This window comes from Vidua chalybeata, chromosome 14, assembly GCF_026979565.1.
Source record: "Vidua chalybeata isolate OUT-0048 chromosome 14, bVidCha1 merged haplotype, whole genome shotgun sequence".
In the NCBI taxonomy this organism is placed as follows: domain Eukaryota; kingdom Metazoa; phylum Chordata; class Aves; order Passeriformes; family Viduidae; genus Vidua; species Vidua chalybeata.
In genome coordinates, this window is record NC_071543.1 from 3094473 (window position 1) to 3195756 (window position 101284).

The window sequence follows — 101284 nt, forward strand, 5'->3', positions numbered from 1 at the left end:
AAATTATAACAGAATGGACCAAAAAGGACTGGACTGGTGTTGGCCAGTTACTCGAATTGCTGAAGGATCAGACTTGCAACCAATCTTGTAAAATATTTTTCTGCAGGACCCTGGCAGGGACTGTCAGAACACGTGAGTGAAACTTGCTGATGCTGTACAGCTGGGAGGTACCATTAATATACAGTGCCCTACAGGAAGAATGGCATTCCTCTGGAGAACTGGATCATGGTAATGGGAAGTAAGAACAAATGCCTTGGGACTGAGAACAAGAATTTCTCCTCTAATCAGTCAGGAGCAACACAGGAAGAGAAAGGCCAGAGTATATTACACACATGTATGGATGTCATTGTGCTACAGCTCTGAAACAGGAAATGGAATCTGAGGGTAAAATCATTAGAGCAGAGCTGGGGGTGGGAGTGGCACTTACAGGGCTGCCAGAGACCTTCCCTGGTCCTGCCCCAGCACTGGCCACCCATACTCAGTGCAGGACCGGAGTAACTGGGGGCAGGAGACCTGTCCCACCACAGGAGGCTGAAGCTGTGATTGTATTTTTTATCTGTGACATCCAAAGAGCCTGGAGTGGGTACAAATGTGGGTTTATTGTCCATGTAAGACAGCACATGGAAATAGGAGCTCAGGTGGGTTTGGATGTTTGGGGGTAGGGCCCCACTGCAACCTCCACCTGCTTGTTCTGCCTCACAGGTGGAGGCACTCCTCCTGCTGACACAAACATCCTGCAGCCTGCAGGCAAGGGAGGCAGAAAACTGATCCACACAAAGAACAGCACAGAAGCAATATAAAGGTTGTTTTTCTAGACGCAGTCTCCAGACAGTCAAGCAGCCTGGACTCTTTGAAATCTGAGATGGCTCAGTCGATGGTGATTTGGGAATCTTGGCCAAGTCATATTTCCATTGTAGACAGAGGGTCCCAAAGGTGCCCTCTTTGTGGAATGTATGCCCAGAGGAAACAAAGCTGCTTGCTCCACACCCCTTGGAGTTCTGGGGACAAATTTGTTAGCTAAGGAACAACACTGAGCAGGAATTACTGAGGAAAGTGGCCATGGATTCCCAGTGGTGAGGGAATTAGAAGCTGGCTCCATCCATGGCAGCAGGTGCAGCTCCAAGAAGCGGGGACATGGTTTGGGTGCTTGTCACAAGTGCTGGGGCCCCAGTGACTGCAAACCTGCAATGACACCTACTGGTAACCAAAGATGTTCCTGCGTGCAAACTGAGCCTGCTTCCTGCCAAACCGGAGGGATTAATTTCATACCTCGGCTTGCCAGCACCGAGGTTCCCCGCAGTGCTGTTGTACATCCTGGCACAGGAAGCTGCACTCTGCTTAGCCACATTTTCAAACCACTCATTTTCAGTTTCTGTCTCCTGGTCTGAGCTGAAAAATCCATGTTGGAGTCATCAGTGTGTGCCCAGTGTGGGCACTGGGAGCCCAGTGCTCCTCTCCATCAGCCCAGCCAGGTGTGGATGGCATGGACATCTCCTGGACCACTCTTGTGTCTCCACACTAATGGTTCTGTTATCCTACAGAACAGGAGCTACTCATAAACTTCCTCCTTAGCACACCTGCTCCCTGAGAGCCTTGGAAGGTGACCCTCTTTATCTGCAGCTGTCACAGATAACTCCCAGCTCACCCCTGAACTGGTGACATGAAGCAAGCAGCACTTCCAATAAAACAGCCCTAATGCAGACAGCAATGGAAAACAAGGGTGCTTGATCTTACAGTGGAAAGTCTCAGAGCCAGTGATAATATTTCCCTCAAAATTCTCTTTTTTTCCCACCTTGAGATGAAGACTTTGACCAAACCTATGGAGGACTGGTGGTGCACTGAGCAATCACCAGGCAGGAGAAGGCAGGAGATGTGGCCAGATTTGCACGGGGCTTGCTCATTTTGAAGACATAATTGGAAAGAAAGGAAGTGGGGAGGGAGGAACCATCTCTTTGGAAGCTGGATGGGTTTTAACCTGTGTCCTGTCAGTCTGCTGGAACACTGCCAGAATGATTTCTGCTTAGAGAGGCTGCCATAAATTACAGGAGAAATCCAAGTAAAGTAATTAGACTCAGGAATCCCAGTAGAGTGTTCCTTACAGAATTCCTTAGATTTGTCCCAAATTTTAAATTATCTCCTTGTCTTTTTCTAACATATTTCTGGGTGACGCTACAACCATGCACAAATAATGAAAGTTCCCTAAATTATTTCTAAGACTGTAACACTTGAAATTATTCATTTGCATTAAAGAAAATCCAGGGTGAGAATGTTCTGTATTTGTTAATAGGTAAAGAGTTGGACAGAGGGATTATCTGCTGGCACCTCTGGAGAGCATGCAGCCCAGATTAATGGCAGTACCTCTGGCAGAACACACATAAATATATCTGAGGGCCAAATTTCCAACTTCTCTCTACAACTGGGAGAAGTAAGCACTTGAAGGGCACACTTTGTCTTATTCTGGACATCTGGAAATATCTCTGCCAGGGTGAGATGAATTGTGCCTTAGAGAGGAACCTATTTTCCCCTTATTTGGACACTCCATATGTATCAACCTTACACAATAGATATAAAACCTTGTCTAAAAGATCCTGTAAGGAGAGTCTGGACAACTCTGTGGTGTGGCAAATATTTAGTGTGGAGGGATGAGCTCTGCCCTTATGTTACAAGAGAGATTTTCTTGCCTCAGCCTTTCCCGTACATTGCATGAACTTCTGCAAAGACCTAAAGGGAGGCCCTGCTAGTTCCTTTTATGAAGAGATTACAATTTTTAAAATTAAATTTTCAGCAGAAATAGGTTTGATATTATGTCCTTAGCCCACATATTTTAATGCTTACCATTACCTCTTTGAAAAATTCAAGTAGGACAAATGACACCCACAAGAACTGGACACCCAAAGCTCCAGTGGCAATTCCTGTGGCACAAAACCTCTGAGCCAGGGCTGTACCAAGGAGCTGTCACAAATGAGGGGTGCAACTGCATCATATTTCTCTTGCTTTTCTATCAAATCTCTCCATGGTTCTGAGTCTCTCTTGTTTGAGACACCAGAAGCAAAATGAACTGGGGGTGAAATTTCCTACAGCAGTTCCCAGGACTTTTCCCTTGCATTAAATGTTTCTGGGAGCTGTGTAACTACAGTAACTGCGGGACAATTCCTGCCCAGCACAAAAAACCATCACAGCCTGCAGAGCAGTATTTGGGCTCTTAATTTGGGCATGAGGAGTGTTTTACTCATCCCAGACTTTCTGTGCTAAAATAACATGTAGAACACACTCTCTTCTTATGTGCCTCCAGGAAACAATTCAGCTTCCAAATGGGCTAGTTTGCCATGGCTGTAACAGACAGAGCTAATACAGTATTTACTTAATCTGGCAATTTTTGAAATCTTCCTTTAATTAGAGCTAGATACAGTCTGTTCCTGAAATTCATTTATTTATACTATTCAGCGTCCCCACTGATAGAATCAAATGAAAACTCTGCCTGCAAATATGTTTTTCCTCCTGCATTTAGAGCTCATGGCATTCCACAACACTTTGAGGCCAAAGTCTGCAACTTAAGAGAACCAATTCTTTGGCAGAAGTCACTTCTTGTGAAACTATTTTTGGCCCAGAACAACAAGGCTTGTGTAGCTCCCCACAATTCCCTATCACTAAAATACCACCGGCTGTTGTGGAATGAAAAGGAGTCGTGGGGTTAAGCCAGTGTCCTTTGGATCACTGGAAATCCGAGAGGCTGATCCAACTTAAGATTCTGTTGTATGAAAAGATGGATTTCCTTTTTCCCCCAAATCACATCATCGTTAAAACTTGTCCAGCCAGGTGTTTCTCTGTGGGTCAGCTCCTGAAGCACCTGGATGGAGGTGCCCAGCTCCCATTTCTGTGGATGTCTGGGATAACCAGGAGAGGGAATCTCCTGAATTTATCTCATGAGTCTCACACAAAGCCTGCAGGGGAAATGAGGGTCGTTTTCATTGCATAATTCCCTGGAATGTGGCAGACACCTCCAAAGGAACTCTCTGAAGTCTGCTCAGAGGCAACACTCAGAGCATCCTGAGCCACACTGTGACAGCAAACCAGGAAAAGTGGGAATTGATTCTGGAGAACCTGAGACTGCTTGGCAAAGGCCAGTGCCTCACATAGTGCAGCACATGCCCCCAACCCTTCCCAGGGATCTTTTCCCCCTCAAGCCCCAGTCCTGAGCATTATCCTCATGCTGTGGGCAGAGGGGTGGTGTCCCTGCATGCTGCCATATACAGGGATATAGCTCCTGGACTTTCTCAGGGTACAAGGCTTGACACAGAAAAGCTAACATGCAAAAGTCTCTTTTCCTCCCCCTTTGGAATTATTTCTACCTTTGCAAAGAAAGGGGAAACAAATGAAATTTCACCTGCAGAGCATCGTAACATTTTACAGCCTTTTAGCAATGAAAGTAGCAACAGAAAATTTGGGAAAACAGAACCAAAGCTGCTGGATGCCAGTATGCAATTAATCCCTTTTCATTTGCTACTTCAGATTTTATTAATATAACAGAAAGGAAAAGAATGGATGGGGGCTGAATCAAACATTTCACACCAAGAAGAGTCAGGATTTCTTTTCTAAAATCTTGTTATTTTCTAGCATACAATAGAAACCAAATGTCTCCATCAGGATTAGGCCATAAGCCACCCACAAAAACCAAGCATTGCCAAATATAAACTGTCCCAATTCTTTTTTTTTTTTTTCCTGTCAGCAAACAGAATACCATCAGCTTGTTTACACAGAGCTTTGCAATTAAGTTAGACAAAAATTTAACACTGATTTTCATGGTTTTCTATGCAAATGGAGCACTTATCAAGAAAGGTGGGAATGGCCAGCTCTCTCACCAGGTTAAATTGCATGGCTTGAGATCTGTAAAGAGGAACCACAATAAAAGACCAAGGCAGGGTGAAAGGCCAAGCATTCCCATTTTCCATGAATTAGGAACCCTTAGTCACTGCAGAGTGTGGGTGCAGCACACAGTCAATGATCAACATTGCTTTCAGGGAGAGCTTTTCTAAACCCATAAATATATTCTTTAAAAAGTTGGCTCCTTCCCCAACATGGAACTCCATGGAATTGATCCTGCTGCACTCCTGGGCAAGGCCCACTGGCTTCTTCTCTTTTTAAGTTGCTGAAGGATTGGCTTGATCCTGCCTCAGAATGCATCAAACACAGGGGTGTTGTTCATGTAACAGGGAATGGTGGTTAAAATCCTGGAATACTGCTATAAAAACCCATTTGACACCCAGCCAACTGGATACCCCATCAAAGGTAGATGAGCCAACAAGGGAAATCACAGCTCAGGGTTGGAGTCTCTGGTTTTGAACATTTCCAAACATGAGGCTTTAGGATTTAGTTTATCATGGGTTTAAACTGCAGGCTGAGATCTGAGCACATTTTTCAATTACATTTGCGCTTTCACAGAGTTTTACATTCAGATCAAATGCTGGATTGGAAGCATTTCAATTGTTTCCAGCCATCTTGTCAGAAAGCCTCAGTTCTGGGTATTTGTTCTGTGTATTTTTATTTAAGACCATGACACAGAGCAAGGCTTTGTGGATCAGCATATTAAGGGCTTATTAGTATTGTTTGGAGAGATGCTTGTTCACCCAATTAAAAAAAATCTGGCATCCAGTAAGTCAACATGATTTGAAGAACATTTCAGTTTCAAAAGATGAGATCACATAACCTTAACTTTTCTGTCTGTTATTTACAGTGGGTAGGCAGAACTCTCACAGTTGTGCTTTTCAACAACCTTCATATATTTAGTCAGAAATCTCTGTTTCTGGAAGCTTTCTGTGTTGTCATGGAAATTATCACCACATCCCTAAGACTAGGATAGCAATTTTATGACAAATTACAGGAGATAGAGAAGGAGAATATTTTAGCATAAGACAATACTTAGAAGGAAAAGAAATCACACAAAGTTTTTTGACCCTAAAAAGGCATCCAATTAAAGATGACTCTTTAATCTCTGCTCATGCTTTACAACCAGTCAAGTACAAAGTCCGCCAATCTGCAGGAGGTATTTTTTGCAGGATTCAATGCAATCCCTCTATATCATCCAGGGAAGATTGGCCAGGATATCTCAGGCTACTTCCAACCTTTTTTCCTAAGCATCACACCCCAAAATCTAAGAACAAGCCACACCAGAACATAAAGTTCTCAGGAAGATTTCTGATCCTTTTAATCTGAATCTTGCAGACTTTTTCTGGTATAGACACCCTGTGCAATCAGCAGGTCTCCAAACCTTTGAAAATTGCTCCTGCCTAAAAATCATCCAACAGTGATTTTTAACAACAGAGGGAATTCTTCTCAGGTAAGGAAAGGGATGTGAAAAACAATTTTAGCTGAAGAGAAAAGATACTTTCCCCCTGTTGCTGCACTCTAAGCTCTGCAAAGGTGTCCCAGGAATCTGGGAAGCAAAGAAGGAGGATCCTGTAGAACCCAACTTTGCCTTCACTAGGCCTAGAGAGGTGAGAAAAAAAAAGCTGATCACAGAAGGATTAAACCCCAGTTAATAAAGAATCCAGCTTGTGCAAAAACTTCAATCCTGCTCCCTTTCCTGGTTACCTGGACTCACTGGCTAGAACACTAAAGAATGAAAAATTCCTGCTGCTTTCTGTTTAGGGCATAACTAATTGATCTACAAACAGAAATAGCAGTTAAGCAGCTGCCTAAAACCCAAAATACCTAAAATTATTCATACAAACAGAACTGATACTTTTCATATTTTTAAAGTGAAAACAAAGTGAAAAATTAAACTTGAAAAAAGTCAAGAAATGTTTTCATATTGTTGGGTTTTTTTTCAGAGACATCGTTGATCTTTCTGGTTTTCAAACAATTTCTAAAATTAATTTAAACTACTTTTTTATGCAAGTAGCAAAACACAGGAGTACATGGACACAAAGTAAGGATATTTTAACCTGTTGCTGGCTGTATATATGGCCAGAGCACAGATTTGTGCCAGAAGGGGGGAACAGGCTGGAGGGATTAAAAGATGTGTAAATGTGGCACTTGGGACTCACTTATTTTAAGGGTCTTTTCCAACCTCAATTATTCTGAGATTCTGTGTCTGAGCTGCTTTTAGTCCAGTTCCTGGAAAATCTATAAAAAGACTCGATGAATCAGAGTCTGCATTTAAAAAGCTCTTAGAAACGAATTGAAAATATTTTTATAGTTTTTTTTTTCCTAGTATTGATATTCAAAACAGTAACTCACTTCAAGAATTTGGAGTTTCAAAATTTTATCTGCCTCGCTACTTTCTAATTGATAAAAGCACCTTTTTTCATCTATAAAAGATTTCTCTCATGAAAGGAGATTTCGCAAAGTGGGGCGGTCCTGAAATAAGCCCCAACAAATCGCAGATGCTTTGAATTTCACCTTTCAAGGCGATCTTGAGCACTCAAGCAGCAATTCCAGGCACCGACCAGGAGAGAGCAGGCACAGACAAGGGTTTGAGGATGCAGCCCAAAGTCGCAGCGAGCTCCTGGTTTAAGTTCTAAAGCTGAGAAGAGTAGGATGATTTTAAGGCCATTATTTAATGGTGTGTGTGTATGAGTGAAGGTCTCCAAATGGCAAACATTGCAGCTGACATTAAAGGAGGAAGTTCTCTGCCAAGGGACAAATCCTCCTCCTTAAAAAACAAATCTAATCCCTGATCTTCTTCCTGGCAGACAATAATTTATTTCAGTCCAATCATTTATTTCAAAAGAATAAAGAAACTTCCATGCCTGAAAACCACACAAGTGTTTCAACACATTCCACCCCAGTCCTGTAATGGATCCAGGGCTGCTCCACTGGGATTGGGATGGCTTTGGAAGTTTGAGTGGTTAAAGCTCCTTTGGGATTGGGGTGGTTTGGAGACTGGAATGGATAAAGGCCTGCATGCAAGGAGCAGGGAAAGACAAACAAGCCTCAAAGGCGCAACACACCCCCTGGACCTGATAGCATCCTCCAGCCACTTCAAAAGAGCCCAGGTCTGTTTGATATTCCCTCTTCCTCCTTGAATTTGGAAACATGTAAACAGGGAGAGCTGGGCCAGCAGCTTTGAGCTGAAGGCCGGAGCTGCAGAGGGAAGTGGGAGGGGAACAGGGCCCAGCTGGCCTGGCCTGGCTGTTGTCAGACAAGAAGGGCTCTCTGCTGCTGGCTCCTGGAGATCAAACAGCAGATACAGCCCTGGGAGAATATATGGCTTTATACATCTGGGAACTTCCTGGCCTGGCACATGGTTACCCTGTAGGATTTTGTGCCAGGTCTCCTTTGCTCGCTGTCAGGGTTTTGCTGTGATTCCTGAGAGCTGTCCAGCTTCTCTGGATGACCTCACTCCTGGAACCTGCTGTGCACATGTAGTCCTCAGCCTTTGGAATAAAGAGGACGCAGGAGAAAACAAAAAAACTGTAACCCTAAAGGATGCAAATCCAGGAAGAAAGCAAAAATAACCCAGTGTTTATTATTTTTAGGTTAGTGAGAATTTTATGAACTATCTCATAGCTGGATGTCTGACTCATGATACTTAAAAGCTTGAGGATGTCAAACCTATAATTATTTACTACTGGAAAATCAAAGAGAAACAGCGATTTTCATAAACCTCAAGCTTCAGAACAGAAGCCAATCTCTGCTTGCACCAAGAGCCTCTTTTTGAAGCAGGTTATTTTAGAAAGGCTCCTTATGGAAATGCCTCTAAAATATCCTCTCCTGACATCTGCTGGAGAGGGCAAATGAATAAATGAGCCACTGGTCAGATGGGTCAGCACTTCCCCAAGCAGTGAGGTGCCTGCTGACCAAAATCTGTGCTCAGCAAAACATGTGAATAATTCCTCAAGGCTCACTGAACCACCCTGAGATGTCATCACTTTTGTTACAACTCTGTTAGAAAATAAGAGGGGAAAAGCCTTGCTAGAGCTTCTGTGAGTTCTGTGAGTTGGTATTTCCCCTCAGAGCCCTTCACCAAGAGGAATTTCTCATCATTTCTCTCGACAGCCCTCACTGGGATTCCCAGCCTGCCTTCAAAGTACCATTTTACAGTGCCACAGAACTTTTCCAACTTGTTTTGTGCAAAACAAATTCTTTAAAATTGCTTAAAACTGGGGTCACTTTGTACATTTCCTGATACTGACATTGCAGAATTGGGCTTTTAATTCTCACCACTGCTATCAAAACTACTCCAGGGACCAAAAAAGCTACAGAAGAAGCATCTTTGGATAGTGAAGTTGATCCCTTCCCCGATTTTTTGAAAGTCAGGTGGGATGAGCTTCCAGCAGCACTTTGTGCAAACAGGCCTGTGCTGCAAAGCAGGATAGAAACAAGAGATCTAAAGGCTGCTGTCTGTGTGCTCTTTGAAAGGTCGTGTGAGGCTGCAGCTGGCTCTGAAAGGCTCCCCAGGAAAACCCTTCCCAGCGAGTGAGTGCCTGGGTGGGGACGGCCCGTGCCCAGCGGCTTTTGTTCCGCGTTTGTCTGAATGCCTTTGGAAGCCTCTTCATGGAAGAGCTGCGCTTTCCTCCTCCTCTGCTCCTTCCTTCTCCCACTTTCATGTTTTGTACTTCAGAGCTGGGCTGTTCTGCTGGCCAGGGTCAGCACAAGGTCATGACTTGTGACATGAGGTTAATGTAGTTGTTAAATAACAACGTGAGTCTTTTCAATGGCATGAATATTCCACCCCACCCTCTCGCAGACGCACACACGCTCGCTGTCTCTCGGCTGAATACTCGGGAATGGCAGGGCGGTCGTGGCAGGCTCTTGGACACCGTGCCATGCACTTACACCTATTTCAATTACCACTTACCCAGCTACATGAGGTATTTCATACATAGACTTAATTCGTTAAAGGATTTCTGGTCATTTCAAGAAGTTTGACAAATATTGTGACTGCTTTTTGATAGCTGAAAATGATAAATATTGAGTGTGCTGTTGACACGACATTGTGGGCAAGGACAGGACCCAAATCTCTAAATTTGCTGGAAGTTTGCCATATTAATTTACTTTAAGGGGGTCTGCAGATGTCACAGAAACTGTGAACAAACCCATGACTAAAGTTACTTAAAAAAATTTTAAAAGTTGTATCATTTTCAACGCATATACTCAGGAAATAGCTTAGGTGATCTGGGTGAGACTTGGGGATAGAGATGTGAAAATCATGGAACTGTATTTCAAGATTGAAGTTTTGAAGCCAAAGCACTTTGATGTGAGCATTGTTTTTGAGAGGATGAGGAGGAAGAGAGAGAATAAAGAAGGATTTAGAAAGTGTCAAGCCAAGAAACACTAAACCTTTTTCCACCCTCATCTGACAAGCCCCTAATGAACGTATTTTTGGACAATACCTTAACAGGTATTTCCCATTTCTGTTTTCTGTCCTTCAGATGAACACGCTCCCTGTAGTTTGCAGTTATCCAACATAACTCTGAGTGGATGAGATGTTAATATCCTAATATGGAACAAGGTTTGATAACCACATAGGAGCATGAGAGGGCCAATAGTTATGGTTGGAGAAGAGAAATCCCACTGTCTGCTTTGCTAATGACAGCTCTGTCCGTGTCTCTGAATTCTGAAAGGGGGCTCATTTACTTCCCTCCCTTAATCTGGTGGGAACCTTTTGATCTCAGCTGGATCTGGCCCCTCAGTTTACAAAGCGCCGTTAAAGACAGATAAGCCTCCTGAAAAGAAATCATTCAAATCAGAAGACCCTAGAAAAGAAGCCAAGTGATCGCAAGTCAAAAATCTCCAACCTCGCTAAGATTTTGAATCCAAGAAAGAAAGGGCTGAGGTGAGTTCTTCTTATGTCTGACTTTAAGTATGAGTCAGAGCAGCAAAGCAAAGCCAGCTGCACAACTTCCCTCCTGGAAAGAGAAAATCCAAATGTATTCATTTAAAAGTCTTCTCAATCTGTGGTAATCACACAGCTTCAGACTTACAAACTCTTACAGCTGTGTTGGATTTGTAAATCACCAGGCATTTCCCAGCTACCTTTCACAGTGTGACAGAGCTATCAGGGAAAGAAAGCAGATCCCATTTCTCCTGAAAAGTAGACGTCAAAGCATTTTGAAATGGTTATTTTTGACAGAATTGGGAATACAATGTAATTTTTGTGCTATAGTGTAAACTGCAAAGCTGTGATTAATAATTTGTAGCCAATACCAACCAGCAGAAACAGGGACATTCCAAAGTGAATTCCTCCTTGATGCAACACCTCTGGAAGGTGCTGCCCCAAGAAGTGCTGTCTCACAAGGTGACACATCCAAGCAGGGCCGTGCCAGTCACCAGAGATCCCCAGGTGTCAAGGGCAGGAAAGGAAATGCAGCTGTGTTGTTTTCCTCCCCAGCTCAGCTATTACCCAATTGATGGGTGCGGTGCTGGAGCTGTGGAATCAGTCTCAAAGGACTGAGACCTACTGAGCACTGCCTTGATTTTGTTTCAGACCTCCAAAGGATTATTTGAGGTAAACATAGAAAATAAATACAACCATTTGCTATTTTATGTGCAGCCTACTGTGTGATTTTGTCATGTCTTCTGTGTTGCTTGCTCAGTGACAGCTTTGATGTTCTGGATGGGTCTGATGCTGTTACAGAACCAGAGGCACCAGGTTTTGCTTCAGACACTTGTCCCTGAAGAAGCTGAAAGAGCAACTGCCGTGGTTTTCTGTTGGTTTCCATCAATGTATGGCAGCTGCCCCGCTATAAAGCAGCCTAGAAACATCTGTGAGGGGCCCCAGAGCAGGCAAGTGGTTCCTCTGTGCCAGGGATGGGCAGACAGCAGGGCTCAACACGGCAGGACAATGAGGGGCCCGAGGGAGCTTTTCTTTCCAAAAAATCTGCTGAAGCCTTTGGGAGAGGGAATGCTCAGAACCAGCCCTGGGACAAACCACAGGCAGCACAATCTGTTCCTTCTTCCTTGTCTGGAGGGGCTTTCTAATCTTGATTTGCAGCTATTCCTCTCTCCCAGCTATGCTCGATATCCATTGTATTCAAGACTCACCAAAGGGCTCAGATCCCAGGATTTCCTCTCTGAATTCCAGCTAAGAGTGGCTAAACAGGGCCTGGATTCACCTCTAGCCTAAGACAATTTTTATTTCCCAGTCCCAGAAGAGCGATTCTTCTCTCCTATTTACTTTTGTGTTGAAAAGAAACCAAAACTCATCTCCCTCTCTGTTGCAGAAACTTCCTCAAGACTCTTATTGTTTATCTGTGATCCCTGGAATGTGATCTGAAATCCCATCAGCATTCCATGTTTAACGCATGGTATCAAGTGTATCAGCACTTAAAAACAAATTATAATATGTTTTGTCCAGATACTGATTGTTGGAAAAAATATTTAACTCAAAGACCTGAAAGCCAAGCAGGGAAAGAAATTATTTACAACGACAACACTATGATGAAAAACCAGAAAATTGAGGTAGAATACTAGAAATTACTAAAGTATAAAAATGCCTTTGAAAGGAAATCTGTCAATGAATAAGTGGAGGTAAAGATAACTGGGAAATGTGCTATGGACTAACAGAAGCAGGCTGGAGAGCTGTGGGACAGAGCCCAGCACAAAACGTGCCAGCAGAGGGTACTCCTACTTTACCTCTGCAGTGCTCCCAAGGGAGGGACCGCCCCGGGGATCAGCAGGGACCTCCAGGGACAAGCAAAGCCACTGAAGGGATGCTCACAGCTCTCTGTCACTAAGGAGCTTCGTTAGTAATGGAGCAGGGGAAAGAACATAAATCAAACTTTGAAATTGTTGCCAAACACAATGATCTATAGGTAGTTTCCAAAAAGTTGCACTTTAACCCTCAGGTTTCCAGGACAAGCAGAAGGTCACAATTGTTACAAAATAGCTGGATTGATGGAATTATCCTCATGGATTTTTTATGCTTTGTAGCTAAAGTGTTACAGGTAAGGGAATAAAAGTCCAAATGTAAGTAATATTATCAGTGTATGTGCTCATAGCAACGCAGATTGGAAAAAAACTGAACATAAGCACTTTATCTCCTATGCTTATAGGCATTAATTGATATGAAATAAATATGAAAATATTAAGGTAGGCATTAGTTGATTTGAAAATAAACCCACAAATCTCTTTGCTGAAGCAGTGAAACCACTACCAAACTTGGGGTTTGAGCAGGGCTCATTGAGCAGGGCTGAGCTCTGAGTAGCCAGGATATCCAGCAGAAAGCCCAAACCCCAACCATTCCTCAGGGAAAAGGGAAAGTAGGCAGTGAGATCTTTTTATTTTAAAGGCAGCCTGAGAGCAGAGTAGCAAGAAAGTTCATTCCTCAGTGCTACATGATCTATCCCTTTAAGAGCAGCTTAAAGTTTAGCTGCAGCACTCAGATTTGCTGTCCTGTGACCACACACGACAAGGGTTCGAGGACTCTTTTTCCACCTGAGTTTGGTGTCATCCAGGGACGTGGATGACATGTTTTTGACCTGCTCCTTTACTCACACCCACACCTGCAGTGTTGTTGCAGTCAGGCAGAGAACACTCCTGTTTGCAGAGGTTCTGCTGAACTGAAAAGTCTGTGTTGGTGTCAGCATTTTTGTTTGTGCATAGACAACTAACCCTAATTAACACAGATTATTCCCCTCATTTCATTTTATTATTATCTTATTTGAACCAAACTTTGCTTTGGATTGCAACAATGTGATAGATTCACACTGCTCTGTGCCAAAACCCATGGAAGCCACATCTCCATGCCAAGAAAAAGGAATTTTCCTGTCATGTACTTACAAAATAGCCCTTTCACAAGTAACATTTCATAACCAATGTTTAATAACGCAAAATTACGGAGTATCAAGTTGCCTTTTACCTTGCTGTGAACCCTAAATTAACTGCTACTGTAACATCACTAATGCAACTCAGTCATATCAGGGATAAAAATAGCATGCCTGGCTTGGACTTGGGGCCTTATCTGGCAAATTCTTTCCAAAATTCCACATGCCAGTTTTCCTCTCCCCAGCAGCAAATTAAGCCACTCAGGAAGCTTCCTTCTTGTAGAAAGCAGGAGGAGTGCTGAGCTAATTTCCAGAATTAGCAAAAGAATAAAGACAAATAGAAGCGGATGTAAAAAAGAATAAAAGCAGCTCCTTGAGTTCTATTAAACACGTTCTTTATTGTCCTGTAGTGACTAAACTGTAGTTTCTAAATCAGTAACCTGAACTGGAAACTGGGAGTCGGCCAGCAGGCAAATCTGCACATTAATATCTGCAAAGTACTTTTGATGATTGGGGGAAAAGAGATTAAGAAAGACCAAGGGTTATGAGTAAAGAATACAAACTTGCCAGTGGACTCATCAGCAGAGGGGAGCTGCCACAGCTGGTGAGGAATGCAGCTGGGTCAGAAATCAAAAGGTGTCCTGTGAGCTGGACAACCAAAAAAAAAGCACCTTCAGCCACAGGAGGAAATTGCTGGATCTATAAGACGGAGTAGGCAGTTGATAATATTGTTTGGGTGATTCATTTTTGGGGATATATTTCAGTCCCACAGCTGAAGAAATTCTTAACCAGCTAAATCCTGGTATGCAGATTAAGAGTTTCGATATCCCCCACTTAATCAGAGATGTAGAATTTGTGTGCTTGGCCTTTTTTCTTGGTTGTTTGGTTTTTTTATTTGGGTTTCTTTTTCAGTTTTTAATATATAATGATCATTACTTTGACCACTGAGTCTTCTGAAAAATGTAGAAAGGATAACACTAGAAGTGAGCAGTGATTTCTGATCTTGAATAGATTTAATGTCAAGTCACTTCCTGTCAGAAAACACACTGGGATATAGCAGATGATATTCTCAGAGCAGCTGGTTCCTAAACACCCCTTCTCTGAGGAGGACAAACAGTGTAGCTGTTGCATTTCTTCTGAATTCAGAGCTGGGCTCTGTATTTCAACCAAAAGCAGAAGCTGAAGGGCGTTATGACCAAAAGAGCAGATTTAATTTATTACTTCAGTGACTATTATATGACAGATCTGTGTTCCATTTCACCTGACATCCCTTGAGTTTTTATTAAAATTATTATTAATTTCTTGAGTACATTTCTTGTTTTACTGTGCAACAATGAGGAGAGAATTGGTGTGGAGCAGGCTCTGTCCAGGACCCTCATAGGAAGACCTTGGTCAAAACACAAATGAAGGCTCTTTTGGTGAAGATCTATTTAAATATCTGCAGTCACAGGCATATTCCATTTCTGAAAGTAACTCTTTCATACCAGATCCCTTCATTTTCTCTGTAAAACTATTTTTACTTCTTTCAGTATTTTGAAGATCTTACAAGCGTGGATGACTGGGCTGGAGGCAGATGTGCCTCATGCCAACCTCTTTTATTATGTTCAGACAACAGAATCTTAACTTGAGCCAAGCAAATTATTCACAGGCAAACCTCACCTGACTTAGCAGCACATTTGCTAGCACTGCACGGAAGAGGTGTGTTTTTTTCTTATGCTAAGTCACCTCTGGAATGTATTTAACGAGCTCATTCTTCCTAAGTCATGCATAGCTTAAATTCAGGGCAGGCCGCTAAAACTGGTCAGAACAGTCTCTGAGGGCTGCTCTCAGCGTTTGACAAGATGGGCCTATAAAATACCCTCAAACAGTCTTGTGGACAAAAGCACAAAACCTTTGGTTCCGCAGATGGTGACTTGAGCATTCAGGGGCAGAAGTGGCAGGAAGAGAATCACTGTTGGAATATCCTGTGTCACATGCAGCACCTTTGTTTGTAAATGGACTTAGCACCATCCCTTGCATCTGAATTCAGCTTAATGGGGAAGCACAGAAGAGTTTCATTATGGCAATGATCCGTGATTATAGCCAGCAAACTCGTGTAATACGTCCATGAAAATGCTCAGAAAATCTGTGGCATCTGGTCCAGAACTTCAGGTGGCAGGTCTGCAGAATTACATTTCTCCAGAAAAGAGCCTAAAGTACAGGTTACAGAAGCATATAGGGTTTAACGACTGGGTCTGCCAAAACCCAGCTCCAGGTTGTGACAGAACTGTGATGAAGTATTCCTGTGAAAGGTTTATTCTATTTTTACAGCTGTATTATTGTTCTGACACTTCAGATTTCTATTTTAGAGGTCACCTAGAAAAGCAGAAGTGATGTACAAGTGCAAAGATTATGTAAAGCCCTACAGCTGGGGTTGCAGTGTCTTTTCCAAGGAATCTGGGACAGCAGCACTGAAGTTGTGGCTCCTTCTCACATCATCTTCAGTGGCACTGCAGCAAGCAGAGGAAAACCAGAGCTGAAGGTCATCTGGGATGGTGTAGAGTTCCTGACCGACAGCTAACCAAATGTAACCTCTGGATTTGGAAATGAAGCAGCTTGGTCCAGGAATGTGAGAAATAACTCCTAGCAGAGGCCACAGTGGCATTTTCAGAGAAGTCCTATTAATTATATAACTGTACTCGAAGCAGCTGTATTGCTTCTTTCTCTGATCTCCTGTCAGTGCAGAATGAATTCTTGTGGATTAGCTTGTTAATAGACAATCCTATTTAGTGGGTATCTGTGCTGCAAGGCAGCCTTGGCTTCCCACCCATCCAGTCTGGAATGTTTATATTTAGCTATTTTCTGGAAACAGAGCTCCAGCTGCACCACATAGCAATTATGTGAATGGATCTTGTTTTTCCTCGGGATATGTCTATTTTTTTGGTGTAGACTGAACGGTCTTGCTGGAAATATGTCACTTTGCCTGAACATAGTTTTGAAGAAAAGTGTGTTTAACTAGTATGGCTCCAGATCTGTGTTAGAGCCTGATGAGACTTGCAGCAATCCCACATTCCTTTGGGATGTATATTACTGTTATTAAAAATTGATTTGTAAATACCTAAGGTGTTCCAGGGCAACGTTAGTAACTGGAAACTCCAGGGAGAAAAGAAATGTCAAATTATTTCAGTACATTTTGCCTCTCTAACAAACATCTCAACATTTCCTGATGTTGAGATGCTTCTTCACTCTGCTGGAGGATGGTGCTAAACACAGTTAAATGAATGGACACTGAGCCTCTCTTCTGTTCCAGAAGTAAGTGAAAATCAGGTAGCAAAGGAGTAATCCCCATGGAGATATTTACTATATGCACATTTAAATTCCTCTGGCACCTGCTGTGCTGAAGGGCTTGCAGCAAGCTGTGGATGAAGTGATGGGAGGAACCTGTCAGTTTTAGGATCATTATCTTTATCCTTTACCATTCTTTGCACAGCTGTCACAGTTCCTGGTCCCACTGCTAATGGCTGGTTTGACATTCAGAACTTGCTGCAGTCATTTCTTGAGCCCAGGTGTGGGCTGTAAATGTATGGCTGGGTGAAATACCACAGAAAAGAGACACCTTGAGAGATTCTGCTTCTGAAAATGGCTTGAAAGATGTTGTGGCAGCATGAACCAAGGGGATCTCTGGTTTAGTTTTCCAAATGGAGGTGTCTTCAACACATTGTATGGCCAAGCAGCGCTTGCTGAAGCAGAAAACTGGAAGAAGCCTGCGCCAAGCATTAGCCTCTGGCACACAAGTCCAAATGAAAGGTGATCAAATCCCCAAACTCACACCTACTGAGCATTTGGCATTTATGCTGGAGAAATAAACGTGCTCTATTACCTTGCAGTAGTGACAGAGCAAGCCCTGAACATGCTGCAGGAATGCCCCTGCTGTGCTCTGTGTCCCAGAGTCACTGCTGCTGCTCCCAAACACTGGTGGCAGGGAGTTTGGCCCCCCAGGAGGAGTGCTGCAGACTTCCCGTGGCTCCTGCCTCTCCAGGAAGATCAGAGCTGCACAGCCCCACTTGGGACCCCAAGGGGAAGTGTTTCCTGTCAGGGACAGGATAACACCCCTGGACACACACAGCCCTTTCCTCTGGCCCAGCTGCCCAAGAAGCTCATAAACACAGAAAATCAAGTTTGTTTTTAACCAGTTAGCAGAACAAAAGTGGCTGGAGGTCAAATTCTAAACCCCACAGGAACACACTATTTACTACAGACTCTGTATCAGAGAGCAGCAGTACCTCCCAGGCACAAAACTCTATAGATAATATTCCTGAATTGGATCAAGTCTCCTCAGTATCTGTTATCAGTTTTAACTAAGAGAATAGTGTTGTAATTACAGGCTATAAAGTAAATTGAGCACCATACTTGCTATATAGAAATAATTGCTGGAAATTCAGTACCTTATCTATTTTCTTCAAGAAATTAATAAGGAAGGGGAGTCAGGCTTTTGGGCTAAGCACCACAAAGATCAAGTCCACTCCTGTAAAATAATAAAGGAGAAGTCAGAGGGACCTGAAATTGGCCTAATGATTTTTTTTTTTTTTTTATTGCTACAGTATCATTTTTGGTAGGTGAAGGATTTCTGAACTCTGAAAATACTGTAACAGAAGCATTATGACAAAAAGAAATCTGAGTTGGTTACAAAGAAGCTGCAGCATTTCAACAGTATCATTTAAAAATGAAGGGACAGGTATCAATATTATTCACAACAGCAAACCCAGAAAGTTATTTTCTTCATGTATTTTTTTTAATCCTTATATTATCATATCTGCTCTGCTGGGTTTTTCCCCTCCTAAGAAAAGCCAGATGCCCTCTTTATATCTGCCAACAGGCACTTTTCTGGAAGCAGAGAATCAGTCTGTTTACATCTAATGAAAACATCCTACAGATCAATCAAATAAAGTACTCCAACATTGTTAATAACTACCCACTGTTAATAAAACACCACGAGGATAGATAATGTAAAATAGTCCTAAATCATTACTAACACATACAAGATTCTTGTGTTTTATTCCTTAATAGTCTGTTTGCTCCCATTTATAAATCCCAAACACTGGGACTTCAGCTACTCCCTATAAAACACAGTGTGCAATGCACAGGTAGCACTAATTTGCAGCAAACATAAAACAAAACTGTGAAAGCAACAAAAAAAGTGACAGAATCTGGCAGAATGAATCCAAACAAAGAGTTTGGGACCTTTGGTTCACCAGAATGCCCTCGGTCCTCATGCACACGTGCTTCCATCACTCTGCTTTCCACAGAAGGGAGATTCCAGGGCATTTGATCATAAATTCCTGGGATGACTCTCTCTCCTTGTTTGTGGGATTTGTTTTTTAATTGTGTTTACATTCTTGTGTGTGGGTTGGGAATTTTGCTTTTGTTTGACTCAACATCAAAGTTGAGTCCCAAATTAATGCTGTGCTGTCATATATTCCTTGCACCTTCCCACAAGGGGACAGCCACACACAGAGCTACCAAGTTTTATGCAAATTTAATGGGATTAAACTAATCTATAAATCTTTGTGTGATGTGTTTTTGCTTTCTCATCCAATTTTCATGCTGTTATTTTTCCAATTATTTTGCTTATTGAATACCTATTTTCAGATTAAAAAAAAAAAAAAAAAAGCTGTCTGAATCTTCTGAAAGAAAAGAATTCATAATTTGTAAACACACAAATTTGTTCAGTTGATATTTAAATTCTGTTCGCCAGAAAGCTGCATTTTAATACTAACACATGCCCTGCACAGGAGTGTGGACATTAATCTTTCCCACACAGTGGTTACTGTACAAATCACACATAGGAAATTATCAGCAGTGAAAGCAGATAAAACTCAACCTGAGATTTGTGGATCAACCTGGATTTGTGACAGAGTCTTTGCAGCTCTCAAAAGCTACACAAGTAATTCAGCAGAAGTGGTAGTAAATAAAAACTCCTTGAGTTGTCCAGAACTTTGGTATTTCAAAATCAATAGTGAAGACCAGAGTGTGGGGTTTGTGAGAGGGGCCAGAGAAGGCACAGTTGAGAGATTCTCACCAACAACAATTTAACCAAAGTCAACATTTGAATGTTACTCCAGAAACTATTTCTCTCCCAAATATTGAGATGTTTTCCATGCAAAACACTTGCATCTGAGCCTCCTCTTCAGGTTTACACAACACATTAACTGCCAGCGCAACAATCCAGTGGAGCAATTAATTTACACTTTGCAAACCGAATATTCAGGTGTGGTTTGGGATCCTTCTTCACCAGGATCAGTTTCATATTTAGCCACTTTGCTCTTCTGACTGCTTCCTTAGCATTTCTAGGGAAGAATCTCATCCATCCATTCCACCTCTGAACTAGAAACTATATTGGGGAACTCCATCTGCTTTAAAAATATATCCATCTATTTTAAATGTGTTTATATATTTAACATAAAATATATTTGTAGAGCTTTTCACCTGGTTTGTTTTTCAGTTGGATCAGTGTCCTGCTCTGGTTCACAGTGCAGAGCTAAGGGTTGTTGTGCCTTGCTGCCAGGGCAGGAACAGGAGCAGGTAGGAACCAGTAACACAGCAAAATCTTTGTGTCATCAAGCCAAGCCTTATTTAAGATGTGGCTGCTTTTGCCTGGGCTAAAAATTAATTTCAGTTCCTTACATTTGTGTTAGCTCTGCAGAAGAGCCCTGTGTCCTCTATGAGTCCATTTAGTAGCCATGACTCAGTGGGATTCCTTTATTACAAAACCAAACCAGAATTCCAGCACGCTTATACAATAAACTTTCACCAGATCTTAATTATGTATGGTCACACTGTCCACTCAGAAACAGCTGATAAAAATCTCCAGTGAGTGCTAACTTGATGGAATTCCTCATTTTTAAGATTTCCCTCCATTTGAGATTTCCCTGGGGTTTGTCTCCCCAGTATGTCAAGTTCACCCACACATTTCCTGTCCTCACCCTGGAGCTGCACAGAAGAGAGAATAGTTCTGTGCTAAGGTTTAAACCTCTCCCCTCGGGAGCTCTCCAGCTCTACAGAGCTCAGCTTAAGCTTTGCCTGTTTACAGGCCAGGCTGTTCAGTAGAAATGAGCTCTGGGTTAATGAGTTCAGGCTCAGGTGTGAGGTTGGGGTGCAGACCCAGCCTGATGTCTCTGCACCAGCTTCTGGTGCTCATGCCTGAGCTGGCAATGCACTTCCAGATTTATTCCTAAAATGTTTTTTGTTCACAATGATCTGATGGATGCTACCTGGCCTCCTAAGCCTTGGTGCTTCAGAGGAAATCCTATCTGACATTTAATTTATCCTAACCAAAATCGATGGGTTTGCAAATCTGGATCATAGTTCTCAGCTGAGCCCTACAAAATCACCTTACACTTCATGTCCTGTGGAAACATGGATCTCATGTGGGCAAAGATGGATTGTTGGTGTGCCTCAGTTCCATTAGATTTCCAAGAATAATCTAAATAAAATAATGAAAGCACCTTGCTGCTTTTTTCAGTACATGGTGTACCTCCTACAGCCTCACCTGTGCAACACAAAGATCCCTCACTCGCTCCCAAGCACAGCTCACAGTTCCTCATTGTAAGACCTCAACAGACAAAAACAGGGAACAGAACAAATTAATGAGGTAGCAATGAACCAGAAAGACTTAATAGAAAATTTGACACAAAAGGGACAAACTGAATTTAAAAACTGATATGAAATCATAGAATGGCTTGGATTGGAAAGGACCTTAAATTATATTTAAGTGCCAGTCCCCAAATAAAAGATGGTCTCTTCTCTCATTTATTGAATATTAATGAATAACACAGATCCCCAGCTCTGTTAAAGCAGACAAGGCGTTTTCAGGACATGGAAAGGAACTTCTCCTCCCTCCATTTAGGTCTGTATCAGCAACTCTTTAGAACATCCTAAATTATCAAATGCAGACAGGGGTGTGTTAGTTCCATCTACCCTACATTACCTCTCAGTGTACAAAAGTTCCCTTCCTAATAAATCCTCCTCTACACCGCTGGTTCAAAGTTCTATTTTCTTTTCTTTATTGTCACAAACATAATGTTCTTTATTACTTCATGACCCTCTTGTCTGCAGAAAGAGCAATTCCAAGGCTGTGTGATGAACAAGAGAAAGAAATGATAACCCAGAGACTATAATGGGTTGGTCTCTTCCTTTGGGAGGAATTCCAAACTTGGACATAGTGCTAACACAGCTTGGAAACTTAAACCCTGTGTGTGTGGTTTGTAATTTTGCTGTTTGAAGCAGGAGAGTTCCTGGGAGTTGCCTCGATAGGAACACTGGAACCACTTGGAGTTTATAGAAAGGACAGGTAAATCAGCACTCCTTGGTATCCAGTGCCATCTTTTCCCCTGAGGGGAGCAGGAATTGTCCCTGAGGGGAGCAGGAATGCTTTGAGGGGAGCAGGAATTGTCCCGTGGGAATTGCCGTGAAGGAAAGGGAAATTGACCTGAGGGAAGCAGGGATGCCCCCAGGGGATGGGGATTGCCTTGAGGGCTGCAGGGATGCCCCGAAGGGAGCCGGGATGTCCTGAGGGGAGCAGAAATACCTCAAGGGGGGAATGCGCTGAGGGCAGTGGGGAATGCCCTGAGGGAGCGGGAAGTCGAGGCCCGGACGCGCCCCGAGGGCAGCGGGGATGCCCTGAGGGCGGCGGGCGGTCGAGGCCCGGGACGCGCCCCAGCCGCCGCGGCTCCTCTGGCGGGGCGGGCCGGGCCGGGCCGAGGCCGCCGGGACTGCGTGGCCCGGGGAGGCGGCGGAGGAGGAGGCGGAGGCGGTGAGGGGAGGGCAGGGCTGGGCTGAGCCGTGCCGGGCGGGCGAGTGACACCTGGGCGGCTGCGCTGCCTCCTCCTCCTCTCACGTAGGTTTCGACTTTCTTCCCCGCCCGGAAACTTGGTGGAGACGCCGCGCGCGCCGCCGTCGCAGGCCGGTTTGGCGCTGGGCTTGCAGCGCCTCTTCCCTCCCCATCCCGGCGGTGAGCGAGCCCTTTCCTGCCCCGGCGGCCGCAGGTGAGCGGGGACGGTGTGAGGGGCGTGAGGGGGTCCCGCCGGGCTGAGGCTCCCTGAGGGACTCGGGGGGTCCCGACCGGCTGAGCGTGGGAGTCCCTTGAGGGGCTTGGAGGGTCCCGCCGGGGCTGAAGGGATGCAGAGTCCCTTAAGGGGTTCGGGGGGTCCCTGAGGGGATGCGGGGTTCCCTGAAGGTCCCGCCGGGCTGAGGTCGGGGGTCCCCGAAGCTCCCGTTCTCCCAGCGGGGGGCTCGGCCGTGACCGCGCGGGGCCGCAGCCAGTGTCCCTTATCAGTGACACGGGCAGCGCAGGTGAAGGCTGCCGGCCCCAGCGTTTAACTCTTCACAGCTGGTGCCTGGGCACGACCCACCAAACACGGCGATTTTCTGCTTGTGGGGCTCGCAGGGAGGCAGCGGGGCAAAAATGTCTTTGCTAGGAGACGGAGAGCGGCAAAGTCGGCGAGTTTGCTGGTAATTAATGCAGGGGGAAAAAAGCCTATAAATAGAAGTTGAGCTAAACAAGCAAAGCACAGCAAGGTGAGGATGTGGACCTTTTGGAAGTACCTTAAAGGTGAGAAGTACAGGTGATGATAAGGCTTAGTTTAACCCAGAGACTAACCATTTATCTGTAAAGATTTTTATTTAAGAAGTTTTTTGGGTTTTTTTTTTTTTTTTTTTTTTTTTTTTTTTTTTTTTTTTGTTTTTTTTTTTATGAGCGGTGTAAAACGGGGTGGGACTGTGTGCTGCTGATTCTGCTCTGCTTGGCTGGGTGCACTTGTTATCTCGAGGATAACGACAGAAGGAGAGATCTGATGGAGAAGGAGCAGATCAGGTAGCAGCCAGCTGATGCCAGGGCAGGAGGTGGCAGGGACAGCGGGACTGCCCCTTTCGGTGGCACTGCAGGCTTAGTTTGCTTTAAGTCCCGCTTGGAACGGCACTTTCAACTCCTTGAGCGCTTTTTGGGACCTACTTTACCTCCAGAAAGTAAGAAATGCAAAATGAGTGTTTCCCTGCTGCTTACCAAGCCGAAAAAGTGTCATGTTTAAACTTCTGCTCCAGTTTTTTAGCCAAGGCGAAAGAATCAGAAAATAAAGTTTCCGTAGGAAAAACTATTCCAGCTCGAGTGCAGATGTAAGTAGTAGGGGAGGTGCAGAGAGTGTGTCGCAGCAGGGGCACAGTGGAGATAATTGGCAGCCCAGAGAAATTTCTGTCCCTGTCACAGAACCCAGTGTTGTCCCGTGTAATCCTTAAGCCCCTGGAGGCTCAAGCAGCCCAGGGTTTGGGTGGTGTAGAGAGCTGGAGCTCTCCTGCAGCAGCGCCAGTGGTGTGCTGTGCCTTTGAGGGACGGCGCTGACGTTTGTCCTTGATGCCGGAGCTCTTTTGGCAGCTCTCCAGCCAAGGGGGAGCAAATTGCACACATGGCTCCTTCAAAACAAAACTTCTTTCTCTGAAGTTGCACACTCCAAGTCATCTTTCACGATTTCCCTGAGCAGATGTAGTGTGTCTGCTGCTGAAAGGGCCTAAGGCAGTGAGAATATTTATTCCCTCTCCCAAGGGGATCTGCTCCCTGGACCAGCTTATGAAGTCAGAACAGCACCAGTGCTTGTGCAGGGCAAAACAAAAGGGTCATATGGCTGGGGATGGAGCAGGGAAATGATAAACAGGAGGCCAACCTTCTCTGGGGACTCCCCAGCTGGAAAACTCAGCCGTGATGGAAATCCACACCTTCACTCTCCCTGTCTAAGCGTTAGCATGCAAGCTGGGTGCAGATGGGGTTCATTTAAATAACGGGGATACACTGGCATAAACCCCATGGGATGAATGGGAGAGGACGACCTGTGGTGTGCAGCATAAAGGACCATCTGTTGAATGCCAGATTTCATGTTTTTAACCAAATCATTACTGAGGGAGGTGAGCAAGAGTTAAGAAACCAACCCAGCCATATGGCCTGGGGAATGAGGGCTCAAAAAGGTGGAAGAAGCAGCTCCAGAAGGGACCTGGCAGCTACGTGACCTCTAAAAAACCCCCTGGGGTTTGAAGATACCAGATGAAACAGGTTGAGATTGATTCTGGATAAACTTAGTGCTCCCTGGATGGCAATTCCAGTAACTCCTAGAAATTTTAATTAATGGGTTTGTAAACTACGGTAGTGCAGTACTTCCCCAAATGTGGTTAATAAAAGAATTTACACATTTATGGCATTGTAGAATCTTAGACTTCCATACCTAAAAGAACAAATATCACTGCATAATAAAGTACCTGCAGCTCATGAAACACCCCTGCTGTATTTTCTCTTCTCCTTGCACTGCCATATATATCTTACTTTCTGCATTAAAATAAAAACTTCCTGCTGCAACAGCTCTATTGATTTCACTTTGAACATGAAGCTGCATAATTTCATTCTGCTCGTGTGGATCTCCCCAGAGGAGTTGCAGCTGTTGCCTTACTCATAGGCCTGAATATGTTTTGCTGGTTTGATACAAAACCCTCTTGTTTGGCTTTTCCTTCTCAGTTTACTTTAGTGGAGCTGCTCGTACAGTTGTTAGGAATTGTATTTGACAATCCCTCATCAGTTTATGGTCCCTGATTTATAGCACATAAAACGTTGCTCTTGGCTTAGAAATTTCTTGACACCAATGGAGTTTGAAAATATGAAAATATCTGGCAGTTTTTCTGATATTTCAGATAAGGAATTGCCCATGAGTCAGTATCTCACAAGCCATCTAAAGGGTTAGAGGGGATTTAGATGAATGAGCGGTAAGAATTACTGTGCTGGTCCAGGAAAAAGCACTTCAGGCTGGAAGGAGGGAAATGGAATAAAGCTGGATTAATTTGGAGAGACAATCAGCAGTTCACAGGCAAAGGCTTTTAAAAAATTCTGTGTATATATATATATATATATATATATATATATATATATATATATATATATATATATATATATAGTGGTTCCCTGTACAAATTTTATTTGGAGACTGCAGTGTTCCTTATTTGGAATATTCTCCAAGGGAAGCACTAGAAGGGATTATGTGTTTTATAAAAGTGTTGTCTAACTTTGCCTGTACCTTAAATCATGCAAGTTTTGTAAACTGCTGCAGCAGAGTCTCTTTGAAAGCTGATTTTCTGACAGTTAAAAAGGAGTTGAGATAAAACTTGCCCTGTTCTCTTGAGGGTTCAAGGGACTCACCTTGAACCATCAGTATGGCCGTTGCTGAAAGCCAAGTAAATCATAAGCAGCTCTATTTGTAAAGTTCTCAGACTTATCTAGGGGTGGGGGGGGGGTTGATAACACAGAAATTCTTCTCACTTAATAAATGCTATTGCAGATCCCTACACAGCAAATAAATAACGGCAGCAGTCTCTGCCCTGGGAACTGAGAGCTGAGGATTTCCTCTTGTACATGATCACAACGGATCGGGAACAAAAATTGCCGCGTGATTATTTTGAGGAGGATACATAAAAATAAACATAATGGCTCTCCTGGGCCTTTTAGTCGTTGGGCTAAACCCCAGTTCCCTGTGGGAGCAACACCTGGGGCTATGTTAGCCCGGATCTCCGGGGGGTGAAAACCGAGTGGAGAAAGAAGATTCCACTCCGTTCCCTCCCCGCAGCGGCAGCGCAGGTCCCTCATAGCCGGCTCAGGAGGAATGTGGCTGTTGCACTGATTTGGGAACAGCTCAAGGACTTTGCTCTGTTGCTTCAGCTCCCTTAGCTGATGAGGCAGCCACTCCCATTTTAAAATTATTTTTAGAACAAGGGAAAAATATAATTATCAATTCACGCATATTGCAAATATGTGCCCCATACGGCAAGATAACAATGGGTTTTAAAGTCCTTCTGCTGGCACCAGCTTGGACACGGCCTTAAGTCTGGATAAGATTTGAAAAGAAAGAAACGCATCCCAAAATGCCTCTTGCAGTTTTGCTTCCCCCAGCTGTGAGGGTTGTTTGAAGTCGGTAAGATACACCAGGATAAACCGTATGAAATTGGATGAAAAGGCACCTTCAATTCCATGTGCAACTATGTAAGCTACTGAGCCATTAACACAGATGTCTTAAACGGTAGAGAATGTCTCAAGTGTTCTAAAAATGAGATATAATACTGTTCTGTGTGTCTCTAGGGGAAGGTCATCTTAATCCAGAGACCTTTATTTTTTATTTTTTTGACTTCTGCTGTTTCATTATTTACTTAGGAGCTGTCACCTGTGGTGAAGGGCATTTACACTACTGGTTGCAGCAGCTCTGCCTACCCAGAGGCACTGGCAGAGTTTAAGTTCACTTCAAACTCAGCTGCAGCTGCCCTGGGGAGCCACAGTTTGAGAAGGTTTCATTTTGTTTAAATGAAGGTACCTTGTTTTCTTTCTTTCTTTCTTTCCCATTTACCACGATCTGAGGGTGAGATGGAATGTAAAGGGGAATTACAGACTTAATTAGCTCTTAATTCAGCTTTTTTAGTTAGTGTGAACAAGCTTGGGCTGGAAGGTACTTTGCATACAAAGCCCTCTTACCCCGTGAAAGGAAGTCTGAGCAGGGTAATGTGTCCTGCTGTCACCCATGGCATTAAGCACAGGAGCTGTTGGGAAAGAAGAGCCAGCCAGGGGAAATGTGCTGGCCCCCTGGAATGACTCTCAGCCATCCTGCCTTGGGTTTATTTTGTGGAGTTGAGATTCCAAGTGCCAAACTCTTTAAACAGAACATCATTTAAAAAAATAGTGCTACTGAAACTGATACTTGGACCAGGTAATGAGGAGTTCTGTGCTACTTTATCCTGCAGCAAAGCCCTAATCTGGTGCTTCTGTTGTTAAAAACAGTGACTGTTGATAGGAAATACTTCATCTCCAGGTGCAAAACTGCTTTCATGCTGCTGGATTGCTTGTGGTAAAGTTTTGTAGAAAACAAGAGTTCCTTATTTGTGTTTTAACGAACTTAGAAAATGAGTTATTTCATGCTTAAGGCTGAGAGTAGCCAAGATTAATTTCTTTTAACTGAAATTTATTTTAAAGTAGCACTTTGATAGAATGTGATAAAGATTAAAGCTCTGTAGGAGTTTCTCACAAGACAGCAAGGCTTAGAGCTACAGAAATACCTTTTGTCTCCCAAAAGCAAGAGTCTCTCTCTTCCCGCCTCCTCCCTTCTCACATTACATTTAAATATCTCTGATGTGACCACCCTGGTGAGATTATTCAACAGGGACGTTAAAAACATCCAGTTAAATAAAATACAGTGCACAGTCTGCTTCGTCCCCTGTGTCCTTTGGAAGTGCTGTGCTGAGGAAGCATTGCCTTTTTCTGACCTGTATGACAAATAAAGATCACAGATGGACAGTGGTGTGCAGGTTTGATTTCATCTCTCTCTGTAAAGAGGGAATTTGGAGGTAGACACACAGACAGTGATGAACTAACAGCATTTGATACTCATTTGTAGCCATTAGCTACTCCATTTTTACCTCGTGTTCCCAGAAGCAAACACAGCTCTTCGGAAAGTGAGTGTGCTCCCAGATATTCAGATGAACCCAAATCTTAACATCACATCTCCTAATCCCTCTTTGTTTGGTTTTGGATCTCTTGTTTGAGCTGCAGGAGAAGCTTTGGTTATTAATTACTGATTAAATCCTTAAATAATAGCACTGGGTTTCTTCTTTCTTTGTAGAAAGCTTCTTCCACAAACATCAAACTGATTTTTAGGGATAGAGTTGCAGATAGCTGCCAAATTGAAAATGTAGGTGAGGGTGGAGGTGGGAGTATTTAATTTCCTGGAGAGAGAAGATTATAGATACAATAGGGGAAAAAAAAAAAAAAAAGGCAATCCACCCCTGTGGTGGTAAAATTTCCATAGGAATATTTGAGTCAAGTTCTGTAAAGAAGCAAATTGATTTAAGTGACTGAAGAATTCCTGCGAGCACAAAATGAGCAACATGCATGTTTGTGTGAAATATGTTGTAGAAAGGAGGGTGGATATAGTGGAAGCATCTTGCAAGGGTGAGAAAGCAGGAAGAAATACATCAATAAACCAGCTTTTTCTGCAGCACTTGTCTTCAATTTGATGGCATTTAATGTATCCAATTTTTCTGAGAACTGTGTTAAAATAGTCACTGTTGGATCCCCTTTGGAAGAAGAGTGTAGGTGGAAAGCTTAATTCCTAAAGAAGGGAGCAGAAAGGAAATTTATTAGCTCTTGTTACCCAGCTAATATTCACAGAATGATAACACCAGAACCTCCAGCTCTGCAGAAAGAACTGGGATTAATTTTTGAGATTACAATTGTTTAGCCCTGCTACTTTAACACTCTGGGTCCTGTGAGACCGTTACTGTTCTGTGCAATCAGTCACTGAGAGAGAAGCTGATGTTCTCAGCATATGGTAGTGAGAGAAATAAATTGTAAGCACCAACTTCTTATGTTTTCATTCTCCTCAAATTAAAAATGCTCACCATTTAAACTGTTGATTGCTAGCAAGGTTTTTAAACTGAGTATTACAAATCTTTCCTTGTGTTCAACTTTCAGATATATTAACCAGACAGGTTTTTTATAAAAGTCTGGATGATTTTTATAAAATGTAGAATTTTTAAAAATGTCTGGAAGTGAGTTATATTAAAAATGGAAATCCATCAATGCTGCAGAGCTGATCCTGCAGAAGTTGCTCAGCAGAAAACTCCTTGCGATTGTCCTGCTCTCTCAAGTCTTTCAGCTCATCTCTCAGGATAGGATTTCCTGGGATAGGTTGTTATCCTGATCTAACAGGATAATGGTTCTGATTATAATTAATGGAAATACAATTGGCTTTCTGTTTTCTGGTGGAGAAAACAGATACTTGCCCAGAAATGGAGGCAGATAAAATAATGAGCACAGAAATACCAGGGAGTTTAAATATGACTTATTTTCACATGTATGATTAGAGAATGGGTATAAAAATGATAGGGACAATGGAAATTTAAATTTCTATTTTTCTTGATATTGATTATGGTAAAGCAGCTTTGATTTAGAGTTTCTGAGTCAAAATGTTCACACAAGTGCTGAGCAGTTATTCTTGGAGGTGGCTCATTAGAAATCCTGTGGCATCAAGGCAAGCTCAATCACTGAAAGATCTGTTTCTTATTTAGCTGTATAAATGCAGCATTTCCAGATGATTTTTACATTCAGTGGCTGATCTTCAGCCATATCAGAAAATAATATAGTAGGAAATTGTATCAACACCTGAAACCATGCTTGGATTTGGTGTTGTGTTTTTTGGTAAAATTGACCTCCTTCAATATTGTTTATAAAAATCCTCTGCTATTTCAACACTTTTACTAAGGGCAGCTCAGTGATGGTTGTGAAATGCTGTGGTAACACACTGGAAGTGTTCAGTCAGGACTGGAGTGCCTGTCCTATAAAACCTGTATCATTTCATGAACCCTTCTTAACAGCACTGATGAAATTCAGCAAAAGCCCCCTGTTACAGAACACATTTTCAATGCACTTTTCTGTCTTTGGAATGGAAAAAAATGCCATTCTGTGAAACACAAAACTTTTTAACTGAGTGAAAACTGTTTGAAGAAAGTTGAGAAAAAGCTCTGCCCCTTTTATTTCTAGAGGATTGGGTTTGCTTCATCAGAATCCATCTGGAATTTGCTTTTAGGTTTGGTCAGTACCCTGCTGGTGTGTGCCCTCAGCCATCTTCACCCAGATTGTGCTGACTTGTTTTGTCCCCCCCCCCCCAAAAAATTAATTAATTGTTTAGCCTTTAGTTGGAATGTTGCAATTCCAGTCTCCCAGGGAAATGTTCTTATAAATATAATAACTGACATAATTATTGCAGTGAAGCGTTACATAGCAGGAGACACGGGGCATGTGTCCCGCAGTCCCCAAACCAGCTTTTATTTGGGTTTTCAGCTCAATATTTCTTTATCACCATGTCAGTGCTAGCCTACAGCTGCCCCAAAGTATAAGCCATGGCATTTCTAAAATATTTCCCACGATACAGCTCTCTTTTTAATATTGAGAACCAATTATTTAAGTATTTTTAAAAAAAATTATTTCTGAACTTCAGCTATTTGAGACATTCTCTAGTCACCCATATCCTCCAGAAAGAATTTTACACTTCTGTTTTGTGTCCTTGCTGCGGACTGGCTGCGTGGTTCTGTGTTTTGCAATATGGAATGTGATCTGCTTACTCACCATATTTGTGGTTTTAGAAATCACTTAGTTAATAGAAACAGGCTTGATTTTATTCTTTTTTGTTTGGGTTGTTCTTTTTCCCCAGGAGTTTCCTATGTGGCCTTAGGTAGGTCCCTGGAGATCCTCTTCAGAGCCATAACAAAGTGTTAAATTCCCAGGAGCTGCTGCCTCTGTGGGTCTGTTTTAGCCTCTGGTGATGTAATTTTTCAGTTTTTAAATGGGAATAGCAGCAATGTTACCCCTCAAAGAAATGAAATTCACGTAGATACATTATGGCCAAAATTTACTTGTACCAAATGCTGGAGTTATGTGAGCAGACAGTCTTGGCTTGAACTGAACTTTAACTTGTGCTCCACACTAACAGTGGCACAGTGAAATGCCTTAAAAGCAGGAGCCAGAGCCATGTTTGGGAATGCTGGTGATAAGCTGGGAAGCTGGAATGCTGCTCTTGTGTAGCCAGGTACCACAGGCACAGCTCCTGCTCAGTCACAGCACAAGTGGAGGCACGGGGTTGGGAAGATTTCTTAGATAATCATGCTTTTTTGAAAAGGCTTTTTTTTTTTTTTTTCCCCAAGCTGTAGAAGTGAGTCATCAGTTCTATTTCCAAGTCTGGGCTGCTGAGCAGGGAATGAGCAGTTTGCCCACCAGGAATGGTGCCGAGGTTTTCAGTGCTGGTGTGGTTCTTGGCAGACCCCTCCATGAGCTATTAACAGTGTTGTAGATATGCAGGGGGGCAGATCTGAAGCTCTGGGCTCTGGCAGAGCTAAAACAAGAATAGGCAATGTGCTAATATTGTCAGGAATAGTCTTGCTTTGGCAGGAATACAGATTAGACTACCTGATAAGTCATCTTAAAAAAAACAAATCTAGTCTTTGAGTCAGCGTTACAGTACCAGGAATCATGCCTTTAAAAAAAAAAAAAAAGCCAACACTGATATTCTGATTTTTTTTTATACAGTAAAGATAAAGTGATCCCAAAGAAATCCTTATGGGATAGGAAATTAGGAAATATAAAGAGATTTCTTCTGGTCTATTTCCTTCAATTCTTTGTTATGCATAGGGGTGGGGTATGTTACTCTCCAAATAATTCTGACTCCAGAGGCATTTCTTGTATTACCCTTTTAGAGCAGCACGTGTACGTGTCAGGCTTTAACAATTCCAAGTCAGGTGTAGTAACTGGGGACCAAGCTGGATCCTGATGTTGTGATTCCCTCCTTATGTGAGTGAAAAGCCACGGAGAGATTCCAGTACTTTGGAGAAAGGCAGCAGCAGGGAAGGAGCCACCCTTTGCTGGAAGGAAGCTGAGAAGTAGGGAATGATGGAACAAAAAGAGCAGCACAAGGATGGAGGGGTTGGTTGGGTTGGTCTGGCCTTTGGAGGTCAGAACGAGGAGATGAGATTAGATTGCAAAGGATTGAATTTGTATCAAACTCCCCTCCAAAGCTGGAATCCTGTGGGCTCTCTGGACTGACTTTTGAGAGTGGCTCATTGAAGCTGAGGGGAGCCAGGCCTGTTGTGATGAAACTGATTTTCTACACATTTCAACTGTGCCTTGTTGTGCTGCAGCAACATCTGTGCTGGATGAGATTTTAGCAGAAGCTCTGCTTTGTGCCTGAGTCCCTGAGCAAGGGAGGCTTGTTTGAGCCTGCTGCCCTCCCCGTGCTGCTCACTCAGCCCTGCCTTGCCCAAGGCTCTGGGCTGGGTTTCAACACATAGGTGTCAGCCTTGGCTTCCCTGGTGTCTGCAGGAGTGTCCTCCTTATTGAAGGGACAGTGGTGTAAAAGTAAAATTCACCTGGGCATTAAATGAAATCTTCACCCCTTGTTGTCAAGATCTGGAGGTGAGACAGCAGATCAGCTTGGAGCAGCAAAATTTTGGTGACACTTTTATCTTCCACAAGTTATTACTCAGAAATTACTCATCAATGGGATTCATCTTGTGTAACGTTTAAACACAGAGCAGAGAATGAATTTGATAAATAATCTGAAAAACCCCCCAATAAAAGTAGTTTATCAGCAAAATTACTGTGAGGTTTGTTTTTGCTAAGAAAGTGGATTTGTTTCATCACCTGCCAAAGTTTTATGCAAATAGTCCAACCTGAAGCACAAGTATTTCTGATTGGTAGTGTTTGCCTTGGAAGCTCCTTGTTTCATTAACTGGTGGTGCTGAGCTGATTGATTAGAATTGAGGAGATGGTAAGTGATGGTCTGATGTTGAAATGTTCCTTTTGCACCTGTAGGATTGTTCAAGATCAGCTGAAGGCTGGCAAAAAGGCCACAAAGGCAAGAAGGGCTGCCTGTTTCAGGTAGAGGCAAGCACCAAACAGCAGGCAGATTTCTGAGAGAGGGGGCCATGGACACATCAGCTTTCATTTCCATGGGTCCTCTCTGAGAGCTGTGCTTTGTTTTGGGAGCACTGAGTCCACCATGCAGGAGTTAAGGAGGGAATGCAAACAGAAGAGACAGGGATGTTCACCCAGCCTGAGTGCTTCCCTCAAGGGAAGATGCTTTCTTGGCACTGCAGCAGGGGAGAGAGGAGCAAATAACTCCTGTTGTACCCACCTGGAGCCATGACAGCAATGTTTTAATCTTTTGAAGTGAACAAGTTCCTATGGCTGGGGAAGAATTCACCTGTGAAATGGCTGATGCTGTTGGTGATACGTTCTTCATTTAATTAAAGAGCTGACTTACCTTGACAATTAATTGGAGTGATGTATGACTTTTATTAGAAACCCATGACTAATTTTTTCTTGCCGTTCCTGCTGTCTTATTGTTCTTGTCTCCCCTCCTCCTGAGTTCTGCTGCGTGCCAGCTGTGTCCTCCAGGCACTGGTGCAGACCAGTGTTCCCTCTTGCTTACCTGTTCCAGATAAAGTCATTGTTTTCAGTTATTTTCCACATCATCTTTCAGAAATTTTCCATTTCATCACAGTTTTGCAATTTTTTTTGTTTTCAGAGTCTGGGATTCTTTACTTTAAAAAACCCCACCAATCCCAAACTCCTCAAAACATCACCACAACACCCCCCACCGTGTAATGAAGTTTGCTTCCTTTAATACCACATTTCCTACTTCATTAAAATAACTGCCAGGTTAAAAAAATCCTCCCTGCAGTCATCCCTGTGCCTGTAATCTGCTAGGAAAGTCAAGTGAATTTTGTATTTATTTACAACAGGCAAGATTCAAAATGGATATGACTGAAGACATTTCTGTTAAAATCAGAGCAGCAGCTACAAGGACTCAGTTTGTCCCTTATCCTGCTCTCCCTGGCTGAAAGGAGTTGAGGCTCAATCCTCTCTCTAACCTTGCAACAAATGATGTGGACTATTCTTTACATTTTTTCCACTTAGGAAGCTTTAGTCTTTTTATAGGAAATTTGTTTCCATGGGGGAACTTAGGCATGGATGAGTGGGGAACAATGCATTGTTTGTTAAAACAAATTTTTTTGAAGGGAGTGGGTTTGAAAGGAAGGAAATGTGGTTTAGATTTAAGTTTCTTTTGAAATTTATTCCTCTTCTTTTGCCTCATCCTCCCCACCCCCCCCCCCCAAATACAAAACAAAAATCCTAACAACCAGAAGTGCCCAAATGGCTTTTCACCACACACGTCTTTAAAAGATTTGGTATAATCTGGAAAGCCAGAGGAAGTTTGAAAATCACACTGTCTTGTGTATCCTTCCTTCCCTTCCCTCTCTGGGTTGTTCTCTCTCAAGAACATGCAGGTTTTGTCTCAGCTTTTCTAGTCCCTGTGTTGGGCAGGGTTTATGTAGCCTGTCTCTGGTGTGTGTGTGTGCGTGTATAAAGTTAAAGCCTCAATTTATCCACGTGCTTAAACCTTGTGCTGAATGAAGTCCTTGCATCCTCTGGTCCCTGGGCTGTTCATTCACAGGGTGGTTCTGGAAGGAAGGGCCCTGGGGGGGTCAGGTGGGGGTGCAGATTCTGGGGGAGGAAACTCAAGGCAGGAATACAGTTTAATTTTTAATTGGCTGCATTTAAAGCAGGCTGGAAATCTCTCTCTCTCTCCCTTTCCCCAAAGGTCTGTGGCAGAGCTGCTGCGTGACAATCTCCTCCCTGGTCCCTCCTGTCCTGCCATGGCTGACCCCGTCACTGAGGAAAATGTGTCCCAAGTCCCTGAGCTGTGCTGTGAGTGTGGCCAGGCCCACCCCTTGCTGGACAATCACCTGTACAACTTCCAGGACGAGGTGGACGATGAGCTCATCTGCCACATCTGCCTGCAGCCCCTGCTGCAGCCCATGGACACGCCCTGTGGGCACACGTACTGTTTCAAGTGCCTTGAGAACTTCATGCAGGAGTATAACTTCTGTCCCATGGATCGCAAGAAACTCTCCTTCCAGCAGTGCCACAAGTCCAGCCTGCTGGTGAGGAACCTGCTGGATAAGCTGATTGTGCTGTGTCCTTTCAAGGCTGAGTGCCAGCAGACCATGCAGCGCTGTGAGCTAGAAGCTCACCTGCAGAACAGGTGCTTTCCCCTTTCCATCCTGTTATTGCCAGGGCTGTTGTGCTGCTTATCAGAACTATCCTGTTCTCAGAGCAGCTTCCTAAACTGGGGCAAGGTGGGACACCAGAGATGCCAGGGTGAGGCTGCAGAGGTGGGTGGGTGAGGACAGTGTAATTGTGTGTGTGCTCTGAGCTGCTCGCCTTCAGCCTGTCTGCAGATGCTAAACCTGTCAAACACCCAGACATTTGTGGGTCCTGAACTGCGCCACCAGCTCTGGAGTTGTTACAAACAAGCTTATTCTTGTTTCCCTTGTGCAGAGAAGGAAGGCACAAAGTCAAGGCTCTGAAAGCAAGGGATTGTGCAGTGCTGCCAGTTTAATTGGTCCAATTAAGATGTGCAATACATAAGTCTTTGATTCAAATAGTGCAAGTCCCTCCAAGCTGCACATTATACACTTGCTGAAACACCTACTTATAATTCCATTATCTTCTCTCATTCTTTTGCTGAGAAAGAGAAGCAAATGAAAATTACATTTGTTTTTTTCTGTTCCTCTTGTGTAGAGGAAGGGAGACCTTTTGTTGCTTCACTGCTGGTTGAGCTGTTGGCAGGCAGGATATTGTCACTTTAAAAGGAGTGCAGGTGACAGAGCTCTTGCTGTGGTGCGTGGAGAACCCTTGTTCCTACCTGGTTAATGATTTGCAGGGAGGGGAGCTAAGTTCAAGCCCTGCCGCAGGTGGAACAGACCTTCCTTGGCAGGGTGTATTTTTCAGCAATGAGAAATGCCACAGGCTTGTTTCATTCAGCTGCGTTGTAGTTTGTTGTGGCAATGACATATTTTAAAAATAAGCCGATCAGGGAACAGGTACACTTAGGATACCTTTGCAGCTCCAGCCAAGGATGTACCCTTGTGATTTTCATTGTCTTCAGTCCCCAAGAGCTGAGAGCTCTTGTTAAAGCCAGGGGAAGGGATGGAAGGTGCTTGGGTGCCCCTTTCCCTTCAGTGAAAATTTATAATCTCCTTTTCCTTGAGGCAGCCCTTTGTCCTGGCTGCTGAGGCTGGGGCCATGGCTCACGCCAGGGCTGGGCCTTCCTCTTCTCTGCAAATCTGCCCTGCTATCAGTAAACTCCCATCACTCTGTAATCCCTCTGGCACAGGAGTTACACATCGGGGAGGCAGGGAGGCACCTCAGATATTTACATTAGAGACCTGCCTGGAAACTGTATCATTCTCTTCTATATTCCACAGTTGTTTGTATCTTTCTTGGGGACAGACTATTCTAAGATTCAAGGCTATTTCACCTGGGCTGTGGGCACAGTCGGACTGAAAAATAGGTAGGAAAAAAACAGATAAGGAAATTGCACTGGGATTTGGGTATTTTCTTGTTTTAAGTGAGATTACTTGACAGGAGAAGATTTAAGGAAATAAGAAGCACATAGTAACTTATTTTCTTGGAGGATTTCCCTGCCTTTTGCAAATCAAATTTGTGTTTTGATATCTTGAGAGGGACATGTGCACAAGTGGATCATTCAGCTTCTGTCATTAAGTTCAGAGTTATTTCACTGCTTGGAGAATAAATGAGTAGGAATAAACCAGAGGAAGTAATACTGGGATAAGACTTCTTTAGCCACAGTGTAAATTGTTCAGATTAATTTGAAAAGTGACTCTGGTAAACAGCCAATACTACTCATGTCTCTGAAAATGATGTTTTTGCATTTATCACCTCCTCACCTGTCACCTTTTTTATAAATACTCGTGATAAAAGAGCTGTTCTTCCTCACCCATTAGTGCTGAGACAGGTGATGTATCTGCATCCAGGGCACATTTTGTGTGTACAATTACATCCCAGTTCTGGGACAGCTGTGGGGAGCAGGCAGTGGGATTAGGAATTCAATTGCTCCCATTCAGGTAGAGCCATCACCTGCATGGACTGGGAGAGCACCAGGTCCAGAGTCAGGTCTCATTCCACAACAAAATGCCCAATCCTCCCTTGCTGCTCTTGTGTGTAGCTGGTGTATTAAAACAAAGCCTAATTCAAGGCTGAGCTTGAAACTTGAGCCACTTTCTTTGTATCAAGGTACAGTTAATAGTGATCTCTACAACGTCAGAGCTCAGTATTTGCTTCTATTTAAGAAGGATTGTTTTCTTTATGGATTGTTTGCCAGGTAAATATTTAGCAAAGGAGACTCCTGTTTCTATTATGTTCTTATTTTTCAAATAATTTGCTTAATAGTTTCAAAAGTGGTGAAATAACAGGCCTGCACTTAAGCTGATACTTGTATAAGTAGAAACTGAAGGTCAGATGAGAATCACTTTTATCATCTGAGAAACCAACACTGCGCTGGTGAGATCTGGAACCAGCTTCTTCCCACAGGTTTGTCAGAGCTTTCATGTGCTGGGTCACCTGCCTAGGCAGAGACAGTCACTGACAGTCCCTGCCAATCTCTCTCCAGGTGTCCTGGGTTTAAGAAATACAAATCTGAGCTCCAGCGGAAAAGGAATCCCATTTCGAAAGGGAAGGAAGAGCCTCCTGCCAAGGGGGAGGCAAACACGCCCAAGGATCCAGAGCTCCCAAATGGAGGCTCCTCACTTGTGGCAGAAAGCTCTGGAGCTGCTGTGGTGTCACTGGGGACTGCAGAGCCTGGACTGGTTAATCCAGCTTTTGAGGAGACTGAAGAAGGTGAGAGTTTGGTACAGAAGTGGAACTATGTATTTACCTTTCATGATATACAAATGACGCAATTATCTCAGAAAATTCAATTTTTAAGTGCCCGCAGCACTGTCAGACATCCTTAATACTACTCAGCCATTAGTAGTCATCAGAGGCATCCCTTCCTTCAGCAGAAGGGAGATGCATTCATGTCCATCAGGGGTGGCAGAGTCTGCTCACAGGCACAAAACTGTACAAAACCGTTTGGAGGAACTCTGCGAGATTGCAGTGAGTATTTGCAGTATTCTGTGGAGAAACAAAGGCAGTCCCTGTCAATGTGAACGTGGAGCACTTAAAGCCCTTGCAGAAGCCAGATAATTAGTAACTAGGAAGTGTTTCAGGTTCTTGTTAATCTTGTTAGGAAAGTTAAATATACAGTCAGTTTCCTGGAGTGGTCAGTACCTCCCTCCTGGTGTTTTTCTAGCATAAGTTAGGTTTTGATTAACAGGCAGCTCTGGAAGCCTTGCAGATCAAATCACCATCTCCACTTCAGTGTAGCAGCGCTTGTTTCAGCTTGGTAGGAGGCAGCAGTGTGGAAAGCTCAGTGCCTTGTCTCGAAGTTAGGCTCAACTTCCAGCCCCTGTGCCTGGGACAGAGGTAACTCACAGGTCAGTTCAGTTCCCTGTTGGCTTTTTCCCAAAGCACACCTGGAGCAGGTTTTGCATCCCTGGTGTGACACCTGCCCTTCACCCTGCCAGCAGTGCTGGGCCTGCCTGAGTGTCCCTGTGCTGGGAGATACCAGCCCACTTGCTAACAACAACTTTCATCTTCAAAGTGCAGCCTTGCTTAATCTCCACTATGCTGTGAAACAGCCAAACATTCCTCCTGTTTTACAGGGGGGATGGGAAAAGGGGAGCAAAGGAAATTAGAGGAAGGAAGTTGCAGAGCAGTAATTACAGCTGGGTAGTCCCTTTCCCTCATGGGCATCATGGAAACTGGAATTTGTTACGTGCATGCTTCTAGCAGGCCAGCTATCACAGGAGAAAAATAAATCTCTAAATATAGCCAAACCATACTGAATGCCTTTTAATAAATCCCAAGCAACAACAATAAAGAGTTTGAGTTCACCAAAAGCTAGGAGAAAATGGGGAAAATTCTGGAGAAACTCTAAACAAACAGAGGGGTCTAAAGCTTTTTATGTGACCTTAGGTATCCTGATAGCTGCTTTCCCTCCACATGCTACAGTGAACACAACCTGCCAGGGGTTTGAATCTTGGGGTGCTGTAAAAAGGAAAATTCTGTTAATGTGTTGTTTTTTCTCTTCAATTTTCACAACCAGACCTTCCTCAGAGAACCAGTCTTGTGGCTGAAACTACCACCATCGAAATCCACCGGGAAGATCCGGAGGAAGAGCTGGGGATGAGGATAGTTGGGGGTAAGGACACCCCCCTGGGGAACATCGTTGTTCAGGAAGTGCTGCGGGACTCTGTGATTGCTGCTGATGGAAGAATTGCTCCTGGAGACCACATCCTTGAGGTAGGGAAACCCCCCTGGGAGCCCCATTGCTTCCCTTGACTGGGGCAGGAGAGTGCCTGGAAAAACTGGGAAATCTCTGCAGCTGAGGGTTTTAGAGCACTGATCAGATCTCAGTGTCAGCAGCATAGGGTGTCTGCTGGGGCTCAGGAACACTTTTGGCATTCCTTCCAGTCAGACTCATATTTCTCTTGCATATTTGACAGCTTTTTGAAATTTAGGCCATTTTGGATAAAGTAAAATATTCCTACCTGATAAATTTCACACAGCAGCCCCATTTCTCTGCTCTAGTTAGGAAGTCTCATAATTGCTTGCTCCACTGTGTTGCTTAAGCTGCATATTCTCCATGGGCAGGTCCAGGGTGAGAGCTGCTGACTGGCAGTGAGTATCAGCTCCAAAATGTGAGTAAATGCAGAGCTCCAGCCCCCGCCTGACCCACAGCCAGGGCACTGCCCGCACTGGCAGGGCTGTGTGGCCCTGGGTGACCGAGGTGACACCTTGTACACATGGTGACAACTCTTAGCACCTCCAGCCACGGCTGCCCAATCATCTGCCAAGCCATAAATCGTTATTGTCCCATGGGATTGGGCATCAGGAAGGACTGGGAGCCCCCACACAAGTGGCTGATGAGATCTCCAAGTTGGTTTCTCAGGCAGACCAATGGAGTGACTCCTATTTGGATTGTCCATGTCTCAGTCTCAGCAAATAGGACAGGTCCCACACTTAGGAGCCCTATTAACATCCTAAAAGACTGCACAGAATCTAATGTGGCAACAGGAAAGCAAAATGTTGTCTTCTCAGTCTCCCTGGTAAAAGCATAATTAGATGGATGATTCCAGAAGCTTGTAAACTATGGCCCACTCAGAAGTGGAGATTTGGGTCATTTGGGGTCTTCTCCAAGCCTGTGCTGACTGCTGGAAATTAAGGAAAATCAGATCTGCATTTACATGGCATGGAAGGAATGTCTGAACATTTTTAGGTTTGTTAGCTGTGTGGGTTGTCCTGTCTTGTCCCTGTCCTCAGTTACTCACCAACTACAGTCTAATTCCATCAGCTTTCTTCATTCTTTTTTAGAAAACTTTGCTCCCTAATGTGCATCAGAGATTGCACAGGGAGTTTTCCATCCTGCTCCAGCCTGGCCATGCCCCACACTGTGGACAGTGCCTAATTAATGTGGGCTCTGATTAGTGAGTGCTTTGTTTGTCTTTGTAGGTGAATGGCGTCAACATCAGCAGTGTGACTCACTGCCAGGCTGTCTCCTTCCTGCGCCACCCAGGCCCTGTTCTCCACCTCATGGTCCTGCAGGAGAAGGGCTTTTCCAACAAGACTGCACAGCAGGATTCCACTTCCACAACCCGGGAAGTGATCCATGTCACCTTGGTGAAGAGAGACCGATCCGAGCCCTTGGGAATCAAGCTGATCAGGAAGACTGACGAGGCAGGGATTTTTATTCTGGATCTCTTAGAGGGAGGCTTGGCAGCCAAGAATGGGAAGCTGAGTCGGAATGACAGAGTCCTTTCAATAAATGGCCAGGATTTGAGGCAAGGAACTCCTGAGGCTGCTGCCCAGATAATCCAGGTGAGTTCAGACATGGAGAGGCTGTGTGGAAATGGCTGTGAGTTGCTGGTGGCAGGACTCCTGTTCTGAGCCAGGGCTAACAGAACACATCAGGGCAAGCTGCATTCCCCCAAATCTCTGTCATGGAAAGTGACTCCCCTCTGGACGTGTGGGAAGCACCACTTCCAAATGAAGATAACCACCAAGAGTGGGAATCCGTGGTGAGTCAGCCCTGACAGATCTGAGGGGAAGCAGTGGCTCATGGCACAGGAGTTCATCTGAGGAGATTGCAGCTCCTGTGTGGTGTTTGCAGTCTCTCAGCCTTGCAGAGGGAATGTTGGGATGCACTGTGTGGATTCATGCAGCGGACAGGGAAGGATCAGAGCAACCTCTTGTGTGTCCAACAGTCACACTGAAGGTGCTGGCTGGGAGATGGAATGGGCTGGCAGCACAGAACCGATGCCTTTGGATTGGTTTGAGGCCCTTTCTCCCCATTTTACCTGTATTTGTGAAGAGAGACTGGAGAATGATGTGGGGCACCTTCAGGCTAAAAGCATTCCAAGATACTGAATAGGTAGAAGGGGGGTGGTCTTTCCCTGTGGAATGTGCTCCTGTTGCAGCATGCCATACATTTTGGTGGAAGGAGTGGGCAAGGAATTCTAGTTAAAGGATTAAGGATTGCTGCATGTGCAGCAGATATCACACAGATCAGTTTAAATTCTTTATCTCCCCAGGCGAGTGCCTCCAGTTTGTGTTTTTATCTACAGATCCTGACACAATGCACCTCATCCCATTCTGTTTATATCCCAGAAAGGATGTGAGGTCAGCAGGAGGGAGAGCCAGTTCTCTTCAGTTATCAGAGGAGTGCAGTGCCATGGGAGAAAGAGCAGAGTTCCAGCACTGAGGTCCTTTTTCATGTTGTGCTTCCGTTCTGTGGCCTCTTAGAATTTGTTTGCATCCCACAAGTGCTGCTGCATTCTTGTTGCAATGTGCACACACAACTCCCATGTGAGAAACTCTTTTGATCCCACTGGAACCAGCAACCAAAGTCTCAGAACTGGCTTCATGAGGTTTGGGGGTTGGATCTCTTTGGAAGTGACATTTATGTAAAACTGTGACAGTTTTCCAAACATGATCTGTTCCTCTGAGGGCTAATTGAAATCCTTGCTTAAATGTGACTTAAAGAGTCCCTCTTCCAAGGCCAGGGAATTCACTCCGGCACCAGGGAAGCAGGGTCCTGTGGCAAGGAGTGAAAGCAGCAACTGCATTTCTGCCATGCAGGGCAGGAAACGCCCCGAGTGAGCACTTGGGCCTGCCCCCAGTGAGTCCCTCACAATAAGGTTCTGTCAGGTGATCTGAAGGAACAAACTCAATGAGGGCAGCAGGAACAATGGAAGCACTTCCCCTGCAGCCCTGCCAAGGCCACACAAGCAGCTGGTGAAGTGTTTAACCAGAGGTATCTGGGGAAAAAATGTGGATGGGAGATTGTGAACAGTAGATGAACAGAGCTGGGAGGGAAAGAGATTTAACAACTTCCCATGCAGTGAAAGCATCCAGTGCTTGTCGTGGTCACTGTGGGTGGATCAGCCAGGGGTCCAGCTCAGTTCACTCTGTAGCACAACACAAGATGCTATTTTGGTTGGTTGTACCGAAGTGCAGGAATTAATCATCCCTTTGCACCTTCTCTTCTTTGACATTTGTAGGGGAGGGAGGCACGAGTGAAGCCTGCCTCTACTCCCGTTCCTTCTGACTCACGTTTGCTAATTCCCTTTTTCTTTTTCCAGTCATATTCCCTGGCTCATCACAAAAGACTTTGCATCACACTGGGGACCTGTTGGAGAACCTCTGTAGGAACTGATGCCAGCCCTTCTCTCTTCCCAAGGCAATGAGGGCTGTCCCTCATTTCTAACCCATTTTTCTGTCTTTTTAATTTCCACTCCTTGTTCCTTTGGGCAGACCACAGAATCCAGAGTGAACTTTGTGATCCTGAGGCAGTCTGGGGTGCAGCTGGGGGAGCCCGTGGAGGATGGCAGCACCTCCAACAGCAGCAGCAGCAGCAGCAGCAGCAGCAGCAACGGGGGCAGCCCAGTGCACCACCGGAGGCGACCAGAGCAGAGCCACTACAGACGAAAATCCAACTACCAGAAGGTGGGGCTGGGAAATGAGGCCAATGTGCTGCTTATTCCTGGTTTAGCAAATGCATTGTGTTGTTCTGTGATGGTGTTTTATCACAGAAGGCTGATCAGCAGCTCCACTTCTGCTTGGGCAGGTTTGTGGCTTTTGGTACTGAAGAAAGGGAAAAAGGTGACAAAATTTCTTCAGTGTTGATAACAGGGCTGGTGCTTAATCATTTAGTGTCTGGAAAGGGCAATAAGAAATTTGCCATCCATGAGATATTTTGGGATTTGCTTCTTGACATCCATCAAGGCCCACACACTGAGGGTGTTGCAGTGACACCCATTTGAGCTGGTGTAGAGCCAGAGGCCTTTATGGTCCAGGAGAAGGATCCCCAGGTGGCCCCGTGGTGCTGCTGTGACTGCACTGAGGGTCTGCCACCCCTTTGTGGGACACAACAAACAGCAGGAGCAAGAGGACAATCCCCAGTGTGCTGAACCCAGAGAGATAATCTGTGTGTAGAACTTGCAGCTGAGTGACAAACCTGCTGCAGCTGCTCAGAGTGGTGTGTTTCAGTGTCCCTGGAGCTCAGGGAGTTGCTGTCCTGTGTGGCCGGAGAGTTGTTCCTGCATTTAAATCCCTGAGTAGCATTTACACCCTGTGTACAGCCTGTGCTCTAATGTGTGCCTTCACTGCAACCTAAACATTCAAGCAGGGAGAGCTTCATTGCTTGGCATGAGCAGCCTTGAGATGAGCTCATAGCTTGTTCCTCAGTGCAAAATTCCCCTCCTCAGAGGGAGCATCTCCCTGCATCTAATGGATTTGGGATCATTAGGACAGCACTGAGGGTTCACCTTAGAAATGCTGCTCTGTGTTCCCACCCACAGCAAGGACATGGGAAGCTGACTTTGCCCTCCAGCAATGTTGCTGGAATGCTCTGAAAGAAGGAGACAAATGTTGTTGTATTCCAGAGCTGGGCTTCTTCTGTTAAATGCATTAATGAAGCTGCATTTTGTGCTGTCATTGCTTTGTAGGATTTGCCTCAGGGATATGTAAGTCATGAGAAGACAGTTGCAATAAAAAAGGAGCCAAAGGAATCTTTGGGAATCACAATTGGAGGTGGAAGGGATAACAAAAACAAGCTCCCTATCTATGTGACAAGCGTACAGCCCATTGGATGCCTCTTCAGGGATGGCAGAATCAAGAGAGGTAAGGGAGGCTCTCAGACCCTTTATCCTTTAGGAACTGTGGGGTATTTTCAGTGAAAACTGGACTTGGACACTAAGAGAGGCTGGAAACAGGGTTCCCTTGACCCCTTGAGGCTGAAATGGGCTCCATAGCCAAAGGTCTGTAATAATCCCATTTTATTTCACCAACAGGGGATGTGCTTTTGAGCATAAATGGCATTGATTTGACTCATCTGAACTACTATGAAGCTGTCTCAGCTCTGAAATCCAATGCAGCTTCCCACTCAGTTACACTGAAAGCCTTGGAAATCTTCTCCCTGAACTCTCCAGAGCCATCCCTGGACATCAGGGAGCAGGGATTCAGCTGGTCTCCCCTCTGGATCACATGGCTTGGATTGCCCAGGTATGTTTGTCAGGGACTGTTAATTACAGGGTTGACTTTCACTCAAACACTAGAAATTAATTACTTTGTTGATGTACTTGGAAGCATTCCTGGTATTCCTGTTTAGCTGAAAGGCAGTGAAAAGCCTCATTTGCCAATGAGATCATAGAATAATGAGTACATAAGGAAATTCCACTGTTTTTGTGGAGTGACCCATCATTCCCACACTCTTGTTGGACAGTAACCATGCTTTAGAAGCCCTGAAACGCCCTTTTAAAAGTCAATGTTAGATACAGTCCTTGCTAAAGTACTGACTGAAATCTCTCTGTGGCTCTCTCTACATCCCCTAACACAAGCCAAGAGACACCTGGGCTGTCTGGGAGTTTCCAACCTGATCATCTCACTTAGGGGCACACATTCTTTCAGTCTAACTCTTCCTGCCTATTGTAACTGTGTCATCTTCAGCATGAAGCAGAAATGATTCTGCACAGTTGAGTTTTCCTGCTGCCAAGCTTTACAGCACAGGTTTTAACAGGTCCAAGGCAAGCTTGATTTTCCCTCTCCTTCCTGAAGAGGTGAACCTCTGGCTCCCTCCCTTCAGTTACATCAAAACATTGTGAAAAGCAGAGTCAGTTGTCATCCCAGCTGACTGCAGGAGCATCGGCAGGTGGAACATAAAGCCAAACCTGCTGTGGGAAGCTTGGATCATTTACAGCCTTGTTCATTGAGACACCTAAAGAAGAACCACTCACAAAGCCTCTGTTGTGTTACTTAGCAGCCTGTAAATGCTCAACAGACCAACCCAAGGAAAAGCAGCTTTTGTATCTCCTGTACTTGGCCTGTGCTCAGCACCTCCTCCCATCTCCCTCTGCTCCCCCAGGCATTGGCCTGGCTGCTCCAGGCAGGTCTGGTGTGAGCTGGCCCTGAGCTGCACCTGGGGAGCCAAACCAGGGCACAAACCCTCGGATGCTGCCTGGTGTTTGTTCCCTGAGCTGCTGCTGCAGTGAACTACAGCAAGGCAAAGCGTGGCTGGGCTTCTTTTCTTCCTTTCCCAACATTTCTGGCTGTCAGGTGATTTGCAGCTTCCCCATGCTCTGCTGCAGGGATTGGAGTCTTCTCTGCTTCTGGACCTCCTGCCTTCATTTCAGGAGTGTCCTGACATCACCTCATTTAATGCATTGCTGGAAATTCCTTTGCTGCTGGTGTTGATGTTCCCCCTTCTTTTGACTTCTGAAGCAAGAAATGATTCCAGATTCCTTTTACTCCAACCTGAATTCTGGCCTTGGAATGTGTCTGCAGTTCTGGCTGTGAGGGTTGGTAGGAGGCACACAGCAAGGTCATTTCACTTTGAGATCTGACAGAATCTTCCTCCTGTTTCCAGCACTAAAAAGGGCTGTAATACCTGTGTTTCCTCCGTCCTTTTCCCATCTGCTCCCAGTGAGACCTGGTGGCCACTGGCTGGTCACCCATAGAACCCGTGTTTGTCACCTGGGCATGTTCAGGGTGCCTCTGGCACTTCAGGCTGGCTCAGGGAGTGCCATCACCTGCTGTGGTGTGGTTCCCATTGCAGAGAGCTCCTGACCCACCCAAACTGGTTTCCTTTGCACAGGACCAAACCCCCAGTGCTGCAGGGGAATGTCCATTGCACTGTGGCCCTGGCAGACCCTGTGTGCACCACACTGACACAGGAAACCCCCAGAAACGTGCCCAAACTGGACCCAGCACCAGCTGTTCCACTGGGATCTGCTCCTGTTGGCTGCCCTGGCCTCACTGTGTTGATATGTCCTCCAAGGTGAAAGCTCAAAGCTAATTGCATGTCCAGTTTTGGGTTTGTTCAGCTTTTTTTTCCCTCAGTTATTCCTCTGCTCCAGCAAAAATATCCCTTTCTTTTTAGAGGAATGTATTTCTTTCTAATTTGAACCTAGACTCGATGCTGAAAGGTGTGAGTTGAAGTGAGTGCTCAGGGCTAGGGAAGTGAATTTGATCCTTGCAACACTTGAGCCCCCAGTGTTTCATTCAGGCCTTGATTTTTGTACCTGTGATTTCTGTTTCTGTCAAACAGAAACTTTGATTTCTTCCTAGCATTGTGTTAAATGCACACCACTGATAGTATAAAATACCATCTCAAAAGCTGGTTTGGACTGGGCCCATGTTCTAATCCAACACGCCCTGGATCCCAAAGGTACCAGAAACAAAAGTTTAGATTGATTATCTTTTCTAAAACCTTTGTTTCTTGTAAACACAGTGCACTGTGTGGCTCGTGGAGAAGTCTTGGGGGTGGAAAAGCAGTTTTCCTGCCTCCCTCTTCCCTGGGGTTTATCTGACTCCAGTCTGACTCTTCCCACAAGAACCATGTGGAGCTCCCAGTCCCGGCCCCGCTGTAGCTCCATCAGGGACCAGGAACTGCCAGCTCAGCAGCGTGCTTGGCACCATAAAGCCTGCACCTCGACCTTCCCTAAACTCTCCAGTTCTTTTCCCACAGTCATTTTTGATTGTGGTAAGTTAAAGTTTCTTTTCCTAGAACCCCTTTTTAATATGGAAAATGGATTCCTAGTAAACAGCCCTTTCCAGCTCCTGGACAACGTGCCTGATGTTTTTATTTATGTTCTGTGCTGACGTAGCCCTTGCCACTGTTGCTCTTGGGGCTATTCATTTGCAGAAGCTGCCACAGCTATGGCTCAGAGCTGTGTTTTTGCACTTGTGTGGTACCGGTGGAAGGAAACCATGGAGGAGTCAGTAAGCTGAGCTGGGTCTCCTGGTGTTTATGTGTGAAAAACTCCTGCAAAAGTAAATTACAGTAAATTTGAAAGTAGATAATTGGATCTTTCTCCTGGTGAGAAGTTAACTGGGAAGTCTTTTGAAATCTGAAACTCCTCGGCAAACTGCTCAAGCAAAGCCCTTGAGGCAAAAACGTTCATTAGGAAAAGTTTAGCTGCTGGAATAGCTCAGCGGGGTGATGATGAGCAGCAGTTTCACAGCTCCGCGGTGCCAGGATATAACATGAGCTGGAGCCCGACTGGGAGCTAGGGCACACGAGAGTTCCTGCCACACCTCGCGTGTCACACCTCCCGTGTCACGGGGCTCTGTGCCACCAGCTCGGGCAGTGCTGCTGGCACTTCAATCACAGTCCCCAGGCTCCCTGAGGACACAAACCTCAGTGGCCGGCATCCAGAACCAGGGAGCTCTCACCAAGGAGCCCAATATCAGAACTGGACATCCTGGATCCTGCAGGAAAGCCCTTCCCTGCTCTGATCTGGCAGCTGCTGCACCTGACATTTGCTGCCAGTGATGCCGAACGCCTTCCTTGTACCAGTGCAGTGCACAGAGGGGATAAAAACCCTCTACTCTCATTAATTGCATGGCTGTAGCTGCTGCTCACTGTTAATTTGGGTTTGTCACTGGTGCTGTGGGTGTTCATTAGCAGAATTCATGAAGTTACTCAGGAGTTTTGCGGGTCCCAAGCCCCTTTAGGTGGTGATTTCCACTTTTAGGTGGGGTTTTCCAAACCCCTTTAGGTGGTGATTTTAGGAGGTGATTTCCTCTTAATTCTTAAAGCAATACTCAGAAAAGATTTCTAAAGGACTGGCATCATCCCATTTGAATTAACCCCCTGACACGCCTTGCAAAGTAGTGTCTCAAATCTAAAAAACAGGAAAATGAGGCTGTGCTTTCTATGAGGAAAAACATACATTCCTGGTCAGGCAATTTTCCTCATAATTTCTCTTTTTTTGACACAGCTACCTTCACTTCTGTCAAGATATTGTCCTTACTAAAGGAAACCTGGAAAGCTGGGGCTTCAGCATCGTGGGAGGCTTTGAAGAGAGCAAAGGAAACCAACCCTTCTTCATCAAAACCATTGTGCCCGGGACTCCCGCATTCCGGGACAGGAAACTCAAGTAGGTGTGAGGTACCCGGGGATTCATCACCACCACCAAGGCTGGGGGGGTTTTCCCAGACTCTGACCCTTGGAAGGAGCTCAGCTCCAAGTTAATGACTCGGGCTTGAACTCGTTTGAAAGTTAATACCGTTGCCAAACTTGTAATAAAGAAGGACTGTGTTAAGCAGTGCTTTGGTTTCTCCATAAAGGTGCAAGGAAAATGAATTTGCAGCCCTTTAAAACCTAACTGTGAAGGGTTTAACTGAGTAATTAGGTAAAAGTAGAAAGGAAATGTTTGAGATGAATCTTGGAGGTTCCAGACTATGAAACCTCTTGGATTAGGAAAAGTATCCCAACACCAGCAACAAAAGCCCTCCTGTGCAGGAACTTCAACTCCAGCTTTGCTGAGGTGGTTGTTGGTAGAGATCCCAATGAGAGGAGCAGGGTGGGGCTGCAGGACCCCACAGGCATCTCTGGGGTGCTGAGCTGGCTCCTGGGCACCAGGGGCTGCCACAGACAGAGGGAGGGGACACAGCAGGGTGCAGGGAGCTGAGCTCTGCTCCCAGAGCTGCAGGGGAGTGCTGGGCTCAGCGGGCTCCTGCTGGAGTGCTGGGACAGGGCTGTGGGGGCTCAGCCCCTTGCACCCCTCAGAAGGGGCTGGGTGTGCCAGAGAGGGGCAGGTCCCTCCCACAGCTCTGATGGTGGCAGTGCAGCTCAGTGCCTGGAGCTGCAGGACTGACCTGGGCCATCAGTATTTCACCAGCACAACTCCTCCCCTGCTGCCTGAGCCTACTGCTGCCACCCAAGCACCAGCAGTGTTCTGCTTTTCCTTTCCTCTCTTACGGGAAAAAGTTCTTTCAAGGAGGAGTTGATGGTTTGGCTCAGGGTGACCTGAGGGTTAATAATGAACTCAGTCCTGACCAGATCCTTTCTTTGGGCAGGTGTGGAGATGAAATCGTGGCAGTGAACGGAGTGCCAGCAATAGGAATGAGCAACTCGGAATTAATCCCAATGCTGAAGGAGCAGAGGAACAAAGTCACCCTGACCGTGGTGTCCTGGCCAGGGAGCCTGGTGTGACAGCTCCAGCAATCCCCCAACACTTCCAGGTACCCATCAGCAGCTGGGCACCACCCAGGCCACACCTGGCAGGGAAACAGGGACTGCACTCCTGCTCCTGGTGCATTGCCATGGAAGACTCCTTGCTTCCTTTTTATGGAAAACATTTTACCAACAAATCTGGATGTTGAATTCAAAGTAAGGGTTAATCCAACAGCTGTTGGAGCTTCCCAGGCTCATTAAAGCTCCTTAGGATTGGTGGTGCACAGAAAGCTTTTCCCAGTGTTTCTCCACAACCTGCCCTGGAGGCTGCTGAGGCTTGCCTTGATTTTAGGGCTCTGCTTTCCATTGAGTATTTGAACAGGTTAAAAGAGAGGCTTTTAGAAGCAGCTACCAAATCTGTAAGGATGGGGACCCAATTTAGGCACTTCTGTCTACCAGGATTTCCAGTCCTCATTTTCAGGTGTCAGTAACCCAAGGGCTGTGTTAAAACATGAAAACCCCATGGTAACTCAGAGCTGCTGGGGCAGCCTGGTGGAGCTGTTACCTGTATGAGGGTCCTGGCACAAATCCCAGTTTAGGATCCTGCCAACTCCACTGATTTATTGCAAAGGGACAATTTCAACAGCTCAAAGAACCACTCTCAAAGGTATCAGCAAGAGGGGTTTCACTGAAATATGACGTTGCAAAATGTGACTTTACCAAAGGTCAAGGGTAAGGTTCACTTAACTGCACACAAGTTTCCCTGTTTTTAGGATTGATAAAAGCAGCTTTTTCCCCAGAAGGAAGGTGAGGAAGGGAATGGGCTGGTATCAGACACCCCTGGCCCAGCCTGATGCCTGTCTTATTTTTATGTTTCCAGTGATGAAGGGCAGAGTTCAGGCAGGGGCAGAAGCAGAGATTTCTCCTGCAGTTCTGTCCACGTCCCTCTTGCAGCTGAAGCAAAATATCAACTTATGGGATCAGGGGAAGCTCAGAGGAACCTTGGCTACAGGAAAAGTCACCTCCAGAAGGAGACTGTGCCCAGCCTGGCTTCAGTTCAAACCCACTGTGCAGTTAAAATTTACAATTAAAGAACTGAAGTGCAGGCAGGGTGGTTTGACCTCTGATACTGTGAAAGTTCTGACTTGCAAACTCCACCTGAAGCAATTCCCTTTTTTAGCAGCAACAGCAGTAGAAATGATGGGTTTTTCTCAAACCAGGTTTCACTGAGAGATCTTTCCTCCTGTGTTGCCTCTGCTGCACCTTTTGCAGGACCAGCTTTGTAAGAGTCCAAGGAGTCTGTCCCCTGTCCAAATGCTGCCTGAAATGAATGTTTAATTCCTTGTAGCAACCCTGCAGGAAGGAGCCCAGGCCTGGCTGAAGCTTTTCCTGGACTGCAATTTGTCATTTGCTGTCCTCAGGCATTGTTTACACACAGTGACTTCACCTCCTGTGCTGGGAGCTGTGGGCAGGGCCTGTCCCAGAGCCCAGGACACAGCAGGAACCTCAGCTCCATCCTCCCAGCAGTCTTGGCTGGGCTGAGGAACAGCTCTGGGGACTCTGACAGCACAGCTGGGGCTACCTGGGCTCCAGGGCTGCTTTCCTGTTCTACTGGGCAATGCTGAGCGCAAAATAATCCACAAAGAAAACTCATCATTGACCTCGCTGGGACACAAAAACATGAAGCAATTTTTTATCTCTTTCCAATCAATGTGCAGAATCTGTGCCTGGAACAGTAAATATTGATGTGGACAGAGGAGGGTGATTCTCACTGCCTGCCCCAAAGGTGGGGAAAGGGCAGGAGGGAAGAGCTGTGCAGCTGCTGGGCTGGCAGTGGAGGGAGGAGGAGGCTGCAGAACCATTTTTACTCCATCTCCTTTCAAGGTGCCTTCAACTTCACCAAAATGTCCTCATAATTTAAATTTTGTTCCCAAATCAGCTTGTTAATAGATGTTGAATTTGTTTTGATGCCTTTATAAATTATTGTCATATTGCTGAAAAATAAGCATTAGAGGTGTGGTTTTTAGCCTTTCTTTCCATGTAGCAGCTAATGCCCCCAGAACAGGTCACCTCAGCAAGACTGCTCCAAAATGTGACCCTGTGGCAGGAAACAGTCTTTGCTTCTCCCAGGAAAGGAGCTGGACTATCCTGAAATACACTGTGGCTGGAAAAATCCCTCAACAACAGTAAACCCCACATCCCAACACCAGTAAACCTGGAGCAGCTTCCTGATGCCAAGAACAGATTATTTCCAACACCCCACCTTTACATTCCCTTGATAGTAAAGGCAAACATTTTACCTCTATTTAATGAGAAGAAATCAATTTAAAACTACTTACCTCAAATTCACAGCTGCTCCTGGCCCCAAAAGCCTGCCCCCATTTGTGAATATTCTGTGACCTGGGTCCAGCTCATTCAAATAACACAGGAGGAGGTGCAGCCCTGACTGAATCCATGCTGGATTCGCTATTCCCAGTCCCACAGCACCACCCAGGGTGCAGGGATGCAGCCTGGATGTGATCACCATTAACTGTTCAGGTCAGGGAGTGGGTGTGCAACAGCCCTGGCCACCCCTGCAGAGGCACCAGGGCCACCTGAGCGTGCAAAGGTGGGAGAAATGTCCTGGTTTGGGGCCAGCCCCCACTCACCTTGGAGCAGTCCAGTGGAGCACTGTTCCTGATTCAGGCAGGGAAAGGCAGCTCAGAGGGGGCTGGAGGCACTGCCAGGCCTCCTCTGGCACTGGCTGCCCCAGTAAGGCCAGAGCTCTTGTGCTGGAAAAGCCAGCACGTCTCATCCTCACCAAATGCAGGCTCCCGAGGGAGGCTGGGCAAGGCTCTGGGCCCCTCTTCCCTGACACTGCCTTGGCCAAGCCTGGGCTCTGCAAGGGAGGGCGGCACCTCTGTGATGTACGGTGCCAGGGAGCATGGAGCAAGCACTCCTGAATCCTCCTCACCACCCTGGTTTGGATTTCTCCTCAAGTTCATCCCATTCTCCTAAAAGCTTTTGGGCAATCCCAGCTGAAGCCCTGCCCTGAGCAGAAGCCGCCAGGAGGATTCCCTTGTTCCCTGCACACCCAGTGCTAGGAGCTGGGAGTGCTGCAGCTTGCAGAGCTGCCCAGGGGGCAGTGAGTGATAGTCCTAAATCTGGGCTCCACCGTGGCTGCAGAGGCAGGAACAGCCTGCAGCCTGATCCCAGCTAACCCTGGCTCAGTGCACACACATTTCCCAGGAGCTCAAGCACATTAAAAAACTCCATGAAAACCAAAACCCAGCAGAAGTCCCAGTTCTCCTCCTCCTCCTCCCCTGGGCTCTGCAGTTACAAATCATCACTGCACTGTCACAATGTTGAACCCAAACCAAAGGGCTCTCCTGGCACAGGGTGGACACTTCCCAGCACACTCAAGACTTCCAAGATTACAATACCAAAAAATACAGAATGTTTCAGAACCGTATTATTTTAGGACAAATATTTCAGACAGTTTTAAATAACAAGTCAAAGGAAAATGAGACATTTGTGGATGCACATGAACAGAAGGGCAGGATCCTAATGAGCAGATAAATGAAAACCCCTCAAAATTGTTTCCCCTGTTCTTCCCACCCAGAAACATCTCTGTTGCCCCTTTCCCAACCAATACTAAATCCAAAGAAATTTTGGAATTTGACTAAATTTATTTTGGGATCTAAGGGAAAGGAATGCATTGGACAGGAGTGTTGGTGATACCCAAATAGAAACGCCAGTCCCACGAGGGCAAACTGCTAACTGGGACTTGGTGTTCTCTACTGCACTCTAGGTTATTCAGTCAACTCTTAGTAAAAAAAGGAAATAAAATAGTTAAGTCAAAAGGAATTAAAGAGAAATTCATGCTCTTGCAATGGATCTTCACTGATTCCCCACGCAGGGGTGTAACATGACGGAACTACCTTTGCAATGGATAAAAAAAAACAGTTTTGGAGTCTCTGCACACGCTGTGTGAACACCTTCAGCAGCTTCTGGAAGCTGTCACATCCAGGCAGGCCTCTGTGCCCACCTGAAGCAGATCCTGCAGCTCCTCCTGACATGCCCAGCTGGCCATGGAGAAATCAGAAGCTGTTTTTGTAGCTATAAAGAAATTGATTTGGGGATGAGACTTCGCTACTGGACACCAGACTCTAAGCTGGCTCCTGGGATCTAAATCACGCTGTTCTTTGGACAATAAATTTCAAGTTGCAGTTACTGTCCTAGTTCTCAAAAAGGAATGATGATGACAAAAAGAACCAAGAACTATGACCTAATTGCGTTAGTTTCAGCTGAAGCCATCTTCCATCAGAAACCATAGGATCTGATACACCAAAGTTCTCCCTAGGGATGTGGATGAGTAGAGTAGCTCAGTGCTTTGTAACTAGTACTGCTGTATTGTCTTGTATCAAAAACAAACAAAAAAAGGAAGTTTAAGGGCACGTGCAGCCTCAGCTCCTGAAGCACTGCTGGCTGTGCCACGGCTCGCCCAGTCAGCCTCTTCCCTTGGAAAAAAGTAAAAAATAATAATAAAAAAAAATCACCCCCCAGCCAAAACATCACCAATTCCATGCTGGTTCCACAGGAGAGAGCTCCTGCCGAGAGCTGATGGGGGGCTGGCTCACTCCTTGGTGTCCTGCTCCTCGCCCTCCTGGGCACCATCCTCGCTGGCCTCCTTCTCCTCCTTGCTCCGCTTGTTCTTTTTGTGCTTGTGGCGCCGGTGGCTCTCGCCCTCCTCGCTCTCGTGCTGCTTCCTGAGCGGGAACAGAGGGACAAAGTGACATCAGACACAGCCCTGCCACAGCAGGGACCCAGTGATGGGTACAGGGACTTTGATCCCCACATGAGGGAGCCACATCAGCAGTGCTGAGGGCATGGTGGGGATTTTTGGGACGCATCAGCACTGCCACACTGCCACTGTCACACTCACACACTGCCACACTGCACAGCCACTCCTGGCAGTGTCTGCAGGCAGCACCTTGCTGTTCTTCCACTCCCGAGCGAGCTCCAACAATTCTGACACAGCATCAAGGGTGAGAGGAGGAGGAGGAGTCCTAAACCCGAGATGTGTTTGAAACTTTCACTCCTCTGAATGTGCTGGGGAAATCCCTGGACTAGAGGCAGCAAAGGGATCAGTGGAGTGAGAGAAATGTGGGTTCCCCATGGGAGGCAGATCCTGTTTCTACTTCTGCTGACTCACACCTGACCTGGCTCTTCACTGGCTTCGTGCTTTAGAACTCCTTTATCTCACCCAGTTTTCCAGATGTGGGTGGATAACTGGGGATGTTTACCCAGGATTTCTGTGATGTGGGAGCAATCCCAGGCAGAAGAAGCCCGAGCAGGACGTGCATGCCCTGAGCCTGTGCCCTGCCAGCTGCTCCATGCAGCCAACACAGCCCCAGGAGCAGCTCTGTCTCCTACCAGGAAAAGGGCGGAGCGCTGGTTTGCTTCCCCCCCCCCCCCCCCGAGGAGATTTTCTGCTGTTTCTCTCACAGGGTCAAACCAAGGGAGCACTCAGGAGCTGACTGTGGTGTGAAGGTGGCAGAGTGAAAGCGCAGCCCAGACTACAGAACAAGCACATAAATTTATCCCAGGATAAACTGTGACTGTGCAGGCACAGCTCCATGAGCAGGTCTACAGACCAATTGTTAGCACAGCTGGAATTCCAGTTTAGCAGCAGACACTAAACTGGCTGAACCTGGCTGAAAAGCTCCTGGCTTCAAGTAATTTTCTGACTGGTTTAATAAATGGTTTCAAAGCCATTAAAGACAAAAAAAAAAAAAAAAAGGAAAAATAAAAGGCTGATGCCTCTTCACCAAACACCTTTGGCCACCTTGTGGCCGATGTGTCAGTGGCTTATGCTGGGACAATGTGACTATCCTTTAATACTGAAGCCAGCGTCAGTGATTTCCTGCAGACTGCTCAGTTTGCAGGAAGCTGGAAATGAAACCCTTTGATCTGCAGGTGCCTCCAACAGGCCCAAATCTCAGTGTGCCTCAAGCAGGGAACACCAGAATGGTTTGGGTTGGAGGGGATCATGGGCTGGGATTTCTACAGTGAGGTATCTACTCCAAGGTTTCAATTCAGAGTAGAGGAAGCTGAGAAATAACCCTAAAGGCAATGGCTTGTTTGTCTGATACCAGCTCAGCTTCCAGTTGTTCTGTATTCAATTTTTATTGTGGTCTTCGTCTTTCTTCCTATCATTTTGCTTCCAACCCTTCAGCAATCAGCCCTTCCTTGAAAACTTACTCATCTCCTTAAGGATAAAAACACCCTTTTTCCTCCAGTCACTACATAAGAGTTTTTCTGATACCAGCTTCAAAATAAGGATAATTACCTACAGAGCTGACAGGAATTTCCCCTAAAAGGAGGAAGCTGACACATCAAGAAAAAAGAGCAAGAACAGGTCATTAATGGGATGTGAAGTGACACAGGACCTGAGCACAGAACCTGCCTCAGCCCAGAGAGCAGGGCTGCTGCTTTGCTAGGGACTGCTCTTCCAGAGAGATCATCTATTGAAAATCCATTTGCTGCAGAAAAGCTGTGATTTCAGGACATGCTGCTCTGCCCCAGAAGTTTCACACTGGTGCAGACCATCACCTCCCTCACTATCAGGCTCTGGGCAAGAGCTCTGCTCCTCCTGCTCAAGGAGCAATTTCTGAGTACAGGCAGAATGAAGTTCCTCACAGAGTGACTGGGCATTGGAAGGGGCTGCCCAGAGGTATTGGAGTCACTGTTCCTAGAGATGTTTAAGGAAAGGCTGGATGTGGCACTCAGTGCCATGGTCTGGGTGACAAGGCGGTGTTGCGTCACAGCCTGGACTCAACCTTACAGATCTTTTCCAGACTAATTGATTCTGTGAGCTCTGCCCTGGTGTGCAGGAGCAGCAGGACCAAAACCTGACACTTCTGTCATGGCCTTGCACCTCCCTTGTGTGTGCTTTTGTTAAGATGGCAGGTCTGCTGGGAGGCCGAGCACAGCTCAATCCCTCCTTCACCACTGAGCAGAACTCAACGCCGAGGTCTCCTTTCCCTGTCCCAGAGGGCTCCTCCTGCCCACGGCTCTCGGACAGAGGGAGCTGGGATGAGCCAGGCTGACATTCCACTTGGAGAGCACGGAATGCCCGCCCAGCACTCACTGACCTGCGGGAGGATTTGTGTTTGCTGCCGTCGTCCTTGTCGCGGTGGCGGCGCTCGCGGTGCCGCTCCTCGCGCTCGCGGCTGCGGTCACGGCTGCGCCGGTAATCGCGCTCGAAGTCGTAGCTGCGCTCGCGGCTGTAGTAGCGGTACCGCTCGTCGTCACTGTGGGGACAAGGGACACGTGGGCACAGGGCAATCCCCGGGCCTGAGCCACTAGGCTGGGCTGCAACCGCCCTCACTGGCAACATTTGGCACCTCTTACTGACCAGGGTGCTCCTGAAACACCTGCAACAGGAGCACAGCGCACACACTCTCCTCTCCTCGCTTTCCCCCAGCTGCTGGGCTTCCCTCAGCACTGACACCCCAGACAGCCTCTCATCCTTTGGTGTAAGGGGCTCTTTTCTTCCCCACAAGCTCAAAACATCAAACTGTGAGCGCAGCTTTCCATCTGCACCCCTCTACCTGCTCAAAGCACCACATTCAATCCCCACGGGGTGGGCAGAGTGTACACCAAACTGAGACACATCCCACACTTCCCTCTACATCCCCCTGGTCAACTTCTGAAAGCCAAAATCCAAAGGGTTAACTCTGTGAACAAAACTCAGACTCGGGAGAGAGGACATCAGAGACATTGTTCTGACACTCCTGGAAACAGGCTGGACAAATAAATGTCCAGGATCAATCAGCTGGGAGTGCTCCAAAGGACTGTACAGCCCTTGCCCTGCTTTGACCTGCACCAGAGTGCTCCACACCACCCAGAAATGCCAGCAATGTTCTCAGGAGTGATGATCACAGGCCTTGGCTCCAGCATGGACCAGGAAGTGGGGGAGTCTGAGATCTTCCAATTTTAGCCCAAGTTTGTCTTCTGTTCTCTTTCCCCCCCCCCCCATCCACAGTGCCCAAGAGCTTATAAAGAGGAAAAAAAATATTAGAAGCACACTGCCTCGTTTGCTCCCTCCCTGGGCTGGGAAGCTCCCCAGCAGGAAGTATCCTGTGCCAGGAATGCACATTCTGATCATGTTTTGGATGATTATTGGCATTTCTGGGCCTGGAGTCTGCAAAACACCGATACTGCTGGTGACTGAACACCAAAGGGATGGGTTTGGGAAGTCTCTGCAGCCCAGCCTTCACATTAGATGAACACAGGGAGGCTCCAAGCCTCCTGCTTTTCCCCAAGTGCTCCCAGCACTGCTGTCAGCTGAAGCCACAGCAGCTCCCACCAAGGTGGTCTCTCCAGTCCTGCTCCCATTTCCTGGCCGACTCCGAGGGAATGGCACTCCCAGCCCCACAGGACAGCGGAGCAGAGCAGGCTGTTTGTCCTTTGATCTGACAGTGACATTTAGAAGACAAGAAGCAGCAGCTCCTGCAGCCAGTGCTTCACACTGAGCTGTGAAACACTGAGTAAACACAGAGGGGCTATTTCATTGACTGGCCTCGTGGGAGAGCAAGAGGAACTGGTTCTGCTGGATTTAAACAAAAATCCCAGACCCAGAGACAGGAAATCAGCCAGTGACACAGCTCCTGGTCTGTGCTGTAGAATTGATCCAAAGGAGCTCTTCCCTAGACATTCCAGAGAATTCAGCTGGTGTCCTCTCTAACCCTTGGCCAGACACCCTGAGGTGCCCCAGGGCTGCCCAGGGAGCAGCAGCAGGGCAGCACTCACTTGTTGTATTCACTGGTGGTCGGGGTGCGGTCCCGGTCCCGGTCTCGCTCCCTGTCCCGGTCCCGGTCTCGCTCGCGCTCCCTGTCCCGCCTGGAGCCCGAGTACTCCCAGTGGCTGCTGCTGGAGCTGCTCGTGCCCTTGTCCACCGTGGTCACCCAGGGCGTGTGGGACGTGGAGATGGGGGGGTAGCTGATGAAACCTGAATCTGCAGCCAGAGAGCAGAATGCTCCATCATCCAGAGCATGCCCAGCACCCTGTGTCCCTCCCTTTCCAGAGTATGCCCAGCGCCCCCTGTGTCCCTCCCTTTCCAGAGCATGCCCAGCACCCTCTGTGTCCCTCCCTTTCCAAAGATCCCCTCTGGCAGCAGCACTGGATCCAAGGAGACAATGGCCCAACTCCCTGCTGTCCTTCTCCTCGTTTCCAGCAGTTTGCTAAGAACAGGGAACTCCTTCTCCCTGAGGAAGGCCCAAGAGCAGGCATTTACAGGCAGCACTGCACAGTCTTTGTCAGCCCTGGGCTCTTGGTCACCTGTACAAGGTCCCACCTCCCACCAGGTACCTTCTGCTCTAGAGTGGCACTTGGGGAGGGCCAGGGGCACCAGCTGCCAGTGAAGGATGTCACCTGGGGAGCCCAGAGCCACCAGAATTTCCCAGGCAGAGGTGGCCAGCTGGACCAGCAAGGTCGTATCCCAAAGCAGTGCCACATCTGGCAGCACTGGAGGCTCCTCTCCTTGGGAAGGGCTGGCCACTCCTCCAACCCTGTCCTGCAGGGAGGCACTGCAGGGCTGCCTGTGCTTCCACTGCTCAGCACAGCCAGGAGGAGCCACTGCTGGTCACTACAGGACTGGGAGAACTGGGGCTGCACCAGGGAATGGAATCTGATGAAATCCTGGCACCGCCTCTCCCATTACAAAACCACAGGACATGGTGCCTGTAGGCAAGGGAGAGATGAAGTGGGGGAGGAAGGATTCAAAAGCTCAGAGAGGAGATGCCAAGCTCAGTAGTTGTGGATGGTTGTGCTAATCCCTAAGGGTGGGGAGAGTGTGAGTGAGGGTAAGCATAGCTGTGTGCAAACAGGCAGGAGAACACACTGCTGAGGCACTGGGGAAGCTTCTCTGTGCTGGGGATCTGCCCTGAACAGCAACCTGGGCCTCAGCACTGGGCCACAGAACTGCATCACCACACCTGCACAGCACTCAGAGCAGCACACTCAGCGTGTGCTCCTGACTGGGACTGTCTGGGACACAGCAAGAGCCTGGAGCTGGAGCAGACATCGTGTGTGTCAGCCTCAGAAAAGCCCGGGCTGCCAAGAGCCAGGGAAGAGAGAGAGCAGCAGTTGGATATGTCCTGCCCGGGGCTCACCTGCAGAGTTGTAGCCAAAGGGAGGTGGCTGCCTGTTGTTGTAGCTGGCTGGCTGCCTTTGGGAGAGAAAAGGGCGTGAGTTACTGACATCAGGGACCCTCACAGCTCTGGCTGTGCTGCAGCTTCACCCTGTTTTTCCTGGAGGTCTGTGGAGCATTCTTATGGGAATCCCACTACCAGAAATGCTCACAGGTTTTGCCACAGCTTCCAAACCTGCCATAATCCCACTGCTTACCCTGAGAAAGCACCACTGCTCACAAACTACCTGGAGCATCTTCAGAGAAAGCATCTACAGTAACAAATCATGCCATGAACTACTCTAGGCTTTACCTAGATTTTATTGGCTCCTTCCTGTGCCTTGGATATGACAAATCCAGGTGAATGCACAGAGGATTCCTGACAGACCCTGCTCTCCCCTACCCCAACTCAAGACCAGACCAGGCATCCCCAGCACTGATTTTGATTCTGTTCTCCTCCCTCTTTCCCTCCAGGGGAGCTGCTCCCATGGTGTGATCTTACCCAAGTGTGGTCTTACCCATCCAAGGTTGGGATGAGGAGAGCTGGTGGTGGTGCCAGAGGTGGTGGGAACAATCCTAGACACAGAAGGGTAAATCAGGACCAAGATCTTGCAGCTTCACAAGTGCTGTTCACAGTTAAAAACCACTAAAGCATCTTTTTACTCTAAACAAGATCCTGTTTACAATGGAATAATTTTCCTTCAGGGAGGATCTCCTCCCCAGATTCACACCCTAAAGCTCTGTTAGTTTTGTAGGGATATGGGAAAAAAAAACAAAGCAAAAACTACTTTCTATTTTAGCATCTAAATACTGAACATAAGATTCATCAAGGAGTAGCAATTAACTCTTACAGCCCTATGGAGGAGAAGTGGTTCTTGGGATGCAGACACATTGTTACATTCTGATCAGCATGCATTCAAGTTATTCTGACCTACAGATTTGTTTCAGAATAGAAGATAAGCAGCTCAGGTTCAATGCTCAGTTTGAGTTCATTAATCTTAAATTAGCTGTGCTCTAAACTGGTGCCATGCAGTTTCATGTTACTTAGTCTAAATGCTCTGAACCTGTGTGATCAAAATTGCTGCTGTTACTAAGAACAAAGTAACACCTACCTGGAATTGGACCTGGAGGTGGCAGGCCTGTGGAAATAAGCAGGGAAAACAAGTGAGGACAACAAGGAAAACATGGCCTCTCTGTACTGCATGCATTCTCTGTACCTCAAGCTAAACCTCAAAGCACAATTTTGAATAAATCTCACATACTGGAGCAAACAGAACAGGAGAAAAATTGGTGCTACTAAGCAGGAATTACCCAACACATTATATAATTTTCCAAAATGATGATCACTTTTACCTTTATAATTCAAAATATTGCTGTTCTATTACTCTGGGGAACTCCTTTTCTGAGTGTGAACACATGAACAATTGATTTTGTCTTCAGAACAACTGAGGGAGCTGGAGAGGAAAACCTGCTGCAGGTTCCACTCCAGTGTGTCCATCTCGATTTTGCCAAGCATTTTAATCTAAGGCAGCAGGAAAAGGTACCATGGAAAATTTACTAGGGAAAAGAACCCATGAGTGCTGCAGCAAATCGTCCTCAGGCAGGAGTCACTGTATGAAGTGTTCCTGCTGCTGCTGCAGAGTCTGGCTGCTGCTCCAGGACCAGAAAAAGCCCAGAGTGTGGCCCCCTAACTTTGGCCTGGTGTATTTAAGCCAGAAGCAACAGTTCTCAGCTTCCTCCAGAGAAACAGGAACCTGCTTCTTGACATTTATCAATAAAGCAAATGGATCAGTAGCACTGGAAGGTTCCCTTGGGGAAATAAAGCCCAGAGGTTTTTCTTCAAGGACCAGCTGCCATTTTAAAGTATTCAGGGCAAATATTAAATAGGCTGATGGAAACTAAACAACGGCTGGCCAGGGGTAAGGATTTGTTCCCTGAGTGCTCGCCCATCCCATGGCACTGAACCATTAAACTTCTGATTTGCTCCAAGCCTGGGACATCCCAACTCGAGTTCCATGGAGCAAACACATACCTGGAGGATGCAGGGGAGGTGGAACAGAAGTCACTGGAGGAGGAGGGTGCAGGAAGTGTGGAGGAGGAGGCCCAGCGAGCGGGGGAGGCGGAGGCCCCGCTGGTGGAGCGAACGGCTGCTGCTGAGGAGGCTGCTGGGGCTGGGAGGGCTGCTGGGGCTGCTGGGGAGGCTGGGGCTTGCTGCCATGGTCTCCCAGGACCTTAGGGGGCACAGGAATGAGAAGAGAGTGTTTTAATCCCTTTGCTCCTGCAGCAGGGCCCTTACAATGCTGGCAGCATCTCCACAACAGGACTGAAGAGTGCCTGAAGAGTGACCAAAATGCAGAGGCACCACAGTGACCTGAAGTGCAGCTGGCAGTGCTTGTGAGGGGGAGGAACAACAAACAACCCTTTCCCAGCAAATTCTGTCTCTTAAGCAAACTCTTCTTGCTGGCAAAATCTGGAAAACTGACTACTAAAAAAATAAATAGGCCACAAAACCATGGAGAAAAACCCAAGGAATTTAGCCTAGGAAGGAAAAGGTCCCATGTTTAGGTTTATCTGGCAAGTTAGCAGAGTTGGCAGGAGGAAGGTGGTTAAGAGAAGGGGACTTGGCAGATGGCCCTCAGACCCTGCAGCTTCCTGCCTAGGAACCAACGAGAACATTATGGTCATAAACTGGGTAGGCAAACCCAGAACTGAGACCAGCTTTAAACCCAGGCTTTCATTTCTTAGAAGGGACAAGATCCAGTAACACAGGCCCAGGCTCAGTCTGAGGTGTGGGCTGCAACAACTGATTTGAGACTAAATGTTACTTTAAAGTACAGAGAAACACCAGCCCCAGGTACAAACCCTTCACTGCACATTTGAAGATTCCAACCCCACAGTGGAAGGCAAGGGAATAATCCACAAAAGAGATTCCCAGCTACACACTCCTAGGAATACTTTGGGAGGGCTGATGATGAAAGAACTCAGGCCTTAGCATTCCAAAGAGAAGACTGGTCTTTAAAGGACAAATCTGGCTCCTAGCAAGAGCAAGCTTTTAACCCAGAAATTAACTGAGCCTGCAGAAGGGAATGATCCATGCACACACCTCAACAGGGTCAATGCTGCTCTGCAGGTGTGAACTGGGAGGTCAGGAACACACAGACATTTACCCAGGGTTCACCAGAAGTGCAATAAAATCAGCAATTTGTCAAGGCAGCCCCTTGCAGAGACTTTACCTGGATGGGGTTTTCCTCCGAGGCGTGTTTATCCCGGCGTCTCCCTTCCACCCTGCGGATTGTGCCTGCCTGGCCCCCGATCACATCAATGGTCCCACCCAGCTTCCTGGTACAAAGCACAGGCATCTTTTTAGGCTCAGAAGCACCAGAAGGAGCAATTTTTCCTGCTGTCAGCAGATTTCTTTCATGCTTTCTTTCCCACCAAGGAAACATGTCTCAAATGGCAACGAGAAGCCAAGGAGAAGCCCTTTTGCATTCCTGAACAGTTTCCCTCTGAGCAGGGGTGAGTTTGGGCTCTCTGAACACCCAGGAATGTTATCCAAAGAACCACCAGGAACAGGTGTAAAAACAGGGATTACACACCGGAACAGAAATGGTCCCAAAATGCTCAAATCTAACAGACTGAGCACAGCTTTAATGCTCATCCTTGAAGCAGAGTGTTGGTTCCCAGGTAAGGGGTAAAATTGGGATGCAGGGCTGCTTTCTGAAGGCTGGTGTGCAAAAGCTGTTTTGTGAATGAAGCAACAGAAACACCCTGAGCCCAAAGCTCTGGCTCGTCTGGTGTGCTCTTCTGAAGCTTTTGATAAAACCCCATCGATCTCCTAAGGGCCAAGTGGTTTCCCCAGCAGAGGCTGCCCCTCAGAATGACTCAGTTGTTCTACCACACATCCAGCAGCGTCGCACACAGGCTCAGGAACCAACAGCTCCTCTTATCCTCTGCCAAACTTGTAATCCACTTCCACTTGAGGAGGCAAAGATTAACATCGTGGGAGTAGGAATAAGCCAAACAAGCACAAGCAATGTCAGCAGTGTAAGCCCTCAGAGCTGAGGTGTTTGCCTGGCTCCTTCCACTCCCAGAGATGTGTCCCATCACCTGGGATCCAGGATTCCCTCCCTGTGCCAAGGAGGGGGGAAGGGACAGGCAGGAGTTGCACTGCTGGAGGTGACACTGGAATGAGTGACCACAGCAGCTTCCTGCCAAGCTTAAAAGCTTCTCTTTGAGGCTTGAGGAGACTCAGAAACGGCCCAGGTGGTGCTCAGGTGCCCCTATGAAAAACATGCTCCTCTCTTACCTGTTGGGAGGAGGCCCAGCCTTCATTCGTCCTCCCACCAGAGCCAAGAAGTCTGTTTTGAACTCTGTTTTGATGATGTTGCTTTCCACTTCTTTTTCAGCATTTCCTGTTCTTCCCTGCTGAACCTATGGAAGGTAACAGATAACACATGGGTGTTGTGCCCTTCTTTCAATTGAATGGAGCACCAGTGATTAACCCTCAGCAAAAGAAAAGGAACAATCATAGCAACCTATTCTTCAGTCAAGGCACAGCCATTTCTGTCAGTTAATGGCCATTCCAGCCTCAGCCTGCTGTCCACTGTCTCCCATCAGAAGTCCTGTTATGAGTTTATTAAACTCGTATCACTTTCCATGGAGTCACTAAGTCAAAACTGGAATGAGCAATACTTGCAGTTCTGACAACTGGCTGAAGTTCTGATGGCCATCATGGACTCCTGCAAGGCTGATGGCCAAAGCAGTCTGCAAACACAAAAGGCAGCCATAGCACTGCAGCAGGCTCCAGCAGTAAGCAAAACAACCCTGGGGGCTCAGCTCCTCTCCCAGCACTTCTCTCATCCAGAGGGTTTTCCAAGCAAACACCCCTATAAATCAACTGGAAATTCATTCTAGTGAATTCCTGCTGTACACACAGAAAAGATTTTCAACAGAGATTTAATCTTTAAAGATTCATTTTTGCATTTCTCCTTGCTGAAAGGACACAGAACAGTTTAGAAGTGAGGTATCTCCTGCTCTTACAGCCTCAGCTCTGTGACTACAAACACACTCCCAGTTTTCCCGGAGCCAGGAGCAGGAGTCACACGTCACCCACCGTGATCTTGTTCTCAGTGCTGATGGGAGGAGCAGGGTCCAGCCCCAGCTGAAGCCGCCGCTGCTTTTCACAATAAGCTTTCCATGTTTCTTCATTGAATCCATAATTAAAGTAATCAGAAAGATCAGCACCTGGCAGAGGGAGCAGGAGTTAACACAGAGGTTCTGCACACTTGCACTCTCAAGCTGTCCTTTAACAGCTTATATAAAGGGTTGAGGCAACAAAAGTTTTCCAAAGAACCCAGCTTCTGGCTTTCCCTGCCAGAAAGCTGTGGGTGCCACAGAGGAGACACTGGCTGCACCTTGGGTGGGAGGGGAACATGGCCTGAGGAGCAGTGGGACCCTCTGGGACACACAGCTCAGCACTGCGACCCCCTGGGACACACAGGGCAGCACCTCCACAGGCCATTGGGAGCTCCCTGCAATCGCTTATTCACCAGCCTGATTTTTTCAGGCTGGTTTCTTCCAATTGTCCACATGAGTTGAGTGCTGGGCACAGCACAGAAGTGACAGTTCCAGACCTCACCACAAAAATGGGGTGGAATCATGGAACCTTTTTCCTGGCAGAACTAAGCCCACACATTCCCCTCCTGACCATCACTGCCTTTGCTGTTTTGAGAGGAGATTTTGGGGCTCACTCATTTCGTGAAATGCAGCTGAAGTGGAAGGTTTTTATTGATGCATCCCAGACTACCCAAGTAATTACAGTTCAGTCACAACCCTAATTAGCCATCCCAGAGTGTTATCTCCCACTGCCAGTCTCCTGTGCAATGTGCTAATTCAGCACGAGCACCTCTGAATAACAGAGGTGACCACAAACTGCTTGCCAAGAAACCAGAGATGCAGAGGGGCAATCCCAGCTGCAGGAATTACAGGAGCACCCCTCCCACCTCCCAGCACTACAAAGCACCTCCTGCCCCACTGAGGTGTCCCTCAAACATCCCCCATGCAAAGATATTCCTACACAGAGCAACTCCAACACAAAGAGCTGCTACAAGAGTGAAGCAAAACTCTGCCCAAGCTGAGCTTGGTTTAACTATGAGGTCTAAGCAGTGAGGTTTATCTCCTGGGCTGGCCACTCTTTCTGCTGTACCACCCAAACATGCAAACTGCATCCACACCGACTCAGCAACATTTATTTGTTGATTTTATCAGCCTCTACTTCAGACCTCTATCAGTTCTTCCACACAGGATTTCTCCTTCCACTCCCTCACTCAAAGACATACCAAGCTGCTGAACAATTAACTCTAAAGGATATAAACTTGAAAGGTTGTTGAGTAATGAGCTACTTGCTATCTAAAATAAACTTACAGACCACACAGCTCTGCAGAAATCTTCCCTCTATCGCATTCCAACACTGTTTTAGGGCCAGCTGGCTCTATTTTGGTCCAGGGATGTCAGCATGGCCCCAACCATGTCCACGCTTTATCTTTGAACTTCACTGCATTCTTTCTAACTCATTTTCTTCCCATTCCCCTCTGTCTCACTTCGCAATCAAGGAGAAATCCCTGCAGAAGAAAAGCTTCTGTTCCATTCTGCCTGCACTATCTGCAGGGTGTTTCAGTGCTCGTTTGATACCTGGACATGCCCATGGACCTTTCAGCACTGGAGTGCCCTTCATGTGGGCAAGAGATATCCAGACCACACCACAGGCAACCTCAGGAAAGCTCTACTTACTCAGCACAGCAATACTGCTGAAAGATAAATAAAATACAGGGGCTGGCAGAGAGAATAATGATGGCTGAGAAAAGACAAGTGGACTGTTTCAGTTGACATTTCGTCAGAGCACATTTTATGAGAGTAGCACAGCAGAAATCTGGATGTCTGGTTCCTTCAATTAGTTTTGTATCAGAAGAAAAAAAGCAGCTGATTCGTAGCATCCTACAGCTGTAAGAGGAGAAACCTCCCTCATACAAGTAAGTGTGGGCAGCCCCAGGACCCAAATGAGGAGGGACCACAGGGACAACTCTGGCCTTGGCCTGGGGACACAGAACAAGCTCCTGCACAGGAAGAGGAGAACAAATATCAACACCCAAATCCTGACCCCACTCAGCTGCCTTTAAGGCCAAACATTATTGGATTGGTATCAGTGCAAGGTTCTCGGGAATTAGGGAATTAATAAAACAGACCATTAAAAAAAATAGCTGTTCCCTTTAGGGAAGTTCAATTACTAGAATAAATGCAACCCAATTTTACGTAGAGCATGGCTTGTTCAATCAGTAAATGCCATTGACTGTCTAGCCAGGCAGCAGAGATTGAGGAACACACATTGTTCCAGCTTCCCTGTTCCCTGGCAACAATAAATGGACAGAAATTACATGTGAAAATAAAGAGACAACTAGAACTGGAGAAAATATTTACCACAAGGAACTGTGAGGCCTCACCTGGTTTTCTCCATGGTTTGTCTTCAAATGAATCCAAATCCACTTCTATCACAGGCAATCCATTTATATTCCCTGCGGCATCCAAGTCAATACCTTTGGGCTGCAACTTGGCTTTGGGGAGAGAGGCACTGTTAAAACTTTTAATGCAATGTCTTTAATCCACTCATTTGCTCAGCAAATTATTCCAGCAAAAACAAAGCACTGCAGTGAATTAATCAGCGGGTTTACAGCACGCAGGTAACCACAATCAGCTTTTTAATAAAAAGGACTCCAGTCACTCCATAAACAAACAAGGTGTGCAGCACCTGCAGCTGAACAGCAGGGAAGCAAATTCAACCCAGATTGGTACTACAGACAGAGTAAATCATTAGGACATGCATGAAATTTACTCCAAATGAAAACAAAATGAAATTATTTTTCTCCCCAGGCAAAGCATCTATTTTCCCCTCCCAAGACAGACACATTTTCTCATTACAAGAGACTTTCTCAGGATCAGTCTTTAGTGGACTAACAGGAGTTAGCAAAAATCTGTCAGGTACAGAACATACAAGGGGAATTTGTTCTTATTTTCTCAATCAGAAGAGAATTCATATAGATACAGCAATTAGTGGAAGGGAGTAGATGAAGCCCATGAAAGGACAGTCTCACATGTGTGGAAGGACAGAAACCAAGACTTAATTTACAGGAGAAACTAAACTGAATGGTGTGGAAAATTTCAGCAGCCAAATAAGCACAGCTGTTACTCAAGGCCGGAGTTTGTTTCTTTTAGCATCTTACACTGCAAGTAGCTCAGGACACTGAGTTCAGTCATTCTCCAGAGCTGCAATGCTCAGCCCCAGTGCAACAATATATTTTAGAAATATTCTGGGGTTTTACTACAAAAGTATCAATAAATACATTTTTTTCCTAGTTTAAATAGAATTATAATCACCTTGCTTAGTGATGGGTAATTAAATCACTCCATTGCATCCTGCCCTCTCAGACTGTGCTGGGAGCACTAATTTTTAGGAAATGCACTTCCTATTGCTGGTTTACACTAATTTTGTATTCTTTTAAACAGAACAAAATTTTCAGCTGCTGCAGCTGTCAGTGCCAGGTAGGTGAAATACTGGAAAAGTGAAAGATAAAAATAACAGCAATACCTGAAGCTGATGCTCCATAGCCTCTACCCGTTTTTAAGTTTAGATTCATAGGAGTTCCCCTATTGGAAAAGAATCACTATGTTGGCATTTGAGCAAATGACTTGCCTAAAGAGTCTCATGCAAAATATATTCAAGCCCTGACATCCTTCAGGAGATGCTTTAGTTCACCTGGGTTTGCTATTCAGAGTCATCCATCAGAGTGAAACCACCTCTACAACAAGAGAAGGAAATTATCCATAAAGTGGAAAAATTAGAATATGCAGCAAAGCGCAGGTAAGTCATTTGTGTAAGAGGAAGGCTGCTAGCAGCAAGCAAAATGCTCTCTCATTATTTTTATTCAATGCACATTAGGCAGAGTTGTAGAAAGTATAATTTCCTGCTTCTCAAATCCAGCCTTGCCATTTCTGAGCCACAGAAAATCAGACAGCTGGAAATTAGTAAATTCACAGCTTATGCAAATCCTTAGCTTAGCAAAATCTTGCAGATTTTGGTTCTGGAAGTTTTCACAGATGAGTTAAACAGAACTTCCCACCTTTGATTCTGCCCCAGGGAGCCCAGGAATTAGTAAGTTAATTTTCTAGCAGCAGCCCCACGGATTATCATTCCCATTTTACAGATGGATTCTCCAACAAGCAAGTGCAGGGCAGAGCTGCCCATCAGCTCCTGAGCCACTGTGGGGTTCTGGCCACTGCTCTCAGGAGCCAGAGCAGCTCCCAGCTCATCCCTTTCCATCTCAACATGCTGGGATCCCTCAGGCCCAAACCCCCACACCCAGCAGTACCCACATGTAGGACGGCGCTCCTGTTTTGATGTTGCCAATTGTGACCTTCACATCATCGTCATCGCTGTCACTGTCACTGTCATCCTCATCATCCTCACCACTGGGAAGGGCCTGCAACAGCACAGTCACACAGGAGCTCATCAATACACACAACCTCAGAATTCTCCAGCACAGCCAAATCTCAGGAAGCTTCTTGAACAGCCTTCAACAACAACAGGCAGCTGCCCACAGAGAAACTCCTGCGTCCTTTAAAGATTTGGCCCGACATGAAATTTGGGGTAATATTTGTGAACCTGGGGAAGGTTTAGCTCAGTTCTAAGAATTTCACCACATCCCTCAGTTCCTGTGCCCCACTCTTTTTGAGAGCTGGGGCTTTTCTGACATACCTCCTTCACAAGGGCCATGGTCAAAGTACACAACCACAAATGAAAACCACCAAAATACATTCACCAGGCTTCACCTAAGAACCTCAAGGCAAACATTCTCTCACCACAACTTCTGTGGTAGGGAGCTGCTGAGGAGTTTGGTTTGGCTGATTTAGCACAATCAGCCCCCAGGTCACTTCACTTTAAAGATTTGGCTCCAGTGCAACCCCAGTGCTGGGCACAAAAGTAAAGGAATAGAAAGAGAAATCTTCCAGATATCCAGCAAGTACAGTTTTGTGAGAAGCACGAGCTGAATTAGCACCTCACCCTACATGAGGAAGGCATCCCTCACCCTCTGTCCTTTTCCACAGCACGTGGGTCTGTCAGAACCCTGAATGAACCCTCTTGATGTGGCAGAACAGTGGCAGAAAACAAACCCATCAAAGAGTCCAGCAGAGGACACAGTAAAATGCGGCAAACCCTGGCTCAGGGAAGAAATGCTGATGTCTGGCTCCAGATCAGAAGGCTGAAGGATAGCTTTATTAAAACTATACTATATTACATTAATATACTATTTAAAGAGATACTATCCTATTCTACATTCTTACTTACCTAACTAACAAACCCATGACTCTCTGCTGAGAGTCTGAGACACAGTTGGATCATTGAACCCAAACAACCTTCACCAGAATCCAATCCAGCAATCACTTCAGGTAAACAATCTCCACACCACATTCCACATTTCCACAGGGAAAACAAAGGAGCAGAGATAAAGACTGTTTTCTCTTCTTCTCTCTGTGCTTCTCCAAGAAATCCTGAGAGACAGAATTATGTCTCTCTGTCCAGAGAATGTGAAGATCACAAGAGGAGGGTGGGGAGAAGCAACCCTCTTCCTCCTCTTTCAGCACTGAGCCACCAGATTGCATTTTCAGAGGTCTGAGCCTTGACCAAAACTGATTCCCAGGATCTTGGGCTTTCTATCCCAGTGTTTCCCATGTTTTACAGGTCCTTGAGAAGTTACACTGAATATTGAGCTAGAACACATCGTGTTCTGCTTTTCCTACCAGACTGCAGCATCAGAGACCCTGATCTGCCTCCTGAGAGGGTATGAGCAGAGCCTGCACCAGGGTTCCCTCCCCACCACTCAAGGCAGGATTGACAAGGCTGTTCCTGGATTCAGCTTTGGGAATGGCTGGCAGTACATCCAAACACTGCAGATATCAGGTATTAGGCAGTACCAGGATCTTTACACTCCCTGCTTGTCCTCAGGAGTGCTGAGAAGTACAGAAATCCCCACTGTACCGTGGACAGTGGGACACATACGTGCTGGGACATCTCTCTGTCCTCGTTGTTGACGGGCCGGTTGTCCTGGGGAGCATCCTGCAGAGGGTGAGCAGATTCTGTGTGTCTGGTGGAGGGGACAGAGAAAACAAAGTGTCCATGACACAGAAGAGAAAGTGGACAAGCCCAGCCTATAGGGTCACCTACAACCAGTTCTAAAGCCTTTGCCCAGGTGACTTTCACACAATGCTTTATTCTTCTTGTGTATTTGTTCTGCTGGCATTTGCTCAACTACCTGACAAAAAAATCCATCCTCCTGGCTTGGCTTTTGCTGGGAAGAATCAGTTTCACACATCCAGAGAGCACCTGACAGCACTCAACAGCTCAGTGGCAGCTGGCTCAGCTCGGATTTGGCACAATCACAACTGATAAGAATAAGACCATAATAAGCAAAATTTCACCTCCTCCTTAAGGATGATAATAATTACACATGCATTTAGTCAACAGCAAAGACATCTGTCCCAGAGAAGTTAAAGAAAGAGTGATTTTAGTGTTTCTACGAATAGTTTACAGTAAGTAGTTAAAATTCCAAAAGGAAAAGTTATGGGCAAAATTATGCACCCATTCTTCTCACTCATTACAAATTAGACCTGCTGAAACAATGGTCAGGTTTGGATTTACCTCCAGTTTAAGAGTTCGTACAAACGTTAACATTGTTTATTGCACTGGCCAAGCAAAAAAGTGGAATTGATGTACACACACTAGAAAAGAGTATGCCAAGTATTACAGAACTGACAAATAGAGAGCTCATCTGTCTCTAATGTCATAGGTAAAGCTTAGTAAAACTTCCAAATAATTCCGAGTTTTTTTAAGAGAGACAATCAGAACAGCCCAGGCCAAAGAAACCCAATTCTCCACCAGTGCTTTGTGGAGTTGTTGCCATTAATTTAAAATCCCATGTCGGACAACAAACATCCACAGGATTGTTTTCAAAAATGAACAGGCAACATCTCACAGAATCCAAACACTGGTCACATTAAAGTCACTTCAGAGTGACATGAGACCCCACACAAGAAAGGCAAAATAAGCCAATTCAGCTGTTAGTGAGTGTAAAACAAAGAACAAACAATCTGGCATAACCAAAGCCCCATTCTGGGGAAGTCCCATACACAAATAAATTCATCAGGCCAAGATCAAAAAGAGGGCTGAAGGTTGGACAGCTGACCAAGCACAGGTCCCACGGGTGCCAGATTCCTGATGTGACACCTGCACAGAGTCAGGTATAAAAGGCAGCCAAGATGTCAGAGGGAAAATCAGCCTCCAGGTATTTCCATGCTGCAGACACAGGCTGTGGCATGAGGACCAAAGCATGGACCACTGGAGAAAATCTCTCTGATGGATCCATAACTTTTTGCCCAATCCAAGCAACTCAGCATTGACCTCCACCCTGAATCTCCTTAAAACTCTGAGATTCTGCATTCAGGAAGAGTGACAAGTGTTACCTTCAGCTTTAAGTCACATGAAGTGACACATCTGTGGGTGTGCATTAACATGTACGAACTGGAGTTCAGAGAGACACTTGGGAAACAGGAGCCTTTCCCTAACCTCTCTGCTTCCTAGGAATGAACCAGCTGACAGGTCACCAGCATTATCTGGGCACAGAAAAATATGGCAGAGATTTCACCTCCCCAGAATGCCAACATAACCCTGGGCACTGCTGACAGCACAGCATCCTGCTGGCCTCTAACACATCCCTTAGGCTTGGGAATATCAGTGATGCTGCATCCCAAACTCTGCAGATTTCTGCTTCCTGGCTGGGGACAAACACTCCAGACAAGCCAGCAGTGCATCCCTGGAGCTGCAGTTGCTAACAGCAGAGCAAACAAAGAGTAATTTTTCTTAAAAACACCCCACAGCTCTTAATTTAGGTAGATTCTCATTGTGCAACAAAGAAATATGGGGGGAAAATAAAAAGAGGGAAAAAAAAGGACAGCCAGCATGGCCACTAATATTCTTTCTTCCTACACTTTGCAGTTATTGGAGACAGTCGCTAGAAATTCAGATTTTTAGTCCTGCTTTTAAAGTAAAATTATATTCAGATGAACGTGACAAGGAACAGCAGATTTATGTAAAGCAGCTGTAAATTTCTGTCTAAAAGTTGTTCCTCCTCACAAAGCTCATTTGATGTTTTAAGGTAACAATTTACCATGGTTTTTACCTCTAGTTTATTTGAACAAGCTTTCATATTCCTTAAGCACAAAAGTAGGACAGTATCTGTAACAACCTCAATATTCCAGACACTGAACCTACGATGACAATAAACACTAAACTGAACTTTGGAAGGGGCTGAACACACACAAGCCCAGTGAAAACCAAGCCTTCTGAAAAATGTTACATTTAAAATGGCAAACAGGTAATCCTCTGCTGAGACCAAGCTCTGCTGGTGCAAAACACACAGCTACAAATAGAGGAAATATAAGCCAGGACAGACAATCCCTTCCACACACAGCAAGCCAAACTGATGATTGGTTTTATCTCCAAGTCTTACCCACAGCACTTGAGAGGTCTCACACAATGTGCTGGTTTCAGCAGCTCAAGGTTTTTACCTTTCCCAAATTAAAGCACAGGCCAGTTTTACCAATGCCAATCCTCAAGGCATCGTTCTTTCCAGGGAATTAAACTGGAAAAGAGATCTGGTTTGAAACAAATTACTGAGAGAAAAAAAAGGGCTAAAAGTTAGTTCTAAATCAAACCAGTCCACTCATCCAGTTCACAGCTTCCACATCCATAAATGCCTGCCACCCCCATAGGGGTGGCTGGGGATGATCCCATGGGATGGGGAAAGGACAGGCTGCTGTTCCTGGCAACAGCACCGCTCCAAAGCACTCACGAGGCTCTGTTCAACAAGGCTCAATCTTTACACCACGTGTTGTTATAATGAATCAACAGCCTCGGGACTCACCCAGAAATTGGTCCATCTTCTTGCTTACCAGTGGTGTCATCTGCAAAAACAACAGTAAGAACAAAGGAATTATTCAAGTGAAAGGGAAAAAAAAAGCTAAATTCAATCACAAAAGGCATCACAGATACAGAAATACTCAGCGGTGCCAAGGCACTGTAACCCAAACACTTCCTTTTCAACAAAGTTCAACTAGAAATGGAACAACTAAAAATCAACCCAACCCAACAAACACCTGCAGAGGTGATGTCGCACACCAAACCAAATTCAAAATATATATCCTAAATCTCAGAGAACAGAGATAACCATCAGATAGGAACTAAAGTCACCTATCAAGGTCTTTATATAGAAATTTAACGTGCTGGGGAAGAAGAAACATAAAAGCATTCACGTGGAAAGCGTATCTGGAGGACAAAGACGTTTCAATAAAGTCCTGTGGTTTATACTGGCCACATCCCAGCCCCGTTAGCCCAGTGGTTCACAAGATCTGGGTGATTAGCGAACTGAAACTCTTAACAAAGCATCTCGTTGACCTCCCTGCAGCAGTGTTAATGATAAAAGGACAATAACACGCCGCCACCCGCCCAGAAAGAGCCGCTCAAGCGCTCCTGAGGCGAGGCCGGGGGCGGACGCGGGTCCCTCTCTGGGCCCGGGGGCAGAGGCCGGTCCCTCTGAGGGGGCCCAGGGAGAGATACCGGTCCCTCCCTCCCACCCGCGGGGCCGCCCCCGGTCCCGCACGGCCCCGCAGCCGGGGGCGGCCCTGAGGCGGGGCCGGGCCCGCTGCCGGCCGGGGCCCCGCGCTGCCCCCGCGGCCGGCGGTACCTACCCCCGTACAGCCAGTGCTCCTCGTCCTCCTCCGCCTCCAGCGGCGCCGCGCCCGACACGGCGCCGGCGGCCGGCGGCTCCAGCTCGGTGGCCATGGCGGCCGCGGGGCTGCGGGGAGCGGCGGCGGGAGGAGGAGGAGGAGCGGCGGCCCCGCTCGGCTCCGGCCGGGCTCGGGCGGGGGTTCGGCGGTCGCGCTACGGCGCCGCCATTGCTCCTTCTATGGCGGGAGGGGGGGCGAGACCCCCGGCGTGGGCGCACAGGGCCCGTGAGCCGCCCGCCCCGCGCCGCCGGGCCCTAGAGCCGCCCGCGGTGTCCCGCCGGGCCCTAATGCCGCCCGACTTCCCCGCAGGGCCCTAGCGCCGCCGGCCGCACAGAGCCGCGGAGCCGCGCTCACGGCCCCGCCGGGCCCCACCGCCGCCCTCAGAGCCCCGCGGGCCCCGGCGCCGCTCGCCCGCCAAGCCCGCCCCGCCAGCCCTGCGCGCGCATGCGCGGTAAGGGGAGCGCGGCCCCGCCGCGCGGAGCTCTGCGGGGAAGCGATTTGGGGCTGTCGGCCCTCGCCCCAGAGCCGCCCGGCTGAGGCGCTGCCGAAAGGAGAGGAGCCCGAACGGCCGCTGTGGCGCCTCCCGCTCGGAGCTCCCCGGGAGGAGTCCCGCAGGATTGCCGAGGCGGCGCTGGGAAGCACAGAACGGCGCTCCGTGTCACTGCTGTCAGCGCAGCGCTGCTCCCGAATAGCCGGGGACACATTCGGGTCTGTCCGAGTGGGGTTTGCACCTCCCAGGCCTGGCTATGCAGCTCCTCGGTGAATGCTGAACTTCAAGGCCTGGAGATGCAGCGCCCGAGGCTCTGCTGCAGCTCCACCTGGGAGCTCCTGTTTGGAGCATCACCCTCTCCTCCCCCAGAGCCCTTAACTCCATCAGGATCACAGGGAAAATTAGAGCAAGCTGATTTTCAGCACTAATTCTCACAAAAATTATAGAGAATCCCGAAGCAAGTTACGTTTTCCATGTGCTAAACAGTTCCAGAAAAAAACCTGGATTAAAATGTTCCCGCTCTCTGCCCTGTGGTTCCAGTAGGGCTGTGGTGCATTCCTGCTCCTTGTGCCCTGCTGGACCATGCACTGGGGATGCTGAATGAATACTCATCGTTGGAACTGGAATGGGAATTGGACATCCAAAAATCACCGGGAGTTGATGAGATCCCTGGTTATACCGATGGACCCAGGTTAACTCTACCGAGGTGGAAAAGTGCTGCTCACCAACAGGCCTCAGCAGTGCCTTTCTATTTTGCACTGTTTTCCATTTACAACAAAACCCAGAATTCCTTTGGCTGCTCTGTTCAGACACTTCACTGTCAAAAATGTCCAAGGAGATTGTTGTAAAAACTGTCTGGAGAATCAGTAGTTTTCAATTACTCCTCCAGGCTTGCATACTGTAAAATTTCCAGTAAATACAGATCATTCATCACCTTTTGATTAATATTTGCCTTTTAATTTTAAGTTCTTATTAGTCTGAGAGCTACTGTAATTCCTCTTTCCAATTTTATTACCTATCCCATGGGACTAGCTCTGTTGTGAAGAAGTGTTTCTTTTCTAGCCAAAATCTCAGGTTATATTTATCACTGAATACAAATATACAAACCTATTTCCTGCAGAAATTTTAATTTACTGCTCAAGAAAGGCTACTATAGATCATAAGGTTTACATAAAGAATGTGAGATAAAATATGAATATGTTGAAAGGATCATTACCTAAACACCTTTAGTGATTAGGGAAAATGTAGAATTCAACAGGTTAGCTCAGACCCAAATCTGCTGTTTGCATGTTTATAAAATAACCAGATGTAAATCAACCAAGTCCAGGTAGATTTGATCTCCCAGATAAACTACAACAAGGAAATTACTGATTCAGTCAGATGTAGAAATAACAGAAATAATTAAAGCAGGTCAGGGACTAAGTAAGTAAAAGGGCATTTAGAAAATCATACGCAAAATCCAGGCATCAATCTGGGAACTAATCATTTTAGTAAACTCATTTGTGTTAATTTTGCAGACCGAATCAGCCTGTGACAAACACTTTTTACAGGAAGACTGGGAGCACAAATACAAGGAGAACTGGAGGACGGGGAGGACACAGTAATGGAAGTATTGAGAGATTCACCAGTATAAAGTGTCAGATGCTGAATCTGGACTGATAATGAGTGTCTGCAGGGAACTTGTATAAACTACAAGTGGCTGAAGAGAAATAGCCCCAGATTTATCACAGAACAGCTATGGATCAGAAATACAGCCGCTAAGGAGACAAATGTGGCCCTTTAAATTTAATGGATCACATTCTTTTAATACAAGAGAGGGAACTATCAACACTGGTGCCTTGGCCATGAGCCACTAACTGGAATATTGTTCCTGGTCACTCCTATTCAAGGAAAATTAATTCAAATAAATGCAAGCAGGATGAACAGAAACAGAACTTTTCTTTTGAGAGGAGGCTAACATTTAATTTGGTCTAAGAAATGAAGGGTTTAAGTCTCTCCAAGCTTCACTAGAAAAAAATAAACTCAGCTAGAACAGTTCAAGTGATGACAGACACAGCATTATAAATACACTGGCACAGACACCACAGCAAGCTGCTCTACCAACAGGTCCGAGACTGCCTTCCAATAGAGTCAGGGCCAAATCCCAAATATCCTTAAAACAGGCCTTTGCTGCTAAGTCTGGGCAATTACATCTCCTAAAGCCCCTGAGGGGATTAACTCCTGACTCAGCCCCTCATCCCGTTTTGGCTGAACATCCCAGAAACATTAGAAACATTCCCTGCTTTTCTCAGCCAACATCCAGGATCAGCTCCATACTCCAGCAGCCCTGGGTTTGCCCAAAACAACTTCCAGCAAAAACATTGCACATGCCCCTTTCAGGAATGTGTGCTTTTCCCTCAGGGATGAGCCAAAGGCTTTTTTAGATTTAAGTCCTGCTTTCACAGCTCCAAAGCCAGGCTGGTCACACACACAAAGGGCTGCGATGTGCTGGGCACAAACCCCTCTGGAAGCCAGGATTTGTTCACCCTCACATACTGTCCCTGCTCAGGCTGGCTCCCTGGGAGGTGTGAGAAAACCTCTGCTTTTGGAGAGAAATACTGCAGGGAGAGGTTCCTTTCTCCCTTACCAGGGAAGGTCTGTGAGCCCACCAACCAAATAATGGAACTGTTAAGGCTGGCAAAGAGATCACCAAAGTGCAACCATTAACCAGCAGCACCACCATGGTCACCACTAAACCACGTCCTCCAGGGCCACATCCACACATTTTCCAACACTTCCAGGGATGGAGACTCCACCACTGTCCTGGCAGGAAGGTGGATCACCAGGAAAATCAGATATGATGATCATTCTGCAGTTTTCATCTTTGGAAATCCTTCCCAAGCTTTCCAAGTCTTGTTCTTTGAATAAGCCAAGGTTGTTGGCCTGGCTGTATCAGGTGTGTCTCATTTAGACACACCCTGCCACTGCTGCCATCCCACTAAAACACCTCTACAAGGAAAGATGCAAAAAATTTCAGGTTTTTTTTTCCATAAACACATTGCACTACTCAAGGTTTTAATCTTTAAATTTAATTAAAGAAAAATGTCTCAAAGTGATGAAGCATGTCTGACTTCCAGCTTCTTTCAATGGCACAAGCCAGTGCAGTAAATTATAGAAAGCAAGCTCAGTTAGAATTTTATTTTCATTTAAAATAAAAAATGGAGAGAAAACTCTCCAGATGTGAGGTCCTGTTAAAAAAGTGGCTGTTCACTTGTAAACAGAATAAAAGTGTTAAGAACACAGTTTCATACAGCTTAAACAAAACCACTTTTCAGAAGCAATACAAGTATGTTACAATTCTGTAAGAACACCAAAAGCAGAAAACAAAAGAATGGCAGAAGAATCACATAACATTGCTTTACTAAAGTGATAAATATTGATGGTGAATGTTAATAGCTTGACATTTTTATTGCTCCAATGGTAGTGTGTTGACAAGAAAACGTAGTAAATTGTCAGTGGGACAATAATAAACATCAATTTTTGCATATGGAGTTTTGTACCTATAAAGAAGAGCATCAGAACTTTTTTTTTTGTATTTATCAAAACCACACCAGATTTAATAATTGTTTTTTCTCTGTTTAATAGGAATTTACAACTGAACTCACACTCCCTAGACCTGGGTGTGCATGTTTGAACACTTCTGTTTTCTCCTCTGGGAAAACACCTCTGCAGGAGCAGGTGGGGAATCACTAAGGAAGAGCTTTGATGCTCTGCCAGAGTTCTGCACTCCTTCAGTACTCTCCAGATACAAAACTTTCTAGCTACAAACCCAAAGATTTCCTGGATAACATCTAGAAACAAAATTAGTGTCAACATGTTGATGTGAAGAAATAAACACTGATTTGGTAGACAGTAGCTGCTTTTAAAAATCTGCTGCAAACTCCCACTCCTGAGAGGGACCAGTCAGTTCCCTTTTCTCCTTCTCTGCACAATGGTGTTGGAACCAGCCAAGGCACTTTCTTTACCACTTCCACTCACTCTGCTGACATGAATCTGTTACATTGCTACGAATTCTGACAGATATCCTCCATAAACACTTCACCAACTCATGCTGATCATTTACTGTCAAAAATGAGATTTCCAGTCTCGGGAGACAGAATTGCCTGTGATGTTTTGGTATTAAAAGACAGCCCAAGCAAAAAGAACCTGTGCACAGAGCTCACAGCAGTAGTGCCAGCTGCCTTCACCTTCCAGTGAGCTATGAATCCTGTGTCTTTCACATGCAAATATAATACTGCTGCTGGTTTTGCATTTTAATGCAAATTTATCTACTTATTAAAACACGGAGCTTACTGTAAATGACAGGTTTGGCTCTCGTTCTTTATGTACGGCCACATAATTAAATGTCAATTAAAGCACAAAGACGAGACCCATTCATGGTTTGAAGACTGCACAATTAATAATTAAGGACAAATTAAAATGTACAGGATTTATGTACTTAAAACGTAAACTTTACAAATTAATATTATGTGCTTAAGTGTTCAAGGCCAGTTTGGATGGAGCTCTGAGCAACCCGGACTAGTGGAAGGAGGAGGGGGAATGGCAGGAGCTTTGGGGTCCCTTCCACCCAACCCATTCTGTGGTTCCATGGGAAATGCCTGTTCTCCCACCTGGAAAAGTATAGGGAGAAAATAGAGTTGTATGAAGAAGAAAATCAGAACCTGCTGAGATTTCTTGAGTATTTTGCACAACAAAGTTCTGGCAGAACAGTAAGAAACTTCATTGTTCTGTTAAATACTCCAGAAACTCATTAGTCAGTGAGACCCAAAGAAAGAACTGGGTGTGCCATTTCAGTTTTGGTTTACTCTGCCTCTTTCTGCCATTATTTTCTCTGCTTCCAGTTAGCACTCATCCCCAGAAAAAAAAGAAATAAAATGGAGACAACACTTTGCTTGGTTCTGCAATGGAAATCTGAGTTGCAAGGTGTAGCTAATGATAATTTCAAACAACACAGGAGGTTTTTATTCATGTTACAAATGCAATTACACATTTAATTGTCACCAGTCTACCAGTCAAATGAAGTTTCTGCATGAAATGTGCAGATTTCAAACTTTGAACCATCAGTCTGGGACAGGAAACAGCACCAACTTCCCTTTGAGTAACAACTTGCATAAAACTGGCCTTCTGTAAACATTGTGTACAAGGAATCTGACCTTCTACAGGTATTAGGATGCAATGGTCTTACAAATACTGTATTTTAATAGCATATTGCAAACTGCAGAGATGCAAATACATTCAGAGGAAACCCCAAGTCACCCTGAAACTAAAAAGCAACTTGGGATGATGTTGCAGGGAGTCAAGATGCTGCAAAGAAATGCCTGGACACTGATAATGAAATCCACCACAAGTTGCAAATGCTCAGTTGTCTGCTGGGCTTTGTTATTTCTAGTTAGGAAAGGCAGGGAACTTGCAACAATTTCCATTTGCTTTCTTTTATCCAGTGCTCTTGCTTAGGCCAGCCATTAGAGGAAGTTTTTCTACAATGACTTCCCTTCCTGAGATCAGGCAAACAGGGAAGAATCCAAAATAATACTGAATCCCACCAGGCTTTCCTGGCTCTCCAGACAGTGCCTGACTGCCAAAACATATTCAGGAGCCCTTTCAACTGCTGCACTTCCTCCCCTCAGCATGTTTTGAAACTCCACTTTGACTGAGATAAAACCTATTTCCACTGGAAATAGGTTGATGTCACTTAACTGTGAAAATGCTGAAGTACAACCACACCACAACAGTAACAAAGGTGCTACTTCAGCTTGGATTTGGCTGTTTCTAATTTTTCTCTTCTGTAACGAGGATCTCCAATTAGAGGTTAATTTTTCCTGACTTCAAAACAAAACAGAAATGAACATCCATATATATTCCGCACTTCAAAAGAGACTTTAGGGTATTATGTTAATAGCAGCTGCCATCTACTCCACAAATGCAGCTTTTGCAGAGGTGAAGGTTTCAGCTTTGTATTTCAGGTGCTGCAAACACCACCTGAAATATTTTTCAAAATAAAGACAGAAATGCTATGCATTTTTCATCCATTTACTAAACAAAGTGCAACTGAGCCCTACATATCTGACATATGTACAAACTCTTAATGGCTTTCCCATAAAACCAGTGTGGGTGGGGCTGTACAATCCCAGGGGAAGGAGCACATGGAACAGATGCTGGGGACTGTTGGCAATAGAATAAGAGCTATAATACATTCTGTAAACCTTGGCATACCACACTTTACATTATGCAAAGAGTCAATATTTACAAATCCATAGTGGGTAAACTAAAGAACCCCCTAAATGTAAATGATGATTTTGCAAAGTGCAGGACAAAACCAGTGCTGTTGACTGCAAGTCCTATGCAAGCAAGTTCTACTAAAATCATTACTACTGGAGTTTACCTGGACATTCCTACTGAGGGTTTCTAGGATTGCAACACTTACGATGAAATATAGGATGACTCAGCTTTAGGATGCACATTGGAGGACAGCAAAGAGAGAAATTAATAAGGCAGCATGCTCAGAACAAGTTTAAGCAGCACTGATGTTAACATCCCTAGTGGCAACTCTATCAGTTATTGGTAATGTTAAAAATTCAGAGTGCAACATAGAAGCCTCGTTTAACATAAAAAATGTGCAAATTGTTCTCTTCTTAACAAAAGAAAGTAACAGCAAGGAAGATCTCTACTGAAGAACCTTTTTAAGTCACAGCAAAGTAGACCATCTTCTTTCCAAAACCATCTACAAGGCACTAAGGGTAGAAAATGACAGGTAACATGAGAGACCAATGTTGTTCCTCAGTCAGGTCGAAATATGGGGTATTTTGGTAAGAACTCTATTAATATTACCTGTTGAAGAAAGGAAAAAAACAAGAACAGAAGACAGTAACCAAAAAGTTCAAAGCTTCAGCACAATTTCCATGAATATTACCTAATTCTTAAGACTAAATATATCTGAGATAGTCTGTGAGGAGGGAATATTCCCCAGGGTAACAAAGCAGAGATTCCAGTCATTCTGAAATAGAGGGACTCTGGGGTGCTTGGCTTTTTTAGGGGTGGATCTCTTTCCCTAAAGCCTACACAATCTTCACCGTTACATGTTAAAGTGGATAGGGGAGTGATAGAACCACGGAAATATTTGAAATTCTGCTTTCCTACAAGGTCTGTCTTATTTACAACCATGTGAGATTTAGAGCTGGCAGAAAAAAAACCCCACCAAAACAAACCAAAAACACAAAAGAAAAGGTCCAACCAAAAATCCACATTACTGTAAAGATGCAATACTTCTGCAAAATTATTTGAATCAAAGGAGTTCTGAATACCACTGTAAAGGTGAGTAAGAGTTAAGGAACTATGGACTGGTGCTGGTGTGGGAATCACTCCAATGCAGGAAGTCCCAGTGGGTCTCCCTCATTCCAAATTACAGACCAAACTGCACATTTGTCTGGGAGATCCTCTTGCACAGGGTCACTAAGCGAAGGATTTTCTCTATTTAATCATAGTTCTTTTGAATAGCAATAAGTAACAAGCAATACTCACATATTCCATCATATTGCTAGTTTCACATTTCCTTTTACTCAGCTTCCAGTGCAAACCAAGCTAAGGAAATAATTAACAAAGGATTAGCACAGCCTTGTTTGGATGTGTAATGCAACAAGCATTAGCAATACTGAATTATTAGGATCTATTCTTTAGGATCAGTATAAAGTATGGAATTATGACAAGACTGTAAAATCCTTCATTGCCAATATTCTTAAAGCTGAAAGAAACAAGCACTCTTTTCTTACCTTGTGATACAGTCTGTTATTTTCCCATTCTAATAACTTCTGAATTGATCTTCTAGTCTAGAAAGGAAGTCAGAAGTGTATCAGAAATGGTTCAGCAGCTGGTCTTATCCAGAAGGATCTCACTATTGCATTTCTGGCTAAGTTTAATTTATAGTAAGTTAAGTTTTATAAAAGTAGAACAACACGAAGAAGAAATACATGGAAATCTTATCACTTCAACCCCCCACTCCCCCTTTTTTCAAAGAAGGAAAAATACTCCTGGGTTTTTTGTTAACTTAGAATCACTGGAAAAATTTCTAAGATCAAGTCCAACTTAGGCCTGTGGCTTTTCCAGAGTTCATTTAGCTAGTAAGAGATCCTTTTGAATTTGGTGTTTTTACCTCCCACAGCCAACAAAACAGAGTCTCCTGGCCAAATCCTGCACTCACTGCAGGTGTTCTGCTGAAAACACAGATTCCATACATTTAATTTCCAGATTTTGCTAAGGGAATTGTGATCTGGATCTTGGAAAAATCCCTCACCACCGAACTCCAGTTCACAACAAATTATTTTCAACTCTTGGCTACCAAATGTGTCCCTTCATTTCCTGCTCTTTCCATGACTGTGGAGAGGAGATGATTTCTCAAGTTTCAGAGATTTTGAAGGTCACAAAGAGACAACTGTGATGATCCTGCATGGTATACATTTAATTTTAATCACTGCATGGTTGTTACCACCCTCACACCCCCACAGAAGTGCCATCATTTTCCCTACTTGGTGCATATTCTCTGTAGCCTTGAGAATTTCATATAATTAATACTACACCACCACATGGGCATTTATTTAGATTTTCACTGGTACAGGGATATTAAAAATAGCTTTAAAACTGCAAATACTCCTTTTGTATATCTCAGACATAAACCTCTGCAATAATTAAGTTTATAAAAACAGTTTGAATGAACTAAAACAAGTCCTGTAACTTTTTAGTGAAGCAGCTTCAGTGATGAGCACTCCAACAAGTTAACACATTAATGCACTTCCTCAATATCTACTGCTGTGATAAATCAATTCTAAATGTAAACCACAGAGGTAATTGACTAAAGTGCTTTTCAAAATTATTACTTTGGACCCGATTACAGGAGTTGTCAACTGTGCTGGGGGGAAGTCTTTAGAAAATAAATTTGTACTTGTTCTTAACAGAAACAGAACAGTAAAATACGGCAAATAAACCACAGCTCTGAAACATTATGGTGTCTATAGCATACAAAAAAGTGATTTTTAAATTTAAAAAATATTTATTTGGGGGGTGGAGGAGTGGGGATGTGGGTGTGAAGAGGAGAAGTGATTTTTCGGTCACATTCTGCCACTCTTTGAAGGTCATGAAGGCTCAGTTCTGCACTCAATTCTTAGACCTTGATAAGTCCTGGAAATTTAGAGTATCATATATTCCATCCTGTTTGAACTGAGATGAGATCAGCTATTCTTAAAACTATTGAGTCAACTGGTAATTTGGTGTAATTTCAAATTTTTTATATTTTCTAAGATGGAAATCAGAATAACCTTTTGAATGTGAGGCCAAAACAGGGTTTTAAAATGGGGAAGATATTATGAAAAGTTATTTAATCCTACCAATAATTAAAAAATCCATAGAATAAGATGAAACAAGGACTCACTCTTTTGTTAAGACAGACCACGGGCCACAGGCTGCAGCCCAGAGTGCAGCAGCAGCACAGGCAGCCACAGAGCAGCCACTTCACATTGACAGGGAGGTTCTTCTTCAGACAGGCGTTCACTCGGCTGATGCTGGTCTTGAATTCCTCAGGGGCTACCTGCAACAGAAGGGCTCAACTTCAGGGAGAGCCAGCACAGGTGTATTTTCTCAGAAATTGCCTCTGCAGGTTAAAATGAAACAGGAAATGACACAATCTTCTAAAGCACTGGTCACCCAGTGAGCATGAATAGTAATTTTCCTGCAACAAATTCATTTCTGGTGTGTGCACTGCACAAACCTGAGTTCAAAAGCCAAACATCTTTTAGATGAGCAGCCTCATCTGTATTTATTGCACCAGTAATTAATAAATGGGCCTGAAAACACAATGGGCCCAGACAAAATCAGAACTGGGACACAGCTGGGCAATACATGCACTGGCTACACTGAGCAAAACCATGGAAGAATGACAGATGTCTGCTTTCCAAGGGAATGTGGGAGCATTGCAGTAAAAGTAGGTACCACAGAAAGGGAGAATATTGTCCAAATTAGTGTCACACCAATCTAAGTCTACACTGTGCCTGGGTGAAGGCCTTGTCCACAAATAACTTCCTGATGTGGTCCACAATTAAGCCACAACTTCCCTTGTGGCTGCTTCCTAAAATAGGGAAGCCTTGAAAGAAATACACTGGACTGTATTTAAGGCAGAGCAAGGCATCTTGTACAGGGTTAGGAATAAAGCCTACTTATTGAAAACTAGCTTTTTGAAATTCAGGAATAAGTATTTTACAACTGTATTGCCACTGCAGAGTCACAGTGGAACCCCCATTTTGTATCAGAAAGGAGCTCTTTTCTCCAATAACTGCATTTTTCACCTACTCACATACCCCAAATCTCTCATCTCCCTACAGAATGCAAGTCACTTCCATCTGACAAGTCAAACATGGATTTGAGGCAGTGACTCCAAGATGACACCCTTGACTCTAATACAATCCATCATTCAAATACACAAAGCAGAAAAATTCAGGACCAACAAGAGACTTGACCAGGCAGGCAACTCAGAACAATTAAAAACCCCATCTTTCCTACCTCCTTGCCATGTTGATGCAAATCTCCAGTGTGAGTCTGTACACAAAGCTGTGCAAGTGCTCCACAACCCCCACCCAAGCCAGCCCAACTCTGCTCGTCTGACTCTGCAAACAAGGGCAGCAACACCAACAAAAGTTCATTTAATAACAAAGATCCTTTTCAGCAGGGGCAAAGCCACGGGGCAGGAAATGGAGAGGACCTGATGCTGCTGCCCCTGCCTATTGAGCTGAATTCTTTAAAGTATTGCAGGGAAGGGAGTAAATAAATACAACATCTGTTTCCTGGCCATTCAGGTCACCAGGCACTACAGAGTCAGAGGGCAGCTGGGCTTGCACACTAGCCAGGCCTACAGTTAATAACATGAGAACTTAATTTGTGATTATTTTATAGCAGGAATTAATAAATACATAGAAAGTAATTATTTTGCCTCCCTCTCACATTAAATAGACTATTTTGTTTTACATCTACAAATGGAGCAACTAAAAACAATTGTCTGTTTTACAAGAGACGCGTTAGTTTAGGGGAAAAAAAATGATCAAAGAAAACCCCCGAGATCCTTTGTAGTGGGACAACTGTTATGAAAAAAATCCCATTGTAATGTGGCAAACTATCCTGTACTTGCATGTCTCTAGAACAAGATTTTATGGATTTCTTTGCCAGTGCCAGATCTTGTACTGGAATATAACAAATACCAGATGCACAGAGCAAAACCATTTCATCTTCAATGTGGGAGAGCGTTTTGTAGGAAAGAACATCTGGGCTGCTGGTTTCCAGTAACCTCAGGCAGCTGCTGCAGTCACTGCCTCAAAGTAAACTGAGATTCCCACATTAATTGGCATTTTCAACTCCTAAGCAAGTTTCCATGGGCCTCATATTTAGATATCTACAAATGGCACTTCCTTTGATAAATCTTTTAGAATTTTATATTCTGTTTACGTGAAATATAAAAATAAGTAGGTTTTTTTTCCTAGAACCCATTTATACTTTTGTAATGACACTCTCTAAGAAAAGAGATTGTTTCCTTTTCCCTCAGACACAAAGTTTGCTGGACCTTGACAGCCCAACCTCCAAATCCAGCTGAACAAACTTGCCAAAGACAATGGAATGGCACAGCCCAGAATTTAGTTTAACAAGAATAACCCTTATCAGTAGTAACATCCAACACAAAGAGAACTCAACCAGATTCTCAGATCACAGCTGGCAGAAAAATTTGGGACCTAAGAAGAAAGCCCAGGGAGAGTCCCTCTTCCTGTGATAATTTCTAGGGAGTCACTGTTCACATCAGGTTAACATGTTCCTACATTTTAAGATGAAAGTTGAAGTATTCTCATTCCTGCAGAGCAAATGGCTAAACCAGAATCCAACTTTGGATGCCACTAAGCAACAGAAAATTCCCATTTCAGGAGTTTTGGTCTGATGCTTACCTTAATACAATATTATGAAAGCACCACTACCAAATATTTTCACCAAATATTTTCACCAAATATTTTCATGTAAAGGTGAATCTCTTGGCTATGACATAAGATGAAATTACTTAAGATGCTTTTGACTAATGCCAACTATTGGATCGTTTCTGGCTTTAGGAAATGGAATCACAACAAATATTTCTGTCACTAATGACACATCTTCATCTGAAACTAAAGGAACTGGAGATCAGGATAAGCCTCATGTTGTGATAAACAGAAGAAATCACAATTTGGTTGCTCAGTTTACAGCTCAGTGACAGTTAAGCATTGTTTCACAGTGATTAAGAACAAAATACCTGTAAATAATTGTTTTAATCTAATAATAAAACAGAATCCAAATGAAAGTCACCACAGAACTGTTGATTTTCTGACACAATTTAAACTCTTGCCTTCTTGCAGGTACAGCTTTTGAAAGGTGTATGTGAAAGGGCTGATGTATTTCAAACAAACAGAATTACCAGCTCTTCCTGCACAAAGACAGCTTGCTAAGAAAGCTCAGTTTTGAGTAATTCTGGAAATCTCTTGGAGAGTTTGTGTCTGGCTCTTGAAAAGAACGAGATAAGCACTTTGCTCCTGGCTGTGCTGTACACCTTAGGAAGGGTGTACACCTTTTTTGTTTTGGCTCCTTTTAGGAGGGAAAAAAACAAACCAAAACAAAAAAAAAAAAACATAAAAGGAAAGGAGGGGGTGTCATAATATTTTACAACAGGATGCAGAGGATCTCCAAACACAGGAAGGGAGCCAGCAAGGCCCAGCAGGCCTGATCTTTCTCCTTCAGTCATCATGATCAGCAGCCCTATCAATCACATGGCACAATGGCACCACAATGCCCAGCCCTCACTTTATGGCTCACCCTGCCCTGCACTGCACACTCCTCTCTGGGCAGGACCCCTTTTGTTTCAAGATCAGAGCAGGAAATTCCACTTTTCCCCTTCAGGATCACTGCCTCCATCATCTTCTGGTCACCTGGAGCAGTGTGTGCTACTGTGCTCAATATCACAGAGAATATTATGTTAAAAGCTTGTTTAAGAGAATTAATAATCCTGTAAACCTGTAGCACACAGAATTTAAATTTAACCAGCATTCCAATTTAGACCAAGGTCCAATTACATTATTAAAAGTTAAATATTGCCTCTGTATTAAGTGTAGTCAAATCTTTTCTTATAATGTTCCTCTGAAAAGAATCCTGGCTTGAGATTTACAAACCAGGTGAGTTTCTGTCTCATCCTGCAAGACAAATATTAATCCAGCTGAATTAGCTATGCCAAACATCTGAGGTACCTGGGATTTGCCTTTCCTTTATTATTTTATTGTCTATGCTTTACCCTCAAATGTACACATTCACCTCTCCCAAGAAAAGCAACAAATCAAGTCTCAAACACTGAAGATGTAATTACAAGCATGTAGCTCTAGGCTAACCTACAACAGCTATGCAGTCTCTGTAAACACTGGGAGACTGGAAAAATAGGTGAAGGAGGAGGGCGATTCCAGATTTCAGAAAAAGAAAATCAGAGGTTTGCTGCCATCACAATGTGGATGGACAAACCGAGGGCAGGAAGCTTAAGGAAATTACTAACACAAGAATGTGGCATAAATCCCAAAAGTTTGTGCTTCTGGGAGAAAGGTACAGCTACAGAGTTTTCTCTAATTAGGATTTTCATCCTGCTTTAAAAACCTACATCTTTTACATCTGTATTTGTTCTAAAGAAAACCAGTACCACTGAGAACTCCATCAAGCCCATCTAATGGCTTCATCTCTTACATTCCATTAGCAGATGGGATTTATTATTAATATCAATTCACAGAGGACAGCAAAGGCATTCAACTTAATGTTACACAGGCAATATGAATAAACTATGACATTATGTTAGAGTAGCTAGGACCAATGCAAATTCAGAGTAAACATTTTAATCCCAATTTGTAAATATAAACAGTCACTGTTATTAATAAATTTTGATTTCATAAAAAGAAAAAAATTACATTTTAACAACAGAGGATGTTAAAGTGGGGTCTCAGTTGACTATGGTACTGATTATTGTGAATTATTTAAAAGGGTATTTGAAGAAAAACGTCTTACTGGAAAAAATTACTGAATTTTCATTTTCAATAGGGATTAAGATGATTGACTGCCTTAACCAGAGGAAGAAGGAAATTCTTTATTTCTTGCAATTGACTGAAGTATTAAAAACCGAAAGTCCCACATTAAAAGCTGTGGTTTTTAATGTCTTTCATAGCAGTGGTGGCAGGCAGGAAGAAAAATGTGTTTACTATCTTATTTGATTGGTGTTTTCCCCTGACAAAAGGGAATTAATTTCCTTGCTCAGAAAGCCCCTCAAATCCACAAGATAACAGAATATCAAGATTCTCAACAGAGGAGCATCCCTGTATACAGTAAATCCCTGCCCATGCCACTCCTGTAGCACTGATTACACCCACAGAACAAGAAGGGTAAATGCCTACAGAAGAATTTCCTCTTTTCTGTCTTTGCTAAATTAAGTCCAAGCACTCAAGTGAACTTTAAATTAAGCTTTCTTTCACTGTCTACTTAACAAGAGGAGGACAGTCAAGTGGAAAATGTGACAGCCACTGATGCTGGTATTAAAAAGTGTAGACCTGGTTGTAGGTTGGTTTTTTTAATAACCCAAATATATTTTAGAGAGACAGAAAGACGTGAAATGATATCATTAAATTTAGTTTTAATGTTTCTTGCCTGGGATTTTCTACAGGCTTATTTATAATAAACTACAACTTGAGAAAAAGAATATAAAAATAGTTTCTTCCAGAATGTATTGTGGCTGTTCAGTGATCAGAAAGAGCTTCCCAGAAAAGAATAAGCCTCAGACAAGGTGGTGAAATGCAAAGTGTTGTTAGCAGCCCTCACACTGGAATCAGTAGGATTTGTCCTTCTGAGCTCAGTGAGATCCTAAAATTCCCAGACTGATTTTCAGCACCCAAAAACTCCAAGCAGATCCTGCTTTTCAGGGGTAGTGCTGTCAGAACAGCTGGACAACCTCAACACAGGGTTTTATTCATTGTACTCTGGTATGAAAATGCAGGAGAAGAAAGCCCAGATGGATCTGGCAGAAGCAGAAGCAAACACTCAGCTGTGTTTAGTGGATTATTGGTATGACTCAACCTCTGCAAGGCGCTGCAGAGGGAGTGCAGCTCTATGGGATGACAGGAGACAAAGTAGAAAGAGCCAAATAAACTTTTTTCTTCTCAAATTTTGGAAAAGATACATGAGGGGGATATAAATCAAAGCAAAAACAAAGCACTAGACAGTGAAACAGCAGGAAGAAAAAAATTCAAGAGAAAAAGTATTAAATAATTAAAAGATTTAAAAAAATACAATTACAAAAATAATTTAAAACTAACTAAGAATTTAGTGAAGATTGAATTAATAGCTACAAATTACAGTTTCTTACACTTGCATTAAGTAAGATGACAGAACTCCAGAGAAAGCAAGAGACTTGTCACCACTAATTTTCAGAACTAAATGGTATTTCTGAAAATGTTCTAAAAACCTACTTAATTTGTAGATTTAACACTAAGTTTTGTTCTGTAAAGCTTCAGATAAAACAGATTCACTTCCAAAGATTTGTCTAAACAAACTCAGGGCTTGGCAGGCATACTCAAAAGAGAGGTCTAGTACTTGTACTGATTTAATTCATCCAGGAGGGAGCACAAACTCCAGGTATTTAAAAAGCAAGGTTAAGTGAGTGTTGCTTTCATGTCTGCATGGAAACAAGTCGGATCCATGGTGAGCTTTGCTGTGTTTGGAATGTCAATAATGATAACAATCACTGCAAATCCTTCCTTCTTGTTTCCAGCTACACTGAGGGACTGGGCAGGGAGCAGCTGGGTCACACAGGCCACAGGTAACAGTTTTTAGTGGGTTCATTCTCAGGTATCCAGCACAGAAACCACTAAATGCACTGGCTCCTCCCATTGAAAAGAACAGTTTAATCTCACACTTACCTTCCCTGTCAGAACAGAAGGAAATTCTGTATCAAACTTGTTGCTCAAGCCAAACCTTGAAAACAAAAGAGACAAACAAAATATATTCCACCTAACTTACTTTGTTTCCCTTAATAAAAAAATGTAATAAGAGTTTGTACTTTAAAAAGAAACCACTATTAATTTCTTTTGCCCTTACATTTGCATTATTTCATGAGCTTTTGATCTAAGTTAATACAAAGTCTCGTGTGCCATTCAGTCATTTCCAGACAGAAACACAGCTCAGTGCCTTACTTCAGTACCTCCAGAAGTGCAAAAATTCTTTTCCAATTGGATGGCAGCAAGATTCAATCTTTGACTTTTGTAAGAAAAAACCCTCCAGCTATGAAATCCCAGGTTCAACAACCCTTTTATTTTCTTACACACGCAATTGTTCCACATGCAACAGATGAAGTTTGTTTTAAGGAACCCATTCATCATCATCTTAGAATTTTATAACCATGTGGTTTTAAAAACTTCCTTTGGGCTGAGTTAACGTACCTCGTAAGAGCCTACACAAAAGAGACTTTTGCAACAACTATGAACTTCAAGAAAATTAAGTTTTGGGTACCACTGTGGCTGCTCTTCATTGAAGTGTTTTGGTGTTTGAGCAAAAGGTTTTCATTAGAAGCAGCGAAAGCTCACAGAGCTGGATTTGGCTTGTAAACCTGTTACCACTTATTCCAAAACTCCTAAACCTTTAAAATTCAGTAATTTAACAAATTACAGCAGCAGCTGGCCCTCAGCTACAATCTGTATGATTGATTAAAGTTAAATATATTGTACATCAAGTCAGCTCTGCTAAACTATCTCCTGAGTATATGTGTTCAAAAAAATCAAAATACCTGAAAGAAACACTGCCAAAAAGAAGAGCACAAATACATTTGGTATTGCAGGAGTTATTGAAGAAACAAACTTTGCTTTGAGTCAAACTGACACCTGCCATACTCCAAACTGGTCCCTGGTACCAATACCAGTATGGCTGAAATATCACAGAACTGTGGAATGGTTTGGGTTGGAAGGGACCTTAAAGGTTCCAACACCTTCCCCTGGACATCAGTGCCCATCATTAGATCACACATACACACTCCTGTGCATGTGTGATACCCCAGATACCCAAACCTGACAATGGAAATTGTTCCCAAGTAACAAAAAGTCAAATCAACCTTAAAGAAGATAGAGGCAGAACAGAAGAACTTGTGCTGTCTGTAGAAATCCAGTAACTGAAATGTTTGGCAACAACACTGGTGAAGCTCAAGCCAGTCCTTTGATGAATAATTTAAGTTAGAGCCTCTTGTAAAGAGCAGTAGTTGTGTAAAACATTACAAAAACCCCCAAACAGTCAAACCAGTAAGATTTTAGGCAAGCACAAAAGTTACTAACATAGCACATTTCCATTCTCTTTGTATCTGGCAAGGCAGACTCCACATTTTGTACATTTTCAAGCTGAAATCTTCCAGGTTTTGTTATGTTATATATTTAGTTTTAAGGAAGCTTAGAGAGCAATGAAGTAGTCTTTTCAGTCTTTAAAAAAAGACTAAAATTATAAAGCACATTCTCAAGCTTGCTTTGAGGAACACAAGACTTTTCAGGGCAGCAGCAATGGAATAACCTGGAATGATCACAAAGTAGGAGCAATCAGACAACACAATAAAAGAACTACTGGAAAATTCAAGAATTATTTACTCTACCCATTTAACAGACCAATTCCACTAAATCATGCCAAAGGTCCATCTTGTCCACAACACTGATTCTTACAGTGGCCAGGAGCAGCAGCTTAGGAAACAACAAAAGAAATGGAAAAAAAAGAGCAAACATGTACCAGCTGTTCCTCAGAACCCTCCTCTGACTGTCCACAATTCAGAGTTCAAACACTTCCTAAGCCACAGGTAGTGTCTTTTATCTCACTGATCAAATCCACTCATGAAAATTCCCATTGCATAATTTCCATAAAGAACAAGATAAATTAGTGCTTTCTGATTAATAAATCTGATTAGGAATGCAAGATCACAATGTTTTTTGGGTTAAATTTTAAAGCTGATGTCATGAAACATACTAAAATGCCCAAATTTTTATTAGTTGCCAAAACACTCCCTTCAGTTGCAGCGCATCCAGGAAACCTGAATTACAGAAAGGCTCCTCTCACATTGACACCTGTGAGTGGCTAAAGAATGTAACTTTATGTTTTAACTATACTTTAAATACTATATTTAGTCAGAATCACTGGTGGTCTTTAGCAGTTTTACTAAAATATCTCTAGAAGTTTTACACACTATTCAGTGATTATTTACTACAGGGCTTAGAAACATTAAACTCTTGTTAGATGGCAACTCAACAACCAAATAAAATAAAAAGATTGAAGCAGGATGTTATACAGTTGTACAGCTTTACAGGCAACTTTGTGAAAGTACTGAAGTGTTATTAGAACCTTTCATGTAAAGAAGTTAAAATCTAAAGTATTGATGAAGGGGTAATTAACTTAATTAGACTTCCTACAACAGACTAGTGATCTAGCATGAGCAGGCCTATGAAATCTTCCAAAATTCAGTAATCATGATTAAAAATCATGACAACATCAATTCCAGTAGCTGTCCCTTAAGTCATTTAAACCAGCAGTTGGTGGTGATTTATTTCTGGGCCAGTTCTGTGACTCCTCAGTGCAAGCTGCCCAAAGTGTAACATTTAGAAATTCAGATCAGTCACCCACGTCCTGTGGTTGCACTTTTCTCACTGCATGACAAGTACCTCTAAAAGCCAGGCACTGTTTCCTAGAGGCTGCAACAGAACTAGGATGACCTCACTTGCCAGTTCTGGCCTTCTTTTCCTGTTTTCATGGATGGCATCAGGCAAATCTCATCACCTCATTTCCCCCCATCTGTAGAGTGGTGAGAACACAACTTGTCCTAGGGAGCTATAATAAGAGAAATGCATAAATCCCTCAGTTAAAGGCTGAAATGAACATCCTGAATCACCAGTTGCAAACCTCACCTGCAACAGGTACCACAAGATAACATTTTTTTATTAGTTTACAAAGCAGAAGCTCAGGTTTTCTGTCCCAGAACTGAAATAGGAAGAGTTTAGAAACACTTTCTTACATCTAGAAGAGAATACTTCAAGGTGCTTTGCCTTTTTATTTTGTTTGACTTAAACCTCACCTCATTCTCAGTTCTCCCACTCTTGTATTTATAGATAGTAATCAGCCTTACTAGACTGCACAAGTTAAACCTGTTTAGTGAAGCTCTCCAACCCCCTTCTAGCACAGCTCCTTTCCCCACACCTAATCCAGGTTATGTTTAACCTCTCTGCAAGAGTAGAGCTCAGATCCCACACTGCTCTTTATGAGGTATCAGCTGAGCTTTGGCCAACATTAGAGGGTAAAGATGACATTCCTCAAGAGCCCTGAGCTGAAATCTCCTTGAACATTTAACATTCCCCAGTTCAGAACGTTTTCCTGTGCAGCCAACAGAACTATCCAAGAATCCTTACCCAGGGATGATGTTTTGGAAAATTAAGTTTTTGGTAACGAGTGGCAGGCTGAGGTCATTTGCTATTTTAAATATGTGGAAGGTGGAACAATACCAGATAATACTCAAATGTTATCTCAACTGGCTCTTCCTTCCCCAGCTGATGAAAATAAACTTTTCATCAGCATCTGCACTGTGGGTCCCTGGGGCACTCCTACAGAAAACAGGATAGAACACCAAAAGTTAACTTCTAGCCAAGACCAGCAGGTTTGCAAACTTCAACAGGAAGCTGGAAACTAATGGCAAAAATATGTTTAATGGCTATTTCATTACCTCATTACCATCCATCCAAATGGATTTAATGATATGGAAAAATTACAGCAGATAAATAAAACCCCATAACCAGGTTACAGTTTGCTTACTGCTCTGTTTTTGGAAGTTATTGCCTTTGCTTTGCTAGGCATGACTCAGTCTTCACTACACATGCCTGTGTGGAGATACTTGGATGCACCAATCAGTCACACTGAGTATGGGAGAAACAGCAGACAAGGTGTTTATAACTTATCAAAATGGAATTGCAGAAGAAAAGGCATTTACTAGGACCTAGCAATTTATCTGTGCTAAAATGAAAAAGCTTTCAAAAACAATAAATATGGCAGAATTTTTTCAAAGAATCCTGGACAAGATGAACATAGATTTTGCCAACCATTTTTATACATGTCCTCTCTGACTAAAATAAAACAAATACACTTTACATGGTCACTCTTACCACACACAGGGGTATTCTAGGCTGGCAAAATGAAGTAGGAAAAGCAAGATCCTGCTAAATACCCTCAGAAAACTCCTGGAATTCATATTTAGTACTGCTGGATACTGCAGAATAGTTACTCTGTTAGAGCAAGTAGCTCACTGACAAGGTCATAAGAATAAAAAGTCTCTTACAAGAAACTAACAGTGTTTGAGTCAACCAGCTTAGGAGTTTCAAAAGAGAACTGGACATGAAAAGCTGAAGCAGATGACCCTGGAATTTGAGAATGATCCCTTCTCTATACACCAAAAGTATTCAAGAAGGCCAGTATCAATTGAGGAACAGGAGACATCTGAAACAAAAATCCAAGGAAAACAATGGCTTTATAAAGATAATTGTTTTTCTTTTTTTAATAATGTCTGACTTGTAAGGACAGACCTTTTCATTAGCAGTACTCCATACAGGTTCAGCAAACAATCCCAGGTTTTCCTGGATGCCATCTCTCCCTTCAGTAACTGGAGCAGGCTGCTTCTGCAGCCAACTGATTTCAAAAGCAGCAGCCTCTGTGTGATCAAAAAGTGACAGAGTTCCAGAACACAAACTCTTTGGGAAGCAAACCAGTTCCCATTTAACAGGAGGTTAGGATTATGTACTCCAGTGTCCAGGGTTTACTTGCATTTTATTGGTAACATCCAATAACTGGTTTTATCAGTATAAGGAGATTTAAAAATACAGCATGAGCTGATAAAAGCTGCCTCCTACCATGCAGGTAGGTCCTGTTACAGGAAGAAAGCTGAGAGGGGTGGGAGAAAGGGAAAATAAGTTGGATGTGGATTCAGTTGAGGTGGTTACAAGGGCACGTAGCTAGCTAAGGATTTCCACTTCCCTGACAAGAGTGCTTTTCTTTGATGTAGACATCACTAGATCTTGGAGATGCTCCTGCCCATCCCAAAAAGATGCTGGAACCAAGAAGGAACTGTAAGTAACATCACTAACACACAAAAAGCATCACAGAAAGGAAAGCAGATGAGTGTGTAATGTTTTTTTTCCAGTTCAGCACTTCAAATCAGGTAGCTCCTAAGATGGGTACATGGTATTCTGAGCACCTTGCTTGTGTTCCACCTCTCCTTTAGTCAGGCCAGCAGCTATCTGGGGTGAGGACACAAAGAAATTCCATCTGCACGGAGCAAACGCACTGCGCTGCAGCAGAGCAACTCCCCACTGGCACCAGCTCAGTGCAACCCTGATCCAGGCTTCCATGAGGATACAGATCCAACACATGGCATGGGAAAACCTTCCCCACCCAGTGCTTTTGCTGCAGGGACTTAGATCATGCTGCACCTACTTACAGAAAAAAATGTGAATTTTATGCAATCCAAAGACAGAGCCAAAGCAACACAAGCTTGGTGGGTCTCTGCAATACGTACATTTCAATACCTCCCTCCCTGCCATGAAAATTAACATGACAACCAACAACTTGTTAAGGATGCACTTGCTTCTATTAATTCTTCAGCTTGCTGGAGCAGGAATACTAAGAAAATCCCTACTAGTAAACATTACATATAAGGAAACACAGCTTGCTCGTCTTCTGTTCAACTGTTTAAATGAGCAGCAAACATTCTGGCTCACGCTGTGTTCCAGTGATAAAAACACTCAATCTAAACCAAACTCTCAACTAAGTTTGGGGCAGATAAAGTACAGCACGGGCAGGAGCCTCCTCTGCAGTGCAGTGTGGGGGCTCCCTGGCTCAGCTGTGGCACACAAGGGTCACAGCGAGATGGTTTGAACAGGCTGTTCGTCCTGGCATCGCGTGGACTTTGCTTTTTATCTAACAAATTGTTTGGATAAAGAGGAGCAACCAGGGAGGGCTGCCAGGGCTGCGCTGCAGCCTCTGCACCCAACAGCCAACTCCGGCTGCTCATTCACGGCTGGGGGTTTCCTCGAGCAACCCGAAAATACCCACGTTCACAGCACAGTTTCCCTCACAGAGAGAAGGGAGAGGGGCGCAGGGCTGCGGCTCTCGGCCCCGCGGGGCGGGAGGCTGGGGCCGACAGGGCCGGGGCACGGTGCTCCCGCTGCCCTCACCCCTCCCGGCGCTCCCGCCCGGCTCCACCGCCCCGCCACACCGGCCCCTCACGCTGCCCCCGCTCCTTCCTTACACGGTGATGTGCCCGGCGCCCCGTACCGCTACGGGATCGGGCGCGTCGCGAGGCCGGGGCAGCTCCTGGCTCCGCACCACGGGCTCGGGCTCATCCTGCTCCTCCTCGTCCTCCTCCTCCTCCTCCAGCTCGTAGATCGTGTCGAAGTCCGCCATATTGGGCAGCAGGACGCTCATCGCCGGCCCTCCCGCCGCGCCTGCGCAGCGCGCTCCGGGGGCGGGGCCGCGCCTCGGCCCCGGCGGCGGGCGGGCGGCGCGCAGGCGCGGCGCGGCTGTGGTAGCGCTGAGGGAAGCGGGGCGGCGGACGGCGCTGGGCTGCCCGCGTCAACCCCTGCGCGAGCTCCCGAGAGGTGGTGGGGAGCGGCTTGTGGCCGATGTTGGTGGTCGGTAGGCGGCCGCTCAGGTCCGGGCGTGCCCGCCCGCCCCTCGCTGCTCCCGGGCGGCGGGTAACGAGCCGGCACGAGGAGCTGCTGAGATAGGAGTTAGCGTTGGTGGTTATAGCGAAGCCGGAATAACCTTGTCGAGCTCTTGTTTTCAGAGACTCCTTCTAAGCCTTGCGTGTACAAGGAAGCGGAGTATCTCTGCTACCCTTAGCGTTTATAACCCCCGACCTCCCTTCCCGCCGCCCCCACCTCGGGTGCGCGCTCGCGCCCCTTCCCGCCCCTCACGTGCGCGAGGGTCACGAGCCGGCGCGAGCGGCTCCCGAGGGGAGTTTTAAATTGCTGCTTATAGGGAAGCCGGATAAAAACCTTACTGGATTTGTTTTTGGGGGAAGAAAAAAAGAAAAATCCACCCCTGAACCTTGGGCGTACAAGGGACCCGAATATCTGTACTCTCGTTACCGCATTTATAACTCCTCCGCGCGCCTCCCTCGGGCGCGCGCTTGCGCCCCTTCCCGCCCCTCAGGTGCGCGAGGGTCACGAGCCGGCGCGAGCGGCTCCTGAGGGAAGGTGGGGGCAGGTGCTGACCGCCTTCATTTTAACCTCTTTTCCAGGTGTGTTTCTGCGACGGTTTTAATAAAAACAGCCAGGTAGCGCTTTCTGCCCTTCCCCTCCTGGTTCTGCCTGCTGTGTCGCTCCCCGGGGTACCTGAAGTGAAGATAAAGGAGGGCGGGGATTGTGGAGTTTTCCCGGAGTTTTGGGGTTTGTTGGTGGGTTTGGAAAGTGAGTTATGTACAGCGCAATGGGGTGGTGAGAGGGAAGAAAATCCACATAGGAACAGCAAAACTTGGGGAAAAAAAATTCTCTTAGAATACTTCAGGGCAATGCCCCCATCAGCACACAGGTGTAAGCTATTATTTGGGTAATAAGCACTTAATTACTTACCTACTGCAAATGGAAAATAATCCAAAAACTGTTGGCGTTTGTAATTGCAATAGAAGAATGAAAAACGAAATTATGAGGGGGGTGTTTGTTGTTCTTAGTGTTAGCGTAGCTCCTATAAAGCGTTGGCTCTGGTTCGTGTACAAATCAGAATTCCTGACCTGCAGGTACTCTCAGGTATGAGCTCACCTCCTCACGCATGAGGTAAAAACGGCTCTCCATCCCTGTCTGTTGTTTCCAGGAAAATACTTCCCTCATAAATCATTTTTATTGTTTTTCAGGAGTTTCTAGACTGCAGCAAAATGCAGATGACTTGACAATGGAAATTCTTGTTGCCTCCGAAAGTAACATTTTATGAGCTACAGTTTTATCAGTGCTGCATGCTCTTACTTCAGCACATTATCCATCTTATGTGGAGCTGCAGGTAAATCACACTCTAACCTAGGGGAAAAAAATTAAGAGGCAAATTGTTATAAGATGAAATTTTGTTCTCCTATTTTTGTCAAAATAATTTTTTTATTTAGTGTTGAATGTTGCAGTAAATTGCGGAGAAGGTAAGTAATTGACCAAACACTGAAAATACATCCTGTTTAGAAACATGATAAAAAAAGAGAAAATTATTCTATACTTAAGGATCTGATATTTTTTCTACTGATCTCATCTTTATGTAGATTCATAACCAGTGGAAAGAAAGTGTTGAAACAACTCAAATAAAGTTATATATAGGAGTATTAATAAGGTACTGCTCTTTATTTTACTCTCAGTTAAATTCTGGATGTTTGCCTTAACTGGTGTGAAAACCAAAAAGGTGAGTGTTGTAACTGAGAGCACTGGAAGAAATGATCGTTCTGATGCTGTGCATTTACATTGTGGGCTTTTAATATTCAGTTGAGATTGTCTTGCTTGATGGCTGCTTTGGTGAACTGTCCCTGGGAAAGGTCATACAACCACAGAATGGTCTGGATTGAAAGGGGACTTAAAGCCATGGGCAGGGACACCTTCCACCATCCCGGCTGCTCCAAGCCCCCATCCAGCCTTGCCTTGGACACTTCAGGGCTCGCATGTGTTCAGTGTTTTTCCAATAAAAACTTGAAAATTTCACGTCTTGAAAATTTCACAAGGATGAAAGAGCAAGGGACAGGCAGAATGTGTGCTGGAAAGCGAAATAAATCCCATGGACTTGTCTGCAAGGATGTACAGCTGTCACATTCAGTATGACAGTGGTGACACTCAGGTGTTAGGGCAAGGTGTGGCAAACAGGAACACATTCAGCACAGTCTGGTGTTTAATTGAAAAACCTCCATTTAATGCAGCCTGGGTTTGGACTGAATAAACAAGCCAATGTTACAGACATTTAAATGGACGTCGTGCCAGAAGGACACGTGGTGTGGCATTAAACTCCAAAGCAGGTGGTACAGTAAGTTGCTGAATTGAGTGTAAAATGAAGCATATATTACTGTGTGACCTCATTATAATGAGGGTCTGAAGTGTTAACAAAACAAGAAAATAATTGTTTTTAATTGTAAAAGGTACTTTGCTATAGCAGCTTCATGTTTAACAATTCGTGCTTTTAAATAATAGACTGAAATCAAAGATCAGCTGAAGTTTCAGTAGATTTTTTTAAAATGTGTGTATGCTCTCTCCCCTAGGAACAATGACCATCTGGGTGCAAATAGACTATTTTAGAAAAAACACCTTTTGTGTCCCATGTCTGTCTTTAAAGAATGTCTGTTTAGTATTGGGTTTGAGAGGTAAATACTACAGGGAATTTTTTTCAGCATGAGTTATCAAACTTTATGGCTTCAAAGGAAGAAGTAGAAGCTTCATTTTCAGTATTCCTTAGGATGCTGTTTATTTGATGGAACTATTATGCCATAAAGATTTGTGAAAGATGATGGTCTCTGGCAATGTTTATCCACACAAATCACTTCCTTCTTGGAATCAGAAGTGTTCTTATATAGAGCATGAAACACAAAGTGCAGAAAAGCCAGGAGTTAAACCAGAGCACAGTATTAAATAAAGGCACTGTTGGGACAACATGAAAAGGGAATGTTAATGTGGGCCTGAGAGATCTGAGTCTTCTTCCAATGTCTTTTCCCCTGTTTGTTCCACACAAATCACCACCACACAGGCATTCTTCAGGAGGAAGAACATACAACACATGATGTCAGGTCGGCTCTCAGAATTCCCTCATTTCAGACAGGAAGAGGTTGTTGGATAATGGGAATGTACTCTTGGAGTTTGGAGAATGTATTATAAGCCTGGTGGACAAACCCTCATGCTTCTTGATCAGCTAATGCGAACTCTTTTCTCAAGGTGATTTGCATCTC

At 44.9% G+C, this 101284-nt stretch overlaps 3 protein-coding genes and 1 long non-coding RNA gene across 10 annotated transcripts; 2 read left to right on the forward strand and 2 right to left on the reverse strand.

Moving 5' to 3' along the window:
* The first annotated feature begins 22620 nt into the window (after positions 1–22620).
* Positions 22621–51665, forward strand: LOC128795156 (ligand of Numb protein X 2-like). 3 transcript variants are annotated; one of them, XM_053955705.1, is made up of 11 exons: positions 22621–22729; positions 34907–35350; positions 37781–38007; positions 39317–39513; positions 40723–41088; positions 43024–43215; positions 44217–44391; positions 44562–44772; positions 48489–48647; positions 49570–49734; positions 50547–51665. In XM_053955705.1, exons 2-10 carry the CDS (start codon positions 34962–34964, stop codon positions 49703–49705), a joined length of 2052 nt encoding a protein of 683 aa, XP_053811680.1. In that variant the 5' UTR covers positions 22621–22729; positions 34907–34961; the 3' UTR covers positions 49706–49734; positions 50547–51665. The 3 variants fall into 3 exon arrangements, with proteins under 3 accessions (XP_053811680.1, XP_053811681.1, XP_053811679.1); XM_053955706.1 differs by having other exon boundaries at positions 50939–51665; XM_053955704.1 differs by having other exon boundaries at positions 49570–51665.
* Positions 51666–53095: 1430 nt separating this feature from the next.
* Positions 53096–75098, reverse strand: LOC128795158 (pre-mRNA 3'-end-processing factor FIP1-like). Of its 3 annotated transcripts, XM_053955709.1 has the most exons (17): positions 74691–74728; positions 73868–73907; positions 71201–71330; positions 70927–71032; positions 69264–69370; positions 68479–68537; positions 67337–67447; positions 64954–65084; positions 64147–64271; positions 63074–63179; positions 61873–62071; positions 60953–60979; positions 60359–60416; positions 59824–59879; positions 58463–58667; positions 56803–56961; positions 53096–54414 (listed from the first exon to the last, which is right to left on the reverse strand). In XM_053955709.1, exons 3-17 carry the CDS (start codon positions 71215–71217, stop codon positions 54282–54284), a joined length of 1599 nt encoding a protein of 532 aa, XP_053811684.1. In that variant the 5' UTR covers positions 71218–71330; positions 73868–73907; positions 74691–74728; the 3' UTR covers positions 53096–54281. The 3 variants fall into 3 exon arrangements, with proteins under 3 accessions (XP_053811684.1, XP_053811682.1, XP_053811683.1); XM_053955707.1 differs by lacking the exon at positions 71201–71330 and having other exon boundaries at positions 74691–75098; XM_053955708.1 differs by lacking the exon at positions 71201–71330 and having other exon boundaries at positions 70948–71032; positions 74691–75097.
* Positions 75099–78265: 3167 nt separating this feature from the next.
* On the reverse strand, positions 78266–97859 carry CHIC1 (cysteine rich hydrophobic domain 1). The gene is made up of 6 exons (XM_053955335.1): positions 97634–97859; positions 91245–91299; positions 84677–84832; positions 83025–83081; positions 82777–82836; positions 78266–82086 (listed from the first exon to the last, which is right to left on the reverse strand). The coding sequence occupies exons 1-6, from the start codon at positions 97807–97809 to the stop codon at positions 82036–82038; spliced, it is 555 nt and encodes a 184-aa protein (XP_053811310.1). The 5' UTR covers positions 97810–97859; the 3' UTR covers positions 78266–82035.
* Positions 97860–97867: 8 nt separating this feature from the next.
* LOC128794992 (uncharacterized) lies at positions 97868–100552 on the forward strand. Of its 3 annotated transcripts, none has more exons than XR_008433345.1 (2): positions 97868–99131; positions 99236–100552. It is a non-coding gene; the product is annotated as an uncharacterized LOC128794992 (long non-coding RNA). The 3 variants fall into 3 exon arrangements; XR_008433347.1 differs by having other exon boundaries at positions 97868–98662; XR_008433346.1 differs by having other exon boundaries at positions 97868–98626.
* Positions 100553–101284: the final 732 nt, after the last annotated feature.

Coding starts and splice junctions, on each gene's coding strand:
- CHIC1 (XM_053955335.1), bottom strand. CDS start 97,809: ATGAGCGTCCTGCTGCCCAATATGGCGGACTTCGACACGATCTACGAG. Junction 84,833..91,244: donor CTTCTGTTCTGACAGGGAAG/GTAAGTGTGAGA, acceptor CTTCTGTTGCAG/GTAGCCCCTGAGGAATTCAA. Junction 82,087..82,776: donor CTAGCAATATGATGGAATAT/GTGAGTATTGCT, acceptor TTTCTTCAACAG/GTAATATTAATAGAGTTCTT.
- LOC128795158 (XM_053955707.1), bottom strand. CDS start 74,784: ATGGCCACCGAGCTGGAGCCGCCGGCCGCCGGCGCCGTGTCGGGCGCG. Junction 69,371..70,926: donor TATGTGTCCCACTGTCCACG/GTACAGTGGGGA, acceptor GTGCTGTTGCAG/GCCCTTCCCAGTGGTGAGGA. Junction 59,880..60,358: donor CTCATCCCAACCTTGGATGG/GTAAGACCACAC, acceptor TCTCTCCCAAAG/GCAGCCAGCCAGCTACAACA.
- LOC128795156 (XM_053955704.1), top strand. CDS start 34,962: ATGGCTGACCCCGTCACTGAGGAAAATGTGTCCCAAGTCCCTGAGCTG. Junction 43,216..44,216: donor GAAAATCCAACTACCAGAAG/GTGGGGCTGGGA, acceptor ATTGCTTTGTAG/GATTTGCCTCAGGGATATGT. Junction 44,773..48,488: donor ACATGGCTTGGATTGCCCAG/GTATGTTTGTCA, acceptor TTTTTGACACAG/CTACCTTCACTTCTGTCAAG.